Source organism: Culex quinquefasciatus, chromosome 3 (assembly GCF_015732765.1).
Source record: "Culex quinquefasciatus strain JHB chromosome 3, VPISU_Cqui_1.0_pri_paternal, whole genome shotgun sequence".
Lineage (NCBI taxonomy): Eukaryota > Metazoa > Arthropoda > Insecta > Diptera > Culicidae > Culex > Culex quinquefasciatus.
In genome coordinates, this window is record NC_051863.1 from 47,834,632 (window position 1) to 47,957,725 (window position 123,094).

The window sequence follows — 123,094 nt, forward strand, 5'->3', positions numbered from 1 at the left end:
TTCCCCAATCAAATTTAGATCATGTTAAAAGCGTAAGCAATTTTTTAGGGTTAACGTTTTTATTTTGCATGCCAAACTAGCCAAAAAAGTAGAAAAAAGTAATTCAAAAAATAAAAATAGTCTACACACGATTCTACGATCGATTTACACATTTGACAGAATCTGTTATAACCGAAACTTATAAAAAATATCAAAAGCACCAAATACTCAATAGTAGGCTCTTGGAAAATGATAGACCTGATTTAAACATTTTCAAAATATTTTAATCGAAAAGATCAGAAACTTTCACAAATGTTTCATTAACAACATTGAAAATTAGACCGATAGTTGCTAGGGTATTAGCATCAGAAGATGGGGAGCTTTTTTCTGTGAGACAACACAGTTAAAAAACAGTTACGGGCGGCAAAATTTTTGCCCATGCTTCTCTATAACTTATAAACTGAGGGTGTTTGTCCACTAAAACAAATTAAAAATTTCAAAAATTCTAAACGGATTTTAAGAAATTGAGAAAAAAAGATAACTTAAAACCGACAAAAAAAAATTGCTTGCGCAAAATCTTCCAATTTCGTAATGATTGCTGAGTGATCTTGATCGCATAATATTGAGAAAAAAGTCATCGCCTCCCCTCCCTGAAAAATCCTCTTTTTGCAACTTTTTGCATAAACTACTATTTTAAACTTAAAAAATTGATTGCATAAAGAGCAATCGGCTGAAATCAATTTAAAGTGCATTTTCCTGCCTCCATAATCAGTTTTTGCATGTTTGAGTTTGTTTTGATTTTTTGTGATAATCGATGTACAGTACCGACAAAAGTATTTTTCTGCAACAAAAAAATATTTCGTTAACACTTTATTTTGAATATTTTGAAAACTAATGATTGCAGAGCAACTGGACAGGTGTAAAATAAATTTTGAATTGAATGTTAGAAGTCACATGTTCAAAGTATGGCTTTTAATTTAATTTTTTATATATTTTTTTATGTTGTTACAATAATGGTTTATAAATATTCTGGAATCTGTATCTTGAGACAGGAATTTCTGATTAAGTTGGTGGCCAAGCTGAAGGTAAAAACAGTTCAAGGTGCACTTTTGAAAAGAATTACACTTTTATATATTTATAATTATATCAAACAAAAAAAACAATTAGCGCAAAAATACGATTTTTGATAATTTTGTTTTTTTTTGTTTTATTTTAGTGGATTAAAAACGATTACTTTTGTGATACGACCCAGCAAAGGCAAAACAAAATTGGCAGTTTTGTAAATTCGAAAAATTAAACATTTAAAAAAAAACTTTCAATTATCGGTAGGAAAAAAATTTATGATGGAAAAGAGATTTTTTATCTAAATGAATTTGACAGAAATTTTTAAAAATAGTGATAGTGCCCACAGATTCCATAAATATGTCTATAAAACTTTAATATTAAACCCTGAGTTGCTTTAATACAACCACATAAAAAACAAATCAGGATGGGATTTTGGTTATCACTCCCCTAACAGTAAATTTTTAATGCATAAATTTGCTAAGCAACTTTAGATCCCATTTTCAATGTCCTTCCAAATATTATCAATATTTTGACATATTATCAATATTCATGACATTTGAAAAGGGTTTTTTATGACACATTTTTTTAAAATTATAATTACAGATTCAAGACGTAGGAATTTAAAACTCAAGTAATATTTTATCGGAATGATAAAAAAATCACTTATGGTCATTTGTTGACAAGAGAAATCGACCAACAAAAAAAATAAAAAATAAAAAATAAACTATTTTTTCATGTACCAAAGGTTGAATCTTCAAAGTGTCTTCAGCAACAAGTGAATACAGCAAATAGCAAAATTTTCGTAAAGTACTCTGTTTGGTTATTTTTGGTTATTGGTCGTGAGGGACTGCTCGATTTCAATTTGTTGACAATGTTCCTTTACTTATTTCCAGACGTTTTCGCCGTTGTTACTAGACGAAGTAGAAAATATCGGCTAGCGGTATACTGTGATGAAACTGTACCACCGTTTGGACCTACGCTGCCCAATCCACCGGAATTTGAGGTAAGTGAACCAACGTTTAGCGTGTGTCACCTTTCAAACAGTTTGATTGAAGCCCAATCCGCTTGATTCAATTGACCCAAAAAATGACCACGTTTTCGAGGCGTACCGAAAAAAGTCCCCTCTCAAACCATTGATTGACAGGTGTTTTAAGGCCCAACATTCAGGTCACACACGTGCCAAATATTGCCAAAAAAAGACAAACACAATGTCACGTTTGGTTTGCTTCTTTTTTGTTGCAGGACCCGGCCGTGTTCCGGGACTTTTTGCTGGTCAAGTTGATCAACGGCGAGAAGGCCACTTTCCAGACGCCCACCTTTTCCCGGAAGCGCGAGCGAACGCTGGAGATGCTCATCAAGGACCTGTACGAGGAGTACGTGCACGACAATAAGATGGTGAGTACAGATTGCAATATGGGGTTTGCGACAAACAGATTTTTCTGAGCTTAGGGAAAACATTTTATGTTGCTTTTATTTGAGGCAAGATTTTGACATTCAACAATGAATTTGAATTAAAGTTTTGAAGAAGTTTAATGTTGAATACAGTTTGATTGTTCAGTCCAATTTGCTTTTGAAACACACAGTTAATTTACTCCAATACTGTTACCAGCATGGCAAAGAAAGAATACGTCGTTTTCATTATCTGAGGAAAACAAAATTGTGAAGGGCATAATTGATGACGTATGCATAAAAATATCTAACCTTCACGAACGTTATCATATTTAGGGAAGCCACCTTGCCTATGGTCAAATCTCGGGCCGTTTGCGCTCTATGTAGCATAAACATGATCGTTTTCTGTTGAGGTTTTTCGAGCAAGTGCCATCCAACGTTGTAAATATCCGCAGTAATTTGTTCGTTCTACAAAACATGTTAAAAGTATACTTTGAGTTTTTAGTTATGTCTAAAGTAATAACTGACTCACCTTGGCCGTAATAATTGTTCCTATGACACAATATTCCATAATTTGGGAAAACACAACAACCAGAATGCTGTAAGCCTGTACGTAGCCACAAATGTAGCTCAAAAATATGCACAGTAGAACGGATCCAGCTTGCAGTGAAATCTCAGCCAAACATCCTACCTGGAAGTGCTCGATGATATGCAACTCAAAATCGATTACCATCCTGTGTAGTTTTCCGATTCGATCAAGTTTTTCAGCGATTAGTTTTTCATTCCTCTTGGGCATCGTCAAAAGTTTGTTAAAATGCACGATTTCATTCTGCAACGAGTTGGCATAGCCAATGATCGGTACGACTATGTACACGAACGCGGTGTCCGACGCCAGGTAGCCATTACAACAGCACACAACCATTAGACTATGCACAATGAATGTGATCATATATCCGATCCATGATGTATGATCAACGTAAGGTATAAACACTGAAAATGGTAGGAAATGCTCACGAGTTATCACAACAAACAAAGCAACAAAGATCACTACGACCCCGCCTGCCATTTCATACATGATGGTCATTCCTTTGAGAAAAAAGGTCAGTTTGACCACCATGTCCCTCAGAATCGACCTATTACGTTCATCGGCATCGAAGCTTGCGTAGATTTGCTCCGTGGTTTCAAACAGCTTGCTGTATCGCACCTTATGCACGAAGCCAACCCAAAGCTTGCTAGTGCCTTGCATGTTCAGCACAAGGATCAGCAAAGTTTCCAACATGCTTTGCCAATCTTCACGTAGAATCCAACCAGTGTAGAAGCAAAGTCCGTAGGTGGTTAACATAAACAGGACCAATCCAACGGAACGAATGTTTATATCCCATTCGGTAGTTTTAAAGTCAAGACCGACGAAAGATGTTCTCTTATGAACTGTGTCGAAAGCTTTGATGAACTCGTCCAAAGAACTTCTAGATGAATGGTTTTTATTTTGCTTGGTAGGCTTAGCATTTGCACTGACTTTTCTGTTACTATTCTCCATTGTTGGCAGTTTGCATTTGTTGAGAGAACCTTCTCGTTGCTCATTTTAATATGCCAATAATATGTTGTCGGTTAATATTTGAACGCTATTCTATTGAAACTTGTTATTAATTCACAAGGTTAATTATGTTTTGTTAGAGCGTCCAATTTCCCGTCCCGGGAAAAACATCCCGGGAATTCCTAAATAAAAAATATTTCCCGAAATTCAAGCGGAAGTATACAATTTTTAAACTTTATATATGTTTACAAATGGTTAAAAAACTATTTTTTTTATTAAATTCAATTTACTGTTTTTATTGAATTCAACAGTTCGTCTGAAAATTCCATGTGAAGGTTGATTTTAGATGAAATAAATTTCTGAAGCATTCACAACATGGAAAAGATTTTCTTCATTTGTTGGGTAACAAAAATTACAATACATGGAATGTAAACAAACTATTATACTTTTGGTAAATTTGAAAATAATAAACCAAAATTCAAAATTGAGTTTTTTTACGTTTTTGTTTACCATGACCAAATTGTATGAAAATTGAATTGGTATCATTAAAGGTCTCAAAGAGGGTTGTGCCAGAAGAATTTGGGTAATTTTGTATAAAAGTGTTCGAGAAATTAAAATTTAAAGTAGAAAATTTGTAGCGCACCAGAGCTACCAAGGGCATAAGAGCTTTAAAAATGAATCTTATAAGCAACTGTTTTTGCTATGAAAATTATTTTACCTAAGTCATTTTTTAGGCTGAATCATTTTAAAATCATTATAAAACTATTTCGTTTTTCATAAAAGGTCCCGTAAAAAGGCAAACATATTTCAAAAACTTGCTCCAAATATTTGAAAACATTGAGTTGTGATTACATATAAATGGTATTTCAAGAAAAAAAAAAACAGATTTTGAGGTAAATTCAATGGTTTTGGAAAAAAATATTTGCCATGAAAAACATATTTTTTGCATTTTTTTTGCCATGAATAAAAAAAACTTACTGCATTTTATTATCAATTCAACTTGATTATCAACATTATTCTTTATCATATTCTCTCAAACAAAATGAAACTGTATGGTTTTGGAGCATGGATACATTTTACTCACTTTCCAAAAACTTTGATTAATAAATCATAAATAAATAACAAATAAAATACAATTTTCAATTCAATTCGGTTTAATTGATTAATAATCAAGATACAATAAGTTCTTTTGAGGTATATAACAGAGTTTTGGAGTTCGTTTCAGCTATCCATTTTGGAACAATTACACTCAACGAACTGTCACTTTTTACACGGCTTTCACGCACACTATCAAACCAAACATATGGTAGTGTGTGTGAACTCCGTGTAAAAAGGGTATCAAACTAAAAAGTGACCACGTTCGTCTGACAACAGTTGGTTTCAAACCAACGGGGTTTGAGTGTATTGCTTGTAAGTAAAGGTGCTACCAAGAGTAAGAAAACAAATAAAATACTAATTTTTTGATATTTTGAACGAATATTTTGGACAGCTTATACCTACATTTAGAAAATTTACATATTTTCTTGATGTTTCATATTTTTACAAGCAGTCAAGGAACTCTTTGATCCTCACACTTATTTTGACAATTTAAGTTGCTATTCTATACAATAGTGTTGCAAAATATTGATCAGAACCAGGATCAGAACAATTTTTGATAAATTTAAAATTTTACGAGAAATTTGTTGCAAATTTCCCGTTTCGCGGGAGTTTTGTAACCCCGGGATATTGGACGCTCTATGCTGTGGACATTAATTTCCAAGTTGATGCTATTAAGGTGACGTCATCCATCATTGCCATGAAGTTTCATTCAATGATGTAATTCTTGCTTCGCTGATAGTTGTTTGACAAAATTCTCTGAACATAAATGTGCGACATTAATTCGTACTTACAAGTTTCCTTACAAATTTCACAGCCGGCTATACTGAAATGGTGTCTACACGTTCTAGATTTTTTCTCTTCAAAGCGAAATTTTTGAAAAATGTGGTGTCTTTTGTGATAGTTGTAGGACAATTTGGGACAACAATGCGTAAACTCTAATTTTAAATTTTGTTGCGCAAAGTCATTGTTTATGAAAACTTTTATTTTTAAATATGTTTTAGAAAGAACAAAAAATATTTCTGATCCAGCAAGGGCTCAGACGTGCATCCGCTCTAACTCCTCTTTTAGAAGAACTTGTTTGGCATTTGGCGTAGATGATTCCCAGCATGTTCATGGGTGGGTCTCGTGGCGCAGGGGTAGCGGCTTCGGCTGCCGATCCCGATGATGCTATGAGACGCGGGTTCGATTCCCGCCTTATCCACTGAGCTTCTATCGGATGGTGAAGTAAAACGTCGGTCCCGGTTTCTCCTGTCTCGTCAGAGGCGCTGGAGCAGAAATCCCACGTTAGAGGAAGGCCATGCCCCGGGGGGCGTAGTGCCAATAGTTTCGTTTTTTTCGTTTCGATTCCCAGCATGTTGTGCAAGTGTTTAAAGTACACTAATTACGCTAATCTTTAAGGCTCCCGAAACCCTCAGAGGCTATATTATAAACCAAGTGAGATATAGGGTATAAACCGTTAAGTGCGCTCAAAGAGCTTTAAAGAAGTTCTTCTTGAAAGCTTATGAGAACAGTCACATAAAAATATACCTGAAGTCGTTTTTTCCAATGAACCAATGTTTTCTACACATTATTCATGCTAAAAACAAGACGTTTTTAACTGGCAACAAGCATAACTTTACTTTAAACGTAAATGCCAACTAGAACAAGCTGAGTGCGGTTAAGAAGAGCTCTTAGTGTCGATGCATGTCTGCAAGGGCTAACTATATTTGACAATGCAGTATTTAAAAAAAATCAGATTTCTGAAAACATTGAAAAAATAAAAACGGTCGAAAAAATTTTTAATTCACGTTAAAATGAAAAATCGGATTTGAAACAGTACATTACAAAAAAAAATAACAAGCCAAAGTCCCAACATTTGAATGCAAAAAGTGTAACAAAAACTTTAAATAAAATTGTAATAGCCTGAGCTGTTAAATTTCGCCAATTTTCAATTTGTAAATAATGGTCTAAAGTTAAAAATTTTGATAATATTTTTTCCCGTATGATTCATTTTTTGATATTGAAAATCGGATCAACAGTGTTGCTCATGTAATTGCATTCTATTTGAGTGATACCAACACATCAAATTCTTCCTGTTTCTTTTGATTTTATGCCTGAATTTCAGCAACTTGAGGTCTAATCTTCAGAGTTTCTAAGACCAATTTTGAAGAAATTTTTCTGAACTTTTTGGAAAAACATGTTCAGTTTTGGGCTACGTTGGGCACTTCAAAAAACAATAATTGCATATTTTTGGCAAAAATCAAACATTTCCAGAGTTTTTTTTTTGAAAAGGACCAATAAACTATTGTCTTTCAATAGTTCAATAGGACCTAATCAAAAAAAAACTCTAGATTTGAAGGATTTACTTCAAAAACGGTGCAATCAATAACAAAAAACAAATGGACAGCTGTTTCAATTACTTCTAAAAATTTACGACTTTCTGAAAAAAAAAATGCCAAATTTGTTTTGCTGGGTCAAAGTTAAAACAGTAATGTTTTTGCGCGAACGCTTTTCGGTATAATTTTTGTAAGGTTGTACATATTTTTCCGAATTCTCCATACCCATACCTACAACTTTGTCAGGAAAATTACTCAAAAAGAGGTAATATTTAATTTTTATCGTCGTCATCGTTTTCGTTTGGTCCAAACATTAATGTGCTGCTCTTCTGCTTTGGTATTTGTGCTTGCATTATTTTATTTAAAGCCTTTTTAGTTAATGAATTCATTGCATTTTTTTTCTTTGGTAAACTACTCAAAAATCTTTGAAATAAGACGTTAGTTCCCTTAAACAGCGCACGATTAGAAAAATAGACATTTCAAAACATTTCGAGGCAAAAATTAAAGTCATTCAATGCAAGGAATATTAACTCAAAAATGTTTATTTAGTATTTTCGTCCGAGTTAGTTACATTAATTCGTGACAATGAATTTTTGAGAATTGAATTTAGACACTGCAGAAAAGTAGTAATCCAGCTGCGTGTAAAAGGCCTAGGTTTAAAATAAATGTTGCGTTATTTTATAAAATTCCATGTAATATTACATCCTAAAATATGTAGCCCATCAGTGTGTCCATCGTATTAAAAAGATTAAAAAGTTGAGAAAAGCTCTTTAAATTAGTTGTGGAATAATATGTGAAAAAATCTCACGGAAAATGCAGCATGGTATGCAGCTCCTAAAAAATGTATAAATCATCAATAAAATCTATTTATGAAAAGTAATCTACACAATAACATTTTTATATACCGATCGTAGAGTTCAATTCTTCTGATGATTTTTCATAAAAGTCTTGATTTTGATCATTGTCCCTAAGCGGCCATTTATATTAACACAGGGACACTTTTTTTAATTTGGGGTTTAACTGAATAGATAGATCTATAAGTTAAAACATTTAAATACTTAATTATCAAATCGTATTCATGACCGCAGGTTGAATCTCACAGTGTGTAACGAAGCGTTTTCAGGAACTTCATAAATTATCTCATTACTGTGACGAGCATTGCAAAGAAGGAGTACATGGTTTTCATAATCTGCAAAATGGTTTAAGAGTTGTAGTTGTTGCGAGTGACTCTTTACGTTCTTCTGCCGACCTTGACATACGTGACCATATTTAGTGGAGCCACCTGACCCACGGTCAAATCTCTGGCAATCTGAGCACGATGCAACATAAACGCGACCATCTGCTGCTGTGGCTTCTGCAGCTTATTCCACCCAATGTCGTAGATGTCCGCAGTGATTTGTTCGTTCTACGGCGTGGTAACAAATTAATTTTTCAGTAATTTTGAATTCATCTTCAATGACATACCTTGGCAGTTACAATCGTTCCCAAGGCACAATACTGTGTGATTTGAAAAGCTAGGCCCATTGAAATGCTGATGGCCTGAACGTAGCCACAAATATAGCCCAAAAAGATACATAGAAGAACGGATCCGGCCTGGGTTGAGATCTGCACCAAACAGCCACCTGCGTAATGTTCGATGGCGTCCAGTTCAAAGTCCACTATCATCTGATGCAGTTTTCTGATTCGAGCTAGCTTTTCTTCGATTAGTTTTTCGTCCCTTTTTGGCATCGTCAGTAGTTGGTTGAAATTCGAGATTTCATTTTGAAACGAGTTTGCATACCCTATGATTGGTACAACGGTGGCCACGAAGGCAGTGTCCGATGTTAGATAGCCATTGCAACAGTACACAATCATTAGACTGTGTGCCACAAATGTGATTATATATCCGATCCATGACGAATGATCAACGTATGGTATGTGCACTGAAATTGGCATGAATTTCTGTCTTGTAAATGCTACATAAAGGAACACAAATACTATGATCGCTCCTCCGGCAGTCGCGTAAACTACAATCATTCCTTTGAGGAAGAAGATCATCTTAGCCACCATATCTCTCAATATCGGTCTGTTCCGTTCATCCGCATCAAAACTTTCGTAAATTTGCTGCGAAGTTTGGAAAAGTCTGAAATATCGTGGTTTATGCACGACGGCTATCCAAATTTTATTTGTACCCTGGATATTCAGTACGATTATGACCAAGGTTTCAAACAACCCCTGCCAATCTTCACGTAACTTCCAACAAGTCAAGATGCACAGAACGTAGATGATGATCATGAACAGTGCTGATCCAAATATTCGGATGTTTAGATCCAATTCGAGGGTTTGAAAATTCAGACCAACGTAGTAGGCAGCATTATTAAGTGTATCGAAGGCTTTAGTGAACTCGTCCAAAGAACTTCCTGTTGCAACTTTTTTATTTTTCTTACTTGACTTACTATTTTTGACCTCCATTGCGAATCGTTTCACCTCGCATAATGAATCTCGTTGGAAGGGAAGTGACTGTTAAATACAAGTGTTGATTATCATTTCAAATTTTTAATGAGATGTTGGTTAATGTTTAATTATTTTGCCATTGAATATTTAAACTTGTACGATTTACCAGAATGAGTCCGAATGCGAGTCTATTGAGACGAGTTAAATCTTTGAAACCTAAACTATACTGTTTTGCCACCCGCGCTATTATTATTATTATTTTTAGGTGATAGCACAATTGCGAGGAAAAATAAATACATATCTATATGAGAAAAGGTTGAATTTTATACACAGTTCAGAATCGATTATTCGAAGTCGTCGCAAAAAAATAGTCAAATCAACGGGTATTAAAAATATATGGTACACTTGATAACAACAGATTGACGAATATTTTTGCGTGTATAATGTTTGCCTCTTGAAGGAACAGTATGTTCTAATCCATTACTGTTACCAACATGGCGAAGAAAGAATAGACGGTCTTCATTATCTGCAAAGCATAGTTCAAATGATATGAAATATAAGTAAGAAATGGCATGGTTTGTCCTACCTTGACATAAGTGACCATATTGAGTGGAGCCATCTGACCCACGGTTAAATCTCTGGCAACCTGAGCCCGATGAAGCATAAAAACGATCATCTTCTGCTGTGGCTTCTGCAGCAAATTCCACCCGATGTCGTAAATGTCTCTCGTGATTTGCTCGTTCTACGATGGTTTTGCCTTCCTCACCTTACTGAGGAAAGGCTATAAAATCACTCGAAAACTGAACTTCTAAATTAGACCTCCTAGACCCACCTTCATGTATACCTATCGACTCAGAATCAAATTCTGAGCAAATGTCTGTGTGTGTGGTGGGATGTTGATCAACAAATTGTCACTCGTTTATCTCAACATTGGCTTAACCGATTTTGTCCGTTTTGGCGTCATTCGATCCGTCTTGGGGTCCCATAAGTCGCTATTAAAAATTATGCAGTTTAGTTAAGTACTTCAAAAGTTATGCTAAAAAAACGATTTTAGCAAAAGTCCGGAAGATTGTAAAAAGGGTGGTTTTTGTAAGAAAACCCGGCATGTTATACATTTTTAGAAAGGTATTTAAAAGACCTTTCCAACGCGTCCAAGACATTGAAGATTTGACAACCCTATCAAAAGTTATTAGCACTTAAGTGTTATTTATGTACTTTTTGGAAGCCGGATCTCATAAATTTTGATGAAAACGTTGTCCGGATCTATCATGCAACCTGTCGTTGAACAGGTAATCAAAAGACCTTTCCAACACGTCCAAAACATTGAAAATCTGACAACCCTATCAAAAGTTATTAGCACTTAAGTGTTATTTATGCACTTTTTAGAGGCCGGATCGCAGATATTTTGATGAAAACGATATCCGGATCTCTCATGCGACCTGTCGTTGGATAGATAATCGAAAGACTTTTCCAACGCGATCAAAACATTGAAGATCTGCCAACTCTATCAAAAATCATAAGCACTTAAGTGTTATTTATGCACTTTTTCGAAGCCGGATCTCAGAAATTTTGATGAAAACGTTGTCCGGAACTATCATGCGATGTTTCGTTGGATAGGTAATCAAAAGACCTTTCCAACGCGTTCCAAACATTGAAGATCTGACAACCCTATCAAAAGTTATAAGCACTTAAGTGTTATTTATACACTTTTTGGAGATATTTTAATGAAAACGTTGTCCAAATATATCATGCGACCTATCTTTGGATAGGTAATTAAAAAGCCTTTCGAACGGGCACAAATTGAATTGGAGATTTGACTACTCTATCATAAGTTGTAAGCACATAAGTGCCCTGAAATATGAAGATCTGACTACCCAATCTGAATGAATGAATGAATGAATAATGAGTCAAATTGATTGAACACTTAAAGGTCCGCCCTATTTTGGATAGCATTACCTTTTAAATGTGAGGAAGGCACCAACCACCTAAGGGTGGATTAAGTAACGTTTTTTTTTATAACCAGACAATCAGACTAAACTTGCTTTACTTACCTTTGCCGTCACAATGGTGCCCAGGGCACAGTACTGAGTTATCTGGAAACACAAGCCCACCAGAACGCTGAAGGCCTGAACGTAGCCACAAATGTAGCCCAAAAATATACATATCAGAACAGCCCCAGCCTGGGTTAAGATCTGCACCAAACAGCCTCCTTGGAAGTGTTTGACAGCGTCCAGTTCGAACTCCACCACCATCTGGTGCAGATGGCCGATACGAGCCATTTTTTCCGAAATCAACTTTTCGTCCCTCTTCGGCATCGTCAGTAGGTGGTTAAAATTCACGATTTCATTCTGCAACGAGTTGGCGTATCCAATGATCAGTACGACTGTGGCCATAAAGGCTGTGTCCGATGCCAGGTAGCCGTTGCAGCAAAACACGATCATCAGGGCGTGAACCACAAATGTGAGCATGTACCCGATCGATGAGGTATGATCAACGTACGGTATGAACACGGAAATTGCTATGAAATGCTGTCTCGTAAACGCTGAATAGAGAACCACAGAAAATATGATGGCACCTCCGGCTGTCACGTAAATAACGGTCGTCGCTTTCAGAATAAACACCATCTTGGTCACCATATCCCTCAGGATCGGTCGGTTACGTTCGTCAGAATCAAAAATAGCATAAATTTTCTCCGAAGTTTGGAAGAGATAAAAATACTGTGGTTGTTGAACAACACCAGCCCAAATTTTACTCGTGCCTTGAACATTCAACACAAGTATCAGCAAGGTTTCCAACCACCTGAGCCAATCTCCACGGAGATTCCAGCCAGTGTAGAAGCACAGTGTGTAGATTATGACGACAAAGAGTAGCGTACCGACAAGTCGGGTGTTGAGTTCTAGATTTGCGTTTTTGAATTGAATACCGGCAAATGAAGCTGTCCTATGAACTGTGTCGAATCCTTTGATGAACTCGTCGAGAGAACTCCCGGTTGATTTAATTTCGTTTTTACTGTTCGACCCCTCGTGCATTTTGACTAGGGTTTGGCTTGGCTCCATTGCGAATTGGTTCCACCCTTATAGTGTGGTGGTAGAATGCTTAGATTTGATGGAAATGCGTTTGTTTTTACAGCTATCATCATGCATTAATTATTTACTAATTAAAGATTAATATTTTAGCATCACTCCATCAAATATGAATGCGTTTTTTGTTTGCTACATTTTTTATTACATACCAACCTCTACCAAGAATTATCAGGTTCTAATAACAGCTTTTCCTTGGTACATTATTCAAAAAAGGCAAAAAAAGTTCGTAGGTTTGATTTTGAATCTAAACATGATTTTTGTACTTTAGCTAGACAATATATTCGATTTGTTCCACAAAATCACAATTGATTTCAGAAAATCAAATATGCGGTACCAGATATTCCACCATCCTAAACTTTAGCCCAAAAGCAAGTTCAATTTTCTGTAATACAAAATAAATAACTAGACCTATAAAATAAAATTCTAGACATGGACAAAGTTTCTTTCAATGTTAAAAAATAGAAAATTAAAAATCTCGCAAAAAAAAGCCCAAATTCAGTTGTTAACATAGTTGTTTTTTTTTTGTATTATGGAAACATTTGTGTTGATATCCTTATCTCATTGTTTTTTTGCCGGGACCCCTGGTGTAGGGGTTAGCGTGATTGCCTCTCACCCAGTCGGCCTGGGTTCGATCCCAGAAGGTCCCGGTGGCATTTTTCGAGACGAGATTGAATGATCACGCCTTCCGTCGGACTGGGAAGTAAATGTTGGCCTCACAATCCAAAGGTCGTCAGTTCGAATCCCGGGCTGGATGGAAGCTTAGCATGAGCATGAGCATGAGCATGAGAGATCACCCATGGTTGCCCCTCCGTTGCTGAACAGAACCGTAATATCCTTTCAGCACTACTGATCATAGGCTTCGACGACCTAGTAGTGTTTCCCTTATCAACAGCATGTATGAATGCGCCGAAAAGATAAAACACCATGATTGCTAAAGCTAGATCAATTGCGAATAGGTAACAGTCATTGGCCACCAACGGCGCCCGCCATGTCAGTTTGTATACCTCGATTTTAAGGGACGGGAATGTTAGTTAGCACAGGTTGCTACTAGGGCAGCTGATTTACTCTGTGCTTACACCCCACGAGCGCCAGGAACCTGAAAACTTGTTAGTAGGATAGGGTGTTTGGTCAGGATTCATCATAGAAGATGATGTTTCGACCCAAAATCATAATGTTTGATGAAAAGTGTTATATATTATTCTCAAGGCAAACAATCGGATGCTGCGGATGAGACATTTCCCGTTTATCGGTTGTTAAATTTTAAATGAAATGGTTTAGTCTTAGACAGCCGGCTGTGGAAAGATAGAACCAAAATCGTTTGTAATTAAAACTGAAGGGTTAAACAGTGTAATTTTTAACTTGAGATGATTTCACAAGTTTTAAATGATTGATTGATGTGAGGTACTGATTAACTTTGCGAACGACGAGTTACGATGTTTATCGAGATGAAATGGTATAATAGGGTTTTGTTGATGTTGCACGCCGCGACGGACACGAAAAATCTTGCGACCCGACGGAAAGGCATCGCAAATTGGACTGGCTAGCTGTCATCTGGACTACCAGAGCCAGCCGCACCTTAACACACACACGCACGCGGAAAAAACGAAAAACACACTGCGACGGACGCAAAAAATCTTGCGACCTGACGGAAAGGCATCGCAAATCGGACTCTGCCCAATCCTGTTTTAAATCCCGGGCTGGATGGAAGCTTAGGTGTAAAAAGAGGTTTGCAATTGCCTCAACAATCAAGCCTTCGGAAACATAGTTTCGAGTAAGAATCTCGCAATCGAGAACGCCAAGGCAATTCTGTAGAGCGAATAATTTGATTTGATTGTTTTTTTTTTTATCTCACTGTTTTTAGTAAGTTTTTTACCACAATTTTTCTTACTCTTGGTAAACCTTTAGTTAGCAGAGCAATTCTTTACGAAATCGGTCTTTTTTCTTCAGTTTTAATTTTTGTATTTTTTTAATCCGGCTGAAACTTTTTTTGGTGCCTTCGGTTTGCCCAAAGAAGCCATTTTGTATCATTAGTTTGTCCATATAATTTTCCATACAAATTTGGCAGCTGTCCATACAAAAATGATGTATGATAATTCAAAAATCTGTATCTTTGGAAGGAATTTTTTGATCGATTTGGTGTCTTCGGCAAAGTTGTAGGTATGGATACGGACTACACTGGGAAAAAAATTATACACGGTAAAAAAAAATTGGTGATTTTTAATTTAACTTTTTACCACGAAAACTTGATTTACAAAAAAATACTATTTTAATTTTTTTTTATATGTTTTAGAGGACATAAAATGCCAACTTTTCACAAATTTCCAGCTTGTGCAAAAAATCATTGAGCGAGTTATGAATTTTTGAATCAATACTGATTTTTTCAAAAAATCGAAATATTGGTCGCAAAAATTTTTCAACTTCATTTTTCGATGTAAAATTAAATTTGCAATCAAAAAGTACTGCAGTGAAATTTTGATAAAGTGCACCGTTTTTAAGTTAAATCCATATTTAGGTGAGTTTTTTGAAAATAGTCGCAGTTTATCATTTTTTAAATTAGTGCACATGCTTGCACACTATTAGAAAAAATATTTTTGAAAAGCTGAGAAAATTCTCTATATTTTGCTTTTTCGAACTCTGTTGATACGACCTTTAGTTGCTGAGATATTGCAATGCAAAGGTTTAGAAACAGGAAAATTGATGTTTTCTAAGTCTCACCCAAACAACCCACCAATTTTTAATGTTGATATCTCAGCAACTAATGGTCCGATTTTCAATGTTGATGTATGAAACATTTGTGAAATTTTCCGATCTTTTCGAAAACAATATTTTCAAAATTTTCGAATTAAGACTAACATTTCAAAAGGGCCAAACATTCAATATTAAGCCCTTTTGAAATGTTAGTCTTATTTTAAAAATTTTGAAAATATCGTTTTCGAAGAGATCGAAAAATTTCACAAATGTTTCATACATAAACATTGAAAATCAGACCATTAGTTGCTGAGATATCGACATTAAGAATTGGTGGGTTGTTTGGGTGAGTCTTAGAAAACATCAATTTTCCTGTTTCTAAACCTTTGCATCTCAGCAACTAAAGGTCGTATCAACAAAGTTCGAAAAAGCAAAATATAGAGAATTTTCTCAGCTTTTCAAAAATATTTTTTCCAAAAGTGTGCAAACATGTGCACTCATTTTAAAAAATGAAAAACTGCGACTATTTTCAAAAAAGTCACCTAAATATGGATTTTACTTGAAAACGGTGCACTTTATCAAAAATTCATTGAAGTACTTTTTGATTGCAAATTTGATTTTACATCGAAAAATGAAGTTGAAAAATTTTTGCGACCAATATTTCGATTTTTTGAAAAAATCAGTATTGATTCAAAAATTTATAACTCGCTCAATGATTTTTTGCACAACCTGGAAATTTGTGAAAAGTTGGCATTTTATGTCCTCTAAAACACATAAAAAAAAATTGTGTTTTTGCAAATCAAGTTTTAGTGATAAAAAGTTAAATAAAAAATCACCAAATTTTTTTTACCGTGTATCATTTTTTTCCAGTGTAGTCCGTATCCATACCTACAACTTTGTCGAAGACACCAAATCGATCAAAAAATTCCTTCCAAAGATACAGATTTTTGAATTATCATACATCATTTTTGTAAGGACAGCTGCCAAATTTGTATGGAAAATTATATGGACAAACTAATGATGCAAAATGGCTTCTTTGGGCATTCCAAAGGCACCAAAAAAGTTTCAGTCGAATTAAAAAATACAAAAAAAAATCGAATGACCGAAATCTCAGCAACAATAATTGTTCCAAATGGATTATAATGTAATACACAGCTGAAAGGCACACCAAACATCTGTTATGTACTTCAAAAGAATTTATTGTGATTTGATAATTCATCAGTAAAACCGAATTAAAATCGAAATTTTATTTGTAACTCATCAAATTCATTTCGTTTTTTAACAAACATTGTTCATGGACGAAAAGTGACTCATCAGTTTTTTAATTGTGATGTTTCTTCTGCAAATGTAGCACTAAAATCGTAATATTTTTTTTTTTGGTTTCTTTTTACCAATATTTTGTGCATGAGAGAGGAGAAACGAGTCATCTTCCGAAACTCTCTCTCTCAGTAAGTGTCAAAATAAAATCTTTTGATAACAATTGTTCCATCGCTATTATGTTTCCTATGTTATCATACGGTATGTTGTAGGATCCGCATTAGGGTGACAAGAAAAAATTTAAATTTTGGAAAATCTCAAGTAACTATGCTAATTTTAGCCAAATCGGTTAAGGTTAAGGGGTCGCTTTTTATCGTTGAAGTTTATATGGGAAAAATCGTGGAAATGTATCCCTGATGTCGATTTTTTTTATTGTCACCCTAATCCGCATTCTAACCAAAAAGTGTTATCAACATGGCAAGAAATGAGTACGTAGTTTTCATAATCTGAAAAAAAAAAGAAGCAAATTTCGTATAATTGAACAAACAAAACTTTTACCCCAAACCTGTGTAGTAAACCATGAAATTGATCAAAATCTTCGTCAAAATCTAATTTATTTACTTCTTCCAAATAACATAAAAACAATCACACGTCCGTCATCTCTAAATTATTCCAACAGAATGACACATGCGAGTGACGCGCTCTCACTCTCACGTCAGACGCATACGCATCAGCTCCCTATTCCTAAACGTCAACATTTTTCTCGCAAACAATAGCAGTGATGCCAAATACACTTGAAGGAATTAAAAAGTCTGCAAATAAACCTTTTTTTCTTATCAACATCAATTCTGCTACGAATGTTTTTGTTTATTATTAGTTTGGTCGTATTCTCTACATTACCCCCCTTCTCTACTCTTTTGTTCTTTGAATATTTGTATAAAAATCATATTACTCAAAATTGATATTATATTAAAAGTTAAAAAAATATTGCAAATTTTATCACACATTCAATAATAAAAAATGGTTCTGTCTTTTACGTTTCAAAATCAAATCACATGTTTTCAAAATAAACGATTGATGTTGTTTCATTGATCAACTTCCTTCTAACCTTTTTGTAACTTCAAACTAACTGAAAGTTCAAATGTATTGCAGTTTAAACTCCATTTATTTTCTTTTAAAATGCATTTTTCCCTTAAATTAATTCTCTAGTTCGACTCATTCTCTCTCTTCTTCAAAACCTACTGTAAATTCCGAATTCATTGCGGTTTTTTCAATTATCATCAAATCATTTTCATTGATATACTTTTCATTTCTTCTGTTTGAAATCATTCTCATTTATTTCGCCCCTCGAAATTAAGTCTCTAGCTCAACTCTATTCAACTCAATTGCAACTTCAAAACATACTGGAAATTCCAAATTCCCTGCAGTCCAATCAAGTATCTTCAAATCTACTTCATTAAAACAAATTTCATATATTCATCCTTCTAGAATCAATCTTTAGTTCAATTAAAAGGCGTTTAGTTTTCTAAACCGATTGAAATACTCAAACCCATGACAGAGCATTTTACTGCTTCCGATTTCTACCGATATCATTCTCATTTATTTCACCTCTCCATATTAATTCTCCAGTTTAATTAATCTTAATTGTAACTTCAAAACATACTGGAAATTCCAAATACATTTTTATCAAGTACTACCAAATCTTCACTAAAATAATTTTCATTTTTTTCTCTTTTTAAGTCAATTTCCAGTTCAATTTAAAGGAATGTAGATATCTAGGCTACCGTTTCTTGAAATTGTAACTTCAATCCCGATTTAAATATTCAAACCCATTGCAATACATTTAATAGTTTTAGATTTCGTTTGTTTGAAATCTTTCTCATTTATTTAACCCTTGAAATTAATTCTCTAACTCAATTTATGCTCTAGCTCAACTACATTGCAACTTCAAAATCTACTGTAAATTCTATGTTCCTTGCAGTTAAATCAAGTGTCTCCAAATCTACTACTACCTTTTGAGAGTCAATAAACCCATGGCAGAGCAGTCTTCTGCTTTGGATTTCTTCTTTTTTTTTCATATCATTCTCATTTAGGGTATATTGCTATTTTGGACCCGCTATGCTCCTATTTCGCCCCTCGAAAAACATTCACTGCGCCATGTAGTAAACCATGAAATTGATCAAAATCTTCGTCAAAATCTAATTTATTTACTTCTTCCAAATAACATAAAAACAATCACACGTCCGTCATCTCTAAATTATTCCAACAGAATGACACATGCGAGTGACGCGCTCTCACTCTCACGTCAGACGCATACGCATCAGCTCCCTATTCCTAAACGTCAACATTTTTCTCGCAAACAATAGCAGTGATGCCAAATACACTTGAAGGAATTAAAAAGTCTGCAAATAAACCTTTTTTTCTTATCAACATCAATTCTGCTACGAATGTTTTTGTTTATTATTAGTTTGGTCGTATTCTCTACAACCTGCACATAGGTGACCAAGTTCAGTGGTGCCACCCCTCCCACGGACAATTCCTTGGCGTTTTGAGCTCGATGCAACATGAAAGCTACCATTTGCTGTTGCGGTTTATCCAGCCTGTGCCATCCGATTTCGTAAATGTCGTTAATCATTTGATCGTTCTGTCCGAAAGAAGAAAAAGATTATTACGAACTCAAATCAATCAACAAAGAAAAAATGCCCACCTTTGCAGTAACGATCGTTCCCAGTGCGCAATATTGAGTCAGTTGAAAGATCAATGCCATGAAAATACTCAACGCTTGAACATAGCCACAAATGTAGGCTAAGAAGATTGTCAGAAGCAAGGTGCCAGCTTGTAGTGCGACCTGCACCAGACAGCCACCTTTGAAGTGTGCGATGGCTTCCTGCTCGAACTCGTCTATCATCTGGTGCAGTTGGCAGATCCGCAGAAGCTTTTCCGCGATGAGAGCCTCATCTCTTTCCGGCGCCTGGAGCAGCAGGTTGAAATTCCGAATCTCATTCTGGAGCGAGTTGGCATAGGCAATGATCGGGACGACGGTAACTATGAATGCGGTATCCGAGGCCAGATATCCATTCGCGCAGAAAGCAGCCATTGCCATGTGGGTTAAGTAAACGATCAAGTACCCTGTTAACGACGTATGGTTCACAAATGGAACAATGATTGTTAGAGCGAGAAACTTTTCTCTCGCTACGATTGCGTAGAGTGCGACCAGAACCACGATTAGCAGTCCCGAACTGGCGTAAACGATCACGATCCACTTTAGGAGAAGATTCATCTTGGCAACGAGATTTCTCAAAATGGGACGATTTCTTGCATCGCCATCGAAACTTTCGTAGATCTGTTCCGAACTCTGAAACAGTTGGCAATACCGAGATTTGTGCACAAATCCAATCCACATCTTGTTGGTACCTTGCGCGTTTAAAACGAGAATCATTGCCATTTCCAAGATTCGGTACCCTTCCGCATCTCGCAGTTCCCAGCCAGTGTAGAAGCAAAGCGCGTAGATCAACGCCATGAACATCGTGGATCCAAAGAAGCGAACATTTAGGTCCGATTCCATGGTGAACGGATCGATACCTACCATGTACGTAACTTTGCGAACCGTTTCGAACGAATTGCGGAACTCTTGCAGCGATGTACCAGCGTTGGGAGGTTTGCCACCTGCGGATTCCATTGTGATATTCGCATGAGCTGGAGGTTCGTGGGAGACTTGTTGGTAACGATGGGTTGCAGCTGAGTTTATGTTCATGACGGTTAATTTTAATGTACAGTACAGACTCGAATAACTTAAGTCAACATAAAATTTTCACTTAGGATGAAAAAAAAAATCAGGCGATTAGTTCAATAACGAAATATTCAAAATATTCTCCAACATGATCCTGGAAAAGGTAATACAAGATGGCGTCAAAAAAGGCACATTTTGAATAAAAGGTATAGGAAATCTGACAAATTTATTGAAAATGTGTTACTCAAATAAATTTAACTAAGATTAGTAAAAATGAAATTAAAATCACTGAAAGAATATTTTTTCGTGATCGAATAATCAAGGCTTCGCAATATTGAGTCTGGACTGTAGGTCATACAAGCTTTTTTTCTGCCATCTGATTAAATATTGAACATTGGTAAGTTTTAATTTGTATTGTTATTTTTTATCAAGCTTGCAGAAATAAGTATTGTATAGTATTGACTAAACATTACTACATAAGTTTTTTTTTTAAATAAATATGGTCCAGACTCGGTTATCCGAAGTTTCGATTGTCCGAAGTGAAATTTTTTCGAGGCCTTCGGATAATCGAGTCTGAACTGTATTTATTTAAAAAAAACTTATGTAGTAATGTTTAGTGATGTTACATCACTGATTCGGCCATGCAAGTCAAATTTTAGTTTTGGGGAAAAAAATCATTTTAAAATGTTGTGTTTTTTTCTAACTTTGCAGGGTTATTTGTTAGAGTGTAACAATGTTCTTCAAATTTGTAGAGTAGACAATTATAAAAAAGTAGTAAGTAAGTAAACATAAGGGGGATGCTTATAACCATAACGAGTTATCGTGATTTAAAGAAGAAAAAAAAAAGATGTAAAAAGATGGTCGTCGTTGATCCTGGCCGTTCACGGTCATCCACGAACGACACACACACACACACGACACGAACGACGAAACAAAGAGAAAAGCAAAAAGTAACTTTTTCAAAACTTTTTTTTCGTAAAATCGTGATAACTCGTAATGGTTACAAGCAAACCCCTTATGTTTATTTATCAAAACTTTTGTAATTGTCTGCTTTACAACTTTGTAGAATATTGTTACACCCTAAAAAATAACCCTGAGCAATTCTCTACCAAAACCGGAAATGGATTTTATTTGTATTTTTTGATTTGGCTCAAACTTTGTGGGGGCCTTCCCTATGACCAAAGAAGCCATTTTGCATCATTAGTTTGTCCATATAAATTTCCATACAAATTTGGCAGCTGTTCATACAAAAATGGTACGTATATATTCGAAAATCTGTAACTTTTGAAGGAATTTTTGATCAATTTGGTGTCTTCGGCAAAGTTGTAGGTATTGTTAAGGACTATTTAGAAAAAATAGGTACACGGAAAAAATTTTCCGATTTTTTATTAACTTTTTTACAAAACTCAAATTCCCAAAATACGTATTTTTGATTTTCGAGATTTTTGATAGGGGACAAAATCCGCAACTTTTGAGCTATAGAGAAACATGGTCAAAAATCTGCCGCCGAGTTATGATTTTTGAAAAACTGGTGATTTTGGAAAAATCGATATTTCATACATAAAATTTTTTTGGCCTCATTTTTAATGCAAAATTGAATTTGCAATCGTACTTTACAGATTTTTTGATAAAGGGCTCCGTTTTCAAGATATAGGCACCGAAAATTTGATTTCAGCGAAATATTTGCAGTTTTTCGATTTTAAAAATAGTGACCATGAGTGACCATTTCTAAAAATATTTTTTTGAAAAGTTCAGAAAATTTGCTATAAAATTGTCTAAGAGACATTGAAGATTGGACCTCTGGTTGCTGAGATACAGCGGAAAAAGAAACACGAAAATTGAAGTTTCTAAGTCTCACCCAAACAGCCCACCATTTTCTAATGACGATATCTCAGCAATTAATGGTCCGATTTTCAATGTTAATACATGAAACATTCGTGAAATTTTCCTATCTTTTCGAAAAAAATATTTTGAAAAAAATTAAATCAATACTAGCATTTTTAATGGGCATAATATTCAAAGTTTGGCCCTTTTAAAATGTTACTCTTGATTTAATTTTTTTCAAAATATTTTTTTCGAAAAGATCGGAAAATTTCACGAATGTTTCATGTATTAACATTGAAAATCGGACCATTAATTGCTGAGATATCGTCATTAGAAAATGGTGGGCTGTTTGGGTGAGACTTAGAAAACTTCAATTTTCGTGTTTCTTTTTCTTTAAGCCGCTGTATCTCAGCAACCAGAGGTCCAATCTTCAATGTCTCTTAGACAATTTTATAGCAAATTTTCTGAACTTTTCAAAAAAAATATTTTTAGAAGTGGTCACTCATGTTCACTATTTTTTAAAATTGAAAAACTGCAAATATTTCGCTAAAATCAAACTATCGGTGGCTTTATCTTGAAAACGGAGCCCTTTATCAAAAAATCTGTAAAGTACTTTTCGATTGCAAATTCAATTTTGCATTAAAAAATGAGGCCAACAAAATTTTATGTATGAAATTTCGATTTTTTCCAAAAATCACCAGTTTTTCAAAAAATCATAACTCGGCGGCAGATTTTAACCATGTTTCTCTATAGCTCAAAAGTTGCGGATTTTGGTCCCTAAAACATATCAAAAATCTCGAAAATCAAAAATACGTATTTTGGGAATTTGAGTTTTTGTGAAAAAGTTAATAAAAAATCGGGAAATTTTTTTCCGTGTACCTATTTTTTCTAAATAGTCCTTAACAATACCTACAACTTTGCCGAAGACACCAAATTAATCAAAAATTCCTTCAAAAGTTACAGATTTTCGAATATTTACGTACCATTTTTGTATGAACAGCTGCCAAATTTGTATGGAAATTTATATGGACAAACTAATGATGCAAAATGGCTTCTTTGGTCATAGGGAAGGCCCCCACAAAGTTTGAGCCAAATCAAAAAATACAAAAAATAAAAATGGTCGAAATCGGCCGGTTTTGTAGAGAATTGCTCACCCTGCAAAGTTAGAAAAAACGCAAATTTTTAAAATGAAAATTTTGATCTAAATAAAAAGTTACCCTCCTGGGTTCATGTAGATTCGAAAAGAACATTAAATTTCCCTTAAAATGACATGTTAAAAAAATTAGTTGAGTAGCGGAAAACGGCAGAGTTTTTTTAAACTTTTAATGTGTTTTTTTAATGAAAATTACGTTTTTTCGGAATTTTGAGTAAGCCATCAAATCGGGCGTCCAATTTTACATAAAAGTCCCTTTGACACCAAATTTTATCTCATAACCGTTTCAGGCTGCAAATTATTGAAAAACACCTCTTTTTTCGCATGTTCTAAAATGAAAGAGGTCGTACCGCCCCTCCGTCACAAGATATAAAAAAACCGACCTCGGATTCGTGATCAGGGGCAAAATTTACTCCTTTGAACAAAATTTCACGCAAATCGAATAGGGATCGGGGCAACTTTTCCCGATTTCGTGTGAGTTGGTAGAGAATTACCCACAACAAAACCACATTTTTTTTCAAAATTTTGTGGAAAATTGCTTTTTTATTTGAAAAATAAGCATATGTATTAAAATAAGTAATATTTCTGTTATAATAATCTATTTTCATCAACATTTTGAAAAAATGTGAGTTTGTTGTACTAAATGCGGTTAATTTAAAATACATTTCTTCGCCATAGCGCTTACGTCACTTAGTCAAATCAATGAAAACTTTAGATTTTGCTTGTAAATTGCTGTTATAATACAATGCAAAAGGTTTGGAAACATATAAAATGCTGACAGTAGCTGAAACAGTGGTGTAGGGTAGAGTAGTCATCAATGAGACACGGGGAACAATGATAAAATGGCTCTCACAAGTCGTAGTTTCAACCAATCAGGCTCATATTTGGGGAAAAGGTGTGTCAACTGGACACTTGTCTGCCATATTAGTGGTTTTGGTTATGGACACTCCCTTGAAAAGTAATTCATAAATGTTTGATTCTGGGGTGTAAAAGTAAATTATGGACAGAAAAAACTTTTTCGCTCGTAGGCTGCCATTTACACCAAAACTAATATTTCTTCAAATTTCTTTCGACGTTCCATAGGGATTTAGCTGGGCTACAATGTCCTTTCATTAGATTTGACCAAAATTTAGAATATACCCAGAATCCAGAGCTGTCTCATTGTTCCCCACTCATTTCAGCCCATGGGTAACAATGAGACACTTTGGTTTTCCTTCAATAAACTTTTCAAAATCAATGGAAATCTTTCAAAACATGAATCAAAAGTGATTTTTGGCATATTTATAGAGTTTAAACTTCATTTAACCAATAATACAAAGTTATTTGGTATTAATATATGGATTTTACAAAATTTCAATACTTTTTAGTATAACTTTTGTTATTAAAAGTTTCATGTTGGCAAAATTGCTCTAAAATGTACAGGGCAAGTCACCTGCAAAGGAACAATACAAAAACATAATGTTTTGCAAGAAAAATTTTGATTTTCGTAGAGTGTCTCATTGTTCCCCAGCTGTCTCATTGTTCCTGCCAAGTGCGTCTACAATGAGACAGTTGAATAACTCTGGCTATAGATGTCGGATCGATCTCATATTTTGGTCAATGTTTGAACACATTAAAAGAAAGATAATGCAACTAAAAGCTCATTTAAACATGCTGATGAAAAAATTAGAAAAATCGTTGAAAGTTGAAAACCAAAAGTGTCTCATTGATGACTACCCTACCCTAAGTGATAAAATTGAGTTTTCGTTTGGAATTTTAAAAATTCGCGATTTTTATTTTACTTAAATGGCTGTATCTTGGTACTGAAGTGACACAAACTAATAGTTAAAAAAGCAAAATTATTCAGAAAATTGTTACCTACAAGATGATGGTGTTGGTTTTGGCGCCAAATTTGTTTAGATGGATTTTGGGGAGATATTCGTAAAATTTTCATGCAAAAAAATCATCTTGCTCAAACTCGACAATCAGTTGGGTGCAGTTGGCAGATCCGTACAAGTTTTTCAGTTATCAACTTTTTGTTTCTCTGGGGCATTTATTGCAGTAAGTTAATGTTTTTTATCTCATTCCGAAGACAATTTCCATAGGCTATGATTGGAACTACGGTGATGATAAATGCTACATCCGCTGTAAGATATCCATCAACGCCGATTACATCATTGAGAGATGAAGCATACTATACAGAATGTATCCAACTAACGTCGTATAATCCACAAACGGGATGAATGCTGCAAAGGCGAGAAACCTTTGCCTGGCAACTAATGCGTACACAGCAAAAAAACCGATGGTAAAATCGCATGCAAAAGCATGCACATCACCTTTGTGAAAAAAATCACTTAAAATTACACTTATGAATGTACACCAAAAATTGTGTAATATTACACAAAGCCCATTTTTGGTTCCAGGGATAGGTATCGAATTGGTATTTGGTTGGAAACGTCATTTCAACTATAAACAAACGAAATATTTTATTCTCAATCTGATTTATTGCCCACCGAAACACTTCATTTTAACATTTGTATTTATAAGTAGTAGCTTTTAGTAGCTTTTTACATTTTAAAGAATATGCAACTTCTAAAATAATCGATGTTCTTTCCCGATTTTCGATCTTCTTTCGCACAACCAGCTCGGGCACTTGGTGTCGTTTAGAATCGTTTGAAAAGCTTTCAAAGGAAGGTCCGTGTGTGAACGATGCGTTGTCCTTCCTCTGGAGCTCGGTCATCCGTTTCATCCGCGTGAACTTGTTCTACGACAACCTTGTCCGGGCGACCGCAATCAGCACGGACTTGTTCTCCGGCTTTCCGTGCACTGAGTTTGGGGGAAAATGGTAATATTAAAATGTGATTTGGAAACCCAAAAGTATAATTTTTCACTTACTCAAAACATGTTGAATTAACTAAATAATTTCCGTCATGTTCCTGGATGAGCTCATCGGTATTTAACCAAGGCAGAGTGGTTGCGTGACCGTCTAGCTCGCGGACAAATGGCTTATAGAGTAATATTCCGAGTCTATACATGGTTTGTTTCTGTACGGGTTGGCCAAACACGAAGAACTACTGGATAGCGTAATTGCCAAACACATCTAATTGAAGACCAGCTGCTTTTCGACGGCCGCTGCCTGTTTCCAGCCCGGGATACAATCTGGTTCGGGCGGCAGCTACATTCTTATCGCTAGCTGCTGTAAGTTTCAAAAATAAATCGCACAGCTTGAGAACCGCGAATTGTCCTAATATTCTCGACGCCGGTTGGTTCAAATACCAGTATTGATTCCCACACCCGTCGGCCGACTTGTGACGAGCACTCTTCCCCCAGAAATAAGCAATAATAATCAGTTAAGATGGGCCACTTCTGGACAGCGGCTGCAGCTGTCGCCGAGGCGTTGCACACCACGGCGTTCGTGGACAGCTTTTGAATGGCATCTGCGGCGAAAAAAAAATATTTCAACAATTTTAACCCTCTTCTCTTGGTTTTCTTACTAAACAAACTCACCTAGTTTTCGTGAAAGAATCATCAGAATTATCTGCAGCATCTACTTGGACTTTTTGACCAGTTGGCAGGCCAGTATTGTTGGAAAGGTTCGATCCGGCTTCCGAATTGCCGACCAGTTCACCCTGTTAGGCATCCAATAGGCCAGGTGACGCCGGCGGTGCGTTTCGATCACTATCATCGAATCGGCCGAAATGTCAAAATGCGGATTGCACATCTTGGCGGAACTTTCCACATTCTCCAGACTGTTCCTTGATCTTGGCCTTGATCTGATCCGTCAGCTGGAAAAGGACGACCTGGACGACCTAGAAGAGTAGGGTCTGAAACCAGGTCAGTACAAGATCCGAAGTAATTACGGACCTCCGATACTGCTGGGCAGCTGAAGCACGCGATAAAACCGACCACGGAGCAGGTCCTTTTCGATTTGCTTGGACGTCATGACTGCATAGTTCGACGGAGCTTTCAATCCTGATCGACGGAGATGACAATCCTGATATGTAGTCTCCGATTTCAGCTTCTTCTGCAATGGTCCACCTCATGGTTCGTCGGCTCGTTCGGATTTGGCTGCCCCAGTATATCCTGCGGCATCTTTGACGTTGACGCCGGAAACGGTACTCCGGCCGTCGTGCAAATCGTACTCCGAGATGTGCACCCCTCGGCAAGCTCAACTAGGTCGCCATCATCCATCTAATCAGCAGATTAAAAAAAGAAACATTAAAAAAAGTGAAATCGCCCACGACTCAAAAGCGTTGAGCCGCCACCAAATGTTCCTTCTTTCCGGCATTACCTTCGTGGTCACGGGCACCCTGGGTACCAAATAGGAACTTGGCCACATCCGCTGCGTTTCCCACTGCTAAATTCTCGACGAAACACGGAAAATAGGCCCGAATTTTTCACTATTCGCGAGCCTGTCGATTGAACCTCACACAATCTTTTCCACTTTGTTTTGATTTGATTGCGGACTGCGGACGGAGGAATATTTGACAGCTCAAAATGAGACAACACGCATATGCGATATTCAATAAAAATATGGTTAATATTACACAATTTAAGAGTAAATGGTGTTAGGCACAAATCGAAAAGGAGCTGTATGCAAACTGTGTAATATTACAGAAAATTGATTACACACTGACACGTTACACGCAGGCATTTTACATCTTTTTTTGCTGTGTATATAACAACTATGTTAACAATCAAAAGCCCGGAGCTCAGATATACGATCACTATTCCTTTGATGAAAAGATTAATCTTAGCGATAACATCTCTAAGAATGGGTCGATTTTTTTCATCACTGTCGAATCGTTCATAGATTTGTTCCGTAGTTTGGAACAGCTGGACATATCGCGGTTTATGTACTACTGCGGTCCACATCTTGCTGGAGCCTTGTAAAGTCAGCAAGAGACAAACAAACATTTCCAGGAGGCTGTACAGACAAACGACGTAAAGTGCATTTAGAAACAAGTTGGAGCCAATGATTCGATACCAATCATATACGAAGCCTTGCGAACCGTCTCGAACGATTTGCGGAATTCACAAATGGATCCTTCGTTGGTTGCGGGTTTGTTTGTTTCAAGCTTCATGTTAGAACTTGCCATTCAACGTGTCTCAGGGAACTCAATCCTTTCAATGCAATGGTGATATTAATGTCTGGCTATGTATGCTTTTTTAATAATGAAATATTAAATATGCATTTTTTATGACTCTTATTGTATGACTTGTAACAATTAACTCTTATTATCAATTATTAAATGGTTTATTCATTAGTGATGCCTAGAACTAATATTAGATTAATTAATGCATAATTTATTATTATACCTTTAAAAAACTATTTAAACATGCTGGAGTGCGTACATTACTAAAGTCTAGTTTTAATTTTGGTATGCTCAATCCAAACTAACAGAAATTTTTAATAGTATTTACACTAACCAACACTAACCGGCTTTAGATGGCTTGATTGGTGTGGCAATCCAAACCGCTTATACAAGTTACCCTTCTTTTACTGCGGGATTCAAACTGACACCCTTTAGATGACGAGTCCAAATACCGACAGGTGACTTTTTCACCTTTTGACCTTCACAGATCCCCAAAATTCGATTTCAATTTTGAGAACTTCAATAAAAACCGAAAAACTCCGTGCATTGTTGTCACTCTTCAGATCACCGACCGACAACTGGCCAAAGAGATTTCAGGTCAGAATGCGTTTGACACACGTTATTGCCGTACACATTTGAAATCATTACTCGGGACTACGGCAACAAAATTCACGTAACTTTAAGACAATGCACAGAATGGCCAACCAAACAAATCGTGTTCGTTACAAACACAATAGAAAAAAGAAAAAAATAGTGTAAATTTGGAAGATTTAATATTAACACTTTTATGTTGTACACAGCTAAAAAAGTAGTAATCCAGCTGCGTGTAAAAGGCCTGGGTGTAAAATAAATATTGCATTATTTTATGCAATTTTATGTAATTTTACACTCTGAAATATGTAGCCCATCAGTATGGGAATACTGCTTGACCGAAATGTCAAGCCCATATATGCGTTTATCCTTCAGCTTTACTTCGGTCAGATGGCCGAGTGGGCTAAGGCGCCAGTCCTAACTGTTGGTGCTGGGTTTGAATCCCGTAAGTTGCAACTTTTTTTTTTGTGTTTGCAAAAATTGTACATGCAGTGTGTAAAATTAAGTGTTTATTTTGACGAAGGTGATGTGCATGCTTTTGCATGCGATTTTACCATCGGATTTTTTGCTGTGTAATTTTACCTCAATTTTGCCTGAAAAAGTGACATTACACCAGAAAAGAGGAAAGTTACATATTCTTTTCTGACGTAAAGATGTACCCCTTTCCAGATGTAATGTGTATTGTTTACATTGCGTGCTCTATATTTTGTTTATTCAAGGTACAACATCGAAACGTGTTTTCTCGGAACGTCAAAAAGCAATGTTCGACAAGATAGCACGACAGCGACGACTTATACCAGTAAAAAAATCATGGTAATTTTACATCTGGGGAAGGTTACATCTTTTATGTCATAAAAAATGTTTTTTTTACCTTTAAAAATGTGTAATTTTACAACTTTTCTGGTGTAATGTAAATTTTTCAGTCTAATTTGTGTTAAAATTACATCATAAAAGTGGTAATATTTAAGCTAACGAAATTATATCTTCCAAATTGAGATTTTTTTTACTGTGTATCTGGAATAAATGAACAACTAAAGTTAATATGATGACTTTTTCCTTTTATTTAAATAATGTTATCAACAAGGCAAGAAAAGAATAGGTTGTTTTCATGATCTGAAAAATAATAATATTTGTGAAAAATGTGTTAGAAGTTATTTACGTTTTTCAAACGCTGATCCCCATTTTGTTTGATTTGTTCTTACCTTCACATATGTCTCCACATTAAGTGGTGCTATTCCTCCAACGGATAAATCTTTTGCGGTTTGAGCTCGATGAAGCATGAACACCACAATTTGCTGCTGTGTATTGCCGAGCCGATACCACTCGATTCCGTAGATGTCGATCGTCATTTGATCATTCTATGTGAAACGGATTTTCTTTAGTATATCAAAACAAACTTTTTAAAAAGGCCTTGGATGTGAGCAAACAGTTTAAAAATATCCTCACCTTTGCGGTCACGATTGTTCCCAGCGCACAGTATTGAGTCAGTTGAAAAAACAAAGCCATAAAAATACTAGCAGCTTGGATGTAACCACAGATGTAGCTCAAAAAGATAGTGACCAGAAGAGTGCCAGCTTGGAAAAGAATTTGTACCGCGCAACCGTACTTGAAGTGTTCAACAGCATCTTCCTCGAACTCGACTATCATCTGATGCAGTTTGCAGATCCGTAAAAGTTTTTCAGTGATCAACTTTTCGTTTCTCTGGGGCATTTGTAGCATCAAATTGAGGTTTCTTATTTCGTTTTGTAGACAATTTCCGTAGGCTATGATTGGAACCACGGTGACAATAAATGCAGTATCAGATGCGAGGTATCCAATAACACAAAAGACAATCATTGACAGATGAAGAAAGCTATGTGTAACGTATCCAACCAAAGTTGTATGATCCACATATGGAACGAAGATTGTGAGGACAAGAAATTTTTGTCCAGTAAGTGATATGTACAGAACAACTAGAGTCACGATAATAACTCCACAACTCACATACACAATTACAATCCACCTAATAAAAAGATTCATCTTAGACACAACATCCCTGAGGATGGGCCTGTTCCTTTCATCGTCATCGAAGCTTTCATAAATTCGCTCTGTAGTTTGAAACAGTTTGCAGTAGCGCAATTTATGTACGAATCCAGTCCACAGCTTGCTAGTGCCTTGTAAGTTCAGCAAGAGACAAACAGACATCTCCAGCAGCCGATTCCAATCCGATCGCAAAAACCAGCCCGAGTACAGGCAACAGACGTAGACTAACGCAATTATGGTCGAAGTTCCGAAGAAGCGCACGTTCAGGTCCGACTCACGGGTGAACAGAGCAACGCCAACCAAGTACGAAGCCTTGCGAACCGTCTCGAACGATTTGCGGAACTCCGGCAGGGATCCTGCGTTGGCGGCTGCCGATTCGTTCACCACGTTGTGCATTCCGGTACGTTCCTTTTAACGGTTTCCGTGAAACTGATGATCAGTATTGCAAGCCAGTACGGTTAAGGTTTACATTTAACCAGTTGGAGCTGTTAAATATGGCAGCATTAAATATTGATACGGGGCTATTTTTTTCACTGTGTTCTGTAAGACACAATAGATACAGGTCAGCAATTCTCTGACAGTTTGTGTAAAGTCATTTTGCATCATTAATTCATAAATACAAGCCTCCATACGATTTTGAAATATTCAAAATCTGTATCTTGAGAATGGGTGTTCTGAAGACTTCTTAAGGAAAAAATAAAAGTTACACTCTCATATTTGTTGAAAAAAGTCATAACATTTTTTGACTTTATTTTTAGTTGTAAAATAACATGAGCATGAGTATGAGAGACCACCCATGGTTGCCACTCCGTAGCTGTAAAAAAATGCCATAAAAAGAGTACTTAGCATAAAATGTGATATTGTGTACCGTTTTCAAGTAAAGCCACATAAAATTATTATTTTTTGTGTCAAAAACAAGACTATTTTTACCTGTACAAGTCATGCCATCTCTGATTTTTTTTTATTTTGAATAAGTGTTAATTTAGTTGCCGTAGTTGCGCAAGCACGTGTGATAAATCGTCGTCGGACAAAATTTCCTTTGGACAGTTGTCGCACTTGCAGAGTGTTACAAGATGGCACGAACAGATCGCAACTAGTTACTCATGAAGATTAACATCATTGCACGGAGTTTTGTTGAATATCTCAGGAATGATTTCGAGTTATGGGGATCTGTGAAGTGTCTTGCCCAAAATGCACATGCGGCAAGATAGCACGAGCACGACGATATGCTATGCGGTACAGACTCGATTATCCGAAGGGGACCATCCACAAACCACGTGGACACTTTTTTGGAGCGTTGACAATCGCCAACCTCCCCCTCCCCCCCTTCCCCCCAAAGTGTCCACTTGGTGTATGGATGGTCCCAAGCCTCGATTATCCGAAGTTTCGATTATCCGAAGGTTTGTATCGGACTTCGAATAATGGAATCAGGACCAAAAAAATTATGTTTCGTATTTTCTTCTATTTTCCTACTTCAAAATCAAATTCAGGTAATGCTACCCAATTTTAGTCAAATTTGAATATTTGATTGCCTCTTAAATTACAAAATGCATTTTTTCAACATGTTTTCACCGCCATTTTGGCGGCCATCTTGGATTTAACGGTTATACAAAAGCTAGACCATAAAAAATAAGACAACAACAAAAAAATTTGGGATTCGATTATCCGAAGATTCGATTATCCGAAGTGAAATATTTGCGAGGCCTTGGGATAATCGAGTCTGGACTGTAAATACTAGATAAATGACTAGAAGCGTTTTACAGCAGGGTTGAAAAAAATAACAAAGTTAGCAGATTAAAACGATAGTATACTGCCCCTGATCGCATAAATGTCCCATATGCATTTTCATCGATTTCGAGTTATTGATGCAGTTTGGTTCAAAATTGTGTGCTCTTTCAAAAGAGCCTATAACATCCAGTACTTTGTTCTAGAAATCAGGAGGAAATCCAGTTTTTTCATGAAAACTTAACACGTAACCTTATGTTTGGGACAAACTTAAAATGCATTTTTCTCAGCTTGCTGTTTTTGCATATGGGACATTTATGCGAACATGGGCAGTATAGTACCGTTAATTGGGACAAATCAGGACTACAGCCTGAATAGGGACAGCCGGTTTTGGAGAACTTAAATGCTTTAAAATTGGAAATGTAATTTTGTTTCACTGTATCAAAATGTCAAAATTTTGTGGAAAAACAGTGTTGAAACGGCTGTCCCGATTAGCCCCAGATGACGAAATTTGAGATCACAGTATAAAAAATCATGGTAATATTACATCTGGGAAGGGGTACATCTGTAATGTCAGAAATATGTGTAATTTAACCTCTGAAAATGTGTAATTTTATCACGTTCCTGGTGTAATCTCGTTTTTTTTACTATAAATTGAGGTAAAATTAAATCATTATAGAGAATATTCAAGCTTGCAAAATTACATCTTCCAAATTTACCCAATTTTTTACTGTGATGCATTGTTCGTTTCAAAGCGAATTAAGTATACGAGCAGTTCTCTAGGATTTCGGTCATTCGACTTTTTTTTGTATTTTTTAATCCGGCTGAAACTTTTTTGGTGCCTTCGGTATGCCCAAAGAAGCCATTTTGCATCATTAGTTTGTCCATATAATTTTCCATACAAATTTGGCAGCTGTTCATACAAAAATGATGTATGAAAATTCAAAAATCTGTATCTTTTGAAGGAATTTTTTGATCGATTTGGTGTCTTCGGCAAAGTTGTAGGTATGGATACGGAGTACACTGGAAAAAAATGGTACACGGTAAAAAAAAAATGTGATTTTTTTATTTAATTTTTTATCACTAAAACTTGATTTGCAAAAAAACACTATTTTTTTTTTTTTTTTATTTTTTGATATGTTTTAGAGGACATAAAAAGCCAACTTTTCAGAAATTTCCAGGTTGTGCAAAAAATCATTGACCGAGTTATGAATTTTTTAATCAATACTATTTTTTCCAAAAAATCGAAATTTTGGTCGCAAAAATTTTTCAACTTCATTTTTCGATGTAAAATTGAATTTGCAATCAAAAAGTACTTTAGTGAAATTTTGATAAAGTGTATTGACCATAACTCGGTCAATGATTTTTTGCACAACTAAATTTTTAAGTTATCGCAGTTTTAGTGAAAAAAGTAGATTTTTTGCCAATTTTGTCATTTTCGTGTTTTTACGGATTTTATTTTCAAAAAATCATATCTCGGAATCCTGTTGATGAACTCCTCCCATTTTTTAGTATGTTACGTAAAAATGTCCGGGGAATCCGATTAAAATATTTCCAGACATAGGATCTTTGGTCCAGACACAGTCAAAACGGCATTTTAAAGTTTCATACGCCCTTTTCACATGTTAGGCTAGATTTTTGAAACTTCTTATTATTTTTCCTTGAAAGGCCAACTTATCACCTTTCATTTGCGTATAAGACAATTGAAATCGGTTGAAATGGCGAGGAGTTATGATTTTTTGAAATAAGTGGTTTTTGCGAAAATCGACGAAAATGGTAATTTTTCAGACACCCTAACACTGCGTAGGTCACCCTAATGGCCAAACAAAAAAATATGGGTCTAATTATTTCGGCCAGGGAACCCCCAGAAAAATTTCGAGCCCGATCCGAGCACTTTTGTTTTTTTTTTCATGCTGTTTTCGTGGGGAATTGCTGTATAATTAAGATTTTTTACAAATTTTAAATTTTAAGTCCACAAATTAGAAGTCGACGTAACATTTAGGGACAAAATATCTATATGTTGATACTGACAAAATACAAGCACATGTTGATACTGCTTTCTTCAAAATATTGTAAATTTGGCTTAAAATTCGATATTTACATTTTTAAGGAGATTTAAATGCTACCAGAATCCGCAGCCCTGGACAAAGCCTTTTAATCATTTTCAATGAAATCTGATAATCATTCAAATATGTAGGTATTTGATTCGGAATAACGAATAGTCGCTCCAAAATGAATTAGAAAAGGAAGGTGAAGGAATTCTTGTTCTGATGTAAATGTGTCTCAAATTTTATATAATTCTGTGATGCAACGTCCTAGTAGATAATAATTGATTTCATATCTTGACAAGGAATAGGATTATCGTCACCAAATAGTATCACGACTTAGGATAGTAGGGTACTATTCCAAACAACCTGTAGGGAGGATTTTAGACACAATATTGCAAGGGAAACATAATTTATACTTTTAATGGAAAAAAACATGCCATTGATGGCTGTCGTCACGTTAAGCAAGACTTAGTGTCAAAAATATCGAGTAAATTTTTGCTCTGTTTTGAGGTTCATCGATAATACACGGATAGAAATCCTGTAAGCAGGGTTGCCACATTTGATTCCGTATTTTCGCGAGTCAAACATCTGTATATCTGTATCATGGGGACAAAAATCTGTGTTTGCAATCTGTATTGACATTTTATAACAAATTTGTATGGCTCAAAAATCTGTGAAATACAGATAAACCTGTATATGTGGCAACCCTGCCTGTAAGCTAATCCGGTAACTCTGTGTTGTCGAATTCGAAAACATGGAAATGTTTCCAAAATCGTCAACATTTTTTACGATTTCGCTGTAAATGTTTTCAAAATCGACAATATTGTTGTTCAAAATCGGATTTTTTTTAAGATTTTGGAAACATTTCCATGTTTTCGAATTCGACAACACAGAGTTACCGGATTTGCTTACAGGCTTTTTATCCGTGTAGACAGTTTTTCTGAGAAATATTTGTAGGGTGTTTTTTGTAACAGTCTATAGACTGTTGAAGAACAACAGGTTCAAAATTAATTTAGTTTAGCTTTCTTGAAACATTTTTTCCCCGTATAAACATTGAATTATCAATTGGAACCAAACTTCCGACTCGTCACTGTTTCGAGCAACAAATAATAGAACATGTTATTCTAATTGGAAAAAATTACCCTTCTGGGTTATTGCAGTTTCGAAAAGTACATTAAATTTTCCAAAAATTATATGTGTAAAAAAATAAAGTCGAGTAACGAAAAATGACACAATTATTGAAAAACACGTCTGTTTTCAAATATTAAGCTCGGATTCGTGATATCTCCTCCATAGGACAAAGTTTCACGCAAATCAAGATTGAAATTTTCAAAACATTGTTTATTTGAAATATGAAAATGCACAAGTTTCTTGCTTTTTGAATAGCAAATCACCTCACGCCAGAGCAACGTTAACGTCCGAGGGCCTGCACTCCTGCTGCAACCGGGAGTCCTTTCTGGGCAGCGTTGAACACTCGCTTGCCAGCTTTTTCCTGTGTATGTGCGAGAGAGAAACGTAAATTGTTAGCCATGCTGATCAATATTTAACCATCCCACCAGGGCGACAAATTTCATGGTTTATTGCAGCGCTTAACTGACGCTTAGTCGTGACACGTTGTGGAATGAGTTGGAGAGAATTAGATTTTTAATGGATTTTAAACAAATTTTATGCAATTGTAATTTAATGTAATTAATTTCTAAGAACTTACAATTTTCTTGCCAAGTTTCTTCAACCTTCCGGCTTCGGTTTGGCCCAGCAGCAACAGGGCTGCCAGAATGACAATCAAAAACAGTTTGTTAAAGTTCATGATGGCGGATGCAGTTGGCTTACACCGGTTGTCTTAGTGCTTACAACTCGCTTGGTACTGGATGATTTCTGAATGAACTGCTCTGGTTTTATACACCTATCGTTTCAAACACGATAAAAAAGCACGTGCAGTGGTACATCCCCGGGGCTGTTATCTTTGGCAACCGTGTTTGCCTCCGATAGGACGTACTTTGAGCATGAGCATGAGCATGAGAGACCACCCATGGTTGTCCTTCTCCGTTGCTGAACAGGACCGTAATATCCCATCAGCACAACCGGTCACACGCTTCAACGATCAAATGATGTTTCCCTTATCAACAGCATGCATGAATGCGCTGAAAAGATAAAACATCATGATCATCAAAACTAGAGTCGGTGCGAACAGGAAACAGTCGTTGGCCACCAACGGCGCCCGCCATGTCAGTTTGTAGATCTCGAGGGGATGGGACGGGAATGTTAGTTAGCACAGGCTGCTACCAAGGGTGGGTTCTATACGATATCCACACCCCGCGTGTGCCGGAAAACTACTTCTACTTGGGATTTTGTTAGTGGGGAAGGGTAATGACCAGGATTCATCATAGAGGATGATGATGTGGCCCAATAATCAATGAATTTCGTTAAATAAGGTGATGTATTATGTATTCTCAAGGCAAACAATGCGAATGAGACCATTCCCGGTTATTTGGTGTTGAGTTTAGCATAAATGATTCAATCTTAGACAGCCGACTGTGGAAAGATATAATCAAAATTATGTGTGTTTAAAAGGTGAAATATTAAACTCCGCGTTACATATTTACGTAGAGTTGACCTGAGACTATTTATACTTTTAAATTATTATAATATGAGCGACCAATAAATGACTGATGTGTTATGATGTTATCTGAAGGACTAGAACAATCGCGTTGAAACAATATTTGTCGCCGCGATTCGCGGGAAACGAATAGTCGAATTGAATGATAATTTTTATTTGGCTAACGCAATTTATAACGAATCTTCCCGTGAAACAATTACAAATCATAGAACAAAGAAACCCGGCTGTGACGTGTATCAAATACATGACTAACGAGAAAAACACACTGACGACGATCGACGAAAACGGAACACGAAAAAAAAAAATGCGTCCCGACGGACAGGAACCGCGAAACGGACTGGCTCAGCTCTGCTGTCATCGTGACAACCAGAGCTAGCCGCACCTTCACACACACGCACGCACTCATCCGAAATACACACCGACGACGATCGACGAAAACGGAACGCGAAAAAAAATGCGTCCCGACGGACAGGAACCGCGAAACGGACTCGCCTCCGATAGGACGTACTTTGTCAATGAAAGTGGATACTGAGACAATGAGTAAAATAATAGCTTGTCATTCGGAGGTTCAATGTTAGCTTTCAAGTATGCGGCTTCCTGAAGATAAGTTCGTCTAGCAAGATATTTGAATTTGCAAGAAACTTAATAGTGTTTACTAACTGTATTTTAATTTCTTAGAAAGGCAAGCGACTACATGAGCTCATATAAAACCGCACAATTTATCTGCAAAAAGTTGACATTTTCTCCAACATACGCACTAACCTAGAAAACTCATTTGCAACAACAACACCACCAACAAAATGAAGTCGTCATGGTGGCTGCCGTCCTGCTGGGCCAACTTCAGAGCCGGATTTGTGGCAGGAAGCTGGAACAAACTGTACTCACTCCGGAGTAAACCCTCAACGAACTAAGATTGCTAGAAAAGTCACAATTTCCAATTTATAATCTTTTTCATGAAAAAGTAGCTATGATAACGAAAATTCTCAAATATTCGTGGAAAAGAATACAAAAACTTACTTTATCATTTCTTATTTTTGAAAATAAGCAGCAAAGGTTGTCCCGAGAGTAAACTACAAAACGGCTCGGTGGCACGAGCATAAGCTGTAAGTACTGCCGCAGGGCTTTGACCGTTGTGTATTATGTGTGTGCTATTGCTCAAGTTGCTTCCTCAGAGCAAATCTGCAATGCCATTAGTGTGATGCTAAGACAAACCGTCAGCTTAAAGGCGAATGAAGCATTTTTTGTAGTAATGCATCTTATGTTTTTAAATTCGATTAACATATATTGGGTAACATGCTTTTATTTGTTTTATTGTATTTTCGAATGAATAAATTAATGATAAAAATTAAAAGTAAAAGGAAATTTGTCCTTTCTACTTTCAGCGAGCAGTCTTGTCGAAAAAGAAAAACAGATTTTCTCTACTTCAAATCTGTTTTTCTTTTTCGACAAGACTGCTCGCCAAAACCAGAAAGATTAAAAATAATCAGTCGTTGCGAACCCGGAAATTTGTCCTTTTCCAGGTTATTCGGAACCGATTCCAGATGAGCTAATTATTTTTTGCTCGTTTCAGAGAGCTTAGCTTTAAATTCAATGAAAATGATAAATTTGAACTGTTGATACAGTTCAAACTCGATTATCCGAAGACTCGATTATCCGAGGTTTCGATCATCCGAAGTTCGATTACCCAAAGGTTTGGGACTTCGGAGAATCAAATCATGAACAAAAATATAATTTTTTTTCATGGTTTTTTATATTTTTAACATAAAATTCGAGCTCTGTGTCCCCATTTTAGTTAAATTTGAAGGGTTGATTGCCAATTAAATTGAAAAATATTTTTTTTATCTTATCTTTATGGAGGAGTTGAGGGGTATACTCAAGCTCGACTATCAAAAATAAAACAACTATAAAAATTATTTTTTTTAACACTTCAACTTCAATGATATAAATTCTTGTAAGAAATATGCTTAAAATATCAAATAATGTTATCAAACCATATCAATAAACGTTTTAAGCGAGCCAAACAGGGGAACAGCATGTCATTCCATCAGGCACCTCACATTGGCATATGATCAGTTTTCAACTGAAATCTTGTGATAAATAGCTCAGTAGGAAGTGAGCAAGCAAGTTTAGAAATAGCAAATTGGATGGAAACAAGAGCTGAACCCTAACCTGCCAAACAAATGAGGTTTCTCCTAACTAGATTGCAAATGCGTTCACAAACTTTCAATTTGCTTTCAATTATTGAACCAAAAATCATAATTCCGTTCAATCTTATTTTTTGATGTTTCAGGATTTTCTGGCATTTTGAAGGGTAAAGTAATATTAAATTCGAAAAATTATAGTTTATTTTTCGATAACTTAAACTAAAATTGTTTAGATCAGGGGTGCCCAACTTTTGGACCCGTTTAGATCTGAATTTTCAGAAGCAGCGGCGGGCCGGAAAAAATATTTGATAAAAGTTTAAAAAACAAATTCTGGGTTGTTTTTAAAGGGTTCTACAACTTACGGAGGTTTCCCATGTTAACAGGTTCTTGAAATAAAACTTATTATCCAACTATTATTCAACAGTTGACAGGTTTTAAGCCCTTCTTAAAAAAAAAAAACAAGTGTTGCAAATAAGATCATGCATTTTGATATTACTAAAGAAAGATAGAGAAAATTTTGTTCTTTTTTTGTCGAATGCAATGTTATTATTACTTAAAAAATATAATAACTTTTTTGGTAATTTGCACATGTTTTACTCCCTGAATACATTTTTTTTGTCTTTCAAAATATTTGCTCTTTATTCTTTATTTTCAAAATAATAATTTCCTTTTTTAATTTTTTTTCAGCAGAACATTATTTTGAATTATATTTCTGAAAAAAAAAAACATTAATTATATTTATGCCAACCTTTTGTTTACTCATATCTATTTAAACAGATAAACTCCAAAGTAAACACAATAAAAACTGAAAAGCTTGAAAATTCAAATAAAGTTTTCCTTTGTAGGTTAAAATCATTTTTTTGCTTCAAATTGTTCACATTTTAAATAATAGATTATTTTGTTTTCTGTTTTAGTTTGTTCTATGAGACCGTCACGCTAGACTATTTCTTGAATACTGAAAATTCAGTCTAAAAATATATCTAAATAAAAAGTTTAATGTTTGATAAATTCTCTTTAATCAAACACGATACATGGCTTGAGCAACAGAGTTTTTGATGATAAATTTAATATGGTTAAATCATCATAATTTAAAAAAAATTGCTGTTGATGATGATTTCTATCACTACAACATTCAACAAAATAAAAATAAAAATCCAAACGGGTAATTCTCTACCAACTCACACGAAATTGGGAAAAGTTGCCCCGACCCTTCGTCGATTTGCGTGAAACTTTGTCCTAAGAGGTAACTTTTGTCCCTGATCACGAATCCGAGGTCTGTTTTTTGATATCTCGTGACGGAGGGGCGGTACGACCCCTTTAATTTTGAACATGCTAAAAAAGAGGTGTTTTTCAATAATTTGCAGCCTGAAATGGTGATGAGATGGAAATTTGGTGTCAAAGGAACTTTTATGTAAAATTGGACGCCTGATTCGATGGCGTTCTAAAAAAATTGAAAAAAAGTATTTTTAATCGAAAAAATCACTTAAAAAGTTTTAAAAGCTCTGCCATTTTTCGTTACTGAACTGTACATTTTTTGGAACAAAATGATTTAAAATTTAATGTACTTTTCGAATCTACATTAAGCTAGAAGGGTATTTTTTTCATTTTAAAAATGTCGTGTTTTTTTCTAACTTTGCAGGGTTATTCTTTAGAGTGTAACAATGTTTTACAAATTTGTAGAGCAGACAATTACAAAAGTGTTGCTGTTCGCCCCGATCAGCTAGCTCCCTACGTTGTGTCTAACGGGCCGGCTGGGAAGCACACAAGTTGCCTCAGCAACTACGAAGAACAGCAAAGACGACGACGAAACACCATTCGGAGGACGATACAATAAAGCAAACACACGGTGATTACTTCTGCCGAGGAGACATCCAATCTCCACGGCGGTCAAAACACAAGAGAACGTTTATTCACAACATTACAATACAAGTAGTCAAAACAATAACAATAACAAATAAACGTCAAAATGTCACTCTGACACTACTTCTTTGGTTCACCCCCCCGTACGACGGGGGGTAACTAAAAATAGCTAATTATAGGGTCCACGACCCAACATACCGGTCCCCTAAAACGTCAGTTTTACCCTAGGGAACCTGCTCCTGTGATGCTCTTGCGCCTACCGTTCCGGTCCCCATGGCATCCTCCGTCGTCTTCTTCTTCCGGGATGATTCTGCTTCGCTCGACTGCCATCAACCATGGCCGGAGCTTTACCGCTTGTAGACGCTGCCGTTGATCCCTGGTACTGCTGTCGTCTTCGGCAATCTATCTACGATGGCAAGAGTACCATGACTCCAGACCCGAAGCAGCAGGAACGGTAATCAACAGCCGCAGCTGAGCCAATCAGTGACACAGGTGGTCATTGGCTCATCGGCTGCTTATACGAAAGGTCGTATAGCACCACAAGGGTGGGCGCTTCCGAAAACGACCACTCCGACGTCAATGGCGGCCGAGCCATTTTGAAGCAGCGTAATCATCCGTAAACAGAATCCACAGCGCGGCCGCAATCCTGGTCACGGCACCAATGTTCGCCCCGATCAGCTAGCTCCCTACGTTGTGTCTAACGGGCCGGCTGGGAAGCACACAAGTTGCCTCAGCAACTACGAAGAACAGCGAAGACGACGACGAAACACCATTCGGAGGACGATACAATAAAGCAAACACACGGTGATTACTTCTGCCGAGGAGACATCCAATCTCCACGGCGGTCAAAACACAAGAGAACGTTTATTCACAACATTACAATACAAGTAGTCAAAACAATAACAATAACAAATAAACGTCAAAATGTCACTCTGACACTACTTCTTTGGTTCACCCCCCCGTACGACGGGGGGTAACTAAAAATACCTAATTATAGGGTCCACGACCCAACAGTTGCTATATAAACATAAGGAATTTGCTTATAACTATTACGAGTAATCGTGATTCTACGAAAAAAAAAAGTTTTGAAAAAGTTGGTTGTGTCGATCACAGCCATTCATCGTCACCCGCGACAGACACGGACGACGAAACAAAGAGAAACACAAAAAGTAACTTTTTTCAAAAAAACGTATAATTGCGATAACTCGTGATGGTTATAAGCAAACCCCTTATTATATGTTTATATATCAAATATTTTGTAATGTAGATTCGAAAAGTACAAAGTACAAGTACAAAGCTCTTAGGATTAGGTTACCGTTACAAATAACCTAGAATGTTCGAAATATATTTCCAAGCACTTTTCATGGCTATTTGATAAGTTTTTACGACAAACGAAAACTGGTTCAAGGTAAAATTGCAAAACATAGTACTAGATTTCGCCCAGAGCAAAAATTGGATCTCGTGATTTCGTATGACCCCAGAAATCGCCCACTTTTATTAATTGAAATCACCTTTAAAACAAAGCAATCATCAGATTTTTTTTTTCAAATTTAGACATGCAGGAAAGCACTGAATATATTTTTTTTTTCGAACGAAATGTGTTGTTTTTTCCACATTGATATTATAACCCGCTGTGGTCGAGTTTGACAAAAATATGGCGGCTGTAAAGCATTAGCATTAGCATTAGCATTTGGAGGACGCCCCACCACCGGAAGGCTCCACAACGCTTATCCCACTGTTTGGTGTGGTTCTGTTAGACCCTCATCCGGAACAATAATCCAACACGGGAGATACCATGTCTTCATCTTTTGATGAGTGTGTAATACAGCCCAGGGCATAAGGGGGTCTACGCCGGGTCCAAGCTATCCTCGGGAAAATGAAGGAATGTTAGTAAACACCTATCTAAAGTGCGCAGGGACCCCTACGTCACCTTAGTGGTATAGATGTTTGTAGGGAGGTTTTGGACTCAATGTTAGTAGGAGAGGTAGAACCCTAGGATATACCCCGAAAGGTATTGCGGGCGAGTCAAGTAGATTTAGTTTTTTGATTATTAAACTTATACAGATGATTGTACAGTATAAAAGATGCATGATTTATATATATTCGATTTAAAGCCACGGCAGCTACAACGCGACGAAGCCGTGCATGATTAAATTGTCTTTAGTAATACTAAACCAACCATTTCCTCAGGTAAAAAACAATGCTGATTAAACACAGTTTCAACATGTCTGCTGTTAAACTCAAGCTATTGACTGTAAGAGTAAAACGAAGTTTATATATTTTTCTATAAATTATTGTGTGTTTAAGCGAAATTCGAGGTTAAAAATGATTTAACACATTATTAAAATCTTGAATTTAAACTCTTACAGCAATGCGGAGTGAACATCAAATATTTATTTATTCATTTGTTTTATTGAAATGCGAGAGTTAGAATTTAAATTAAAACGACCGATTCAAAAAGCATTTAATTAGTTAGCATTTAATTATTTTTTTGTGTAATGAGATTAATCAGCATATTTATATTTAAAAAAAAATCGAATTGATCGTTCAAATCCTAAAGTTTAACCGACGCTTAAAAAAACTGTACTCATAAAAAGAAAAAAGTTGTCATTTACGTTATCCTGAAAGAAAATGCATATAAATTATAGTTCGTGGCCCACTATCCACTCTCATTCAAACACGCATTTGCACACACACAACATAGAACGAGCTCACCAAATTAGAGGGATCCTCTTGCGTCGATGTTTGTTGGCTTTGATCAATGAAGCGATTCATTTTCAAAGACTCTTGAGCTGGCATTTCTTCTCTGTTTCATTTTTCAACACTTTTTCATGTCTCACTTTCCCCTCTCAAATAGAATACAATTTGTTTAATTTCCTCGTCATTTTCTTTAAGTTAAAAACAACAACTATTTCCACTTGTCTGTGGCAATCATCACACACACAGCTTCACCCCATGACATTTCTTTCAGCAACATACCTCGATCAGACGTCATTCCAGGGGCACTCTCACAACCGTTCTCTCTTGCTTCCTCTTTCTGCTCTTCGTCCCCACAGAACCACTTGGAGAATCGCCGACTCTTCCCAACACCACAACTCTATCGAGAAATTAAAAGTGAGAGTGTGTGCGTGCAACATGGAGTTAAACTTTTCGTAGTGCCATGGGAACCTTCACAGCAACTGCACAGAAAGTTTAACTCCATGTTACACACACTCTCACTTTTAATTTCTCGATAGTCAAATATATAGGGGCAACTATACCCTTTTTCAGCCTATTTCTATTATCGGCCTATCAGCACTTTGATCATGAATTACAGCTTTCATAAAGTGTTTTTGACTGTTCCAAAGTAATAAATAGCTCGAATAAAAGTGAGCAAGCAACTTTCAATTGTTGATACATCTGAAAATGTTGATTTAATAGCGGTAAACGGCAAAAGTGATGAGAATTGGTCGAACGGCTTAGAGTGATTAAAATGGGTATATTTCCCCTATATACAAATTTGCTCTTGTTCTCCCGCTCTTCTCTTCCAAAGCACTCTCTCAAATCTTTTTTCAAACCTCGCCCGCTCTTCTTATCTTCTAAATCACTCTCACGCTCTTTTTCTCGCCTTGCCGTTCGATTCTTTCCGCGACGCGCCCGCCATCTTGAAAAATTGCGTGGTTTTCACAAAATTACAACATTTTGCAGCTGTATTTTCACAATGATCACTATCTCTTCCTAAATAAAAAAACTCAGCCCCGTTCACAGATCACCTGCTTTTACTCAGCCCCCAGAAACTAGCCAGAAATCCGGCCAAGGGGGTAAAACCGTCGTGGTCTGCGTTGCATGAAGCATTCGTGATTCCTCGAGAAAAAAATTACAACTTCTCTAATAAAGATGCACTTTCACACTTTTCACACCAGAAAAATGCTCCTTTTTCACAACACATTTTCACACTTAAAAATCAACATAAAACCGAAAAAAAACTGCAAAAACCACTACGACCCGAGACCGATGTTGCAAGACGTCCGCTCTCGCCCGATGCTCAACGCAAAGAGGCTGTAAAGAGGCTATTTTTCAAGTGCTGATAAAAACTTGTAAAACAACAGAAATCCATTAGTAAAGCTTCAATTGGGTACTAAACTGCCCACCATTGAAAAAACGGCTAATATCCACTTTTGGTAAAAACGAGATATTAGCACCAGGTGGTAGAGGATGTTCCAACGCATCTTCTGGAAGTTGAATTTTACTGAAATTGTGCTTAGACTTGGCTGCCGATGCGAAAAACCAAACGGCTAATATGCCACTCTTATGGGAAATTGCCTTGACGGAGATTATGTCACAAACACTAAAACGCGTTTTTCTCGGAATACTTGATTTGGCATAATAGCCGAATTTTCAATTATGGGCAGTAAAGCCCTAAGTCAATTTTTATGTACAACGGTAAGAAACACGATTTGGAAGCATTTCTGATAACTTTTTTTCATTTCAATGCAAAAAAAAACATTGACAAGACAACATTTTTTCGATGAATCAACTATGGTCCCATTTGCACGAGCTGTCAAGTAGGACCTTTTCTGTCAAGAAGGACCGTGCAGTTAATTTTTTTTAAATTGAATTAAAATCCATTTTAAATCCTTTCCTTTGTAATTATACTCAGAAAAATAAGCTTTATCGTTGTGAATAATAAAATCACAAATTTGAGCTTAATTTTAGGACCCAATTAGTGTTAGATATGAATGTATATCTGCTAATTAATTGAAGCAAAAAATGGTATAAGTTAGTCAAATACAGATTAGAACCAAGGTGGGCGAAAACTGGATCCTCTACTCTATAATGCGTTCGAATATTCATGAATTTACACTTCTTACGAAAAATGGGTCACTCAAATGATACATATAATCTAATTTAAAGTTACTTTTTCCCTTTCCCAGAACATGCTGAACCGGCGCGCCTTCTCCGAGGTGCTGTACGACGCGCCGCGAACCTCGAAGCTGAAGGAGGACGCCCGCCAGGTGGAGTTTGTGCGCATCGGCCAAGCTCTCAAGCTGGAGGCCATCGTGCGGGGGGACGCCCCCACGAGCATAGCGTCGGCGGGGACCGTGTTCAAGCGGCCACCCTGGGAGCCGCAGTGCTTCTATCCGACGTTTTCACCGCGGAACGACCTGGTCGGCGACAGCTGGGGCCCGGACCAACTGTTTCTGGCCTCGGACGAGGGAACATATCTGATCAAGGAGGACCAAACGCACCGGGTTGTGTTCGACCGGACGTTGTGCGTGAAGCAACTGAGCGTCGTCGAGGATCACGGGATCATGCTGGTGCGGGGTGGGTCAGCGATGCAGAAGGATGGCCACCGGGTGCACGTGTTTAGACTGAGCGAGTTCAGCGACGATCGGTTGGGCCAGCGGTCGCGGATCGACGTCAAGGATCGTCGGATAGATAAGACCCGAGGTTGTCACTTGTACGCGATTTCACGAGCCGGGGAGGCTCATCTGAGGATGGCCGTGGCCGTTGGCCGGAAGTTGTTGATATTCCAGTGGAAACATACGGCCGCGTGGACCTCGTGGTGTCCAAACAGTGACAACGACACCGTCGAGGGGTTCATCTTTCTGAAGGAAATCACACTGCACGATCTGCCGTCGATTATGACGATTTTGGAGGGTTCGTGTCCGAACGCGGGGCTGCTGATTTGCGTAGGGTTCAAGCACACGTTCGAGGTGGTGTCGGAATCGACGGGACACTCGACGAAGCTGCACGAAGCTGACACCAAGAAGCAGGCCGGGATTCACCTGGTGGCGGCGCTGGATTTGTACGACGGACAGGACACGGAGCTGCTGTTGTGCTATAATCGTAAGTTTCGGGTTTTTTATGGTTAACAAAGTATTTACTGACAAAGACAAAAAAATTCATTTAACTAAAACCTTGTATATTCCAGACACCTGCCACTTCCAGAAGCTGTCGGACGAGTGCAACAGCAGCACCGAGTTCGACTTTCAGTTCAACACCCCGCCCAGCTCGGTGGTGTGCGCCTTCCCGTACATCATCGCGTTCACGCCCGACTCGATGGAGATCCGGCTGCTGGTGAACGGGAACCTGGTGCACACGGTCATGATGGCCGAGCTGCAGCTGGTCACGTCGAAGAAGGACATTTACTTCGTGACGACTGCGCCCGAGTTCATCCCGAAAGGTGCCAAACTGCGTGGTCCCGACTCGGAGGACCACGAGCTGGTCAAGCCTCGCATCGAGGAGAGTAAGGTTGCGCCAGAGGAGGAGGAGGGACGGGGGGATGGTTCCGCTGGACGGAGCAGGTTGAGCTCGGACGAGGACAACGGTGGTGGGAATACGGTGGTTGAGGAGAGTTCCGGGTTGGCGGTGACGCCACAGATTCAGCGTGCCAAGTCGTTGCAGAATTCGAAGCCGGAGGGACAGGGCGAACGGGCCAAGGACAGTGTGCTGACGGTGGACGACCTGAAGCGATCGATGTCAAAGAGCAATTCGTACGGCGAGGGTGGATCTTCGTTTACGATACCGACCACCACGTGCAGCAAGGACTTGGCGAAGCATTTTGGCGCACAGCCTCAGCCTAACACCAAAAACCTGTGCAAGCACTTTGGCGAAGCCTCAGTGCCACCGAATTCACCCCAAAACAACACGATGGCCAAGGGCAGCTCGCCCAGTTCGCCCACCCGAAAGTCCTTCATTCGGCAGCCTACGCTAAAGTTGAGCAATTCCCAGCAAAACGAAGGCGAAACGTCCCCCTCGAACGGCAACACCAAGCCGTTGCGAATCTACCGAATTCCGCTGACGAACCTCACCGGAACGCACGTCCAGTCCCACCACTATCACTACCCAAGTGCGGACGGATCGGCGAAAAAGCCCACGGCAATCGCCACCAAAATGCAGACGCAACCAACTCCGGCGACGACGACGACAAAACCCTCGACGAACGACGCCAAACCTGCGCTGAGTTCGTCGCGCGAAGAAGACGAGGACGCGGCCAGTTCCGGAGAAGCTCCCGTGCAAAAGATGAGCATCTTCGACCAGATCCAGCAGGATCTGCAGGAGCTGAGCTTGAAGGACAAAGTGGACGGAACGTCGCAGCAACAGCAGCAGGGTGATCTGCTGAGTTCGGTGCTGACGCCACTTTAAGGAGACGCAGAATCGCTCAAAAAAAAACGTTGCAAAGCCATCCAAAACAGGACACAGGAACGCATTTTCACGTTGTTACTCTAGGCTATTTAGTACTTTAAAGAAAAGATTCTATATCGGGAGGAGGGCGGAAAATAAAACGCGAAAGAAAAAAAAATCTTCGTTGATCAGAGCGCAACAAGGTTTCAAAAGTTAGGCCAAATGAACCAAAATGATAAAGGGACGGGACGCGGCGCTTCGCACACTTTTTCTGCTACAGGCGAAAATATCCATTTTCAATTTTGCGTCGTCGGCCAAGTTTACACGATACTGCGATTGGGGTGTTGGTTCTTTAACTGCAAAGCTGATCCAAAGCAATTTACGAAACAAGGTTTCTGTTTGTGACTTGTATTCATTTACTAAAACACACTCAAAGTTCGTTTTGAAAAGAGCTTAAGAACCGAATGTGATCAATCAGTACCTGGTTCATTAAACAATTTTTTTCCAACCCAACTAGATGATTTTTCTGCTGGTCCACTTGATACAGCTAAAGATGAACTGTCACAATTTTTACTTTTGCTGCTTCCAAGCGACAATTGTACTGTTACTGGGGAGTTTCTTGTTGGTTTTTGGCGGAATCTTTTAACCTTCTACAACCCAACCCCGCCTCTAAACGTTCTTTGATCTAAAAAATTGCCAAAATTCCTTTTTTCAACCAATTTAAGATCTTTAAAAAGCATTGGAAAGAAGAACTTTTATTTAAAATTTCAAAAAAAAAAAAATGAGGGGTGGAAGTGTGACCTGTTTTATAATTGTGACTTTGCCAATATTTAAAAAAAAATGTCATTTTTTCTAGGGTCAACTTTGGCTGCGTTTTGACTATTATTTCTTATATTTTATGCAGTAATGGCTTTGAAAACATGAAAAAAACTAAAAAGGTAATGATAGGAGGTGGTAGAATAAGCCGAATACTAACAAAAACAAACATAAACTTAACATGATAATTGCAAATTTAAAAACTAAAAATAAAACAAGAAAAACATAAAACATGACTAGTAAAGTTTTTCGATGAACAAACGTTGCTCCAAATGACCTTTAAAAAAATTGCTCCAAATAGGGTAATTTTTTGTGAATTTCGTGACATAAACAATTATTGTATTCTGAAAAAAATCAAGCAAAGTTTCCCTACAGGAACTGCTGACTTTTTTAATTAACTAGGTTGATCAATGCCACTACACCTCACCACTTCGTTACACAAATTTAGCTAAATAGGTTCGAACTTTCTCAAAAACATGTTAAGTTCTACTATTCACTGCTGACATGAAAATTACAACTGTAAATGAAAATGATTTCACCCCAACTTTACACAAAAAAGGACAAATTTGAAATCGACTTGTTCGGCTAAAAAAAAAAAACGAAGTTGACTTTATAGCTGTCGGCCATCATTGCTAGTACCAACCACTAGTGTCTTCCTTTTTAACTAAAAGGACTTCGCCGCCCTGGGCTCCTAAGTGTATGAAAGTATGGCACGGAGCGACGGCGCCGAATACCCATATTTACACAAAGAATTTTAGAGCGCCCGCCGCGGGATTCGAACCAGCAACCTCTGGATTGTGAGTCCAGTGCGCGGTCCGATTGATCCACACGGCTATCGAATAACAAAACATGCAAGAATCTCGAATTTCAGCAAGAGGTGCTTCGACACTCTTTCTGTTTTTGGCACCGCCCCAAAGATTTGCATTTTTTGTCAATTTTTTTTTTTCTAGAAGCCAAGGGTCCTGATTTTCGGCTCAAAGATCAGAAATCACTCACTCATCACCGAACGAATCTTTGTCGACTAAAGCGCGCAACCATTCGCGAGCGAACACGACACACTGGCTGCCAGCGGCTTGTTCAATTGTTTCACTCAGCGAAACAAATAGGACTTCGTGATTTTTTTTTCCTACTTCGTCCGTCAACCCGAGTCACACACGAATATGTTCAGAGAGTAGAGAGCCTAAAAAATACTAGCGTTGTGCTAACCTAGCCTGCACTACAACGACTACAACAGTTTGCCGTCAATTTGAATTTGGCATTGTGGAAATTGCTGTCAAATAAGTCTTTGATGTTGTGTTAAAAACAAAATTGCAAAATATAATTGATATCATTGATTTATGGAAATTACTTAAATGATCCAAGCAAAGCCGATCACAAACTAGGGGAAATATACCCATTTTAATAACTCTAAACCGTTCGAGCAAATCTCATTACTTTTGCCGTTTTCCGCTATTAAATCAACATTTTCAGATGTATCAACTTGGTATCAACAATGGAGAGATGCTTGCTCACTTTTATTTGAGCTATTTATTACATTGGAACAGTCACAAACACTTTACGAAAGCTGTAATTCATGATCAAAGTGCTGATAGGCCGATAACAGAAATAGGCTGAGAAAGGGTATAGTTCCCCTATTTCCAGTCAGCTTTGAGCGACTTAATGAAATCGGTCTCTCTGAACCATTCGCTGTACTACCTGTTGGAAGTGAGAGGGAGAGCAAAGAGAGAGTATTCAGTAGCGATTGGTGTGGAAGTGACAACTGGTAGGAAACGGTCAGAGCAGTTTTTCGTCGCGCTAGATTTGTGCTCGCGAGTGACTGAGTCTTTTTTGAGCATGGCCCTCCTTGCTAAAAACCTTTTTATTTCGAATGTCGTCTTCAGATTTGAATACAAATTTCTCGATATATACGCGTTTTAATACCACATTAAACGTTATCATCGTGTTGCTGCCAGCATAGAAATAAAAAGGCAAACATTCACATCTTCATCCCTTTTCAAATGAAAATCTTGAATTGTAAAAGGTCATTTCATTTTTATCGGATGGATCAGTAATTTTCAGGAATGTTTTATGTTGCGGAGCTATCGGCTATTTGAGTGAAAATCGAAATACTATTTTTCCTTTTTCATTTTCTTTTTGTGGCTATTTCTCAGCAACTTCTTCAAAGGTTCTGAGACAAATTTTAAGTAAATTTTCCGAAGTATTCGAAAATGCAATCATATTTATTGTGTCAAAATGTGAAAACATGAATGGAAAAACTTGTCCAGATTCGATAATCCGAAGGTTTGTATGAAACTTCGGATAATCGAATCATGAACAACAACAAAAAATGTCTCGTATTTTTTTAATTTTCTAACATTAAATTCAAATTCTGGAACCCAATTTTATTCGAATTTGAGTTGTTGATTGCCAAATATACCAAATACATTTTCTTAGTATTTCAACACCGCTATTTTGGCAGTTATCTGGGATCTAAAATTTTTAAATCACTTGAAAGCATGTTTAAAGTTACATTCAAGCTCAATCATTAAAAACAAGACAACTAAAAACATATATTTTTCGTGATTCGATTATCCGAAGTGAAATTTGTCTGATGCCTTTGAATTATCGAGTCTGGTGTAAACTAGTACTCAATTTTTGTTTAAATATGTTTACTGAAAAGTTCAGAAAATTTCGTTTCATTCAAGATTAATTTTTTAACATTGAAATCTGACCAATAGTTTCCGAAACATCTTCAATTGAAAATTTTAGGCTAATTAGGTGACATTTCATTTCAAATTCTTTATAAGGCACTCTGAATTTATTTGCCCTGTTTTCAAAGTTCCAGAGAGAAATTGTAAAAAAAAAATTCTGCTTTTCCAAAATATTTTTCTCAGGGTTGGCTTTTTCTTCAAGTAGAATTTTTAAAATGCAAAAAAAAACGAGAAGAACCGATTTAAAAAAGAAAATCCAGGTTTTCGATATTTTCCAACAAAAAAAAATCATCTCCAAACCAGATTTTGCACCATCACGCACTAAGGCTCAGAAGATGACTTTTTAGTCCCCTAAAACATATCAACAAATTTCGAAAATAAAAATGTACGTGTTTTGGGAATTTAACTTTTAGTGATAAAAAGTAAAATAAATATATAGGATTTTTCTTTCCGTATACATATTTTTTCTGGAAAGTCAACAACTTTGCCGAGGACACCAAATCGATCAGAAAATCCGTTCTCAAGATACATAATTTCATACGTTTAGTTTTACATACCCATTTTGTATGACCAGCCCCCAAATTTGTATGGATGCAAAATTATGTTTTTACATTGGGAAAACTAAAAAAAAGTTCCCTTAATATTTTGTTTCAATAATTAAAAATTAGGACCTAAACATAAAACCGATTTGCAAATTGCACTGGATCAGCCCAACACCGATCGCGACGAAAGAAACAAAGTGTATCGGAACCCAGCTTCGCCAGTCTCATCCTTTTGGAAGCCTCCTGGCCAGGATTTAAATTGCAGAAAAAGTATCGTTTTAGCGTCGATGTTGTTGAAGTTGCGTATAGAGCGTGGGTGGTTGTAGAGTGGGGTAGATGATTGAGTTTCAAGTTCGAGTGCGATGTCGGAGACAGGGAATTTAACACAAAAAAAGAAGAATAAAAAACTCGAGGAAACAACGAGCAACTCGATGTACTGCTGTGAATCTGACGGTGATGGTGATGACGATGAGGAGGAATTTGTTGCGCCCAGGATGCACTTTGTTGATGTCACCCCAAGGAGAAAGGGGGAAGAGAGTTTTACAGATTGAAGAAATTACTTTCGCTGTTTTTGAAAGCTTCATGGCTCTTGTTGATGATTTACGCTGAGTTCATTAACTGTAATTTATCCCGGAGTCTATGCACTGTTTTTAGATTGAGAAAGGTTGCATAAAGATAGATTGTAGTTTGAAGCGCCGTGATCATGGAAAATTTCATTTCCAAGAATTGTTATTGATTGAAGTGTTTACATATCATATAGCTGAAGGTCAAATTGAAATGTTTGTTACATAATATTCTTTTGAAATCACCAATTCTGTTAACAATTTAAATTGATTTCTAAGTAAATTAATCAATCAACAAAGTGCAACCAAAGGTCAAAACAATAAGAAAGCACCAAGCGCAGTTCAACTCAAAAGTGCAATACTCGATTGGTGCACTATTTGTCAGATCAAACTCAAACGTGAAGAAAGCTAAACCTTTATCGAACCGCCCACACACGCGCGTCGTTCCCCTTATCAATCAAGTGAGCCCCTTAGCGTTGATAAAATCTTGAAAAGGTTTTCCTGTTCTTCTCAGACATTTTTATTTTGTTTTTGCTTTCTCTAAACACTTATCTCCAAATAGTACCACGAGTATTACACCAAGTTCGGTACGGAAAAGTTGCTCGTTTCCTCACTAACTGTGAATTTTACAATATCATTAGCGATATACCAAAGCAGCATCGTTCATTATTCAAAAGTAGTATTATAGCAGAATAAAAACAGAGCATTTAAGACCTAAGTGTTAAACATAAATTGAACATAAAAAAGACAGAAACAAACTAGTAGCAAAAACATGAACCATATTTACCAGTAGTATTCGAGCATAAACAAACAAACAAACACACACACACACACGTACACAGTTTGAAACTGTTTAGCAAACTATTGTTACTATTGGAATTTTACAAGAACCCGCTGAACAAAGCAACAACAAAAAAAAAACTAAAATATATCATCTTTGAGTGACTGGCAAAATCTAAAACGGTCACGAAAGTATATCGTCTCTGCGAGGAACAATTTTACCTAACACTTACGCGAGTCACCGAGCAGTGCGTGTGTGTACGTACAGTTACTCTATAGCGTTGAATTGTGAAACTGTATAAAACTTTAAGGACTTGAGAAAAATAAAGGTTTTGTTGAATCTAAGGGATCGAGTTTTCTTTACTGATGTTTTTAATTTTTATATTTTAAAAGCGTTTTTTCATTATGACAGAGCCTTCTCAAAATATTTACTCCTATTAAATTAATTATTGACCGCCATTTTGGAACTTATAAGTCCAACAAACTTTAGAGAATTTTTGGGAGGCATGTTAGAGCTCAACGACTCAAAATTATTTTTTATGTACGAGTTTTTGTCTTCCCTCTTCAAAAACGATCCGAAAAATCAGGCAGCAAAAAATATGTTTTCGGATGAGCTCAAATCAGGAATTTTTCTCCGATTTCAATGAAACTTTTTGGACATGTTATCCTAGGCCTATATAAGCCATTTTTGTGTATATGGAGCCAATTGTACTCAAAAATGACATTTGAGAAGGGTGTAAATTATTTAAATATTTGTGTATTTTGTAATTTAAAAATTATTGTATCTCGAAGCCGTTGCATCGTATCAAAAAGTGGTCGAAGACAAACTTGTAGGAAATTGTACGGACTTTCTGAAAAAATGCACTGAAAGAAAAATACACGCCACTTTTATGAGATTTTTCAATTTTTAAGTTTAAAAGTTAAATTTGAGGGTGATTTCTCAATTTTTTTTCGTTCAAAATTTCTGGGAAAATAGCCTAAAATGTGACAAAAAGACTCACGAAAAATGCCGAATGGCCTTTTTTCTCCTTAAAAAATGCAAAAATCATTTAACATTTTTTTTTTTTGAGAGGGGAATCTTTTTTCCAGACAATTTTACATCAAAGTCTCCATATTGACCATTGTCCTATGTCCAATCCTTGATCCTTGATATGACAGATTTGATTTTTCAGTCTCGAAAATATTTTTACTGGAAGGCTCGCCCAATTTCCCATAAGTTTGCCTTTGACAGCTTTTTAATTTGACTCGTTTTAATTTTTACGTAAGCTTATTTACTATCCAGGTTTCTACCACACTGAAAAAAATAAACTATATTCAGTTATGAGCAATGTAATTAAGCTTATATCTGTAAGCCCATACATCCAATTGAAATGCTGTCAAAGACATTCGGGAAATTGGACGAGCTTTCCGGTAAAAATGTTAACGAGACAGAAAAATTCAGTCTGTCCTATAGAAATTGTCAAAAACCAACAAGGACTCTCAAGGATTGGACATAGATCAATGGTCAATATGGAGACTTTTATGTAAAATTGTTTGGTAAATCGATTCCCACTATCGGTTTTTGAAAATCGTTTTCGGTAAATGATTTTTGTATTTTTTTTAGGATATTTGCTCCATCCTACATTTTTCGTGAGTCTTTTTGGAACATCTTAGGCTATTTTCACAAAAATTTTGAGCGAAAAAAAAATTCGTGAAAAATATCATAAAAGTGGTGTGTTTTTTTTTTCTTTCAGTGTATTTTTTTCGGAAAGCCCGTCAAATTGCCTACAAGTTTGTCTCTGACCACTTTTTGATTCAAGCCACAGCGATCTTTTAAATTACGAAATGCAAAAATATTAAAAACACTTACGCCCTTCTCAAATGTCATTATCGAGTGAAACTGGCTCCATTTACACAAAAAAGGCTTAGGATAACATGTCTACAAAATTTCATTGCATTCGGAAAGGTCGAGAAAAAAGTACCTAAAAAAATCCTGTTTTGGGCTGGAATTGCCCTATTACAATCCAAGTCGAGTTTCTAATTCCCATTTGCCAATCAGAATTAGATGATTTGAATTTTTCCAACAAAACTATTGTAATTTTCCAATGAATCTAATGTAAATTTCCATTGAATCTAATGTAAAAATACATCATTTATCATGATACTTTTTGGTACTTGATAAATAATGTAAATTTACAGGAATATTTTTTCTGTGTATGCTTATGTTTATGTTTATGAAGACTCTGGGAGATTGCGATAGTAAGCAATCTGTCGAGTTCAGAAATTGATTTAAGTTTAACAGAAGTTGTTCAACAACTGGCGTCCCGTTTCACCTTAAGACCAAGATGTTGAAGACTTTTTTAAGGGTAAGGTAGGGCAGCGATGTTCACGAACAAAAATTCATTCAACCAAGTTTCTTCAACACAGTTTTATTGCATCATTCTGGGTAAATTTTGTTCGAAATCTCGTACAATCGCTGCTATTGCACATCGTAATTTTTGTTTCCCTCGACAAAAAAAAACACAAACTTTGCTCTAGTCGGTTACCATTCCGGAAAGACAAAAACACTGTTTATAATATATTATCTATATTGACTTACTCCTCTAGTAGGTAATATCACTCGCATTATTTTACATAAATTACGCATAATCGGTCGGATGCAACATCTTTTTTCTTTAGTGCGTGTGTTTGTGCGTATAAAATTTTGATCAACTTCACATGCCTCACTTGCATTTACTCTGTACTTTTTTCTTTAAGTTGCTCTCTGAATGACTAGATCAAAATTTTCCCTTTTTACAATCTCGCAAGCAATTCTCATTTTTTTAACAGTAGATTTACATTAATTCTCGTTTTGTATAATACACGGTAAGTACGGGTTAGTCACTAAATACAAGTTTGCATTCCTCTTTATACGTATGCGTGTCTTACTTGGCTAATAGAGTTGCGTTTTCACTGCTCACATCCTAATCAATAAACACTCTCAAGTCTCAAACTAAATTAAGTATAACTGTTGGCGCGTGCTGATGCGCTGAATACACAAAAGAATACACAAGGAGTTCTGAACAGAGTGGCTTAACGCTAAACAGAGAGTTTCTGGTACGATCTTTGTAAACCGTATATACTAACTAAAAGCTAACTTGGCGGGCAACTGGCGAGACGACCCACGGGCAGGAAGATCTTTGCGCTCCAAACACTCCGATCAGATCGTCAGGTCCTCCCACTCTTCCTTTTCCCGCTCGGACAGCTCGATCCGGAACGAGACGTTCGCGTTCCGGAGCAGCTCGTGGCACATTGGCGTGAGCGGGTTGTGCCGCAGGTCGACCAGCTCGAGCGAGTCCGACGTGATGATTTCGTCCCGGTCGATGTCGATGATGGCGTTGTTGTGGGCGCGCAGTTCGCGCAGCTTCGGCATCTTGAACACGACGGCGGGCAGCGTGATGAAGGAGTTGTGCGAGATGTCCAGCTGCTGCAGCGAGTGCAGGTCGGCCAGCTCGTCCGGCAGCTTGGCCATCTGGTTGTGCGACAGGTTGAGCTCTGGGGAGGAGAGGGGAGATTTTTTTAAATTAAATCACAAACAGGCTTAGGTCAACAATGATAGAACCCTTGGTTACATTTTCAGAATTTTGCGGGATTTTCTGATTCCCGGAATTTTTATATTTTTCCCGGTTTTCCCGATCTTTTTTTTTTTGCATAATGCTTTGATATTTTCGATTGATTTCGGTTAGAACTAGAACAGAAAAGCAACATTAGTACACCGTAGAGGTGGGCAAAAAAAGAGCGAGCCGCTCAAAGAACCGGTTAACTAAAAAGAGCAAACAAATTGTGTACACTAGCGTGTCCCAAAAAAACACGAAGTCGAGGAAATCAATGTGCTCAGTTCTCAAATGATAGAATATCATGTTAGAAACAACTCTCTCATACATGAAAACTTTCGGAAAAATCGTTTACCACGTTCCCTGGGCATTTTTTTGAAAAAAGTCAGTTTTTTCGAAAATTCTCAAAATCTGCTTAGAAAAAATGGAAAATTTTAAAATTTCAAATAGCCTATACCATTAAATGATAGTCTGTGGTCCAATAAACAAGTTAATGTATCGATGTGGCCTTTTAAAACCTTATTTTCATTTTCCCGGTAGCTTTTATGTCGAAAAATACGAGTTTTTGCTTTACTTTTTTTCAATCTTTTCCCTCGGTATTGAACACAAAAATTTCCTCATATGTAAGAATACATGCATCTTGTAGGAAATTTTCCGCCGATGATTTTCGTCTAAGCAACTTTGAAGTTTCATCAACTCTGAGCTGAGATATTCCAGTTTTTGTGAAGAAAGAATATTGAATTTTTGAAAATGTTGAAATTAATCATCATTGGGATACAATATTAAGGGAAACTTAAGCATAATTTGAAGTGAGGCTTTATCGCATCTGTTTTTAAACATAATTAGCCCATCCTCTAATACTAAGGCCACCTGGTGTTGTTTTCTCATGGCACACTACGTGCTAATCAATGAATTACTTTTAGTATATATAACTCATATTTAGAGCATTTTGCATTTGAGTCAATTGATGCTCGTTTGCTGCGTTTCCATAGATACAAATAAACATATAAGAATTGGATGCATCTGTGCTCTCTTATGCTAACTAGCTAGGAAAACCAGCAAGCTTAGTACAAGAGAGCACAGAGGCATCGAAATATAAGGTACGAGGATGGCATTTGTCCACGCTTCATACAATCAAAAAAAATCATGAACAATTAACCACAAGAAGGAGAGGGGACTGAGATTAACAAAAATGTCTACGTGGTTAATGAATGAATTCCTAAAGAATAAATTATAAAAACTTAGTGTTATTTTTAATTTACCTGAACATCGGATTTATCAACAGGAGTTATAAGAAGGGAGCGTTTAGGAAATGCGTATAATCGAACCTTATAATTCTTATATGTTTATTTGTATCCATGGAAACGCAGCAAACGTGCATCAATTGACTCAAATGCAAAATGCTCTAAATATGAGTTATATATACTAAAAGTAATTCATTGATTAGCACGTAGTGTGCCATGAGAAAACAACACCAGGTGGCCTTAGTATTAGAGGATGGGCTAATTATGTTTAAAAACAGATGCGATAAAGCCTCACTTCAAATTGAGCTTAAGTTTCCCTTAATATTGTATCCCAATGATGATTATTTCAACATTTTCAAAAATTCAATATTCTTTCTTCACAAAAACTGGAATATCTCAGCTCAGAGTTGATGAAACTTCAAAGTTGCTTAGACGAAAATCATCGGCGGAAAATTTCCTACAAGATGCATGTATTCTTACATATGAGGAAATTTTTGTGTTCAATACCGAGGGAAAAGATTGAGCACCGCTGTCCACACTGACAATACTGTCATAGTGTGACCCAGTATAAAGCACCCGCAGCGTTCCGGTGGAGCCATGAATGCTCTCGAACCGCTGGGTGGCACCTGTTACACTGTTCCACATTACAATGTTACAGCGGTACAAACGGCTTGTGACCGCCAGCACCTCCTCACCCCCCCACACGCCTTCTGTTGACAGGTACGCCAGGTAATCTTCTATGGTCGCGGCGGGTCCCAAATCCGAAGCGCCGAGCTCCAGGAATTCATAGAATTCCATCATGTTCGACTCTAAAAAACTTACAACTCTACGTCGCAGGGCGCTTCTCTCCGCAGCGAACCGGAGGGCGTCACGAGCGGGATGGAGTCCCAGGAGCTGGTGGACGACGGCTCCAAATATGCAATTCCCGTCCCCGGGAATTGCCTGGACGACCAGACTGTGGTCACGGAACGAGAAACGGTAGCGCGGATACTTCATGCCTGCGTTTGCAAAGGTTTTGGCGCAATTCGAAAAAGGAAGGACTCGTTTTTCTCTTTTCTACCATAGTGCATCATTTGATAGAAAGTAGGCTTGACAGATCTGGATTGGCTTTAGGAACCCAACAAAGTCGGAAAGTCGCTTAAGGTAAATATGGTCAGGGTCGGCTGAACTTAGGGTGGCATTTGTAGGGGCCGTAGCGGGGTGAAAGGGGAGGAGGGTAAGGGCGAGCTCGTATAATTAAAGCAATGGAAGTCGGTGGAGCCGCGCGGACGTTCTTTGACAACACCCGGTACGCGATCCAACTTAAACATCAATTTTGCTAATTCTGATTTCCTCTCAACTCGGTAAACTGACCATAAATTATAACTTTTATAATTACTCCCGATTCAAAAAGTAGATTTTTAATTGCGAGACGAATTCTGGTAAAGTTCTATTGCTCCGTCAGTTAAAAGGTTTAAAAGAAAGAAAAAAAAAAATCACTGGTTTGCTATAACGGGCCTCACTAAACTCTGTACGCTTAATCAAAACGGTTAAATTTTAGCACGGGATCCTCTATTTCCACAGCCGGCTGTCTAATATTGGACCCAAAAAAAATATGCGCGTCGAGATAAAATAATTAAAACACACTAACTAAACATAAGTAGTCTCAACAGCAGCATCTTATTGTTGTGCTGAGAATAAATGTCTAAACTGCTAAAATACTAAATTCCATAAATTTGTTAAACGGGAATTGTCTCAACAGCAGCATCCGATTGCTTGCCTTGAGATTAATAGTTCATCCGCTAACCTGATTTATGCCACTGGTCGTATCGCTTGCTTAGGGCGAATCCCAGACCATCACCCTCCAAAACTACCAACTCCACGCGACACTTACGCAGCCCTGTTGTTTAAATTCGATAAAATTTGGTCAAACGGTCAATTTGTTCGAATTCCACAATAGGGTTGGGAAAAAGAGCCTGCGGTTTCGCTACCTTTTTCTAAGTAAGCTAGCATCAACACTTCCCGTGCTCCGAATCCTTATTCCTCTCCCGGTGTATGGTGGAGATGGGAGCGGCCGGCAATGGATGGCTTTCATGGTGCTGCCTGTTCTGTTCTGGTAGAATTGGTTTTAATTCCCTTTAATCAATTTCTAAGCAACTAGTAATGGACAATCATCACATATACATGACGAAATCCAGTCTGCAACCCGCTAAGATCACCATCTCCATGCGAATGCGAATGCGAATGCGAATGCGAATGGGCTAATTATGTTTAAAAACAGATGCGATAAAGCCTCACTTCAAATTAAGCTTAAGTTTCCCTTAATATTGTATCCCAATGATGATTAATTTCAACATTTTCAAAAATTCAATATTCTTTCTTCACAAAAACTGGAATATCTCAGCTCAGAGTTGATGAAACTTCAAAGTTGCTTAGACGAAAATCATCGGCGGAAAATTTCCTACAAGATGCATGTATTCTTACATATGAGGAAATTTTTGTGTTCAATACCGAGGGAAAAGATTGAAAAAAAAATAAAGCAAAAACTCGTATTTTTCGACATAAAAGCTACCGGGAAAATGAAAACAAGGTTTTAAAAGGCCAAATCGATACATTAACTTGTTTATTGGACCACAGACCATCATTTAATGGTATAGGCTATTTGAAATTTTAAAATTTTCCATTTTTTCTAAGCAGATTTTGTGAAATTTTCGAAAAAACTGACTTTTTTCAAAAAAATGCCCAGGGAACGTGGTAAACGATTTTTCCGAAAGTTTTCATGTATGAGAGAGTTGTTTCTAACATGACATTCTATCATTTGAGAACTGAGCACATTGATTTCCTCGACTTCGTGTTTTTTTGGGACACGCTAGTGTACACGGTGAACTTTTTATGTACTCAAATTACTTCAAAAGTGAATGATTTTCTAAACAAAATAAAAAAAATTTCATGGCTCAACTGATCAGACACATTAAAGAATTATCAGAGAACAAGTTTGAGCATTTCAAAATGCTTCAAGACTGATATACCAGCCCGGGAGCATGTTGACAGCTCCCATACAAACTGAGCGTACCTCTTTTTGTGGGCCCAGTGGGCCTAAGATGGCGGCCTTTGATATTATCTAGCCAAATTTTTGAAAATGGCGAATAGTTTAAATAAATATAATTTTTGCCTTGTTTCGGTTTAAAACGACAAAATAAGCAGTTTGGAATCATTTTTGTAAAAAACTTGTTTAGAGATACGCCTCGTCCAAATATTAGTCTAGAACAGTTGAAAGGAGCGTGCCGCGAAAGCCGTCACGAAAAAAAAGTTTCCCATGCAAATTTTGAGTTGCGTAATTAATGGGCGGATCCGACGAGGCCCACTGGCCATCTGTCGGTGAATACGCGCAACTCACGAAAACTGTCAGCTTAGGGTCCGGCTGTGATATACAGATCGGAAGGAACGCAACACTCCATATAAAAAAAAACGCTCAAGAAACGGTCAAGGAAAGGGTCACGAAAAGATTTGTCTTAAGCGGTACGCAGCTGAAAAGGAACAGAAACGGAAAGAGGAGTTTGACTTTTCTTCGCGCGGGCGGTGCTTGTTTGTAATTTTTTGATGAAAAAAACAAAGAATTTGAATTTAGAATGCGACTGAAAGTTACAAACGCTTTAAAATTTTTATATTTGTTAGAATAATAGAAAATCCCGGCGAATCTCAAAACGCAGAATCATGTATTAAAAGGGCAGATCGATTTAGTTTTTTGGTCGAAACGGAGTAAAAAATAGAAGTTGTTTTTATTGCTGTTGGCCCACGTGTCGCCAACTATTGCTAGTACCAACCGGCAACCTTTGGATTGTGAGTTCACTGCACTGTCCGATTAATCTATCCTGGCGGGACCGAAATGAAATAAACCGGAGTGAAAATAAACTTGACAATAATCATACAAATATCTATTATTTTACTGAGAAATTCGAAAATATGGAAAAACAAACATTTCAGAAATATCAAATAACAAAAAAAATATATATGAAGGAAATTCCAACCATTTTTCAAATTATTATTTTGAAGATTCAAAATAAAAATTATGCAAAATTCAAAAAAAAAATATTAAAGTCGAAAAAAATTGAAATACGAAACCTGAGAAATTGCAGAAATTACAAGTGAAAAAATTAAAAATTCAAAATATACCAATAAAATTTTTGTTTTACGGAAAACCCGAATTCTAACATTTAAAAACTCTAATTTTTCAAAAATTCAACGAACTAAAAAATCTAGAATTTAAAATGGGGAGTTCAGAAATTTTAAAATGTAAGCATTTAAAAATAACAAAAAAAAAACAATAAAATTTAGAAAGTTGAAAGTTAAGAATTTAGGAATTTAACATTTTAACAATTTAAGAATTTAAGAATGTTAGAGTTTAAGAATTTAAGAAAAACTTTGAAACATTTGTAATTTCCTAACATTCTAGTTTCCTAATTTGCTAATTTTCAAAATTTCTTAATTTTCCTTAATTGTTTCCTTATTTCCTAATTTCCTTATTTCTTAATTTCCTAATTTCGTAATTTCCTTATTTCCTAATAACCAAATTTCCTTATTACCAAATTTCCTAGCTTCCTAATTTCCTAATTATCTGACTTCCTAATTTCCTACCATTCTTATTTCCTAATTTTCTAATTTTCAAAATTTCTTAATTTTCTAACATCCAAATTTCCTAATTTCCTTATTTCATAATTTCTTTATTTCATTATTTCATTATTACATCATTTAATTATTTCCTAGTTTCCTAATTACCAAATTTTCTTATTTCCTGGCTTCCTAATTTCTTCATTACCTAATTTCCATATTTCCTAAGATCCTAATTTTCTAATTTCCTAATTTCCAAATTTCCAAATTTCCAAATTTCCTTATTTCCTTATTTTTAATTTCCTTATTTCTTAATTTCCTAATTTCCTTATTTCCTTATTTCCTAATAACCAAATTTCCTTATTACCAAATTTCCTAACTTCCTAATTTTCTGACTTCCTAATTTCCTAACATTCTAATTTCCTAATTTTCTAATTTTCAAAATTTCCTAATTTTCTAACATCCAAATTTCCTAATTTCCTTATTTCATAATTTCTTTATTTCATTATTTCATTATTACATCATTTAATTATTTCCTAGTTTCCTAATCACCAAATTTTCTTATCCTGGCTTCCTAATTTTTTCATTACCTAATTTCCATATTTTCTAAGATCCTAATTTTCTAATTTCATAATTTCCAAATTTCCAAATTTCCAAATTTCCTAATTTCCTTATTTCTTAATTTCCTAATTTCCTTATTTCCTTATTTCTTAATAACCAAATTTCCTTATTACCAAATTTCCTAACTTCCTAATTTCCTAATTTTCTGACTTCCTAATTTCCTAATATTCTAATTTCCTAATTTTCTAATTTTCATAATTTCTTAATTTTCTAACATCCAAATTTCCTAATGTCATGATTTTCTATGTTTCATAATTTCATTATTTCCTAATTTTCTAATTTCCTAATTTTCTAATTTTCTAATTACCTAATTTTCTAATTTCCTAATTTCCTAATATCAAAATTTCCTAACGAATAGAACACGCATCGTTTCTTGACCGCGTTTCTTCCGATCTGCATACCGTACTTCACTTGGAAATTTTGCCGAAAAACTACTAAATAACCATATCCTAACTCCTCTTGCCCAATTGTACATTGGCATTTATAGACTATTTGATTAAATACGAAAAGAGAAATTAAATAGAATTAAATAGAAAAGAGTTCACAAAACATTTTCTCATAATAAAATTTGTTTAATTTTAGCAGAAATATACGCAATTTTGTAAAATTAATAGTAATTTTCTCCAAAGCTTTAGCTCTAGCCCTATCCAACTATTCGAACGTTTAGAATTACGGTCTTCTCGTTTTAAAACAAAAATTTAAATAACAGAAGCGTTGAGTTTTTATTCGGTTTTGAATCTGCAAAATTAGGTCACCATGTTTTCTTATATTTTGCTACATATATACAAAAATAAACTGAAAATCAATCAAACAAATTGATGTGGTCATAACGACGTCCCTGAAAATAAGCTAATTCTTTTGTCTCGTGGACTTGTTTTTCAAGAATAGATTTTTTTTTAATCAAATACCAACCGTGGGCATGGGGTTGATAGAACACAATGTTGCAACAGGTACAGGTCTTAAAGTATTTTTACAGCCATGCTTTGGAATTTTTATTTATACTTGCTGGAAATGTTTCCAACAAAAACCAGTAGAAATTAATACTTATAAGTTGCCAACTGTATTGCTCTGTTGAATCATCATGTGGTTCATCCTCAGAAAAAAATATTCAAACGTCAAAGGTATCTTTCTCCATCGTTGTACTTACCGGTGATCAAGCTGAACTTGACCGCAAACTTGGGCGAGATTTTCGTGATGACATTGCCGCTGAGGTCGCACGTCTTCAGCTCAGTGTGTCTCATCAGATGGTAGACCGCATCTGGAACCTGAATCAGCTCGCACTCGGAGAGATCTACAAATGGAAAGATGGAAGGATACGATTAGGTTTAAATTAATTTAATTACAGTATCATCTTCAAATTTGAATCTAGATTTCAACGTTCAGCCTTCCAAACGGAGGTCACCGGAGAGCTTACTCAAGTTTTTGGTTTCATTCGCCTCTTCGCAGCGGTTCACAACCCTGGCGACGAACGAAGCCATTACGCACGGCGGAGTTCAACTCGTCAGTCTCTCTGGCGTACTGGTCAAGCAGCAGCTGTTGCGTACGCTAAAACACCGACTATCGTAAAGCGGCTAATTATAGAGATGACTAAGCGCGATGACACCTTTGCGTTGTTGGACACAACTCAAAAACGCAAGTTTGGCAACTTTTCTCGAGTTCACGCGGGTCAATCAAACGAAACAATGTATTGATTTGCTCAATCGAAAAAAAAAACACAAACCGAAAAAAAATCTACGAGAATCGCCGGAAGAAAATTGCCCAGATTCCTAAAAGTACCGTACAGACTGAGTTGACCACCACCAGCTCTCGCGCGTCAATTGCTCGTGAAAGTTTTAAAAATAAAGAAGTTGCTTGCGACTAGCTTTTAGCGCGACACGAAAAGTGTTGCGTCGCATGGGGTGTAGAAAAATGTTGCAGTAAGTGCACAGTTAAAATTGACGAAACATTTTTTCGTGTAAATTGAAAATACAAAATTTGAAAGGTAGAATTGATTCGTGTTTTAAAAGTTAACATATTTTTGTGAACAATTGAAATTTTTTTCGCAACATTAATTTGTCGCATGCTTTCTAGTGTTTGTGAAACAAGCAGAAATGCGACGTGACATCATTGCCATGATTTGTTTACATGGTAAGATGCCACCAATACATTGCAAGTAATGCAGGTAAATTGACTGGCCAACAGCTGATTGCCCACTTTCTGACAGGGTTATTCTCGATTCAAGCGAGTAACTGTCCTCCGCACATTCATGATTGTACTATTTTGTTTTCGTTTTTGAGCTACATTAAAAACCCAAAATTCAAAGAAAATCTAAATTAGAAAGACTAATTGTCGTCATACAAGTATAACTAAGTGTTATCCACAGGTACTTTTCAGTCAAGGAAAAAAACATTTTAACCCTCTACAACCTAACCCCGCCTTTAGACGGGCTTCGATCTAAAAAATCGCCAAAAATCAATTTTCCAACCGATTTTTGATCTTTAAAAAGCATTGGAAAGAAGAACTCTTAAAATTTTAGAAAATTTATGGGTTGGAAGTTTTACTTGTTTTATGTGACTTTGCCAATGTTTTTTAAAAAGGTAATTTTTTAAGGGGTCAACTTTGGCTGTGTTTTTTACTAACATTTCCTATATTTTCAGTAAAAAGAAGTATGCAGTAATTTTTGTAGTGTCCCAGACTATGCCTCTATGCATTTTTTTTGCAATTTAAAGGATTATGTTGCGATTCTATAGCAGAAAATATGAAAAACATGCAAAAAATTGAAAAAGTGACTGTAAAAACATGAAAAAATTAGATAGGCGATATTAGGTGGTAGAGTAGGCCAAATACTACCAAAAACAAACATAAACTAAACAAGATAAATGCAAATTAAAATACTAAAAATGAAACAAGAAAAACATAAAACAAGAAAAGTAAAGTTTTTCGTTGAACAAAAGTTGCTCAAAATGACCTCCTGAACACGGGAAAAATAAATATTTTCGAAAAAAAAATTTGGGCAGTACAGGGTTAAATTAATTCATGAAACAAAGTATCAATATAATGTTCACCATAATGTTTATTTCTTATTTCTTCTTATTTCTTGTCGAAATATTTCTTCAAGACGTATGATAATTAATCTTGAAATCATTTTTAAATCCAGAGCCATTTGAATAAGTCATTGTTTTTTAGTTGTAACAAATATTTACCACCTTATTATGCTAAAATAAAAAAAAATTAAAACATGCATGAAAAATTATTAAAATTGTAGTTTCAAACCTCCCAGTAAATTTAATTAAAATTTTGATTATATTTCTTCTTTATCATTTATTTTTCAATGCATCAGGGAAAATTAAACAAAAAAACAAATTCAGGTATATTTTAAAGCTTCTGTCCCGGATCGAGGAAGAAACAAAAATCTTAATGTTTGAATACAGAAAAAAGTTAAAAAAAATCCAGTTGTATGATAAATAAAAAAAAAAAGATATTTATATGATAAATAAGACAAAACATAATTTTCATCTTTTATTCCAATTTAGGTTAGTAATTTCAAAGCCTTCAATCAGAAAGATGAAAGTTTTTAAAACTTATGCCGTAATGTATCGCCTTTTCAAATACCGTAAACCGGGGTTTCACTGATGAGATTTATTATTGATATATTTTCCAATTTGTCAAGGGTTTCCAGAAGCGTTTATTACTTGCCAGTCTGCCAATTAATTACTCAAATTACTGTTCCAAAATTATTAATTACATAAATTACTTAATTACTTTTTACTATGATAAAAATTGTTTGATTCAAATTTAAGTATTCATTTCCACGGTTTTAAACTCAATTATTTATAAACAGCTCATTCGAAAGCTCTTCCAAAAATTATGCTGTTTTTTTATACCAATCTGGATATTGTGAATTGTGAATTGTGAATTTCGCGTATAATTTTTATTGAAAAAAGCTATAGGCGATCAAACGTCAAAAATGCCCCCCACTAGAGGGCGCTGAAACTTTTGGTGATGTTTACATAATATCCTACAGCGAGTTAATTGGTTTGAAATTTGGAATTGTTTTACTTAAAAAAAAAAATGACATTAGTATTTAATTATTTTCAAGTAAAAAATAAGTAGCTCAATTGATACGAACAATAATATTTGTTTTATGGCCAAACCTGTTCATTATCTGATTCGAAATTCCATTATGTTTCACGTTTCAATCAACCGAACCCTTATCAATCAATTGCAAAAGAAGATTATTTAAGTTGACTTACGTTTTTTGGAGTCGTGTTTGTCATAAAAGCAAAAAAAAATACTGTACTGTTTTACTTCAATATATTAATTTTAATATAATTAATAAATAATTTAAAATGGTTTTCACATAGTAAAAAAATTCTGTGTAAAATCGTATGCAAAAGCATGCACATCACCTTTGTGAGCAAAAGCATGTAATATTGTATGAGAAAACATGTACACAAAAAGCATGTACAAAAGAAAAATAAATAAATTTTGCACACCCCAAAAATAACATCAATCTAGTAAGAGTCATATCTAGATTACCAAGTCCGCGCCCCAACCATCTTTGGGACGGGACGGTTGTGGCGCGGACTTGGTAATCTGGATTTGACTCTCACCAGATTGATGTTATTTTTGGGGTGTACAAAATTTATTTATTTTTCTTTTGTTCATGCTTTTTGTGTACACGTTTTCTCATACAATATAACGTGCTTTTGCTCACAAAGGTGATGTGCATGTTTTTTCATGCGATTTTACCATCGGATTTTTTGCTGTGCAGTTTATTGCAAGTCGAATGCCATTCAAATATATAAGTTGATTGAAAAAAAGGCCCACTGATTTTTGGAGCCAAATATAAACTTTGACAAATATTTGCAGCGGCTCTTCATGAAAATTGTAAAATTCATCAAAATAACGTTTAGTTTTAAAATGTTTTTCAAACATTGGTTTGACATTACTTTGCATGTTTTTTTTTCTCAGGCAAATTAAAAATTCGTTACTGAAAATACGGATAATGTGAAATGTGACATTTACATTGGATTTAATTTCTGCATCTGAATATTAGTCGATTTTAATTTCACTGAGTTTGATTTTTAACATTAAAACGTTTGAGATACATTACAGGACTGTCAATTTCTGCAGATTATGAAAAAATATATAAATCATATTTTAATTTTCATTGATTTTTAAATGGCTATCACTTGAAAATTTTGTTTTTATCAATGATAACTAAGTACATTTTGGTTTTAAATATTTGATCCACATAAACTTCAAATAATTTTGACTGCCTATTAGAAGGAAAAACTTAAAAAAAATAATCAATTCTAATGTACTGCCCCTGATCGCATAAATGTCCCATATGCATTTTCATCAATTTCGAGTTATTGATGCAGTTTGGTTCAAAATTGTTTGCTCTTTCAAAAGAGCCTATAACATCCAGTACTTTGTTCCAGAAATCAGGAGGAAATCCATTTTTTCGCGAAAACTTAACACGTAGCCTTATGTATGGGACAAACTTCAAATGCGTTTTTCTCAGCTTGGTGTTTTTTGCATATGGGACATTTATGCGAACATGGGCAGTTTAGTTATAGCAACAAAAAAATATTTTTATAATTATTTGAACAAAAATGAATAGATTTCGGATAAACAAAACATTTTTCACTAAGTAATATATCATGGCGTTGCTTTTTGTTGTTAATCAGCTTCGATAAACAACATGATAAAAATAAATTTTAGGAGAGTTTTAGCAGAGAACTATGGTGAATAAGGCCTTCTACATACAGAACCAGTCTCTTTTAATCTTCGTGTTTCACTCTTATTTGAAATTAATAAAATACTGTTATAATAGATTATATATAAAAAGTAAATAGTTTCGTTGAAGAAGTACAATTTAAAAAAATCGATTACTTTAATTACTCAAAAATTACTTTAATTACCAATTAATTACTTTAAATTACTCTAATTACCATGAATTACTAAGTAATTAAAGAATTACCTAATTACCAGCAAAAAATCAAAGTAATTTTTAATTACTTGCCAGTCTGAGGCCTTGCTGGAAACCCTTGCAATTTGTCTCAAGTTATCATTTTAAAAATATGTACTGGAGTAGGCCACACAAAGTCAATGTTATAGGGGAAAATTATTATTCAAATGGTTTGAAAAAATAGTTGCCCCAGAAATTCTTTGTTACTTTGGGTTACTTTGTAAGTCTATGTTTTTTTTTAAATCGGATTAAATATGTTCAAATTTCATACATTTACCTAATTGCTGGTATTCATTTTTACCAAAAAAAAGGCCGATGCAATTTTTTAAATAAGTTTAAGTCCCTTGGCTCTGGCCAAGGAAAGGGGGGGTGACAAAAACTTTTAAAAATAGGTGTACCAGCCTTCTAAACTTTTTATTAAAATTCAAAATTGCATTGTAAACTGAATACGAAACACAAATCAAAATTGTTAACATTTTAAATAAAATTTGAACCACTGAAAACGTCTATGATTTTTGAATATATATTTTTGAATTAAATTTCAAAAACAAGTAAAATTATTTTTTCTTCTAGACGAAAATTGCCCAAAGAATCCGAAAAAGCATTCCATTTTTCCAAATTGAAATATTTTTTTTTTTGCAATTCCGTCGTGAAACTACTTACTTTTCCTGTCATTCTTGAACGACGAAATAGCCTGCTTTTCTATACCAAAACAAAACAGAATCAAAAAGCAACACTTTTCAAAATAAATGCTGAAAAGTTCTACTTTTCAGCACTGAAATGGGTGCTGAAAAATTGAACTTTTCAGCACTTGTTTCGAAAAGCAACACTTTTGCTTTCCTCACTGAGGTAAGGCTATAATCCTGCTCTAAAAATGAACTTTTTATTAAAAGCTCAAAGACCCACCTTCATGTACACATATCGACTCAGAATCGAAAACTGAACAAATGTCTGTGTGTGTGTATGTGTGTGTGTATGTATGTATGTGACCAAAATTCTCACTGAGTTTTCTCAGCACTGGCTAAACTGATTTTGATCAAACCGGTCGCATTCGACTTGGTTTATGATCCGATACATCGCTATTGAATTGTTTGAAGTTTCGATAACTAGTTCAAAAGTTATGTATAAAAATGTGTTTTTGCAATTCCGTCGTGAAACTACTTACTTTTCCTGTCATTCTTGAACGACGAAATAGCCTACTTTTCTATACAGCACTTGTTTCGAAAAGTAACACTTTTCAACATTTTTTTGATTTAAACGATTTATTGACAAAATACATGAAAATTTAACTTAAAATTTCACTCAATGGGTGTTTTTCGGAATTGCAAAAAATGTTGTATGGAACTCGTTGCAAAACTTGATTTGTTCAGCACTTGTCGTATTCATCCAACTCGGTGAACCTCGTTGGATAAATGTACGACTCGTGCTGAAAAAATCCTCTTTTTGCAACTTGTTGCATAAACTACTATTTCACATATATCCGGATCTCATTTATGTGCATGTAAACGATGTCCGGATCCATCATCCGACCCATCGTTGGTTAGGTAATCGAGAGACCTTTCCAACGAGTCCACAACATTGAAGATCTGGTAACCCTGTCTCGAGTTATGACCACTTAAGTGATATTTATGTACTTTTTTGAAGTCGGATCTCACTTAAATATATGTAAACGATATCTGGATCCATCATCCGACCCATCGTTGGTTAGGTAATTGAAAAACCTTACAACGAGGCCAAAAAATTGAAGATCTGGCAACCCTGTCTCGAGATATGATCAATTAAGTTATATTTGTGTACTTATTTTTGTGGATCTAAAAAATAGCTGAAATATATGTGTCCAAACCGCTCATATTACCCATTGTTGGTAAAAAGTGAGGAAGGCATCAACCACATAGGTGGATTAAGTTAGTTTTAAATATTTTTTTTGATTTGAACGATTTATTGACAAAATACATGGAAATTTATCTCAAAATTTCACTCAATGGGTGTTTTTCGGAATTGCAAAAAATGTTGTATGGAACTTGTTGCAAAACTTGATTTTTTCAGCACCCTTCGTATTTATCCAACTCGGTGAACCTCGTTGGATAAATGTACGACTCGTGCTGAAAAAATCCTCTGTTTGCAACTTGTTGCATAAACTACTATTATGGAGAAATTCAACAGAAAATCGACATGTTCATTACTGTTGTTAACTAACATTCGAAACAATATAATATCTTCTAGTTGAAGTACATTGAACATTTCTCGACAAAATTTTCAAAAGGTCTTATCTGCATAGGAATCCCGTGACTCAAAGGTGGTTTTGAAAATTGAATCCAGATTTCTCTACCACGGTCAATATTATTCCATACAATTCTGTACGTATTAAATTTGTACTCTTCATTTGCAGATAAATCTCAATAGGTTTGAGATTAAAGTCATCCTCAGTTTACGGTGCTTTTAAAGTTTTTGCTTTCATTTTCCTTCCAGAATTTTCTCAAAATAAAACCCAAATCCATAATATTTTTTGAAAATACTTTAAAATGCTTAATGTTATGCATAAAAAAGTATTGATATTTTTAAATTTCTCTGGTTGTTTTTTTAAAAGTATTTATTTTAACAAATTAGAGATTTTTTGTAAATTATTGATAGCACAGGTAAGAAACAACATACTGTTGTTTAAATTTAATAATGTTAATTAAATTTACATTAAATCCTGCAGCAAATAACCATCAATTTCACAATTATGGCATGCACTGCCACTGAAGCCGAACTTGTGTTTATGTAAAAACGAATTACATGATAAGTGACACCAGCAGCCAGCAAAGACCTGCAATTAACCCTCGGTTCACCACTGCCTCCCTCCTTCCCCTCACTATTCAAGTTTCATCACTTGAACACTCCCAACCAGCAAAAAAAAACCCGTTGACAACGGCCAACGGCAGTGGCAAAGAAATTATCTAATCACGTGCCACTTTCCCGACTCCCCCTTTTCCACCCTTAAAAACGCCACGAAGAAAAATGTTTTTCTTCCTGAACCTCCTCGCGAACTTTGTGTTCTGTTTTTTTTTTTCGTGGTTGTTGTATACAATTTAATTTCACCACACTTTTATGCTTCTGCTACCACACAGCAGCAATGGTGCATAATTTCCGCAATTTTATCCAAAGCAAACATCGCAGCCGCGTCCATCCTCCCGAAGATCGTTAATCTCTGTCGGCGAATTCAGCCTTGGCCACGACTCACGACGACCGTTGAGTTGGGTTGGGAGGAAAATGGCCACGGAAAAACCGCCCCATCACTTTCGCTTATTTTTGCCCTATAATTATTTCATTGCTTGCAATAAATTTATTTAGTAGAAAAAGCTTGAAACTAGTTAATAGCAGATAAACAAATGCATTTTGAATTTAATATTGGCCAACTGTTTCAGATTTGATCAGACCACTTGACCTCATAAGCGCAATCGCAACAAGGAAAAGTCTCAACAGTCGCAAAACAAAAATCAAACCAAACAAATGTTATCTTGACCTATTGCTGGTTCGTAGTCACTATCATTGATTGTGGCAATTTCGATTGAGTCATTGATTGTTTTCGTTTGGGTTTGGAGAAAAAATTGCGCTGCAAAGGTTGCAATACTTCAGGGTGTGTTGATTGTCTCACTGTAATTGGTTTGAATCAAAACATGCGGTTGAAACATATTGCAATATTTTTGGTGGCAAATTTATTGATTGGATAGTGTACTTTAGGGTGGCTTAATGCTATTGTTAAGAAGATGGCTGTAAACTTACAGCCTTACTTGAGGCTTTTAAAGTTCAGGAATCTGGTAAATATATTTTTTTTAGTTTAGTTTAGTTTTTTTTATGAAACTTACCATGCATTCAGTAGAAGAATTTTACATCATACGTTTTTCCATATAAGTCTCTGTACAATTTTGCCAGCTTGGCTTAGGTTGTTAATATCCGTAAATCTATATCTTGAAAGTAAATTTTATGTCTTTGGTGAAGTTTTATGTTATAAATACGGTTAGTGATTTTTCACGATTTCGTGGAAAGCGTGAAATTCGTTAAATTTGAAGATTTCCGAGAAATCTCGTGAAATTTATCAATTTTCTCAGTTCTATTCTTTGAAATAACAACATTATAAATATTTCATTCATAAAGACTTTAGAAGTAAATTTTATTAGCTTTTTGATTTTTGAAAAGCGTGATATGAACAATTTGAAGAATTATTGTTAATCAAACATACATTACCATAAAATTGTTTCAGCATTTACTTCGAAGTGATTGCTGCGTATTAAATGATGTTAACAAAAAACAGTTAAATGATGTTAAGATTCACCATTTAATTTTAATTTTTATTTTTTTAGCAAATTATTGCTTTTTTAACCAAAACATGTTCATTTGACTGCAGTGATTCACAATTTTTGTGTTTTTTTTTTTTAATTTTTAGCAAATTATTGCTAAGGTGACAATAAAAAAAATCGAAATCAGGGATACCCCCTGATTCAATTCCTTAGGCAAAAATAAACAACTGTGAAAATTTTGCGAGATCGGTTAAGAGTTAAGGGTCGCTTTTTATCGTTGAATTAGGTGAAACAAAATCATAAATGTCTTCTTTGAATAGTTAATAACTCGTCAGGGTTAACTCGGACAAAGTTGTTTGTCATGAAAGAATCCCACACTTGACAATGATCTGATCCATTTAACGCCACCTTTTGGCGGAATTTTGAATTTTTAACTTTTTCCCCTAATTTTTTTCGAATTTTCCCATACAAACTTCAACGATAAAAAGCGACCCTTATTCGATTTGGCTCAAAATTGAAAAAGTTACTTATTTTAACCTAAAGAATCGAGCCAGGGGGTATCTCTTACGATTTTCCAACACTTTCATTTTTTCTTGTCACCTTACTGAACATGTATATTGAGATAAGTTTTTAAACGATTGCACAGATTTTTTTTTTAAATTGAATTGATTTATTTCAGAAATCAATTAAAACCAAGCATTCATGTAAAAGTAACATTCAGTAGACACAGTCGTCTTTCCCTGAGTCAATTATCATTGACCGGGGGAGCAAGCTAAAAGAATACAGAATGTAAAATTGAATTCCATTCCATTTAACAGTTTTCTTTAATAAGCTAATCAACTTTAGTAATATTTACATTTGCTATAATTTAACTACTATTTTAATTGAAAGGCTTGAAAGCTTGAATCTTTTAATTTATTTTAACATTATATCTAAGAAATGAATAGATACAAGCTTGGTTTATTCAAGATTACATAAATAGTATTTTTGATCTTTTCAGCCACCTTTTAAGATAATTTCAGATTTTTTTCTGAGTCCTGTATAATTTTCACGATGTTTGATAATTTGGGTGGATAATTCCCGTGGATTTAAAAAAAATCCTTTTTGATATGAGTTTTGAGTTTGCATAAAAATCAAAAGATTTTAAATTATCTTTGCCTAATAATCTTGTTTTCGAGAAATGAGAAGACAACCTTTAAAAATAAATTCAAGTTTTTTTAAATCATTTTGGCTGGACAAGATTGTTAAGTCTTGCTTCGCTATGAATTTCAATATAATGTTAAAAGATAAAATAGAAGCAAATCAGCGAAAACTTTCCAGCAATATAAAAAGTTCAATAAATAAGCATGAAATGAAATGCCCTACAGTTCATTTCAAAATGTATAGATAAACCATGTAATTTTTTTTTTGAAAATTACGAAAACTTTGTTTTTTTTTTGTTTTCAAGTTTAGGCCGTTGCAAATATTTTTTCAAAGTTTATGTCGCCCCCCCCTCCCTTCAAAATTGGCCTGAAAAATCAGGGGGCAAAAAATATATTTTTTCCGAAAAAAAACTTCTAAATTTCCACAAAAAAAGAAGTCTAATCAACTGAAAACAAAACTGCATTATTCTGCATTGATAATCATATTTAGCATGTTTGGGCTTGTTTAAAAATGTTTTGAATTTTTTAATTAAATTCCTATGTACAGCACCGGCAAAAATTTTATTTTTCGCCAAAAATAAAATCTTAGTTATTTTGGAAACTAATGATGGCAAAACAACTGGACAGGTGTATAATGCATTTTAAAACACTTTTTTCATTTAAATTTTGAAACCATGGCTCGTTATTTCAATTTGTATACTTTTTTTTTTTTTTGCCCTTCTCCCCCCCCCCCCCCTCGACTTTGGTCAGAGTCGAGGGACATAAACTTCAAAAAATATTTGCAACGGCCTAATTGAAAAATAAAATAAAATGAAGCATAAAAAGTATTTTCTGTATTTTTTAACACGAGTTTAGCTGAGTTATTTTAAAATTATGCTTGTTCCAAAAAATCTCCGTGAAATTTTGTGTTTTGACCCCTCGTAACTTGTAATTTTTGAGCGTGAAAATTACTAAGCTTAGTTATAATTTAAATTAAAAAAATCACTTCTTTTTAACTAGATTTATTTTTTAAAATGGCTAAATTTTGGTAAAGATACTTAGTTGCAAAAAAAATGATCTTTCAGCACGAGTCGTACATTTATGCAACGAGGATTGTCGAGAAAACGAGTGCTGAAAAAGTTATGTTTGCAACGAGTTGCTTACAACTTTTTTGCAAATATGAACGCTTATTGAGTTGAATTTTAAATCAAACATCCGTGTGTTAAGTGATTCAACCTTTCAAAACAATAAAATATTGAAATATGTTACTTTTCGACAAAAGTGCTGAAAATTTCTATTTTCAGCACCCGTTCCGAACTATGGCCAAATACACCAAATCGATGAGAAAACTTCAATATTTTGATAGCTTGATAAGTTTGCTCAGCAGCTCCAGTTTTAATGAGATTTGTATAGACACCTCTTTGGTCATAAAGAAAACTAAAAAAAAGTAATCTAAAAAAACATTTAAAGAGATTTACTATATGACTAGGTTTGGTTGTATAGGTTTATAACAAATGATATGGTATTAGTTACCCGAAACAGCACATTTTAAATCATTTTAAAAACAAATCTAATCGATTTCTCAAAGCTGCTCGTTAAGTTCAACGACTTCTTCAATCTCCTTGACACCATCTTGCAGCAAATCGCTGAGTCATGCCGGGTGGTCAATTGCACTTCACCATACCAACTTCAAGGTCATTCGAACAAAATAAAAACATTCTGCTTCGTTGCCAAAAGGCATTTCACGCAAGAGAAAGAGAAAAATAAACGGCGTCAAAAAAAAAAAAATCTCCTCTTTATCTGAGCAACACGGTTCCGCGACCTATCCCAACATCTAACCAGCTGTGAAGTCTTTCTTCACCGACTTTGAGCCGCGATAAGACCTCACGGTTCACCGTGACGCAACATTTAAAGGCCAGATCGCGGCTGGGCTGCCAGCCGAACCGGGTAATTGCCCGATTTCTCGATTGACGAACAAAGTTTTTCGCTTGATTTACCCCCGTCGACACTTGGTTGAAACTTTTAAAACGGATTTTTTTTTCGGGCTTGAAAGTCAAGTTTGACTCATCAACATTTGGTCGTCAATTTGTAGACGCCGCTAATTGGAAGGCCCAGCAACTTCTTCGACAACTTGGCGTGGCGAAACCGAAAGTCGAGTCTACAACACTTTCTTGGGGTGGTTGCCAATTTGCCAGCCCGATGTTGCACCGCGGCGTTGTTTTTGCTCCACGGCGGTTTCGACTTGTTTTTGCGAAACCGGCACACTGGCAACAATAAATGCGTTGCGTCAAAAGTAGCACCGCCAGAGAGTCGTAAAGCTTGATGTCGTCGTACGTGCAAAATCTTAATCGCAGAAGTGGTTCATCTCTTCGGATGAAAACGAAGTCCTAATCCGGTTGAAGAGCGGGGCGAACAAAATGGTTACACTAATTTTCGTGGGAAGGTTGCAATCGATATGAAGTTGTAGCTTTTCATCGTGCAGTGCAACGGTGCAATACTTCCCACCATTATGATGATGTACATCACCGCACTCGCCACGGTTGATTGCACCGATCACGTATTGCATTGTTCGGAAAATCGCACCGTTTACCAGACGTTCTCGATTTCGGAGTTGGAAACTAATGTAATAAAACTTATACAATGGTGGAGGTATTTAAGTTATCTTCGAGGGACAGAACAAATATAACGAAATAAGTTACCTACCCTATTTAAACAAAAAACTTTCTCTTTTTATCAAATATTCTAATTCAAAATAACAACACTTCGACGCTCTCGTGCTAACTTGTCGCACGACGCTTTTTAACGTTCCGAGAAAAACGTGTTTTAATGTTTGACCGTGAATAAACAAAAACAAGAGCACGCAATGTAAACAAACACAAACACGTTTTGTTTGGTTGACCATTCTGTGCATTGTCCTGAAGTTTGGTTGAATTTGGTTGCTGGAGTTCCGAATTATAATTACAGATATTTACGGTAGTTGAGCTCGTACTTGCGTCAAACTCGTTCTGACATGAAATCTCTTTGGCCTTTGTCGCACTTACATCAATTTTCAGGCTGTTTTTTCGTTTTTTATTGAATATCTCAGGATTGAAATCAAATTTTGAGGATATGACAAGATCAAAGGGTGAGGCATTAATAGCTGCACAAAATGGCGTACTCAGCTCAATTTGGCCAAAACTTAACAAGCGTCAAGTAAGCACGACAACGATGACCTGCCCTTCTTTCTGTGCTGTTTTGTGTCTGCACAAAAAAAATGATTAAGGATGAAAGTTTTTTTGACAAAGGACTTTGTCTTAAAGCTCTATCTGCGGTGTCAATGCAAAATTTTTCGAAAATGTAGCGTTACCGTCGCATGCCCTCGGCGTGACATTCTGTTTCTGTTGCGTGGATGCCGTGCCAACTATTTAAGCTAAAAGTTAGCCTCTGGAGGATTTAGTGTCCATCAGACTTTCATCAAAGAAGGACCTTACGTTGGGAATTTTAATGCTCACACACACACGCACACGTTGAAAGAAACAGGTGGTGCATAAACTTGAGGAGGTCCAAGAAGATATTGACGGTTGCCAGAACGGTCACCGGAATACCGAAATGATTTTGAACAAATTGGTAGGATATCGGCCACACCCGGAGTGGCCAGTGCCCTGGGGAAGGTTCTACCGGGAGGACATTTATCGAACCATGCAAATTGGGGCAATATGGGTATTAAAATTCATGGTTTTTGATACTGGTGATTAAAATGGCCATTTTGACAGGATTGGCCACACCCGGAGTGGCCATGGCCCTGAGGGAAGGTTCTACCGGGGGGACATTTATCGAACCATACGACTTGGGACAATATGGGTATCAAAATTCATGGTTTTTGATACTGGTGATGAAAATGGCAATTTTGGCAGGATTGGCCACATCCGGAGTGGCCATGGCCCTGAGGGAAGGATCTACCGGGGGGACATTTATCGAACCATACGACTTGGGACAATATGGGTATCAAAATTCATGGTTTTTGATACTGGTGATGAAAATGGCCATTTTGACAGGATTGGCCACACCCGGAGTGGCCATGGCCCTGAGGGAAGGCTCTACCGGGAGGACATTTATCGAACCATACGACTTGGGACAATATGGGTATCAAAATTCATGGTTTTTGATACTGGTGATGAAAATGGCCATTTTGACAGGATTGGCCACACCCGGAGTGGCCATGGCCCTGAGGGAAGGCTCTACCGGGAGGACATTTATCGAACCATACGACTTGGGACAATATGGGTAGTAAAATTCATGGTTTTTGATACTGGTGATGAAAATGGCCATTTTGACAGGATTGGCCACACCCGGAGTGGTCATGGCCCTGAGGGAAGGTTCTACCGGGGGGACATTTATCGAACCATACGACTTGGGGCAATATGGGTATCAAAATTCATGGTTTTTGATACTGGTGATTAAAATGGCCATTTTGAAAGGATTGGCCACACTCGGAGTGGCCATGGCCCTGAGGGAAGGTTTTACCGGGGGGACATTTATCGAACCATACGACTTGGGGCAATATGGGTATCAAAATTCATGGTTTTTGATACTGGTGATGAAAATGGCCATTTTGACAGGATTGGCCACACCCGGAGTGGCCATGGCCCTGAGGGAAGGATCTACCGGGGGGACATTTATCGAACCATACGACTTGGGACAATATGGGTATCAAAATTCATGGTTTTTGATACTGGTGATGAAAATGGCCATTTTGACAGGATTGGCCACACTCGGAGTGGCCATGGCCCTGAGGGAAGGTTCTACCGGGGGGACATTTATCGAACCATACGACTTGGGACAATATGGGTATCAAAATTCATGGTTTTTGATACTGGTGATTAAAATGGCAATTTTGACAGGATTGGCCACACTCGGAGTGGCCATGGCCCTGAGAGAAGGTTCTACCGGGGGGACATTTATCGAACCATACGACTTGGGACAATATGGGTATCAAAATTCATGGTTTTTGATACTGGTGATGAAAATGGCAATTTTGGCAGGATTGGCCACATCCGGAGTGGCCATGGCCCTGAGGGAAGGTTCTACCGGGGGGACATTTATCGAACCATACGACTTGGGACAATATGGGTATCAAAATTCATGGTTTTTGATACTGGTGATTAAAATGCCCATTTTGACAGGATTGGCCACACTCGGAGTGGCCATGGTCCTGAGGGAAGGTTCTACCGGGGGGACATTTATCGAACCATACGACTTGGGGCAATATGGGTATCAAAATTCATGGCTTTTGATACTTGTGATGAAAATGTTTATTTTGGCAGGATTGGCCACACCCGGAGTGGCCATGGCCCTGAGGGAAGGATCTACCGGGGGGACAATTATCGAACCATACGACTTGGGACAATATGGGTAGTAAAATTCATGGTTTTTTGATACTGGTGATGAAAATGGCCATTTTGACAGGATTGGCCACACCCGGAGTGGCCATGGCCCTGAGGGAAGGTTCTACCGGGGGGACATTCATCGAACCATACGACTTGGGACAATATGGGTATCAAAATTCATGGTTTTTGATACTGGTGATGAAAATGGCCATTTTGACAGGATTGGCCACACCCGGAGAGGCCATGGCCCTGAGGGAAGGTTCTACCGGGGGGACATTTATTGAACCATACGACTTGGGGCAATATGGGTATCAAAATCCATGGTAGAATGGCCATTTTGACAGGTTTGGCCACACTTGGAATGGCCATGGCCCTGAGGGAAGGTTCTACCGGGGGGGACATTTATCGAACCATACGACTTGGGGCAATATGGGTATCAAAATTCATGGTACCGTCCCAAGTCGTATGGTTCGATAAATGTCCCCGGTAGAACCTTCCCCAGGGCCATAGTCACTTCGGTTGAGGCCAATCCTGTCAAAATGTCCATTTTCATTACCAGTATCAAAAACCAATTTTGATACCCATATTGCCCCAATTTATATGGTTCGATAAATATCCCCCCGGTAAAACCTTCCCTCAGGGCAATTGAATAAATTGATTACTCCTTTATTTGACCTCTTAGCCAAATGGTGTCTTCGGAAGAGTTGTTGTACTTGATAAGGGCTATCTTTTGAAGATATTGACATACAGGGTGACGACCTTCCAGGGTGTCAACCAAAAACTAACTCTGTTGGATGACGTTGTAGGGCTTTCGTGTATTGCGCAAAGTTGTAGAGGAGAAAATTTCATGAAAGTTTGTCAAAGGCGCCAAATTTGTAGCTCTTAATCTACTACGTCATTTTTGCAAAAATGGTAAAAAAGCACTTTTTTGTGATAACTTAAAATGTTAGCATTTTAGCGGCCTACTATGTTCTGAAGAGTTGTTTTTGACATAAAATTACACATCTTTGCCCAAGACAGCAAAATGTTTTGAGCCTTTATTGAGGAGTTATAACCATTTGTAAGTGATTTTGAGCATATTTTCAAGTTGCAATGTTTTCGAAATGGCGAATTTTGGCGCAAAATCTCGAGTAGATTAAGAGCTACAAATTTGACGCCTTCGACCAACCTTCGTGAATTTTTCTCCTCTACAACTTTGCCCAAGACACCAAAGCCCTACAACGTCATCCAACAAAGTTAATTATGGTTGACACCCTGGAAGGTCGTCACCCTGTATGTCAATATCTTCAAAAGATAGCCTTTATCAAGTACAACAACTCTTCCGAAGACAACATTTGGCTAGGACGTCAAATAAAAGAGTTATCAATTTATTCCACTTAATTTTGCCATTCCGAACACTGTGCAATGGCCACTCCGGGTGTGGCCAATCCTGTCAAAATGGTCATTTTCATCACCAGTATCAAAAACCATGAATTTTGATACCCATATTGTCCCAAGTCGTATGGTTCGATAAATGTCCCCTCGGTAGAACCTTCCCTCAGGGCCATGGCCACTTCGGGTGTGGCCAATCCTGTCAAAATGGCCATTTTCATCACCAGTATCAAAAACCATGAATTTTGATACCCATATTGTCCCAAGTCGTATGGTTCGATAAATGTCCCCCCGGTAGATCCTTCCCTCAGGGCCATGGCCACTCGGGTGTGGCCAATCCTGTCAAAATGGGCATTTTAATCACCAGTATCAAAACCATGAATTTTGATACCATATTGCCAAAGTCGTATGGTTCGATAAATGTCCCCCCGGTAGAACCTTCCCTCAGGGCCATGGCCACTTCGGGTGTGGCCAATCCTGTCAAAATGGCCATTTTCATCACCAGTATCAAAAACCATGAATTTTGATACCCATATTGTCCCAAGTCGTATGGTTCGATAAATGTCCCCTCGGTAGAACCTTCCCTCAGGGCCATGGCCCTCCGGGTGTGGCCAATATCCTGTTTGGTCCCAACCCCATTGCCTTGAATCATTCTGGTTTCCAGTGACCGTTCTAACAATGTTCTTTAGAACAGAATTCCTCCCAAGTTGGTGCACAACCTGTGTCTTTCAATGTGTGTATGTGTGTGTGAGCAATAAAATTACCACCGTCGATCCGTCTCTGACGGATTTTCAGTCAAAACTAAATTGTTCAGAGGCTATCTGTTAGCTTATATAGTCCGCATGAAATGTGGCAACAATGGTGCAACATTCTCGCGTGACAGTTCCAAGAAAGCAGGAGACGAGGCAAAATTTGCACCATGTTGCCACATTTCATGCGGACTATATAAGCTAACAGATAGCCTCTGAACAATTTAGTTTTGACTGAAAATCCGTCAGAGACGGATCGACGGTGGTAATTTTATTGCTCACACACACATACACACATTGAAAGACACAGGTTGTGCACCAACCTGGGAGGAATTCTGTTCTAAAGAACATTGTTAGAACGGTCACTCGGAAACCAGAATGATTCAAGGCAATGGGGTTGGGACCAAACTGGTAGGATATTGGCCACACCCGGAGTGGCCATGGCCCTGAGGGAAGGTTCTACCGAGGGGACATTTATCGAACCATACGACTTGGGACAATATGGGTATCAAAATTCATGGTTTTTGATACTGGTGATGAAAATGGCCATTTTGACAGGATTGGCCACACCCGAAGTGGCCATGGCCCTGAGGGAAGGTTCTACCGGGGGGACATTTATCGAACCATACGACTTTGGGCAATATGGGTATCAAAATTCATGGTTTTTGATACTGGTGATTAAAATGGCCATTTTGACAGGATTGGCCACACCCGGAGTGGCCATGGCCCGTAGGGAAGGTTCTACCGGGGGGACATTTATCGAACCATACGACTTGGGGCAATATGGGTATCAAAATTCATGGTTTTTGATACTGGTGATTAAAATGCCCATTTTGACAGGATTGGCCACACCCGGAGTGGCCATGGCCCTGAGGGAAGGATCTACCGGGGGGACATTTATCGAACCATACGACTTGGGGCAATATGGGTATCAAAATTCATGGTTTTTGATACTGGTGATGAAAATGGCCATTTTGACAGGATTGGCCACACCCGAAGTGGCCATGGCCCTGAGGGAAGGTTCTACCGGGGGGACATTTATCGAACCATACGACTTGGGGCAATATGGGTATCAAAATTCATGGTTTTTGATACTGGTGATTAAAATGGCCATTTTGACAGGATTGGCCACACCCGAAGTGGCCATGGCCCTGAGGGAAGGTTTTACCGGGGGAGATTTATCGAACCATACGACTTGGGACAATATGGGTATCAAAATTCATGGTTTTTGATACTTGTGATGAAAATGGCCATTTTGACAGGATTGGCCACACCCGGAGTGGCCATGGCCCGTAGGGAAGGTTCTACCGGGGGGACATTTATCGAACCATACGACTTGGGGCAATATGGGTATCAAAATTCATGGTTTTTGATACTGGTGATTAAAATGGCCATTTTGACAGGATTGGCCACACCCGGAGTGGCCATGGCCCGTAGGGAAGGTTCTACCGGGGGGACATTTATCGAACCATACGACTTGGGGCAATATGGGTATCAAAATTCATGGTTTTTGATACTGGTGATTAAAATGCCCATTTTGACAGGATTGGCCACACCCGGAGTGGCCATGGCCCTGAGGGAAGGATCTACCGGGGGGACATTTATCGAACCATACGACTTGGGACAATATGGGTATCAAAATTCATGGTTTTTGATACTGGTGATGAAAATGGCCATTTTGACAGGATTGGCCACACCCGAAGTGGCCATGGCCCTGAGGGAAGGTTCTACCGGGGGGACATTTATCGAACCATACGACTTGGGGCAATATGGGTATCAAAATTCATGGTTTTTGATACTGGTGATTAAAATGGCCATTTTGACAGGATTGGCCACACCCGGAGTGGCCATGGCCCTGAGGGAAGGTTCTACCGGGGGAGATTTATCGAACCATACGACTTGGGACAATATGGGTATCAAAATTCATGGTTTTTGATACTTGTGATGAAAATGGCCATTTTGACAGGATTGGCCACACTCGGAGTGGCCATGACCCTGAGAGAAGGTTCTACCGGTACCATTGATTGAATAAATTTAATTAGAATTAATTATTCAGGATTACATAAATAGGCAAAGAATTAAAAAATATAAATAAAAATAGCATGATTTTTTGAGTTTTGTACAAAGTTCTTTGTCATATTGGTCATGTAGAACATAACCACCTGCACCTTTTTTATTTATAATTTTTTTTTCAGATTTTCTTTTTTATGTAAATTCATTCAGTCAAAATATTATTAATAATAGGGTGCCCAGAATATGGGACTTTTTCTCAAAACCTCGCTCCACAAGCCGAATATTGTTCCTTGAGCAATTTTAGGACTCTGGGCCAAATATGAGCAATTCGGTCAACATTTACCCATTGATACTCGAAGGTGAAGTTTGTATGGAAAAAATCGAAAAAATGCATGGAAAACTCAATTTTCTTACGGTTTGGTCAGCAGATTGCGCTACTTCCATTAAATCATTCCCAAAAGTGAGATTCCCATTGGAAATTTAATGTTCTACAACTTTGTAGAACGTACCAAAGCTGTAAAACTCGATCCTGAAAAGTTATTAGCGATATAAAAAAGTCTTTTTTGTATGAAAAACTGTTTTTGCACCAACTTTAGGCTCGGGTATCAATGGGTTAATCGCTCAAAATATACACAGATGCTTAAAATAACCCAAAAAACCGTTTTCCACTTGTGGAGCAGGGGGTCATTTTCTCTGGGCACCCTAGTGTCCAATCACAATTGATGACTTTTTACCTCAATTTTAAATACTATAGCAACTTTCATTTATCAATGAAATATTCCCGAACAGACGGTAATAACTGAATTCATGCCATTTCAATAACAAATACTGTTATGGAATATTCTTGCAAAATCCATTTTTGCATAAGAGTTCAATAACAGTTTATGTTATCATAACAAAATTTGTTATCGGAATGATATTGATTGAAAGCCAGAACAACTTGGGAATAACATTTTTTGTTATGGAAGAATACCTCAAACTGTTATTGGGATGATCGGATTAGTTGTTAAAATAACAAAAAATAATAACAAAGATTTGTTCGAAGAATAACTAAAAATGTTATTAGTCTGTTATTACAATAACAATCCAATAACAAAAAAATCATAACGGCGAATAACAAATCTTGCTATAAATAACATAAAAAGTTATTGGCCTAGTATTTTCAAATATCAAAAAATGTTATTCCCAAGTTATTTCCATCTGCTCGGGTTGTAACTTTCGCTATTCAGTGATTTCAAATGTAAGGATGGGAAGTTTGAAACAGAATGTGACAGAACTAATGTTTACCACTATTTCTGTCGAATGTCAGCAGGAAAAATGCCAACAAGATTTTACTGTAACAATGTGTAAATTAATCTAAAAAAATATGCAATTTCCAAACATAAACAGTTCGTTAAAAGATTTGCGGAATTGGTAAGTTTGTGACTGAAACTGCCTTCGCCGGTATTAAATTGATTTCTGTGAAGTAAAAACAAACTAAATTGCATTTTCATGTATTAATTTTTACCATTTTTAAGCTCGTTAAATAAATATTTTGAATTTTTATGGACCTACAATATACAGCACCGAAAACACTTTTTTTCGCAAGAAAAATTCGTTATTACTTCGATATTTTGGAAACAAATGCATTGCATTGCAATTATTGCAAAATATTGTTATTTAAATCTTAAAAGGTTTTTTTTTTATTTTTCATTTCCTTTTCAAGATTTTTTTCGAATATAGTGCTATGCAGTTTTTGGCAACAACCGATTTTGGCATTTTTTTAAATAATTTTTCCCAATTTTGGCAATATCCAAATTAATTTTATAAAAAGCATAAATTAATTAGTTATTACTCAGAATAGAATTATTCTTAAAGCAAATAATATCTTTTAAATTATTAAATCAATAATTTTATTTAAAGTAAAACAAATTGTCCATATCGTTCATTAAGTGAACTATAATGAATGAAGGGTTAACGATGTTTATTGATGGTTCTAACCGTTCTAACAACAATAGTACATAGTATTATTTTATTAAGCATATACTTTTTAGGATTTTGATACCCGTGTGTTCTCTTATACGATTTAGATAGGAATCCCAGCAAGCTTAGTACAAGGGAGCACACCGGCATCGATTTCCTGATTTTGGAAACATAAAATTCATAAAATAACGTTATAGACCAGTTTTGAGGACGCTGCACAAAAAAATTATTCCGTACAATATTACATGTCCTCAGTAGAGATCATTTTTTCCCAAACTTTGAGGAGTTGTTTGATCCCCAAAAGGAACCGGAAAATCACCGTAATGAAATAAAAAAATATGGTTTCGTTATTTCACCCTAATCCAGCAAAAAAAAAAAACAAAAATAGAATTAAAAGGTTGATTCATTGCATGCTATTTCTAGAAAATTCGTGAGCAAACAATTTCATTAACTGCAGTTTTTATTATGTCGAGTTTAATATTTTCAATCAATTTTAACTGCATTATTGCAAATTGTTATTTTTTGCTTATTGTTACAACCAAGAACCATGTTTGCTTCAAATGTAAACACAAAGCTGACCAACGTTTTCCGCTAGCATTTTTCTTTCTTCCCTCACAAAGAACTCTGAGCTGCACCGCAGACAGTGGGGGAAAATTCTTCACCATGACCTTCCACGCGGTTATTTCCACACGTGCATCATGATGCCATCCTTTTGCAGCCGGCTTTGTGGTGCAATGGAAATCGTTTTACTGCTTTAGACAGTGAACACACCCTCATTGGGCCTCTGTTGACGTCGCTGTCACGTTTCTTATAGTGTCAGGTCAAGTAACTTGTTGTCAAAAATTTGTTTATTTTTTAACAGTATTTTTTTAAATACAAAGAAAACTAAATTGAACTTTTTTTTTCGAAAAATGCCAAATATTCTAAAGTCGAAAGACCAACAAATGTTTCCTGACCATACGCTTTTTTGACGCCGTCAATTTCCACCATAAAATTTTCCCGCATGGCATTTTACCAACCGGCAAATATTGTTTTCCTCATTTTCCCCGTTTTTGCTTCCTTGTTTTCACTGGCCCGGTCATTTTGCCATCATCACCACCACTCTTGTAAGCATGCCCGCGTAAAGTCTCGCAAGGTAAACAAACAAAGATTTTCCGCGGAAAATCGAGTCAACGTATTTTCCGACCGGCCCACGAATCTGCGTACGTCTTGTTGACTGGACCAAAGCGGGTCATCATCAGCGTTGACGCAGCTTAGCGCAGTGCGCAGTTTTCCGCGCGCACGATCCTTCTAGAGCTGCTGCGCAAAAAAAAAAAACGAGACAAAACGTCAACAAACGTGTGCCTTCTCGTTCACTCTGGTTGAGTAGTATTTGTTGTTGTTGGCTCCGTTGCTGGCGGAAAATTGGCACACTTTCAAACTAAATTTAATTTATGAATTTTCCGCTACATTGTGCCACTTTCCCTCTACCTACCTCTTATTGAATACAAGGGAAAGGGATTAAAAGTAAAGTGGTGACAATTTGTCATTCGACGGTGCTGGCAGTAATCTGTCACAGCGAAGGACGTCGGAGCACGACCCAGGTCGTGTCGTGTGGGGAAATCCGACACCCCTGGTCGCGTGACGAATTGCACGTGAGGTGTGAAAATAAAAATGAGATTTGGGTGAAAGAAACTTATTTAAGCTTGACAATCTAATCCATATTACTTGAGATTAGAGGGTGACGAGCGGGAATTCCCGGGAAAAATTTCCCGGGAAATCGACCATTTTTGGACCTCTCGATTCCCGGGAAATTTGGTCGAGAGTCCCGGGAAATTTTATATTTAGAAAAATCGAAGCAAAATGTTATAATTTTTTTTGATTAATTTATAACATTTTGCTGAAAAATTCGAAATGGTTTAGAACATTGGCTGTTCACTTGTCGTACGTTCCAATAAATATAATTTAGAGAAGCCCAAAAAATGTGGGTCCCAAAATTTACATTAACCCTTTCAAGCCTGATGGGCCATATATGATCCAAAAATGATTTTTTTCAAAAGAAGCCTATAATTATTGTATGGTAATTTGAATCATATTCCCATAATTAATTCAAAAAATATTTTTTTCAAAATTCAGAAATGAAATATAAAGTTTTTTTTTTATTTTTGTATTATTAATTGTTATAGACAAAACCCTTTTCAAAATTTTCAATTTCCATATCCTCTCTCAAGCTTGATGTCCCATTGTTGATGTCAATAAGTCATTTTGTGTTTCACATCATCCTCAATATTAGAATATATTTTGGAGAAAAAAACTCTGGCAATTTGTAAAGATTGCCTCATACTTTGTTAAGGTCCGCCAATTGTGAACATTCGGGTAATCACAAAAATCTAATAACAAATACATACAACAACTTTTGAAAAATCCCTGTGTGCGAATTAAGACTCGTAAACAGTTTAAACTACAATTTTCTGTCCCAAAAAGCTCAAAAAACGATCTTGTATTTTCAGATTAAGAAATAGTAGTTTATGCAACAAGTTGCAAAAAGAAGATTTTTTCAGCACTAGTTGTACATTTATCCAACGAGGTTTACCGAGTTGTATATATACGACGAGTGCTGAAAAATCAAGTTTTGCAACGAGTTGCTTACAACATTTTTTGCAATTCCGAAAAACGCTTATTTAATGGAATTTTATGTCAAACATTCATGTGTTTAGTAAATTCATCGTTCAAAACAAAACAATATTGAAAAATTTTACTTTTCAATACTAGTGCTGAAAAGTTCTACTTTTCAGCACTGAAATGGGTGCTGAAAAGTTGAACTTTTCAGCACTGAAATGGGTGCTGAAAAGTTGAACTTTTCAGCACTGTTATTGAAAGGTATTAATTTTCCATTCTGTTATTTTTGGTAGGGAAAAGTAGGCCGTTTCGTTTCTCCAGAAGGGCAGGAAAAGTTGACAGTTTCACAGTGGAATTGCAAAAAAATATATAAATATAGTTCCTTGAAGTTATGAGGCTACTTAAATTAAAATTTCTCTTGATAAGTATGAATTAATTGTAACTGAATTCATTGAAAAGAAATAAATTTTTGACTTTTCCTTTTTAAATTATTGGCACTATTGGCATAGTTTAAAAAAAATTCCCGGGTCCCGGGAATTCCCGGGAAATGACCAACTTCAACTCTCGATTCCCGGGAAATTCAAAATCTCGAGAAACGTCACCCTCTACTTGAGATCGCTATATTCTGCGACTTACAAGCAGAAGGTTCAGGGTTCAAATCCTGGTCAGTCCCATTGACTTTTGAACTTATGAATTGAACATAAATAAATAAAAACGACATGATCTAAATCTGATACAAATTATACTTTCCCGTAACTTCGCTGCCGGCCAGCTGATATTGGATTGGAAACACCGAGCAATACTTGATTTACAGATATAATTAATACATCGACTGTATATTTTGATCAGGAAATTTTAGAATAAGGATAATTGAGTTTCCCTGTGGCAATGTAAAATAGTAATTTATTAAATCAAAACAAAGCAGCAATATCTACTCGATCACCAGGCTCAACGCACAACATCATCATTTCGTTGACCCGCAGCGTAAATACTGTTTGTTTGCTGCCTCCTGGGAGTACCTGAAGCCAGAGCTAGGCAGAGCATTACCCATAAATGGCAAACCGTGGAGGACGTCCACAGGTGATTCGCGGGCTTCCTGTACTGCCTCAAAGGCACGGTTTCATGGCGCCATCACAATCGGGTGGCAAAGTCAGCGTTTTTAAGGCACTCCGACAAATCGTTAGCAAGTGATGTCGTAATATTTCAGCAAAAATAAACTTTTTATTTCTGTTAAAAGGGAAATTTTGTCCTTAATGACACCCTAAACAAAGGGACCACCCTAACGAGAAAGGGGTTCGGAGCCCGTCACAACATAAATTAATATGTTCAGTTATAATTCTGCTGCCTTTTAAGGGAGCCGGAGAGTGATGTATGTGCTGAGTGTGCGGCTGGATGCTGGCTCAACCTCCCTTGATAGACACTAAATGAGCCGTTTTGGAAACCAGGAAATTGCTTGGCCATGCCACGGTAAACACACACACAAAGTGACACGCGAGACGTAGCTTTTGCTGGTTGAGAGTGATTTGCGCACCAGAATAGAAGAAAATTTCGAAAACGTGACTGAAATATAAATCCGCTCCGCTGTGAACTAAATCTGTCAGGAGATTTGCGCGTTTGACGGCTCAAAACGAATTTGGTTTAACTTTAAAAATAAACTACGTTTGGAACGAAACGTATTTGACATTGTTTTTGTGCGTAATTTTTGTTGTATTTTACTTGTTTTCCATGAAAACATAACTTCTTTAAAAGCACAAGATTTTTTCATTGAAATGATAGAATAAGTTATAAATAGCTGGTTGACCAAACCTGATATCTATGCTTAAATTTGCATTTTTTTAATTGATCGAGTTCGAATATTCGTCGCATCTAGGCGGTGCGTCGAGGTCTGAATTAAGAAATTTAAAACTGCACTTGTTTTCTGACTCAAACTAGAAATATCTGTATGATGTTTTATCCGCCTTTAAATTTTATCTCTTTATTTTTTTAAACATATGGTTTGTTCCGTATTTTTAGTTATTGTTCTAAATTTAGCAATTTTTGACTACATCCCATTTTTAACATTCATGGATATATTCAGCTTATCTTAACTTTAATCAGTTTTGAAACTTAAATTTTGGGCCGTTGCAAATATTTTTCAAAGTTTATGTGGCCCATCCTCCCTCAGACGGCAGATTTTTTTTCAGGAAGCTTCAATTTTTTAAATGAATATAGCCGTCAAATAAGCTATATTTAACAATATTAATGTATCAAAATATTAATGCATTTTAAAACACTCTTTTCTTTCAAATGTTAAAACCTTGGCTGGTACCTTTTTTTAATTTTTACCGGACCAGATTTCTGAATATTTTTTTAAGAAGCTGAAGTTGAACGTCAAAGTTCTTATATACCAACATTAGGTGCTCGATGGACTTACATACTGGCCCCGTAATTTCAATCAAAAGTCTGTTGAAAGCAATGACACGTTAAATAAACTGTTCAACAAGAGGCTAAAATAACTTTGAAATGTTTTGTAAGAATTAATCTTGCAAGGAGATCCAAACTTGTTATTGGAAAGCTGCTTGAATTAAAAATCATAAAATTAGTACATCTCCGAAATTTTCCAACAACGCTATAGTTTTTACATCTTACAAAAAATAACCAATTTTAACCGCTATGAAAAATAATGTGTTTATGTTAATTCATGTTTTTCTGGCCGCTTTAACCTGCTTGCTCATTTGCTGCCCCTAAACCAGTATAACTAAAATATTTTTTAGCTGTTGGCCAGACTTTTCTTGAATTTTAGTGAAACTTTTTCAAAACTTTTATTTTCAAAATCACAGTAACTTGTTATGATTGCAAACAATCTCTAAACGGGCTTTTGAACCGAAAATTCGCCAAAAATACAATTTTTCATTTGCAAAAATGAAACACTTAAAAGGTGACCGGAAAATAAAAATCCGTAAATGATAATAATTGAAGGTTGTAGAACTGACCTTACACTATCAGTTAAAGAATTTTAACATAAAAAATGCAAGGAAAAATAATAAAAAGAATAACTTTATAAAAGGAACAAGTAAAGTTTTTCAAAGAACTAAAGTTGCTCAAAATAACTTTCCCAATTATGAAAAATTAAACATTTTTTGGATTTTTTTTATGAAATACATTATTTATCGATTTAATGTTTTTAAACATAATTTATTTTTAAGAAATTATTTCTTTCTGTTTGGTTTAGAACTTGTTTCTTTTTTCTCTCAAACCATGGAACACGATTGTTGTTTAAACAATTAAACTTGTCAAAGTATTCAAACATTTACTAAATACATTTCTAGTTATTCTGCTATTCAGTTCAAAAGCTTCAACTTGGATTTCCGAATTCGACTTTCCAGTCTGATAAATTCCCTACCAAAACCGGAAATGGATTTTATTTGTATTATTTACTTGGCTTTGTGGCCAAAGAAGCCCATTTCCTGTTTCTTTATCTTTAAGCAGCTGTATCTCAGCGAACAGAAGTCCAATCTTCAATGTTCCTTAGACAATTTTATAGGACATTTTCACAGCTTTTCAAAAATATAATTTCAGAAATGGTCACTCATGGTCACTATTTAAAAATCGAAAAACTGCAAATATTTCACTGAAATCAAATTTTCGGTGGCTGTAACTTGAAAACGAGGCACTTCATCAAAAAATCTGAAAAGTACTTTTCGATTGCAAATTCAAATTTTCTTCAACCTTCCTGGAATGCTAAGAAAAACTTACGTTAAAGGTGTTAAGGGGTCAATATGACCCCGAAATTGAAAATGCTGACAAAAATCCATTTTGCAACCGATTTTCGTTCTTTTGGACGAAAAAAAAAAAAAGAAAATCAAATGTTTAGACGTACTTCTTCTTTTGAAAAACAGTCAACTAATTTAAAGTGCTTTTCAAGTTTTTTTTTCTCTTACTAAAAAAAGCAGATCGAGTCTTGTAAACAAACGATTACAATTTAACTGATCAAGAATGCCTCAAACGGAAGACGACCCAATTCGAAAGCGTCATTGGTCGATCTCGGGTGTGCTTGCCAAATCGTCGATCACACCAGCTTGATTGATGAAATCATGTTGCAATTACTCATCGGCCAGTGGTGTAAAGCACATTAATAGCTGGTGGAACCAGTTTTAAAATACGTGCCAAAAGCTCTTTGCCCCGCTTAATTTGTGGCGGGGTTTGGTCGTACAAGATTCAGCTCGATTTAGTTCAGTGCTTTTTTTCATGATGTTACGAAAATAATAGTACTTAGCACTAAAACAGAAAAAATATTCACTTCATTTGTTTTTTGTAGATTTACCTTAACGAAGGCTCACTGTAACAACTCACCCCAAAGGTAGTGACCGTTGACCACACCAGACTTGGTGCAGGCAGGCTGGCACATGTCGGTCCAAAATCGTGAGAAGTGTTGTTATCAAATTTTGCTTGGCTTTTTTCTGCATTGACGTTCTTCACCATACTCACGATATATTTAGCGAAGCCTGTATGCCAATGACACAATTCCACTTAGTACAGAGACATTGTCTTTTTAGCTAGCAGATTTGTCATGGTTTGAGGGGCTCGTGTCTTGGGAAGTTATGCAAAATAGACTGCCGGGGGTTTGCTTTGACGTGAACTGTAATTTGTTATTGAATAAATGATAATCAAAAAGAATAAAAAAAGCATTTATAGATTTGCGTTAAATTTTATTCATTTGATTTTTATTCAAAGCACCTTCGGATGATACTCAATGTAAAATCAGCTCAAAAGATTTCACTGCTTAACCTTCCGTATAAACGCCACAACAACGAACCCTTGGCACACGCAATGCCCAACAAACCCGTTCCAGTTCACACTACATATCTTGACTGATCAACAGCAACAACACTTCACCGGCTCAGATCATCGACATTGGCAAGACACAGCATGACTCACAAAGAGTTTACAACAAAAAAAAGTGCATCCCCTCTAAAGGGTCACTTTTGTACCACCATTTCCAGCGACCTTCGCGCCCCAAGTGATTGCTCCTCCCTCTCCACCTTAATTACCGATTTTCAGTTCTCCAAATATCGGCGCTTTTTTTTCGCAAGAGACGTGGCGCTCCAAGTGTTTTCGAAGCGCGAGTTCGAAATCGTCGTCGTCGCCGGTGACCTCGGCAATCAACCGACTGCGTGTTTTTCGTGGTTTTCACAACACACCAGACTCGGCGAAGGCGCACGAGGTTCTGCAACATGAACGGCTCTTGGGTTGCTGTTGTTGTTTAAGCGCCATGCTGAGGCCGGTTCGAGATTGACCAGGTTTTGGAGAACTCGATGGTTCGAAAATTTTGCACAACTTAGAGTTGGTGGTGGCACGAAACATTATTTAAAACTTTATTTCTAGATTAAATTTTCAAAACAACCTATCCCTCATGGGTTTCCTATGCAGATAGGACCTTTTGAAAATTTAATCTAGATTTGTAGGTTTGTCAAAGTTTGACGCATTTTTTTTATCTGTTACCCCCCAATTTAAAATGGCGATTTACTGATTATAAATACGGCTTCTATCACTATCATGATTTTTCCTTAGAAGATAAAAATGCTGTTTTTAAAAAATTCCTTCTACTAATTGTTAAGAATAGTACTCTGCACGTGTTCATACTTATTGGTAACATTTTTCATATTTCTTGTTTAGTTATGAAAATCATCATTAATCAATGATTGTCCAACGGGAGACAATGCAATGATTGCTTCACAAAAATAGATAAATTTTTGGACTCATTTGATTCAGATCAAGAATTCCTCCAGGACCTTCTAGAAGGGTAACGTCATGATTCCCGAATTCCCGGACGCTTCGAAACCTGGATACCTAATCTGATTTTATCAATTATTTGGATATTAGTTCGCATTTTGAATGTCAAAACTGTGTTATTTGATGAATTCTTTTTAAATTCTTCATTTAAAGTTTGTTTGAACACTGCAGTTAATGCCAAAACAATAAAAGTAAATAATATTATAAGTTTACCAAAAATGTGAAACATTTCACTGAAATATTTCATAGGCGTCTGAAGCACCGGGAAGGCAAAGCAGAAATTTATGGTTTTGATTTCCTTAATTTCCTTAAGTTATTTGAGACCTAAAGAATGCCATTAACTTACATTTCTGTCCAAATTTGTGCGATTCATAAGCAAAATGGAGTGTCCGGATTCGAAGCACAACAAGTCATGTTAATTTTATAAATCTGATGAATTTTTTTTAGCAAAAACATGTTTTTCATGCATTCTTTTAAAACTAACTGTTTATACTACATCCTGATGATATTTCTACGTTTCCAGCTATAACAAAAATAATATGCTACTAAGTGTCCGGATTTCGAATCATGACGTAACATCTGGCTGATTCATTTTGGTGCAAAAAATCGTAAAATTGAACTAAATTAAGAGCATTTTAGAATGATGATCAATTTTATTTGGAAATGATAGACGGATTCACCTTAAGGAGAATTAAAATATGTAGAAGTTACAGAGACGGAAATTAAACAACAACTTGTGAAATGTAAATTTCAGTATTTTGATCCACCATGGTTGGTGCAATCCTCACTCAACACAAATGGGGCACACTAAATAACCGGACCTAATTTTCATGTGGATTATCAACTCTTAAATCGTTTAACAAGTGCGTAGAAACCTTAGTTTTGGTTTAAACCCAACTAAGTCAAACTAAAGTGAACATAACTTTTGGCAGGGTTTCAAGTTTCTAAAAATTTGAAAATTTGTTTGAAAGATCTTCAATAATCTTTCCAACGATGATGTCGGATGATGGATCCGGACATAGTTTTATACAGATAAGTGAGTTCCAGCTTCAAAACAGATATAAATTCCGTTAAGTTTTCATAACATGAGAGAGTGATGCCAATTCGTAAATTTTCTAGACTCGTTATAAAGTTATTTCAATTAACTTTTCAATTAAAGGAATGATAATGGATCCGAATTTATGATGTTTCCGAATACAGATAAGAACCGGAATAAAAAACGTACATAAATATCAGCTAGTTGGGCATAACTTGAGACAGGGTTGCCAGATCTTCAAACTTTAAATCTCGTTGGAAACGTCTTGCATACACATAGCAAAAAAAAAATACACATAGAGGAGTTGCGAATTCAAAAAGGACATAATAACACTAAAGTGGTCATAGTTTGAGACATGGTTACCAGAACTACAAGTTTTTAAACTAGTTAGGAAGATATTTCCAAACAATAATAATTGAGCATCGGCTTCATAAGATTACATAAATATCACCTAAGAGATGACAAATTGAGACCAGATTTTAATGCTTTTAGACTGACGGATAGAAGCGAAAACAGAATATTTTGATCTACTTATCGACATTTCAAACAATTTGTATTTCGAAAACACACCCATAAGGGCTGCCAAAAGATACCTACACACTTTACACATGAATCAAACAAAAAAATCAGTTCTCTACCAGCCTATGACTGTGAGCTTACTGCGTCAGTCCGACCAATATCCAAGTGGTTTATGGATGGTCCCAATTTAAAAAAAAAATCGAAAAAACAATCTGTCAAAGTTTAGTCATCTAATATGTGGTAATTTTTTGATAACCATTTTTTGCGCTTATTTATTTCATGATCATAACATTTTTCAGTCGTCGTGAAATTGTTAAAAACTCACCGGAATAAATCTTTTTTCTTTATTTGTCTTGGTAGAATATTACAGAGCAATATAAAAAGTAATACCCTCAACAATGCTCAAAATCTTTTTGATTACCAGTTATCACTCATATAGCAACACAAGAAAAGGACGGATAAGCTTTGTTCTATTTTTTTAATTATGGCTCATTAGTTGAATTTGTAAAAGTTTGTTTATGCCGATGCAAATATTTTTCAAAGTTTTTGTTCCTCAGATCTGACTGAAGTTGAGGGAAGGGTGAAAAAAATAAATAAAAAAAACAAGCTATAGTGTCCAAATTTGAATATAAAAATTTGAATATAAAAAGTGTTTGGTCGTTTTGCAATCATAAGTATTCAAAAAATGTAAGATCTGAGGAAAACAAAACTTTTTGCTGTACTGTTCATCAAAAATTTCCAAAATTCAAAAGATTTTTGGAAAATCCAAACATGCTGAAAATGATTCTAAACGCAGGGTAATGCATTTTAAATTGATTTGAGATGATTGCACTTGAATATCCATTAAAATTTTTAAGTTTTTTGATTATTTTTTGCCCCTGAATGTTTGAGTTGATTTTGAAGGTGGGAGGGTGACCAAAACTTTAAAACAGAATTGTACCAGCCTTTGCAAAATCTGCATTCTGATAAAATGGGTTGGGATTGGCAATTGTCCACGTTCCATACAAAAAATAAGGTCTGAAATTTCAAAAAAAAAAGTTATCACGTGGTTTATGAATAGTCCCTACCGAAGGAGATAAATTAAAAAAGTGCTTGGTTTTAAATTTCATGAACACTTTTCATTTGTTTACGCAATTGAATCACAAAATCTTAAAACACGAATTACAAAAGCCGTTTCAAAATCAGAAACAACAAAATCGCGCTTACAATTAAGCTTTAATTGCATAAACAACTGATGAGGTGTATTTTAAATGTTTTTAATCAGTATTTTAAAAAAAAATTAGCGTTATTTTTTCAAAAGGAGCAAAGCAAAAAACCTGCACACCACCTTCGTCAAAAAAGACACTTAACATATGCATTAGGGTGGGTACGTTTTTCAAAAAGTTCTCGGATCAAGTTTTAGTATGGTTCCCCTTGTAGGGCATGCCCATAGGGACTTTCATGCCAAATATCAGCTCATTTGGTTGTAAACTGGCTGCGCGCATCAGGGTTAAAGTTTACATGGGAATTACTATGGGAAATTTGGACTTTTTGTTCAAACGCTCCTACAGGTCTGGGGAAATCACGCGCCAACTTCTGGTATGGTCAGGCCTATGGGGAATGGTCTGGAGAACACTTTTCCCGAAGAGAGCATATGGATTCGTTGTCCCTAGACCTGGCGCATCGGCAAACAATCCGATGTCTCCGGAATCAACGGTTTTTCCTCAAAAAGCATCAAATTTTCCCTAGCATGCTATGAAAGCTCGATGAACACCGCGACGCCATCCGTCAGGGAGCTACCACGTGGTTGAAATATTTGCAAACAAATACAAAATTGCTATGCAAAGATTCTGAATTCGACTAAATAATAGCAGGATTACTCGAAATGTTCATTTTCTAGTTAAAAGAAGGTTTGCAATTGAATATTCCAGCTGTTTATCACCCACGTGGTAGCTGCCTGACGGATGGCGTCGCGGTGTTCATCGAGCTTTCATAGCATGCTAAGGAAAATTTGATGCTTTTTGAGAGAAAACCGTTGATTCCGGAGACATCGGATTGTTTGCCGATGCGCCAGGTCTAGGGACAACGAATTCATATGCTCTCTTCGGGAAAAGTGTTCTCCAGACCATTCCTCATAGGCCTGACCATACCAGAAGTTGGCGCGTGATTTCCCCAGACCTGTAGGAGCGTTTGAACAAAAAGTTCCAATTTCCCATAGTAATTCCCATGTAAACTTTAACCCTGATGCGCGCAGCCAGTTTACAACCAAATGAGCTGATATTTGGCATGAAAGTCCCTATAGGCATGCCCTACAAGGGGAACCATACTAAAACTTGATCCGAGAACTTTTTGAAAAACGTACCCATCCTAATATGCATGTACAATTTTTGTAAACAAAAAAAAAGTTGCAACCGACGTGATTCAAACCCAGCATCAACAGTAAGGACTGGCGTCTTAGCCCACTCGGGCATCAGACTGATGAAGAATAGAAAGAATAAACGCATCTAAGAGCTTGACATTTCGGTCAAGTAGGTTTCCCATACTGATGGGCTACATATTTCAGGGTGTAATATTACACAAAATTTCATAAAATAATTCAAAGTTTATTTTACACCCAGGCCTTTTACACGCTGTTGTATCACTATCTTTTTTCGGCTATTTGAATAGGTTGATTCTAACACATCACTCAAGTGATCCAGAGATCGGATTCAAATAAATTGTTGAGCATGAATCCACTTTTAACCGCTTGAAAACATTCTACTCTTTGCTTCACCCCCAATTACCTAAATTACTATTCTCTTTGGCGTCGTCGCACCGCTCCACGACCCGGATGATTCCGCGACCTGCAATCTTGGGGAACATCATCGTCGCGCCCATCTCCGTGAGCCGGGCCACGATCGTGTTCCGGTTGTTGTTGTTGTTGTTATTGTCATCTCCACCACCACTTCCGGAGTTGTTATTGTTGTTGCTGCTGTTGTTATTTCCGTCGTTGGCGGCGGTGTTGGTGATGTCGTTGCCAAAGTGCGATGGAGGCCTCATTTTGGGTTTGGGTTGGGGATTGCTTTTGGTCACACTTTAAGTTGCACAGTTAAAGTTTGATAAATTCACTCCGACAAACTTTGAGCACTTCCGGTTTCGCACTGTTTAGCTTGTTTTTTTTTTTTGCCTTTCAATAATCTTTGTGAAACAAAGAAAACTTTTCAAAACTTCGCGATCGCGCTTTTCCGTATCAACTCTGGATCTGGAAAACTTTTCCACCGAAAACTAGACAGCTTTTCCAGGTACTCCGAGCACTCCGATCACTCCTCGCAAAGGGGGGAAAACCGCGGAAAGGTTGTTTTCACTGCTTCACCGTTGACCAGCGAATGACTGCTCGTTGGTTGGCACGCCGTTGCGCTGGCAGCAAGTTTTGCCCCTGCTCCAAACCGTTCTTCGTTCACGTTCTTCGAGCAGCACGACGGAGACGGCGTCGCGACGCTGTTGTAAGAGCAGCATGTAGTAGTACCTCGTAGAATACTAATGCAACTCGACTACTGCGTCTGATCGGTGCTTTGTGTAGTAAGCAGCCTGCACTTGAGTCGACCAGGAACCATCCGTTTGGTCGTACCCCGTCTACCACGTGTATGTGTGTATACCTTAATGGGTCGTCGCGAAGACCGCGAAGTATGTATGCCCTGTTTTGATCAGATAAGGGAGAGCAGTCAATAAGTGGATAGCTTAAATTACGTCATTCGTACATAGCTTTTAAGAGCTTCCGAAAAAAAAACAATTTACAAGGTTTTTTTTTTCATTTTCTGCTAAGTAAACATTTTGGTGGTCTAAATCCGGGCTTCCTCAGGGCTACCCGATGAAATCAAAGATTATCCCATAACTAGTCAAATTTGAGTTGATTTTGACCACGGGAACCCCTCCCTCTAATCGCTTGAAGTTTGTAAGGGAAAAATCGTCAAAATGTATGGAGAAAGGCTACTGTTTCAGTTTTAGTAGAGGGCACAAGTATTTTTGTAGAATAAATGCGTCTGGAATGTGCCGAATGTCACATCACCAACACCATTCATTTCGACGCTGTCATGCACTTTTGTCCCAAAAGTTGACCGACGACGTTTGACCACACAGCTAAAAAAGTAGTAATCCAGCTGTACACAGAAAAAAAAATGATGGTAATATTCATCAGGAAGTGGTGACAGATTTTGTGGCAAAAAAATGATTAATTTTACCCCAGAAAATGATGAATTTTCATCAGTTTTTGATGAAAATTCATCAGGTTCACATTTTTACACATTTTTAATGTAATATTACTCAAAAAAAGAGGTAATATTTAACCTACCAAATTTTCAACATTCCAAAATTCAACTTTTTTTCTGTGATATGTAAAAGGCCTGGGTGTAAAATAAATGTTACAATATTTTATGCAATTTTATTTAATTTTACACCCTGAAATATGTAGCCCATCAGTATGGGAAACCTTCCTGACCGAAATGTCTAGCCTATATATGCGTTTATCCTTTCAGCTTTACATCGGTCTGATGGCCGAGTGGGCTAAGGCGCCAGTCCTTACTATTGGTGCTGGGTTTGAATCCCGTCGGTTGCAACTTTTTTTTTGTATTTGAAAATATTGTACATGCAGTGTGCAATATTTAGTGTTTATTTTGACAAAGGCGATGTGCATGCTTTTGCATGCGATTTAACCATCGGATTTTTTGCTGTGCAAGAATGAATAAAAAATGAAGCACGCAATGTAAACAATAACAAACACGTTTTATTTGGTTGTCTATTCTGTGCAGTGTGCCGAAGTTTGGATGAATTTGGTTGCCAGAGTCCCGAGTTTTATTAACTAATGGTTTACGGTAGTCGGGCGTGTACGTGTGTCAAACGCGTTCTGACCCGAAATCCCTTTGGCCAGTTGTTGCATTTCCAGGGTATGTCAAAATACAATTGAAGAGCTGACCTTGTTGACTGGAAACGCTTTGCAAGCGAATAATCCTGGGTCCGATTCACATCAGCTCCTAACGAGAGGGTTTAGGATAAATTAAATCTAGGTACTACGCTTAACATGAACGAGTCGAATCTGGTTTCGTGGTGTGGTTCATGTGTGTGTGGCATCTAGTATATTATAGCTATATTTGATTAGATGATGTTGAGTATTTTTAGCTGTGTAATTCACGTCATTCTCACTCGAAAAATGTGACCAGAACCATCACATATGAAAAGATCATCTGGTCAGCCGGAACTAGATACCAGTTGATGTCATAAATATGACCTAAAAGTTGTTCGTTCTGGAAGAGATTATTGCTAATTGGTATAAAATGTATTAAGTACCACAACGGTATCACCTTAACCGTTACGATTGTCCCCATAAGGCACACTTGGGTGAGTTGTTCAAACATGAGTGCGAAGAAAATGTACGCCATGCGATCGTTGGACTTTAAGATTACAACGATTGCAATGATGATCCCGAAAAAGTTGAGTCCAACTTTGCCCAGGATCAAGACGTTATACAGATCTTCCAGCATGGCTTCGTACTCGTTCAACAGTTGATGCAGCTTCACGATCCGGTTCAGATGATCTCGGATGGCGGTTTGATCAGGTTTTGGATGCGTCATGACCGAGTTTAATTCTTGGACCTCGTTTGCAAATGCGTCCACGTAAGCTCCAATAGGCATGACGAACCCAAGAAACATACATTCATGGCTCGTATAGCCGAAAAATGCTGCAGGCATCAAAAGGGCATGCATGGCCATACAAAGTAAAAATCCTTCGTTAGTACTGGCGTCGGTTCCAGGCACAAAAAACACAAACATGAGCATATTTTTTCCCAAAACTAGCCACAACACAAATGGCATTAAAATAACAAGCACAACCGATGATAAGTAGAACATAAATATTATTTTTTGTAGAAAGTACGACATTTTCAGCACTTCACAGATGATCGGGCTATTACTCTCAGTTTCACTAAACATCTGCTGAATTTCGGATAGCTTTGAACGCAGTGAGAGCAACTTGTCAGATTTTCGCAAATTCAGCATCAATTTTAACAGTCCCTGGAATGCAAACAGCAAGTTCGGTAAAACTATCAAGAAACTCAACAGGTTCGAACGTTCGCACCATAGCAGGTACAGAATCTGGACCATAACTAGAGAGATCATTGATCCGGTGTAGACGGTCCGCCAGTTGGGACGAAAACTGCCGGTGAGTGCATTTATTCCAATGACCTCGAGCAAACGGCAGATGATGACGAAGTTGCGGGCAAGCCACTGTTCTTGAAGGGACATTTCGGATAAGCACACTGAACGTCAAGGTTTTAAAAGCACCTCTGCGTGCTGGTTGAGAGCAAAGGTTTGACTGATGGGATGGTAATGAGTTGGCACTTTGGTTTAAATGGCTTTACTTTCAGTTGATTAATTATTGAAAAGAGTTAATTTCTGAATAATGTATGCATTTATTATTAATCACTACTCTATCCTTCAAATGGATACTACAAAAGCTACAACTTTGTTGCATTTTATGATCTTTGTAAGCACTGGAACACCTAACGCCTCCCAAAAATGTTGGAACGGTAACTTCAACTTGCTTATTCTCGGGCATAACTCAATAAATCGGGTCGATCCTTTTTGTTCAGTGATTTGTAAGAATGTCTAGATGATCTTGAAATTTTGCAAAACTCGATTTGATCAAATCTGTAATGTCTGCGACCGAAAACATTGTTCCAACTTGTTTGAAGCGATTGCCTCCGCGGAATATCGTGTGATTTTTTTACACGCACAGCAAAAAAGTTGGAACGATATTTTTGAATGCAAAAAAAAAAAGATTTTAGGAAATCGAGTTCTGAGTTCAATGATTATCTAGACATTCGAAAATAGAATCGTCCCGATAAGTTGAGTTATGCCAGAGAACCAGCTAGTTGAAGTATCGTTCCAACTTTTTTGGCGCGTTGGGAGTTGGTAGTTGATTATAACCAGGTTTAGTTGTTTTTCATGCTCAAAACTTGCAATTTTCACAGGGAACATAATTCAAAAACACAAAATTTCACGAAACTTGGAACAGCAACCTTTTTTCCTTTTGTCATATAAGGGGAGAGTGGGGAGACTTGATCCCCGGAGACACTTGATCCCAAGCCTGTATCTCGTCAGCATGTTTGTAAAACAATTAACTTGGTTCTAGAAAGTTGTGCGAAATTGCCTTAAACTCATTGTAGAAAACAGAGAAAAAAATTAAAAAATGTTTAGATTGAGTTACACACATTTTGCTAAAAAGTGCCTAAAAATACCTCCAAGAGATCTTTTTTCTTTATTTTGATATGTATAGAATACACTAAAAATTTATTCAATTTTTTTATACATGAATTGTTTGATAAACTTATCAACTAGGAAGCCCTTACGCATTTAACGTTGAATTTATTGTCATACTATTTTGACAATCAATTATTTAAAAAAGTGCGTTTAGGGAGACTTGATCCCTGCATTTTTACAGTCACTGGAATCAGCCTCAAGATTAATTAATTGGGCTGGGTTTTCGTAAATAGTTTCCTTTAGTATAGTTGTACATAACTTACAGCAGTTCGAACAATTTTTCAAAAGTTTTGTAAACGAAAATTACCAGCTTTTATAAACATGCTCAATTTTGGTCTTAAAAAGAATATTTTAAGTTTTTAAACATTTTATATACTAAACTTGTTATATTTTGAACACAAACGTATAGGTTTTATATGAAATTGCTGTTACTTATAGAAAATTAAAAGTTTGGATGAATAAGAAACATTTTGATTAAGGTTTCTTCAAAATGTTGAAAGTGGGATCAAGTTACCCCTAACGTTTTGAAAATGCCGGTTTAAAATATTTTTTTAAAACGCTTGGCGTGATGCGAAGAGTTCATCTCATGAAATACCCTTATCAGCCAAACATAGTTGAATGTTAAAGCTTTCAATTCATGCAAAAAGTTCATAGTTTTATGAGAAATTGACAGAGTTATGTGCGATACAAAAAAAGGGGATCAAGTCTCCCCACTCTCCCCTATTCTTCACTCAACATAAATCTTCTTCACCAATTTTTAATTTGATGCATACAGAAAATCCTTTCTAGATTTCTTTTAAATAGAAGATTGAACTTTACATAATTTCGATGCATTTGTGCTCCCTTATGCTAACTAGATAGAAATCCAAGCAAGCTTTGTATTTAAGTTATAACTTAAAAGTTTTCTATGTTTCGTTTCTATTTTATCTTTCTTAAAATTAAATTATTGAGTTTAAAATCAATACAAGATTTGACAGTCTTGTCCTCGACGTCTTGCAGAACTTTTAAACCTTAATAAAAATTATTATTAAATGTTTTTAACCTTTCCCTAACAAAATATTTAAAAATCAAGTAGCAAAACTATAATCTGCTGCAAATCTTCAAAATATTACTTACATTGCAAAAAAAACTAAATTCCTAGAAATGATATTTTTTTTTGGCGGAAAAATAACTGTCCTCTCAGTTTTCACTTTTTACAATAACTTGATAATTTCGATTATTTTTTATTTGAATAATTCTTTTTACCTTCACTAAAGTTCTCATTGTTTTATTTTAATAGAAAATGTTGTAACAATTGTATTTAACGGTTTGTTCCAAAATCTTCAAGTTTTCAAGTAGTTTTTAAATTGAAAACTCGTTCAGTGTACATGAATGGAAGAAATGTTTGTTAATCTTGTGATATTTAAGCATTGATTTGTAAAAAATAACTCACCCTCTATAAGAATATTGAGATTTTTGATTTTACTAAAACAAAAACTTTGAATGCAGCTAGTTTTGGAATAAACTTAACAAGTAATTTCTCAAATGTGAAGTGAATTTTAAATTATTGATTTAAAGTACATATCCAGAGTTTTTTTTTTTTTTGAATAGGTCCTATAAGCTATTGTCTTGCATATGTTTATAGGACCTATTCAAAAAAAACCATGATTAGCAAAATTAATCTTGTTTAAATCTGATTTATTTTATTTGATTTATAATTGTATTTCATTTATTTTTTTTATTAGATTTTTTTTAGATCATTTCTGGAGTTTTTTTTTTTTTTTTGAAGAGGTTCAATAAACCAAATTTTCAGTTTTTGCTTTTTGGGTGTTTTTGCAACCGCCTTGAGTCAGGAGTATTAAAAACACCCAAAAAGCAAAAACGTAAAATTTCGTTTATTGGACCTTTAAAAAAAAACTCCACATTTGTGTCCTGCATAAATACCAAAAATTGGCCAACCTCCCTTAGTTTGTGTACAAACAAAGGAATTGAACCACGCGCGCGGTTCGCTGTTTGTTTTCAACACTCAACCCGCAATAGCGGTGACTTCTGGTTTTCAAATCGCGACGGCTTGAAAAGTATCACTGTGGTGGAGGAGCGCTCGTTTGAGCGAAAAGAAAAAAAAATAAGCAAAATGCCGAAACACACAACAACCTTCTCCACGGCCAGTGAGCCCTTTCGCTTTTTTGCTTTGCTTTTTCATTTGTGTTGGTTGCTGTGCAAGTGTATTGCCACTGTTTCTGCTTTGGACGCGCAATAACGGCAATAATTTCACGATTTTCACGCCGCAACGCCCCCGCACAATTTTCTGGCCTCGTCAAGGGGTTTTTCCGCGGGCAGTTATAATTTTCTCGCGGGGAATTTTTCCATATTTTCTTTCTTCTTCCTGTGTGCTGGTTAGGGATTTTGCCATGCAGCGCAATTTCCGGAAGGGTCGCAAATATCTTTGTGTTCGAGTTAACTCAAAAATAAACCAACCAAAATAGAGTCAAAATAGGCTTAATTATTCCCATATTAATAAAGGCCAGCGAATAAAACAAACAAAAAACTAAACGACTTGAAAAAGGCATTTAAAAATTCACGCCAAACCAAAGAGCACGGTCAGCTGTTCGTGTAGGTGAGAAAAGAGGAGGAAGCCCGAACGTGTGACCGAAAGAGACGAAACGAAAACAAAGAGCGTCGTCTCAGTTTGGTGACCATGGCTCGGTGGCGTCGTCGTCGTCGTCGTCGTAGTCTCGTGCACGCGAACCCAGTTTTCTTTCTCAAGGTGTGTTGCGCTCGGGAGAGGGGGCTGATGGTTGATGTGTGTTCGAGCCAAAGATTCAGCTGTGATCGGCAAAGGTGTTGCCTGTTAGTGAATAAATTATTAAATTGTGTGGTTTTGGTAGTAAAAAAAATCATTTAAATAATTCAATCTATAGATGGTAAAAAATGTATAATCAATATGAATTTTTGCGAAAATTTCATTTTTTTTATGGGTTTAACATCAATTTGTAAGACGTGTCACAAGATAGCACAAAAAAATCTATGAAAAGTTGGTCTATGTAATAAGTGCATATTTAAAAAAAAACATTTCAAATTTCAAGCCAGATTATAGAAATTTCTTCGAAGCAAAATGCTTTATACTAGGGGTGACCAAAATATGGCCGGCGGGCCAAACGCCAAACCTCTAAATGAACTGTGCCTCAAACTTACTTTGCACATAGACATTTTCCACCTCGGAAATCGAACTCACGACAATTGGATAACGAAACAGACAAAAACTACAAATTTCAATTGAAAAATAAGTACAGTCGCAAAAAGTATTTTTACGCTAAAATGTTAATTTTCGTCGGATCTTAGATTCTTTGAAAGTAATGATCGCAGGTGTATTTTCTAACTATTTTTGCGTTGACATGTTGAAATTTTTGCTTGGAATTTCAAATTTTATATATTTTTTAACTCCCCTCTCCCTGACCAGAGTCAAGGGACAACAATTTTGTTCTTGTATTTGCATCGACTTGATTGTTGACAAATAATCTAGTAACGATTTTTCACTTGTATTACTTAATTTAAAGATAAAATTACGCCACACGGAGAAAAAAGAGTTCCCAAAATCGTGAACAAGCGTTCATGAAAATAGGAACCTCGAACAAAGTGTTCAAATCCCATGGTACGATTTTGAAAAACGTACCATGAAATTTGAACACTTTGTTCGTGGTTCCCATTTTCATGAACGCTTGTTCACGATTTTGGGAACTCTTTTTTCTCCGTGCACTACATAAATTCTTCAGATTTCATGTCACCATTTTCAAAATAAAAAAATAACTTTTGAAATTTCAATGAAATGTAATTTACATTCAATTAAAACCCTTATTTTTCATGCCTTCAAAAAAACAATTAACAAAACTGATGGAAAACTTTCATTTTCTATTTTCTTGTAATGACAAAAATGTATAAAAACAGAAATTTTTAAAACTTCAAGTGCCTTTTTTTCAGTCTTTAAAATTAAATAACGTAATTAAATTTTTCAAATATTTTTTTTCATATTTGGCCAGCAAGCACATTTGAGTTTGAAAATTGGCCCAGCATCCAAAATTTTAGCACCCCTGCTTTATACATCACACAGTTATGCTACTATCAAAAAATTACAAAATATCAATGAAATCATAAAAATGTTTTAAACAAAACGTCTACGTCTTATACTGATCTTTGGAAGTGCGTTCTGTTCTAAATAGTTAACAATCCATTTTACTAGTGCTTTTTTTATAAAAATTTGAAATTTAAAGAAATTTTTTTGTTGCCTTTGTTTTTTTTTTTTAATTTTAAAGGTTTAATTTTAAGTATTTTAATTCACATATCAGCGATTCCACGTCAAACAGGAAGGATCCAAATCAAAAGTGCTCCTCAAATTTGGCATGGGAGTTCCTTGGGCAAAATATATTGATCCGTATTTTTTGTATGGCGATTAAGGTGCTCTTATCCTAAATAGGATGGTCAAAAAAGTGACGTTTTTCAAAAAATCGTCCGGAACGGCTGATCCAATTTTAGAGCGATATAGGTTATAAGTTGAGCTTTTCAGGAAAAATATATTGAGGTCCGAAAAAATCTGGCAGAATATTTGATAAGGTGCTATGTTATGAACAATTTATTTGCTGATTCGATGGTCTCGGAACCAAAGAGCCCATATCTGAAAATATTTTTCCCTGATTCCATGTAATATTTAACATGACATAACCAAAAATTGCAAATATCAACTAGCAGGATTTGGAGCCATGATTTTTTAAACGTAAAAACTGGGTTTTTGGACGCGCCGCTCGCAAGAACGGAAACATGACGAAAACGAAAAAAAAAAACAACTTTTATCACTAAAACTGCGACAACTAGAAAATTTGTGCGATGACCTATACTTTTTTGGATACTGAAATTTTTGTAATTAATATACGCATAAGGCTACCAACTGTACGGATTTTTTCCTTACCGTACGGATTTTCGACCCTATCCGCGGATTTTTAACAGGCCGGAATTTTTGTACGGAATTTTTCGCCTAATACGGATTTGTACGGAATTTTAAAAACTTTTTAATAATTTCATTGCTTTTTTGATTGGGCCAAAGCTTTCGCTAATTAGACATTTTTATTTAACCACAGAGTAAGACAGAGTCACTACTTCCATTTGATTTTTCCACTTTGTGGTACATCGCAGGTACATCGCACGCTTGCTACCAGCAAACCTTATGGAGCCAAAAAATAAAATGACATTTCGACGGTAACATTTCAAAAGGCATCATGTACATTTTGACACTTTCTGGGTTATTGCATATTCTGAAAGTGCTCCTAATAAGCTACCTCTCCACCAAAAATGAGCAAAAGTTACTTCAGTAAAGTCTGTTTAATCATGATTTTAAATAAAGTAACATAAACAAAATCTCTGCCATCAGCAGTCCCTGTTTATATAGCCCTGTCAACCTGTCAAATAAAAGACTACATAAACCTCGTGACGAAAAAAAAGCATCATGAAAAAAGAAAAACGAATCATAACAAAGCGTCCCCCTCAATGACAGCAGGGTGATATAGACGTTGACGATTTCAAAAGAAGTTATGTTTGTTTTTCTCATATAAAATTACGGAAATAATGTTTTATTGAATTTGGATGATCAAGTATCAATAAAAGCAACGTTTTTCATCGTTTGTTATCATTAGAACATCTTATTTTGCTTTTATATTAAAATGGGAATTGAATATAGATGCTCAACATTCAAATGCGTTTTTCTCAAAACGCATAGTTTGTACATGATGCTTTTTGAAATGTTGGCATCGATTTCTTCGGACTGCTCGCTCTGTGTTAGTCTGTGATTTAACTGTCAGTTTGATTTTAAAGGAATAACCTAGGGAATAACTTTCATAATTTTCCGGGTTTTCCTCAGTTCGAACTTGATTGTCAATAATTGTTCTTTTCAAATTCCTTACAAAACATATTTATCAAATCAAAGTTCCAAAGGCTTTTTAAAGTTTGTTAAAACCTTATGTTGTGCTTGTATTTTTAGGACCTTTACAATAAAAACTCTAGAAATGTTTTCGTGAAAACACTGATAACAATATTATTCGTAAAAGCAAACTTGACATTTCGTAAACTTTTAAACGTTTAACAAAAATATTTTTAAATCACAAATTCCAAATTTATCTAAATAATTCCTTGCCAGTTTTTGTTATACCATGGTGTCATATCGGTGAAGTATACGGATTTTTTCTCAGCAAGAGTTGGTAGCCTTATATACGCATAATCATTCTTTTTATAAAAATTCAAGATTTTAGAGATTCGGATAATATATATTTTTCATATTTTTGATTGTTGAGCTCTAAACTACTTTGATTGTATGAACTGATTTAGAATTTTAAAATCTAAGATGGTGGTCATAATGTTCAGAAGAAAACAATGATTCCATTGTCCGAAGTTCCATACAAACTTTCGGATAATCGAACTTCGGATAATCGAAACTTCAGATAATCGAGTCCAGACTGACGTTGGTATTTAATGTGAACTTAGGGTAAGGTGGATCGGTTTTTAGTTTAAATTTAATCTCAATTACAGGTCAAAAAATACAGATTTATGTTATTCCATTTCTGATTACAAAAACTCAAAAACATTTGACTGAATTTAAAATCTAAAGCACGAAGGCAAAAGGCTTTATAATATGTATTAAAAATTAAATGGAAATAGATTTTCAGGAATAAAGGCTGGGAGTTCTTCCCATCTCCAAAAAAATAATAATAATATAAAACCTGCATTTGAACAAAACGATTCGTATTGATTGAGAACAATTTGTTTAAAGCGCTTTATTGGAGTCCACAAATTTGCTTGATATAGAACCTGTTTTGATGTGATGTGTTTTTGGGTTGTGTACCCGGTTAAATCAGGAGCAACAATTTGAAAGGGGCGGTACGGCATTCCTCTTACGGCCTTTCATTACAGACCTGAATTTTCAAAAAAAAAATTTATGTAATGATGGGAAAAAGATCTTATGACCATACGAAAATTACAGGCTAGTTTTGGAAATTTTGATATTTGGGTCATATATGACTCATCAGGCCTGACAGGGTTAAATGGGATGAAAGGCCGTAAGAGCAATGTCGTACCGCCCCTTTCAAATGTTGCTCCTGAAATGTTGTACTCTTTCATCAAAACTTGTTTTTTGGCTAGAAATAAAATTTTAATAATAATTTATTTCTTCCTACAATATGTTCAAGTTTATAATAATTTTAAACCTTGACACCATCCCATCTGTACTTTAGTTTTGTTTTGGTTCGTGATCCGGTTGGCGTCACAAGCAACTTCCGCTTGCCGCAACAGCTTTGCTCATGTTTTGTGCAAGCTTAAGCCATATAACGGCACTCAACGACTGTTTACTTGGAGCTTGTGCGATATAAGTGATGAAATTAAAGTGTATTTTTTGTGTATGAGGTGAAGTATAAAATTCACCATGATTCAGTTGTTTTAAATAATGAAACACAGTGCGACAATTTTCCGTTCCAGAAATTCCATTCAAACTGTCACTCCGAATTGATTTAGCAAAGAGGAAGAAAAAAAGCTATTCGGAAAACTTCCCCTGACCGCAAAAGTAAACGCTGAATAAAACACAATGTAAAGGAGCTCTGTTTTACTTCAAACAACCGTCGCGCCAAAGCAAAGCGTTTTTTTACAATCTTGCAGTCTGATAGACTCCCACCCCAACGCCCCACCCACCCCATCACGATTCGCTATCAGCTGTTGACAAACACACACACACACACACACAGACACGGCCACAAGCTTACATGCACGTGTGGCAATTCATGACGACGCGCAATACTTGGCCGGCCATATTGCGTCGTAAATCAGCTGGCTGGCTGTGCTGATTCGTGCGATGAAGAGCGTTGTGAGCAATATCGAGCGCACACACACACACACGAACACTTGCTTATTCGTACGATCAAGCACGATCACGCAGATACGATCAAAACAAGACCTGCTCTGATCGTGAGGCAACGCGCGTAAAAAATGCAAACCAAGACAACGCGCCGCCGCCGCCAACGCAAAATAACGCTTTGTTTACAATCAAGACACACAAACATGTTTAAATTTCACGCGTTTACTGTAACGGTTTATTGGAGCTTGGTACAAGAAAGATGAGTACAATAATGTGATAGGGAAGTACAGCACAGTTGATGAACTGATTTTTGTTTCAAGAAGTGCACAAAGGATGTTCGTTGTTTTGTTTATCTTTTCTAGAACACTAATAACTCGGAGCGTTTGGTACGGGATGTTCACGTCTCCTTCTAAAATCTTTAGTTATTGTAATACACGAGCAACTCTCTACGAAATCGTCCAATTTCGACCATTTTTATTTTTTTATTTGACTCAAACTTTGTGGGGGCCTTCCATATGACCAAATAAGCTATTTTGCGTCATTGGTTCACCCATATACAAGTCTCCATACAATTTTGGCTGCTGTCCATACAAAAATGGTATGTAAATATTCAAACAGCTGTAACTTTTGAGTTAATTTTCTGATCAATTTGGTGTCTTCAGCAAAGTTGTAGGTATTGTTGAGGACTTTTTAGAAAAAAATGGGTACACGGAAAAAAAATTGCAGATTTTTTAATCAACTTTTTTTTCACGAAAACTCAATTTCCCAAAATACGTAGTTTCTGATTTTCGAGATTTTTGATATGCTTTAGGGGACAAAAATCCACAACTTTTGAGCCATAGAGAAACATGTTCAAAAAATCTGCCGCCGAGTTATGAATTTTTGAAAAAATAGTGATTTTTAGAAAAAAATCGAAGTTTCATGCAAAAACAAGTTTGACATTATTTTTTAAAGGTAAATTGAATTTGTAATCGAAAAGTACTCAACAGATTTTTTGATAAAGGGCTCCGTTTTCAAGATATAGCCACCGAAAGTTTGATGTTAGCGAAATATTTGCAGTTTTTCGATTTTTAAAAATAGTGACCATGAGTGACCATTTCTAAAAACATATTTTTTGAAAAGTTCAGAAAATTTGCTATAAAATTGTCTAAGAGACATTGAAGATTGAACCTCGGGTTGCTGAGATAGAGCCACTTTAAGAAAGAGAAACACGAAAATTGAAGTTTTCTAAATCCCACCATTTTCTAATGACGATATCTCAGCAACTAATGGTCCGATTTTCAATGTTAAAACATTAAACATTCGTGAAATTTTCCGATCTTTTCGGAAAAAAAAAATTTCATAATTTTTAAATCAAGACTAACATTTTGAAAGGGCCAAACATTGAATTTTACGTCCATTTCAAATGCTAGTCTTGATTTAATTTTTTTCGAAATATTTTTTTCGAATAGATCGGAAAATTTTAATACTATTTCATGTTTTTACATTGAAAATCGGACCATTAGTTGCTGAGATATCGACATTAGAAAATGGTGAGTTGTTTGGGTGAGACTTAGAAAACTTCAATTTTTGTGTTTCTTTTTCTTAAAGCGGCTCTATCTCAGCAACCCGAGCTCCAATCTTCAATGTCTCTTAGACAATTTTATAGCAAATTTTCTGAACTTTTAAAAAAAATATTTTTAGAAATGGTCACTCATGGTCACTATTTTTAAAAATCGAAAACTGCAAATATTTCGCTAAAACCAAACTTTCGGTGGCTATATCTTGAAAACGGAGCCCTTTATCAAAAAATCTGTAAAGTACTTTTCGATTGAAAATTCAATTTTGCATTCAAAAATAATGTCAAACTTGTTTTTGCATGAAATTTCGTTTTTTTCCAAAAATCACTATTTTTTCAAAAAATCATAACTCGGCGGCAGATTTTTTGACCATGTTTCATTATGGCTCAAAAGTTGTGGATTTTTGTCCCCTAAAACAAAAAAAAAATCTCGAAAATCAAAAAAATACGTATTTTGGGAAATTGAGTTTTAGTGAAAAAAAAGTTGATTAAAAAATCTTCAATTTTTTTTCCGTGTACCTATTTTTTTCTCAAAAGTCCTCAACAATACCTACAACTTTGCCGAAGACACCAAATTGATCAGAAAATTCACTCAAAAGTTACAGCTGTTTGAATATTTACATACCATTTTTGTATGGACCGCTGCCAAAATTGTATGGAGACTTGTATGGGTGAACCAATGACACAAAATAGCTTATTTGGTCATAGGGAAGGCCCCCACAAAGTTTGAGCCAAATCAAAAAATACAAATAAAATCCATTTCCGGTTTTGGTAGAGAATTGCTCTGACTCTAGTTTAATGAAAAATACCCCTGAGATTTTTTCAGCGATTTTAGTGCCAGATCTCCCCTCTGCAACCTGGCGCTTAAAATTTGATCTGTACTTTTTCGAGATTTTTAAGTTTTAGGGATCTAAAAGTGACCCGAACATCACTTTTTTCTAAAATTCTATTCTAAAAAATAACGATTTTTGTTAGGTTTGCTCAGATGCTTTCTCTCAATTTTGTAGTAGAAGGCGTAGATTTCGAGATGAAATATTGATGTGTTGTACAAAGTTTCTTGGATTGGGAAGCTCAACAACTTTTTAGAAAACTTAAAAAAATCCTAAAAATATTCCAGCCAACTTAGAATTTAAATAACACCCTAATCATTAACAACCCTAATGTTAAATCAAGCCAAAAGTTATCCCATGGCACAGTTTTTCGGAAAATCCTTTTTCCACTTAATTTTACGATCTGGACCACTGCTGCAGCATTGTTCAAAACCGATCGGATTGTGACATTATGTCATGGTCCTAAATCCCGGTAAATGCCAGGTGATAACGTTTAGCCGGAAGCACTGTCCGATACTCTACAACTACCATCTTGGCGACACACTAGTGGAAAGAGTTGATCACGTTAAGGATCTCGGTGTCATACTGGACGTTAAACTGACCTTCAAGCAACACGTGTCCTTCATAACTGCCAAAGCATCCCGTCAGCTCGGTCTGGTGATCCGTATGACACGCCACTTCACCGACATCCACTGCTTGAAAACGCTGTTCTGCTCGTTGGTCCGGTCCTCGCTCGAATATTGCTCGTCGGTTTGGACTCCGCACTACAACAACGCCGTTTATCAGCTAGAGAGAATTCAACGCAGGTTTGTCCGATACGCCCTGAGACTGCTGCCCTGGAGAAATCCCCAGCAGCTGCCGCCATACGAAGACCGCTGCCAGCTCATGCATCTCGACACTCTCCAGCTGCGTCGTGACCTGGCCCGTGCGTTGACAGTTTCGGACGTTCTGACCGACAGGATCGATTGCCCCTCTCTTCGAGAAAAGATCACCCTGACTGCACCTGCCCGCCAGCTACGCCACACGCCAATCATGCAGATCCCTTTCCGCCGTACCAATTACAGCGCCAACGGAGCCATCGTCGGACTGAAGCGAGCCTTCAATAAAGTGTCCTCTGTTTTTGACGTCAGTTTGTCCCGCGATGAGTTAAAGTCCAAGTTTTTATCAGTGTAAAGACGAATGTTCTAGTTTTAGTCTTAGTTTTTAAGTTCATTTGGGCAATAAGTGCCTGTTGAGAAATAAACAAAGAAAATCTCATGTTTTTTCATGGAATGTTTTAAACAAATATCGTTTCTGGTCGAGCAAAATAAAAACATCCAAAATACATATATCCCTTCCTGTTTGTAATCATAGTAGCCAATATTAGTTTTATGCTAAAAACGCTTATATGCTAAGAATTTTGAAAATTCGTCAGTTTTTGTCCACTATGGCCTATCTACAATCACTTAGCTTAGAACATTTAAGTAAAGTAGTTACTTAGGAAAGTACGCAACTTACGGCCGTCATCCACAATCAGCTTAGAAATTTTGCTGGGCTGATATACGTTGCTATGCAGTTGTTTGTTTACCTTTGATATTGAAACGTCAACTTACCGTAGACTTGAAATTTTTCAAACCATACGTCAGTTTCTAATTTGATTACTTTTCCATTGTAGAAGCTCGGCTTCATTTCCATTGATTCAAATTCCTAAGCTAAGTGAAATTTTCTAAGCTAAGTGATTGTAGATAGGCCATAAACTGCAAATATCTCGGCTTTGCGTGGACATAAATTGAAAGTTCAAAAAAGCAAAATGTTTTCTTTGAAATTTTTCGTTTTGGGGAGCGATTTTTGATTTTTTTTTAAGGTAAAAATGCATTTTTTTTTCTCCCTAAAACGCCCTGCCATCCTAATCTATCATTCTGGGGGTGAGCACCAAAGATTAAACAAATTTTAATTTTTCGGGACATTTTGTTGGGACGCCCTCATAGACAAGCATGACAAATTAAAAAAATGAAAATTTTAACCTGAAAATGAATTTTTACTCAAAATCTTTAATTTCATTAAAATTCACAAAAGTACTTTTGGATCCTAAATTCAATTTACCTTCCAAAATGTTTTTTGAGGATTTTCGATACTTTCCAAAAGTGATTTTTTTTATTTATACTTTGGCGAAAAACTAAACTACTTTTAGGAAGACATAAAATCGATTAGAAAATAACTACTTACTAAATTACACAATTTATCATTTTTGCATAACATTTTCTATGGAAAGTCCCCAATTTTTTATGAAGAAACCAATGGCTAATATCCAGAGTTTTTTTAAGGGTTCTATAAGCTATTGTCTGTCATATGTTTATAGGACCTTTTAAAAAAACACTAAATTGGGACCTAGGAATGAACAAAGTTTCATCCAAATAAAAAAAGTACACTGAAAAGTCGAATTGCGAGACCGTAGATAAAGCTTAATTGTTAACAAAGGCAAAACAGTATTCTCTCAAACTGCTCCACCAGCTTTAAGATTCTCCGCCGTCAAACACGGGTTTTTTTTCAGCTGTCACACTTTTCGGATGACAAATCCAGCACACACTCAATAAAACAACAATTTTCCAGTTTTCCAGGTTCAGCTGTGGTCACGTCCTTGTTCGGTCGCCACGCAGGGAAATTAAAACATCTTTTGTGTCGCGGGACAAGAAAGAACCCGCATCCTGCATGTGGTGTGTCTTGATTGAAAACGGATGGGAAATGAACGTGGAAAATGGAGTAAAAAAGTGCCGGGGTTTCCCTTGTGAAATTCTTCTTTGTTGCAGCGGCCACAGATGACCGACAAAGGTGTTCAATCTTGGGTTATTAGTTGAGATCTTGGTTTTCCTTCGATTATATATTTTTTAAATTTATTTGTTTTGAATTGTTTAAAAAATTGTTGTTTAATATTTGATGTTTTGAACAAAATATAACACTACTCGACAAAACAAAACTTGTGTCAAGGGATTGACGATATCTCATCGGTTCCTCAGAGAAAAGGCATCCCCGAATCCGATGCAATCGACAGAATTTGATTTTATGTCCACGCGGACTGACGAGAAGCTGGTAAATTTTTTAACATAAAAAAATCGAACAATTTAAAAAAAACTTGCGTCTCCTCCCAACTATATGAGCCATCTACAAAAATATGGAGGCGCCTGGTGCATAGCCATTTCCTTTAAGCACAACGGAAACAACCAATACAAATGTATAAAAAAGTTGTCAAGTTCGGGGGGTCCACAGCTAGCATTTTTTGTACGATTATAAAAATAAATATTAAAAGTTTAAAATTAAAATATTTCAAAATATTTTTTTTAAATAAATATTACTAAAATTTTATGTTTCTCAAAGGTCTATGGGTACTTCGGGATGTCCATGGTAATCCAAGGACTCCCTAGAGTTAAGATCTATGAGTCTACCGCCGTAACAAGCGAGAGGTCGTCGGATTTTGACCCCGGATCATGTGCGTATAGCACCAGTGGATATGGTAGACTACTATATGAATGTAATGGGATGTCCATGGTCATCCAAGGACTCCCTGGAGTTAAGATCTACGAGTCTACCGCCGTAACAAGCAAGAGGTCGTCGGATTTTGACCCGTATCATGTGCGTATAGCATCAGTGGATATGGTAGACTACTATATGAATGTAATGGGATGTCCATGGTCATCCAAGGACTCCCTGGAGTTAAGATCTACGAGTCTACCGCTGTAACAAGCAAGAGGTCGTCGGATTTTGACCCCTGATCATGTGCGTATAGCACCAGTGGATATGGTAGACTACTATATGAATGTAATGGGATGTCCATGGTAATCCAAGGACTCCCTAGAGTTAAGATCTATGAGTCTACCGCCGTAACAAGCGAGAGGTCGTCGGATTTTGACCCCGGATCATGTGCGTATAGCACCAGTGGATATGGTAGACTACTATATGAATGTAATGGGATGTCCATGGTCATCCAAGGACTCCCTGGAGTTAAGATCTACGAGTCTACCGCCGTAACAAGCAAGAGGTCGTCGGATTTTGACCCCGTATCATGTGCGTATAGCATCAGTGGATATGGTAGACTACTATATGAATGTAATGGGATGTCCATGGTCATCCAAGGACTCCCTGGAGTTAAGATCTACGAGTCTACCGCCGTAACAAGCAAGAGGTCGTCGGATTTTGACCCCGGATCATGTGCGTATAGCATCAGTGGATATAGTAGACTACTATATAAATGTGTTGGGCTCTCTGGAGTTAAGATCTACGAGTCTACTGCCGTAACAAAAAAGAGGTCGCCGTTTGGCTAAAGTGGTAAGCAAGGACTTTTGTTCATCGTTCAAACTTAAATATTTCGATAACTTTACATTGATTGTAGATCTTAACTCCAGGGAGTCCTTGGATGACCATGTACATCCCATTACATTCATATAGTAGTCTACCATATCCACTGATGCTATACGCACATGATCCGGGGTCAAAATCCGACGACCTCTTGCTTGTTACGGCAGTAGACTCGTAGATCTTAACTCCAGGGAGTCCTTGGATGACCATGTACATCCCATTACATTCATATAGTAGTCTACCATATCCACTGATGCACATGATCCGGGGTCAAAATCCGACGACCTCTTGCTTGTTACGGCGGTAGACTCATAGATCTTAACTCCAGGGAGTCCTTGGATGACCATGTACATCCCATTACATTCATATAGTAGTCTACCATATCCACTGATGCTATACGCATGATCCGGGGTCAAAATCCGACGACCTCTGCTTGTTACGGCGGTAGACTCGTAGATCTTAACTCCAGGGAGTCCTTGGATGACCATGTACATCCCATTACATTCATATAGTAGTCTACCATATCCACTGATGCTATACTCACATGATCCGGGGTCAAAATCCGACGACCTCTTGCTTGTTACGGCAGTAGACTCGTAGATCTTAACTCCAGGGAGTCCTTGGATGACCATGGACATCCCATTACATTCATATAGTAGTCTACCATATCCACTGATGCTATACGCACATGATCCGGGGTCAAAATCCGACGACCTCTTGCTTGTTACGGCGGTAGACTCATAGATCTTAACTCCAGGGAGTCCTTGGATGACCATGGACATCCCATTACATTCATATAGTAGTCTACCATATCCACTGGTGCTATACGCACATAATCCGGGGTCAAAATCCGACGACCTCTTGCTTGTTACGGCGGTAGACTCGTAGATCTTAACTCCAGGGAGTCCTTGGATGACCATGTACATCCCATTACATTCATATAGTAGTCTACCATATCCACTGATGCTATACGCACATAATCCGGGGTCAAAATCCGACGACCTCTTGCTTGTTACGGCGGTAGACTCATAGATCTTAACTCCAGGGAGTCCTTGGATGACCATGTACATCCCATTACATTCATATAGTAGTCTACCATATCCACTGATGCTATACTCACATGATCCGGGGTCAAAATCCGACGACCTCTTGCTTGTTACGGCAGTAGACTCGTAGATCTTAACTCCAGGGAGTCCTTGGATGACCATGTACATCCCATTACATTCATATAGTAGTCTACCATATCCACTGATGCTATACGCACATAATCCGGGGTCAAAATCCGACGACCTCTTGCTTGTTACAGCGGTAGACTCGTAGATCTTAACTCCAGGGAGTCCTTGGATGACCATGTACATCCCATTACATTCATATAGTAGTCTACCATATCCACTGATGCTATACGCACATAATCCGGGGTCAAAATCCGACGACCTCTTGCTTGTTACGGCGGTAGACTCATAGATCTTAACTCTAGGGAGTCCTTGGATTACCATGGACATCCCGAAGTACCCATAGACCTTTGAGAAACATAAAATTTTATTCAACAAATATATTTAAAAAAAATGTTTTTCAAATATTTTAATTTTAAACTTTTAATATTTATTTTTATAATCGTACAAAAAATGCTAGCTGTGGACCCCCCGAATTTGACAACTTTTTTATACATTTGTATTGGTTGTTTCCGTTGTGCTTAAAGGAAATGGCTATGCACCAGGCGCCTCCATATTTTTGTAGATGGCTCATATAGTTGGGAGGAGACGCAAGTTTTTTTTAAATTGTTCGATTTTTTTATGTTAAAAAATTTACCAGCTTCTCGTCAGTCCACGTGGACATAAAATCAAATTCTGTCGATTGCATCGGATTCGGGGATGCCTTTTCTCTGAGGAACCGATGAGATATCGTCAATCCCTTGACACAAGTTTTGTTTTGTCGAGTAGTGTAATTATTACAAGAAAAACTTTATATTTAGACAATAAACACAAAGAATAATTTTAAACTTCTCAATCTAAGTAATGGCACCTCGTTGGTGTAGAGTCGAGGCATAATCATTATATCCCAAGCTCCCCTATATCGGCAAGCTGCTGCAAGTGTTTTGACAGCAAGTGAGAGTGAGTGCGGCATTCGCTGAGAGCGTGAGTTACATGCGCATAGTTTGACAAGTTGCGCTCAAGTGTTGCGCGCTCAGTTTGGATTCTACAATTGGCGCAGTCGGTAGCAAAACTATGCTTCCGCTTTTTTGTTTTAAAAGTTTTTGTTCCACAAAATTTGAGGTGGAGCTGCAAAGAAATTGTGTACGCTAGGGAAGAAGAGGTGTGGGTGAGTATTCATCGGTAAACGAAGTGGAATTCAAGTGAGAATTTGGGCAGCGGCTTGATGGAAGAAGTGGTAAACATTTTGATTACCCACGTTAGCATGGCGGCCCGCATAACGGGTCGCTCGCGATCCTTTTATCCGCCGGCAGATGCGGCGGCGGGCATGGGGCTTTTTGCTGGCATGACGATCAGTAACCCCCGCGTTTCATCAATCTAGCAAAGCGATGCTACTCCGGTTCTGATCCAAAACGGCTCTTTTTTCCCCTCTGCCGGAGGAAAAGGAGATGTTCCGAAGTGTTGGCCTGGAGGCAGGAATGGTCATTGAGTGTATTTTCTTCAGTGGGGTGCCGTCATGGGAACTACAGGCAGTCCAGTGATAGACTGGCCAAGTTTAAATGATTTAATTTTGGGGAAGCGTGACTGCCTCTCACCCAGTCGGCCTGGGTTCGGTTCAAGACGGTCCCGGTGGCATTTTTCAAGACGAGATTTGTCTGATCGCGCTTTCCGTCGGACGGGGAAGTAAATGTTGGCCCCGGTCTAACCTAGAGGTTGGGTCGTTAGCTCAGTCCAGGTGTAGGAGTCGTCTCCCTGGGTTCTGTCTCAGCGGAGTCACTGGTAGGCCAAAGGTCGTCAGTTCGAATCCCGGAGTTGACTGAAGTTTAGGCGTAAAATAGGTTTGCAATTACCTAAACAATCAAGTCAAGCCTTCGGAAACTAGTTTCAGTAGGAATCTCGCAATCGAGAATGCTAAGGCAATGATGTAGAGCGAACAATTTATTTTTATTAATTTTGGTGTTGCCATCATTGTCAGCAATAGCATTATTTTGCGTAACTTTGAAACAAAATGGTCATCGGGAATTTTTGCTTTCTGAACGTGCTTAACGGGTTTAGAATATCAACTGCCCCGTTGATCAAATCGTATCTATCAAATCGTATCCAATCAAATCCTATCAAAGGGATCCTGGAGAAAGCCTTAAATTATATTACGCCTAGCTCTCTTCTTGTCATTTAATAACATTTGCAGGGCGCCATTGCATTAGAATGTATTGCAAAATCACAAGCGTTTAAGTGGCCAGGCCTACTGCAAAAAGTTTACCTCAGAGATGATGTTCGGAATCTACAAGGGAGGAAGAAGCGTGGGACATACCACCATTTAAAATAGCAACTGCCCGAGACGAAATTTGGGAGAGGGATAAATGGGTACGAAAGTCAAAAGCGAGTCCGACGAAAGTCGTAGCGCTGGAAAAAGGCGAGTCCAATGAATATCGTAGCGCTAAGAGAAAAGCGAGTCCGATAAAGAAAGTCGTAGGGCTGGGAGAAAAGCGAGTCCGACGAAAGTCTTAGCGCTGGGAGAAAAGCGAGTCCGAGGAAGGTCGTAGCGCAGAGAGGAAGGCGAGTCCGACGAAGGTCGTAGCGCTGAGAAAAAGGCGAGTCCGACGAAAGTCGTAGCGCTGAGAGAAAGGCGAGTCCGACGAAAGTCGTAGCGCTGAGAGAAAGGCGAGTCCGACGAAAGTCGTAGCGCTGAGGAAAAAGCGAGTCCGATAAAGAAAATCGTAGCGCTTAGAAAAGGCGAGACCGACGAAAGTCGTAGCGCTGAGTGGAAGGCGATTCCGACGAAGGTCGTAGCGCTGAGAAAAAGGCGAGTCCGATGGAAATCGTAGCGCTGAGAAAAGGCGAGTCCGACAAAAGTCGAAGCGCTGGAAAAAATGGTGAGCCCTACGAAGTCGTAGCGCTGAAACAAGTGAGTCTAATGAAAGTCGTAGCACTGAGACTCCTGAGAGAAAGGTGAGTCTGAAGAAAGTCGTAGCGCAAAACAAAGTCATATCGGTGTGTTATACCTAGTCGATAGTTGGAAAAAAGAAAACATAGATACTGTTCTTTTAGAGTCACTGAGGTGTAAAATTGAACAGTTATTGGGGTAATATTTTTCTTGTGAAAAAGGTGAATTTCGAGCAGGTAATTTGGGACTGCACATAAAATTAGGATGATATACTTTTACGTATAAGGAGATGATTAATTCTGATAAAGACAGACC

At 36.6% G+C, this 123,094-nt stretch overlaps 6 protein-coding genes and 1 long non-coding RNA gene across 19 annotated transcripts in view; 1 reads left to right on the top strand and 6 right to left on the bottom strand.

Moving 5' to 3' along the window:
• The window catches only part of LOC6052037 (GTPase-activating Rap/Ran-GAP domain-like protein 3), a 333,316-nt gene extending 283,053 nt beyond the window's left edge, over nucleotides 1–50,263 (top strand). For all 10 annotated transcript variants that reach the window (XM_038264587.1, XM_038264585.1, XM_038264586.1 and 7 more), the window contains 4 exons: nucleotides 1,938–2,047; nucleotides 2,287–2,439; nucleotides 46,544–47,459; nucleotides 47,545–50,263. In XM_038264587.1, the coding sequence (XP_038120515.1) occupies nucleotides 1,938–2,047; nucleotides 2,287–2,439; nucleotides 46,544–47,459; nucleotides 47,545–48,758 (2,393 nt within the window). In that variant the 3' untranslated portion in view covers nucleotides 48,759–50,263. The remainder of the gene's footprint in view (nucleotides 1–1,937; nucleotides 2,048–2,286; nucleotides 2,440–46,543; nucleotides 47,460–47,544) is intronic.
• Nucleotides 7,898–9,172, bottom strand: LOC6052036 (odorant receptor 7a). Of its 3 annotated transcripts, none has more exons than XR_005278689.1 (6): nucleotides 8,845–9,172; nucleotides 8,630–8,785; nucleotides 8,481–8,569; nucleotides 8,286–8,414; nucleotides 8,083–8,214; nucleotides 7,898–8,015 (listed from the first exon to the last, which is right to left on the bottom strand). XR_005278689.1 is itself a non-coding variant. In XM_038264605.1 (5 exons), the coding sequence occupies exons 1-3, from the start codon at nucleotides 9,106–9,108 to the stop codon at nucleotides 8,516–8,518; spliced, it is 474 nt and encodes a 157-aa protein (XP_038120533.1). In that variant the 5' UTR covers nucleotides 9,109–9,172; the 3' UTR covers nucleotides 7,898–8,015; nucleotides 8,083–8,414; nucleotides 8,481–8,515. The 3 variants fall into 3 exon arrangements, 1 of the variants encoding a protein (XP_038120533.1); XR_005278690.1 differs by having other exon boundaries at nucleotides 8,274–8,414; XM_038264605.1 differs by having other exon boundaries at nucleotides 8,083–8,414.
• Nucleotides 16,884–20,869, bottom strand: LOC6036948 (odorant receptor 67d). Its single transcript, XM_038264600.1, has 3 exons — nucleotides 19,549–20,869; nucleotides 19,330–19,485; nucleotides 16,884–17,347 (listed from the first exon to the last, which is right to left on the bottom strand). Exons 1-3 carry the CDS (start codon nucleotides 20,593–20,595, stop codon nucleotides 17,294–17,296), a joined length of 1,257 nt encoding a protein of 418 aa, XP_038120528.1. The 5' UTR covers nucleotides 20,596–20,869; the 3' UTR covers nucleotides 16,884–17,293.
• On the bottom strand, nucleotides 26,012–28,008 carry LOC119770180. Its single transcript, XR_005278696.1, has 5 exons — nucleotides 27,819–28,008; nucleotides 27,392–27,718; nucleotides 27,035–27,336; nucleotides 26,423–26,964; nucleotides 26,012–26,353 (listed from the first exon to the last, which is right to left on the bottom strand). It is a non-coding gene; the product is annotated as an uncharacterized LOC119770180 (long non-coding RNA).
• On the bottom strand, nucleotides 30,267–31,653 carry LOC6036946 (putative odorant receptor 83c). Its single transcript, XM_038264603.1, has 3 exons — nucleotides 30,661–31,653; nucleotides 30,417–30,572; nucleotides 30,267–30,327 (listed from the first exon to the last, which is right to left on the bottom strand). The coding sequence occupies exons 1-3, from the start codon at nucleotides 31,630–31,632 to the stop codon at nucleotides 30,274–30,276; spliced, it is 1,182 nt and encodes a 393-aa protein (XP_038120531.1). The 5' UTR covers nucleotides 31,633–31,653; the 3' UTR covers nucleotides 30,267–30,273.
• On the bottom strand, nucleotides 36,330–36,887 carry LOC6036945 (cecropin-B1). The gene is made up of 2 exons (XM_001846866.2): nucleotides 36,718–36,887; nucleotides 36,330–36,501 (listed from the first exon to the last, which is right to left on the bottom strand). The coding sequence occupies exons 1-2, from the start codon at nucleotides 36,814–36,816 to the stop codon at nucleotides 36,421–36,423; spliced, it is 180 nt and encodes a 59-aa protein (XP_001846918.2). The 5' UTR covers nucleotides 36,817–36,887; the 3' UTR covers nucleotides 36,330–36,420.
• A 6,257-nt stretch (nucleotides 50,264–56,520) lies between the features above and the next one.
• LOC6054117 (leucine-rich repeat-containing protein 20) lies at nucleotides 56,521–100,330 on the bottom strand. Of its 2 annotated transcripts, none has more exons than XM_038264570.1 (3): nucleotides 99,658–100,330; nucleotides 65,300–65,443; nucleotides 56,521–57,641 (listed from the first exon to the last, which is right to left on the bottom strand). In XM_038264570.1, the coding sequence occupies exons 1-3, from the start codon at nucleotides 99,911–99,913 to the stop codon at nucleotides 57,307–57,309; spliced, it is 735 nt and encodes a 244-aa protein (XP_038120498.1). In that variant the 5' UTR covers nucleotides 99,914–100,330; the 3' UTR covers nucleotides 56,521–57,306. The 2 variants fall into 2 exon arrangements, with proteins under 2 accessions (XP_038120498.1, XP_038120499.1); XM_038264571.1 differs by lacking the exon at nucleotides 99,658–100,330 and adding an exon at nucleotides 65,567–65,977.
• Nucleotides 100,331–123,094: the final 22,764 nt, after the last annotated feature.

Excerpts from the sequence above, each read along its gene's own strand:
- LOC6036945 (XM_001846866.2), bottom strand. The coding sequence starts at position 36,816 with ATGAACTTTAACAAACTGTTTTTGATTGTCATTCTGGCAGCCCTGTTG. Across the intron at positions 36,502-36,717 it reads AGAAACTTGGCAAGAAAATT|GAAAAAGCTGGCAAGCGAGT; the intron begins GTAAGTTCTTAG and ends GCACATACACAG.
- LOC6054117 (XM_038264570.1), bottom strand. The coding sequence starts at position 99,913 with ATGAGGCCTCCATCGCACTTTGGCAACGACATCACCAACACCGCCGCC. Across the intron at positions 65,444-99,657 it reads CAAAGAGAATAGTAATTTAG|ATCTCTCCGAGTGCGAGCTG; the intron begins GTAATTGGGGGT and ends TTCCATTTGTAG. Across the intron at positions 57,642-65,299 it reads CAAGTTCAGCTTGATCACCG|AGCTCAACCTGTCGCACAAC; the intron begins GTAAGTACAACG and ends TCTCCTCCCCAG.
- LOC6052036 (XM_038264605.1), bottom strand. The coding sequence starts at position 9,108 with ATGCCAAAAAGGGACGAAAAACTAATCGAAGAAAAGCTAGCTCGAATC. Across the intron at positions 8,786-8,844 it reads GAACGATTGTAACTGCCAAG|AACGAACAAATCACTGCGGA; the intron begins GTATGTCATTGA and ends ACCACGCCGTAG. Across the intron at positions 8,570-8,629 it reads ATATGGTCACGTATGTCAAG|ATTATGAAAACCATGTACTC; the intron begins GTCGGCAGAAGA and ends ACCATTTTGCAG.
- LOC6036948 (XM_038264600.1), bottom strand. The coding sequence starts at position 20,595 with ATGAACATAAACTCAGCTGCAACCCATCGTTACCAACAAGTCTCCCAC. Across the intron at positions 19,486-19,548 it reads GAACGATCGTTACTGCAAAG|AACGATCAAATGATTAACGA; the intron begins GTGGGCATTTTT and ends TCTTTCGGACAG. Across the intron at positions 17,348-19,329 it reads ACTTGGTCACCTATGTGCAG|ATTATGAAAACTACGTACTC; the intron begins GTTGTAGAGAAT and ends TTTTTTTTTCAG.
- LOC6036946 (XM_038264603.1), bottom strand. The coding sequence starts at position 31,632 with ATGCACAACGTGGTGAACGAATCGGCAGCCGCCAACGCAGGATCCCTG. Across the intron at positions 30,573-30,660 it reads GAACAATCGTGACCGCAAAG|AATGATCAAATGACGATCGA; the intron begins GTGAGGATATTT and ends CGTTTCACATAG. Across the intron at positions 30,328-30,416 it reads ATGTGGAGACATATGTGAAG|ATCATGAAAACAACCTATTC; the intron begins GTAAGAACAAAT and ends ATTATTTTTCAG.